The sequence below is a fragment of the Hibiscus syriacus genome, unplaced genomic scaffold, assembly GCF_006381635.1.
Source record: "Hibiscus syriacus cultivar Baekdansim isolate YM2019G1 unplaced genomic scaffold, ASM638163v2 tig00111445_pilon, whole genome shotgun sequence".
NCBI classification, from domain to species: Eukaryota; Viridiplantae; Streptophyta; class Magnoliopsida; order Malvales; family Malvaceae; genus Hibiscus; species Hibiscus syriacus.
The window spans coordinates 899,416-1,019,632 of NW_024063096.1; the positions used below are offsets into that span (position 1 = coordinate 899,416).

Here is a 120,217-nt window from a genome sequence, read left to right on the forward strand (position 1 = left end):
ATGACAAATTTAACTTTCTGGTGCAACGTGGAGGGTACTGCACTTGCTTGATGAATCCACGGCCTTCCCAAAAGACAGCTATAGGACGGCATGATATCCATCACAAGGAACTCAACATCATAGGTGGCTGGTCCGATGGTCAATGGTACCTCAATCTTTCCGATTACCTCTCTTTTGGTCCCATCGAATGCTCGGACCACATTCTGACAAGCTCTCATATGAGAGGTATCTATTGGTAGCCTCTTCAATGTAATCGAAGGCATCACGTTCAGGGCTGAACCATTATCGATTAAGACACTTGGTAAAGCGTGCCCCTTACAGTATGTAGTAATGTGTAACGCCTTCGTTCGGCCTCTTCCTCCTGATGGAATCTCATCATCTGAAAACGAGATGAGATTATCAGCTTGAATATTGTTCACCAGTCGATCCATCTTGCTGACCGGTATGTCTTATGGCACAAACGTTTGATTAAGGACATTCAACAACGCTTCTCGGTGTGCTTCCGAACTTAAAAATAGTGCTAGCATTGAAGTACGTGTAGGTAAGTTGTGGAGCTGTTCTACAATGTTGTACTCGCTGTGCTTCAAGATCTTGAGGAACTCTTTAGCTTCTTCCTCCTTTATAGGTTCATTGACGACTAGCACATCTTCCTTGAACGGCTCCAGTGGTCTCTGCCCCACTTTACTATTACCTCCTCCGGAAGTACTCACCTGACACTCGTATTTCCATGGTACTTGCCGATTGTCCTTATATTGAAAAGGCCGAGGTGCGGAGATTACCACCTTGGCTGGTGTTGTTACTGTCATGCTTGCCTTAGGGGTAATTATCAAAGGACTACCCCTACCAAATTTTCTATCTGATGATTCTCCGGTGGCACAAACATCTGCTTCCAAAGAATCTAGAATTTCTTCGTAAAACTCCAGCTCTTTCTGGTTCATCATGAGTTGGACTAACGATCTGAACTCTGGGCAATCTTGTACTTTATGTCCTTCTTCGTTGTGGTAACAACAATGGTTACAACCTTCATTTTCTGTCGTATCTGGATATGGTGCAAGAAGCCCTGCCTTCACCATTTGGCTCCATACCCATGTCAAAGGAGATTTGATCTCTGAAACACTCGATTTAACTTTCCTGCCCCCTTCGGTAGTAACAGCATTGATTCCTGTCTCCTGATGATTGGGCAAGGGATTCTGGGCGACGTTTGGTGCTCCGGAGTTGAAAGTGATCCAATTTTTGTTTCGCATTCGTTGCACAAGTCTTTTGAATGCGAGACAACTTTCAATCGAATGCCCCTGCATACCGCCATGGTATTCACAGTGAGCACTCTCGTCATACCATTTCGGGTAAGGGGGATTTATTGGATTCATAGGATAAGGCGACACTGCATGAGTGTCGAAGAGCTGTTGGTATAATTCTTTATACGTCATGGGAATGGGGTCGAACTGTTCCCTTTCCCTTTCTCTTCTTGGTTCTCTTTGGTTCTGTCTAGAAGTACCGGATGGTACAGCTGCTGTGGAATTTGAGCTTGAGATCGTAACCCCTTTACTGACACTGTAGGTGTTTACATTGTTGATCTCTCGCTCTTTGTTCTTCATGGGAGGTTTTTTACTGGAATCTCCTCCCTCAATCTTTCCTTGTTTAATGGCTAACTCGATCATTTCACCGGCCATGACTAAATCTGAGAAACTTCCCGACGTGATTGCTACCAAATGCCCGAAGTAAGGTGCCTTCAAGGTCTGTGCAAATAGCTTTCTTGTTTCCTTTTCATCCAAGGGTGGATGAACTTGCGCAGATAAATCCCTCCATCTCTGTGCGTACTGTCGGAAACTCTCATTGTGTTTCTTCTCTAGGCTTTGTAACATGACCCGGTCTGGTCTCATATCGTTGATATGCTTATACTGCTCCAAAAAAGACTTGGCTAAATCTTTCCACGTCTTGATATGAGTTCGGCTAAGCTGGTTGTACCACCGAATAGCTGAACCGGACAGGCTCTCTTGAAAACAATGGATCAGGAGTTGGTCATTCCCGCCATATCCTGTCATCTTTCGACAGAACATAGTAATATGGGCTGAAGGGCAACTGTTCCCGTCAAACTTCTCAAACTCAGGAACTTTAAACTTTGGTGGAAGCACCAAGTTTGGAACTAGGCTCAGCTCCATTGCGTCCACTCCATAATAATCATGGTCTCCCTGGACCATCTTTATTTGATCTTCTAATATTTTTATCTTTTCTTCCATCTTTTTAGCTTTATCTTCCTCGTCAAAGTCTGGGACATGATAATCATCCGGATGACCATCAGGGATGATTGTAGAAGTTTGTATCTTCACAGCAGGTGCAACTTTCGCTTTGGTAACGAATGAGTCCCCGGGTAGTGCTGCTTTCCCTTTAGTAGCAGATGCGTCCCCGGGTAATATTCCGGGTGAGAGAACCACTTGCGGGGTTGGTGGTATGGCCACCCCCTCGGAAGAGATGCCCCCTGATGCACTAGCTTGCTGTAGACCTGATAACTTGGCTACGATTTGGTCAACCAATGACTCCTGATTTTTCTTGATGGACTCAAGAGTACTTTCACTGTTCTGAGCCATCTTATCTTCTAGTTCCTTTTGAAGTCTTGCCATGTGCTCTTCGATCTTCTCCATTCTGGCTTCTATTTGTCTCTTTTTTGCTCGAGTATTGTGCGGGTGATGTGTATCTGATGCTTGCGGTGGTAAGCTCGGTGTCTGAGACATGTTCTGTTAGTTAATACGAATGTAAAAACATGGAAAAAATATAAAATAACAGACATGAAATATAAAATGCAAGAAATGCAATGCATGATGTATGCAATTGGAGGCATTGATCTAGAAAAGTGTTCATTATTATAAATAACCCTTGTTCAGACAAAAATGTCTTATCTTTTAAGAGACATAAAAATATATTAAAGGTACATTCGGACTAAGTCCTCTAGACCCCGAACAGCTTCCAGTAGGTTGACAAGTCTTCTGCCTTCATCTGTTACCGGTTGAATGCCTTGTCGAACCACACCAGCTTCCCTTGCTAGGCCGTGAAGATGACGGGCTGCTTTTTGCACTTGATCCAGGAAATCTCGGATGGTTGCGTCTCGGGCCCTCACCCTTCGCTGTGCTTGTTCCCAACGGAAACGCCATTGTAATCCTCCGTCGAAGGGCACCATCTGAAGCTCGTTTGCTTGCCTCTTGAACCCATCTACAATAGCTTCTAATTCAGCTATTGTCTTGCCATCTTTCTCATGTTGTTTTTCTAAGTCAGCTACCCGAACTCTCAAGCGCTGGTTCTGATATTGACTATCTGCCAAGCGTCTTTGGGCAGTCTTCATCTGTTCCTTCCAAGCTTTCTCATCAGGCCCCTCAAACTTCCTTTTCAGGCTATGAGCTTCGCCTTTCCAGTATTTAGAGGTTACCTTCAACTTGGAGTTATCCTTGACCTTATCTTGATACCCCTTTCTCAAGTCTTCGAGCTCAAAACGGACTCTTTTTTGTTCTTTTTCCCATTTTTCTGCCCGATCTTTCTGAGAGTCAGCATCAAGCTTCCACTGATAACGTTCAGCTTCAAGTTCCTTTATCCTTTGCTTCAGCTCGTTATTCCCAGCTTCAAACTCGGTCTTGGCTATCTCAAGCTCAGAAGGGACATGCCTGAGATGTTCTTCAAAGGTACGGGTGTCCTCACAGTCTGGCACCGGGATATTGTCATTCTTTCTCAATCTTCGTAACTCCACATAATCCGGAGTGAGCATGCTTCTGGCAGCTACAACATCCATCCGGAATACTTTCCTCCACGAATCGGCTGCTTCTTTGATCATCTTCTTATAGCTGTCGCCGTGATATTCAAACTCTGACCTAGCTAACCGGCATGTTGCTGGGACAAACTGACGTGCTCCATACTGTCTAAGTGCTAATAGCGGAGCATACCCGACTGCTCCCCAAAGTCCAAGTAAGGTCACAGTGTCGGAGTTACCACATCGAAAAAGAACATCACTGAGGAATAACCAAGGGGCTCTCCAGACGATATCTTGGTCTTGAAGATGCGTAAAGACCTTCATCCATTTTTCTTTCGAAGCGCCTTCATGCCATTTCAAGGTAATAAATTCACCTAGAGGTGAATAGGTGGTGCTGAAACGGCGGTAGGCAACCCCGTTAGTCTTCCAGAAGTGGCTGTGAATCCAGACCTGAAGGAGCTGAATACACCCGGTAAATCTTCCTCCGCCAGTTCTTTGGCAATGGTTGAGCGATCGAAAGGTCTTGGCCAAGATGGCTGGTGCTGGGTTAACTCGTTTAGAAAGTTGCTCAAATAGTTCCACCACGGCAGCGTCAATGCACCCCAAAGCTTTCGGAAAGATAATCAAACCGTACAGACCCAGTGCAAAAAGGTCTATAGTCTTCCACTCATCAGGGTGGTTTTTCATTAGTTGCTTTATGTGGATCCATTCAATTCCTTCTCCACTGCCTCTACGCTGAGTCCGATCAATTACCCATTTCTCATCTACTCTTGCAACTTTGGCCAGTGCATTCTTGAAGGGCTGGCTTTTGATGTGTTTAATGTAGGCTCGCTCAAGCTTGATGATTTCACAATGCAGCAGTGTAGTGTATTCTTCGATGGTAGGCACCATGTCCTCTTGGTTAAAAGTGAAGCAACTATATCCCGGGTTCCAGAATTGGACCATGGCTCTGATTAAGGGCTCATCAGTTTTAACATGAAGCAAGAGTGCAATGTCACCGTACCGTTGGCTGAACTTCTGTCTCCGATCATTCTTCCAACTATCCCAGATATCTCGAAGCTCTTGTACATTGTTTTGTTTTAGGCTGATAGGGGTGTAGCGAACCAACTCTGACACATAGCTTCCTTGAAGACTGTCTCCCTTTTCACTTTGAGTCTTCTCGGACCATAGTCGTGCCTCAGCGTTTTCAATCTCTTGTATTACGACACCTTTGTCTATAAATTCAGATTATTTGAGTTTTAATAAACACCTTTTTAGGGATCAATGGCCTTTTGTTATGATGCAAATGCTAAAAACAAACACAAAGGCAAAAAGGTTAGTAAAATAGAAATAGATAAAAATAAATAAAAATAAATGGTAAATGAAAAAACATAAAAAATAAAAAGGTTAGGAAAGAAATGTCCTAGGTTTTGGAATGTGATTTTGGGGTAGGCTCTATTTATTCAAAGCCTCCCGGTTTGGGTTCTAAAAACGGTACTCGAGTTCTCCTTGCTGGCGCCCCTTTGGACCGACCAGACCCTTAGTCCGAAACCCATCATAGGCTTGTGTGGACTAAGTTAAACTCGAGAGGACACATTTCCTTATGCCCATACGGAGAATAAATTCACACGAAGGCATAAGGTATATGAATCCCGAAGGCTACTTGCTAGGCCCATACGGTGAATAAATTCACACGAAGGCGTCGCTTTCACCCCCACTTAAAACGGGTTCGGAACTCGGGTATAGAGCCTTTGGATGAAAAATCTTTAAGGGCTGAAATCATTAAAAAACGGTCAGTACAACTATTTACTCGAAAATATAATCAAAAGTAAGTAATAAGGATCGAAATGTTACCTTAAAATTTAAACTTACCTTTTCATTAAAAAGACAACTGGAAATTACCTTAGCCTGACTCACTTAGGTCCCCAGCGGAGTCGCCAAGCTGTCTCAACCGTCTTTCGGTTGGGCCCCGGAATTGGGCTTCGACTTAGGAAAATGTGGATTGGAGTCGCCACCGATCATTTATTTAAAAATAAATGGGTTGATCGGATACCCTATTTCTTACCTGATCTGCGTCTTACCAGAGATGTGTCGGATTCGGGAGTCGGTTACAGTCAAGGAAGGGCTAGCACCCTTGAACTGCCCTTTCGGTACTGTGTAATTTCCAGTTGTCTTTAATTAAGAAAATTGAAAGTTAAATTAAAAGGTAAAATATTGATCCAAATTGCTTACCACTGATTGTTTGAAGTTCTCTCAAAAAGCCAAGGAAAGGGTTAGGTAATGAAAGTAATAAAATAGAAAAATAAGGCGAACAAACGAAATAATATAAAAAAACAATGTATACAAAAAAAAGAAAGAATGAAATATGACTAAATATAAAATAAAATATGCAAAGGAAAAAAAACGAAAATACAAATAAAGAAAAAGAAGAAAATATAATAAAATATAAATGGAGAAAAAAAATACACATAATAAAATAAAATATAAAACAATGAAAATGAAAAAAAAAATGCGTAATATACATATAATAAAAATAACAGTTATAATGGTAAAAATAGTAATGAAATAATAATGATGAAAATAATAAATAAAATATATATATATATATATATGTAGAATATAAAAATACATAAAAGATATATAAAAATAAAAAGTAAAAAAAATGAGTAATACATATACGTATATAATAATAAAAAATATAATATAATAGCATAAATAAATAAATAATAATAATAGTAAAAAGTAAAAGGGGGAAATAAATAAAATAAAAATGGAATAAATAATTAATGAATGAACGAGAAATATATATATTAAAGTATTGAAAAGGAAAAATATCAATAATAGGTAAAATGAATATATATATATATATGTATATACATACATAAATACAAAAAAAAATAAAATGTTAATAGAAATATAATTATAAGATAAAATGAGTAAAGTTGGTAAATAATAAAAAAAATACATATATAACGTATAAAATTATAAGATGTAGTAGCTAGATAAAGAAATGACCAAAAAGTTAATTAAAATAATATATGTATTAACACTAAGTATCTAGATGAAATATATAGAAAATACATATATATATATATATATATAATTACATGATATGGAATAAATAAAAAAAGGTTAGTATAAGTATTAAATTGAATCAAAAACAAGTTAAGTGGCTAAATTGAAAGAAAATCAGAATTAGAGACCAATTCAAAAGCAAATTCGGGGTCAAAATAATTCTTTAAAAGCAGCGAGGGACCAAAAGGGTAGTTTACCCTTTACTTCGTAAACATGCGCAGATCAAGAGATTGGGTCGGGTATACACGCGGTTTAACTGGTTAATATAAATGTTTTAAAAAAATAAATTAAACCTTCATTCTCATCTCTCTCGCCGAACCCTCTCTTCTTCTCTGATTTTCTCGAATGTTCTTCACCAACGAAGAACGAGGGTCTCGCTTTCCAGAAGAAAACAACGATTTTTTTCAAAGAAAATGGCCTCGGGAGGGTGGATCTAGCAAGATCTTCTCGAAAAGCCCCTCCCCGGGTCCTCGGCCTTCCATTTTTTGACTGTTTTCAAGCCAAACCACAAGCACAAAATGACATGCAAAGGAAGAGATGAACGAACAAAGGTAAAACGAATTACTACCTCTTTATTTCTATGCGAATCGTTTACAAATGCTTTGAGTTTGCTTCGGTTTTCTGTGATGTTTTCGTGACCTCCCTCTCGTAATATTTCGTATGATGTTCTTGCCAAATTCCTAGTCAATCCTAAACTTGTGTGCTTTTTCATAATATTTATAGCCCAGAAATGGCTATTTTTAGAGTTTAAATTAGAGTAAAACACTGATGTTGATTGTTGTTGCTTGTTTCTTTGCGTGGCCGAGAGTCCCGGTCGTTGGAGGCGAGACGTGCGGTGATGGGGGTCTTGGAGCGACGTCATAGCCCTGGAATCTTGGTGATGCGGCGCTGGATGGGGAAGCTGCTAGGGTTCTAGGAACCCTAACTCCAGTGGGTCACATGTGCTGGACTTGGTCCACTGTTGGGCCAGCAGATTGGTCTTGTAATATGCAAGAAATAAATAAAATTAATACTAATATATATATGTAAATATTATAAAAGTGTGGAGTAATACTAATATATATATGTAAATATTATAAAAGTGTGGAGACGAAATTATGTGTCTACAGTTTGAACTTAAGTTTGCATGTTTGGATTTTTTGACATCATGATTGATTTTTGAAACTCTTCAGTTCACATTTACTGCACCAATATTGATGTACAATGAATGAAGTAGTGGTTTACGATAGTAAATACAATGTAAAAAGGGTGTGGAGGAGACCAACTATTAATGATTCATCTCTACTGGTGGTAAAAAATGGACGAAGAGCCACAGATCAATCGAGACCCTAATGAAAGGTTTAGAATATTCTGAAAGAATATCTCTAGGGAGAGGCCGAAAAAATTTCTTTATGGACTTATAATATTTATATTAGATACTTTAAATGTTTGGTTGCCACGTGACCACTTATTTGTAGGACAAGCCACAATGCCATATAAGTTGGACCTGTTTTATGAATTTATCGAATTATATGAGCTATTAGCTTCCGAGATGTGAAATGGTATTTTGATATTTATCACAAGTAAATTTGAAATGTAATTTCTTTAAAGTGGCAGATGATATAATAAAAATTAGATTTGATGATAAATCAAATTAATATAATATATGTAGACATCCATTTTAGTCTGTATTTCTTTTATGAGCCCAACGCCCCATCTCATCAGCCTTCCTCACGCAGCAACAACCCGTCGAAGACCTCTCGCCCCACGCCTCATGCAACAAACCCGATTTTCCCGGTGATCTCAACAACCAAAAAAAGCAAGCAACACAGTTTGATTAAGACTCAAAGGCTAGTTTAAAAATAGGTTTTTTAGTATTATAAATAAGCTTGTAATCTCATCCGAATGGGGGAATTAGGAGCAAAATACACACAAAAGAATACAGAGTTTTTCAAAGAAATACCGAGGAGATTTATTTCGAAACAAAAGGGAGAGAGGGTACTAACCTCTTGGCCGGAGCCTTTTTCCGGCAATCGAGGGATTCATCTCTTGTCTTCTTCAACCTGAAGCATCACTTTCTCGGGAGCCTCCTCGATCCAAAAGAAATTTTCATTTCCAGCCGAATCATCCGCGGTCAAATATACTGAAAGATGGAAGAGTTTTGAGGTGATAACAAATGATAAGCCCTATGTGCGTGAACCAATAAAGTGGGATCTTTGAAGACTGTTTTCTCGACTCTATAGGATAAGGATGGATTAATGGGGATTTGGAAGTTTTTGTATTCGAGTGTTCTAATGTTATAGCTACTGCTTACAAAAACAAAAGATAATGCGTAGACTATGACGTGGTAAGTGGAGTTATGGAGTTCAATTGTGTTGTTTCTCTTTATGGAGAAAACTGGGTCTTTAAGGTACATGTCTACATGTTGGTATTTATTTTTTTTATTTTATTATCATCTTCTTATCCCATATAATGTGTTAAGTATTAAATAAAGTGAAATTGGTCAAATCATGCTTGTGTTATGCTTTTCAATGGACTATAATCTTCTAATAATAGACCATAATTTCATAGTTAAGTTTGAGTATTTTTTATTTGTTATTTATTTATTTATTTCTTATTTCTTATTTATTTTTTATTTTTTCCTTTGATTTATTATTTTATTATTTTATTATTTTCATGTTTTTTCTTTAATTTCTTTAATATTTTTTCCGGCTCTTTTAGAAAGAATTCCAACTGATCAAAGGTAAACAACTCGAATCGAATGCTTTTAAATTTTAATTTTAATTTTAAATTTTCGCAAATAAGACAACCGATAAATTAATTGGTATCGAAAGGGCGGTTCAAGGGTACTAATCCTTCCTTGACCGTAACCGACTTCCGAACCCGACACGTTTCTGGTAAAACACATATCAGGTAAGATAGTGTCCGACCTACCTAAATTCGTTCTAAAATGGTCGGTGGCGACTCTAACCCAATTATTAAAGTCGAAGCACAATTCCGGGCGCAACCGAAAGACAACCGCGACATAATATATGTTAAAATTATTATTATATTATATCATGTCACTATCTCGATCTAAATCCGAGTTTGAACATTTCAATAATGACCGTCTAAATTAGATGACAATCATAAATATAAAGAGTTCTATATATACACAATTGAAGAATAAATTCGAGTTTGAACTTTTCAATAATGACCGTCACAATTTATTCTCCGTATGGGCCTAGCAAGTAACCTTCGGGATTCATATAACTTATGCTTTCGTGTGAATTTATTCTCCGCATGAGCATAAGGGAATGTTTCCTCTCGAGTTTAACTTAGTCTATACAAGCTTGTAATGGGCTTAGGACTAAGGGTCTTGCAAGCCCAAGGGGGCACCAGCAAGGAGAACTCGGGTACCTTTTTTAGAACATAAACCAGGAGACTACAAGGAGTTAGAGCCCACCCTAAAATCTCATTGCAAACCCTAAGCTGCTTTGATATTATTTCCTTCTTTATTTCATGTTCAAAGCATGTGAACTAGAAATTTATGTAGTTAAGACTTGTTCAAAATCAACTTGCGGGATAGAGATCATGTTTGGGTAGGAATTAAAGCATGTGGGGCAGATATCATGTGTGTTAAGACTTTTTATTTTTATTATTGTTTTGATTTACCCCAATAACTATTTTTCATTTTTGTTCTCTTTCAATTTTTGACATTTGCATCATTCAAAAGAGATGTTGATCCACAAAAAATATGTTTGTTAAACGTAAATAATTTGTATTAATGGACAAAGGGGTTATAATACAAGAGATGAAAAGCTCAAAAGTCCAGCTATGGTCAGAAAAGACTTGAAATAGACCAGGTTTCCACCAAGAACGTCAAAAGTCAACTTTTCCAAAACGATATGGAAAAAGTTACAGGGGCAAGACAAGAAAAAGGTTACGGACCTGGAGTGTCATTTCAAAGACTACAAGAACAAGATGGTAAAACCCTAACTATGCTGGAGACCATTATGGATGCATTCAAGAAATAAGCCGATAAACTTCATATTGAGGGCTCCAATGACATTTTCATTGGAAACAAGCTCGGCAGAGAGTGAAAGTCGGAGATGCAGTCATTCGAGACTTTTTGGAGCAAGCAACTCGTCACTTGCACAGTTTAGCCAGAGAAGCCGGAATGGTTCGACAGGGTATTCAAATCAATTAGTCCAAAGTTGTTTGGGGTCTATACCTTTAAAATGTTTTTTGTCTCCTCAGACGTAACACTTTTGTCCTTGATAAGGATTATTTATAATAACATACACATTTTTTAAATCAATGCCTCTAACATTTCATGCATCATGCATTCTTGCATATTTCTCATAATTTTTTATTTTTTCATTGCATCCACACAATCTAGCAAAAGATTTTCATAAACAAATGGGTACAAACACTGGACGTACCTCCACCAGCTTCGGACACGTGTCATCCTCACAACACTCGCACAAAGCAAAATGGAAGCCAAGATTGCTCAACTTGAAGAGAACATACTAAGATTACAGAAAGAACCGGAAGAAAATAAATCAAAATCAACAAAGTACCTTGGATTTCATCACTACGAACCAGGACTATTGGTTGACCAGGTTATTTCACGGTTGCCTTGCTTGAATCAAATGAATGCTCCTTGGGCAAGTGGGGCATCTAGATGAGGCCTTATTCAATTTTGAGGCATCTTGTTTAAATTTGTTTCTTGAACTTTCTCATATTTGGAACTTGTTTTTGAACTTTATTTGGATATTTCAATGAATTTATGCGGAGCATTGAATCAAATTTACAACTTGAAATTCTTTGAATATCAACTGAATTAAAAAACCCTGTAAATGATTCAGAGTTACAGATCTTTGACAAAGTAACAAAACAAGGACTTTACCCCGAAAAGCCCGAACACCATACCCTTCTCTTACAAATAACCAATATAGTCTTCTCCATTCATAAGGCTTAGTATTTAGATGTGTATAGTTGCAGACAATATAGGGCATCTTTTGCATATGACATTACTATACTTTTTGTTTAAGACTTTCAGTGATGATAATGATCTTCACATATGTAATAGTCGAGTAAGTGAATCTAGTTCAGGTCAGTTGCTTGGAAATTGAACTCTAAAGATGATGTCATTAACTTTCAACAACACCTAGACTATAACAGGTTCTTCTTGACAAACTTAAGAAGTTGAATCCGTATACCCAAATTATAATTATATATATATATAATAAAGCTTGAGTTGTCCCTATAGAGCAATTGGTTAAACGCCCCAGCTTTATGGATAAGATTCAACTATCCTGATAAAGGCGATTATAATATACAATAAAGCTTGAGTTGTCCTTCTAGAGCAATTGGTTAAACGCCCCGGCTTTATGGATAATATTCAGCTAGCCTAATAAAGGTGATTATAATATCTATACAATGATATTGAGTTGTCCCTCTAGAGCAATTGGTTAAACGCCCTGGCTTTATGGATCCAACTAGCCATACAATGGCAAAATTAAATAAGGAGTTTCGGTAAAAATGGACTAAAGGAGTTAAGGAACACCTGTTATAGTCAAATTCACACAAGCACTCAAGAATTTCATTTTTAGACCGATATTTATGCACTACCTTTGTTAGAAGAGCTTACAAAACTTGAACAAATGGAAGATTTCAGAGAACCGAAATAGAAGGTCTTGTAATTGATAATGTTAGTTATGTCATTTTGTCTGCATCCCAATAAAATGCCAAGCCAAAGAAAAAACATATTGCAATGACCGAAAAATGACATTTTTTATGGCTGAAACTTTAGGTCAACCTAAAGCCAACTCATCCACTTGAATATTTGTCAAAGAGCTATAACTCTGAAAGCATTAAAAGAGCCATTGATTCCTTTGATATTCTTTGAACTCATGTTTTATGATTTGCTTTAATTGCGAAACCTAGAAATAAGTAACATTTTCAAAAATTCCTTTCGATAATTTTCAAAATTTTGAAAATAAGAAGGAAAACATTTTCAAACAAGATAAGTTCTCTGGAGGCATATCTTGAAAATCAACAAATATCTCTCCGAAGCTCAAGATTGAAGCTGGGGCAAGAGAAGCCAAATTTTTTGGTAAAATTTGTTGGAGCAAAGAAAACAAATTGTCTCAAGTTGAGATTTGCAATGATACACCCTGGTAAAAATGAAGATAAACTGAGTCAGGGATAGATTGAAGACTGCCCACGCAATTATTCTCTTCACAGATCAACGTTATGTACATCAGATTTAAACATATTGAAGAATCCAAGATCAAGAATAAGAAATTCAAAATTCCAGAATCAAGAAGACTGACAATCAGGGATTGAGATTTCTCTCCAAATACTAAAATAACATATTTCACATATACATTTTAGGCACACATAAGACCATTGCATCCATAGCTTCGCATATGTGCATAATTTTGCAGATTCATGTTTCACAGCGAAATATATTGAACTCCAAAGAGATGCAATTTACAAGTGTGGATTTTAACATCACAACGAAGGGCGTCCAATTAAAAGATCAATTTCACAGCGAAGGAGCCATCCATGATTTCAACTTCATGAAGAAGGATATTGTGCCCGATGAAGTGATTTAGCGTCACATCAAACATGCCATCCACAGATTTGACTTCCTGAAGTCAACGATTAGAGCTTCTGAAAGGATTTCTTTAACATGCAGGAACAATCATATTTGAGATTGTTTCTCTTGAAACAAGGGGTCGTCTCGCTTGAGACTAATTTACTCAAAATAAAGTTGTCTCTCTTGAGATAGTTTGAAATAAATTTTATCCCTCTTGAGACATTTTCCCTTGAAACAAAATCTTTGAATATGTTTCCCTTGAAACAAATTTTGTCTCTCTTGAGACAGTTTCCCTTGAAATAAATCTTTGAATATGTTTTACATTAAACAAATTTCGTCTCCCTTGAGACAGTTTCTTTTGGAACTAAGTTTTGTCTATCTTGAGTCAGTTTCTCTTGAAACAAATTTTGTCTTTGTCTCTTTTGAGACAGTTTCTTTTTAAACAAATTTTGTCTCTCTTTTTCCCTTGAAACAAAGTTTTGTCTCTCTTGAGACAATTTCTCTTGAAACACCAACCTTTGAATATGTTTCAATTGAAACAAAATTTTGCCTCCCAGGAGACAGTTTCTCTTGAAACACAGAAAAAAAACCTTTGAAATCGTTTCTCCTGAAAAAAAACATTTTTCTTGAAATACAAAGACCTTCGAGTTCGACTACACTCAGCTTCGAGGGCACATTATTTGCAACATAACTCAAGGCTAGAAGGGTTATCAGCCAAAGACCTTAGAGTTCGATTCCATTCAGCTCAAGGCACATTATTCACAGCATAGCTCAAGGCAAGAAGGGATATCAGTCAACAAATTGTCGAGTCCGATTAAATTCAGCTTGATGACACATCAATCGCACTACTGTCCGGTTGCAGTCGAGGTTTTCAAGTCGAGAAGAAGATATGGGTTAGCCGTGCCTTAGTGACAAGAAACTGTTTTCCGGCAGCATAGCTTAAGTCGAGAAAAGCTATCTGTCAACAAAGACCTTTCGAGTTCCTGTCAACCGCATAGTGGAGTTAAGGAACTACTTTCCAGTCGAATTTTTAAACCAAAGTCTTTAAACCTAGAAGAAGTCCGAGGTTGACTATAATTTGGCAATGAGAAGCCACATTCCAGTCCAAATTCTTAAATACGGTTTGAATTCCAAGATAGACTCGACTTCGCGACGGAGGAGCCATCTGCAACTCAAATTGACAGGGAGTTATTCTTCAACTCCACTGAACGAAAATTTGTGTCTTTTTATCTTTGTCCTATTTTTTGTTCCACGAAAAAGGACAAAGAGGGGCAGCTGTTGTTGGGAAATAAGCCGAGTACGAGCAATTTCCCTATAACTAGATTAGTGAGAATGCGAAATAAAAGCGGAAAAATAATACCCGAAATTGATAACGGAGTTCAACCAATTGTGCCTACGTCTTCAGACTGCTACAGATCTTTTACTAAGAGAGAAAATTTACAGGTGTTTACAAAACACTCACTACTCACAAGAAAGCTCTCTAATATTGGGAGAAAAAAATGATTTGGGATGATTTTGAAGCTAAATGAGCTAGGGTATTTATAGTTGAAGCTTAGGGACTAATATTACAAATACCCTAAAAATATAATGACTAAAGTTGCAATATTCTCATTTCTATTTCAACAATAGATGCCCATTTATTGCCATACGCCCATATTGCTCAAAATCCCACCGAAAGTTTTTTTGTTTTATTTGACTTTTCAACTCAACAATCTCCTACTTGAAGACTGATTTTAATATGTCTTCACACCTTGATCAAAGCAACAATATTTCTGGTCTTGTTATTCTAGAATGCCAACTGAAGCTGAACACAACTTCAGTTTGTCCGTAGTCACCGTCTTTGTCAACATGTCTGCCGGATTTTGAGCTCCACTAATCTTTTCAAGCTTCAAAATCCCATCTTCCAGAAGAGACCTGATAAAATGATATCTCAATTGTATGTGCTTCATCATGGAATGAAAAAACAGATTCTTTGCTAGATGGATAACACTTTAATTGTCGCAATACAAGACATTGTTTTCTTGTTTCTTACCTAACTCATCCAAGAAATGTTGGAGCCAAACCATCTCCTTGCTGGTTTCCGTAACGACATATTCTGCATCAGTTGTGGAGAGAGCAACTATCTTTTGTAGTTGCGAAACCCAACTCACTGCAGTTCCTTCTAGAGTATAGACATACCCTTTAGTGCTACTTCTGATGTCGACATTTATCGTATCTTCACCTTTGAAACAAAGTGTTTTGTTTATAGTCCCCCGCTGATATCTAATGATCCATTTGACAACTTCCTAGTGTACCTTGCCTGGATTATTCATGTACCTACTAACAGCTCTCACTGCTTGAGCAATATCTGGTCTAGTACAAACCATGGCATGCATCAAACTTCCAATTGCAAAGGCAAACGAAACCTTCACCATGTGTGCACGTTCTTCCTCCGTCTTTGGTGATTTTTCTTTGGAGAGTCTAAAATAAACACCTAAAGGTGTACTTATTGGTTTAGCATCTTGCATGTTGAACCTGGAGAGTACTTTGTTGATGTACTCAGCCTGTGATAACATCAAAGTCCCCGACTTTGTGTCTCTCTTGATCCTCATCCCAAGAATCTGCTTTGCAGCGCCCAGATCTTTCATTACAAATTGCTTCGACATTTTTTGCTTCAAGTTTATAATCTCTTGCATGTTTGAACCTACAACAAACATGTCATCAACATACAACAATAAAATAATGAAGCTGTAGTTGAACTTCTTGATGTAACAACAATGATCTGCTTGGCATTTGGTAAAACCACAGCTGCTCATAAAGCTATCGAACTTCTTGTACCATTGTCTAGGAGCTTGTTTTAAACCATACAAGCTCTTCTTCAACCTGTATACCAGTTTTTCTTGTCTATCTCTATGAAGCCTTCTGGCTGTCTCATATAGATTTCTTCCTCTAAATCACCATGAAGGAAAGCTGTCTTTACATCTAGCTGCTCAATATGTAAATTCTCTACAGCTACAGTTTTCAACATAAGTATGATTGTAGACAGTTTTACGACTAGAGAGAAAATTTCATTGTAGTCAATACATTCTTTTTGCTGAAAACCTTTCACAACCAATCTTGCTTTTTAGCGTTTACTCCCATCGTGCTCTTCTTTGATCCTGTAAATCCACTTGTTGTGGAGTGTTTTCTTGCCTGATGGTAATTCAGCTAATTCCTATTTCTGATTTGACATAATCGAGTCTATCTCATCTTTCATGGAAGACTCTCACTTGACTGAATCCTCTACTTGCATTGCTTCATCATTGCACTCTGGTTCTCCATTGTCAGTCAGTAACAAGTAGTGCAAAGAAAGAGAATACCGCTGGGTTGGTTTAGGAATTCTGGAGGAGCGTCTTAGTTCCGGTGTATCTGGTTCTTCTTGAACTACTTCAGGACTGATCTAAACATCATTTCAAGAAATCTCCTCGAACTCAGCAAATTCTTTTGTTTCAGCTTCGGTGTTGGAGATACTTGAATCTATGATTGATCTGTCTTTGTACATCATATTCTCATTGAAAATGACATCTCTGCTTCTGATAATCTTCCGATTTTCGTAGTCTCAAAACCAGTAACCGAACTCATCACCACCATAACCAACAAATACACATTTGTTGGACTTGGCATCAAGTTTACTTCTTTCAGCAGAGTTTATGTGTACATAAGAAATACAACCAAACACTCTTAAGTGTGAAAGGTTTATTTCTTTCTTGCTCCAAGCTTTCTCTGGTATTCCACCATCCAAGGGAACTGAGGGCCCACAGTTGATCAGATAAGCTGCAGTGTTGATAGCTTCAGCCCATAGCATTTTAGGCAAGCCAGCATGTATCCTCATACTTCTGGCACGTTCATTTAGAGTTCTGTTCATACGCTCTGCTACGCCATTCTGCTGCGGCGTCATGGGAACTGTTGTCTCCGTCTTGATCCCATTATTTGCGCAGAAATCTTTGAATCTTTTATTTTTGTACTCTTTTCCGTTATCAGACCTCAACTGTTTGACTTTCAAACCAGTCTCATTTTCCACCATGACCTTCCATTTTCTGAAGGTATCAAAGACTTCTGATTTCTTCTTCAGAAAATAAACCCACACATTCCTTGTAGAATCATCGATGAAGGTGACATAATATAGTGAGCCTGCAAGGGATGGAACTGGAGATGGTCCCCATACACCAGTATGAACCAACTCTAACTTTTATGCCTTGGGTGTCTTGTCAATCTTTGCAAAACTATCTTTCTTTTGTTTGCCAAAGATACAATTCTCGCATAGTCCGATATCTACACTCTTTAGATCCGACAGCTTCCCTTTTGACAAAAGTGTCTTCATCCCTTTCTCGATCTTATGACCAAGCCTTTGGTGCCATATGTTTGATTTTCCATCAGCATCTGCTGCAACAATGATATTCTCTAAATTTGATGTTACATAGAGAGTACCAGTCTTCTTACCACGAGCAATGACGAGTGCTCCTTTGGTAATCTTCCATTCACAACCTGAAAAGGTTGTGCTATATCATTCTCCATCAAGTTGTCCTACAGAAATCAAATTTCTTTTGAGGCTAGGAATATTTCTCACTCCCTTCAGCGTCCAGGTGGTCTGGTTTGACAACCTTAATCGGATGTCTCCTTTTCCGACGATCTTCAAGGTTTCATCATCAGCTAGATGAACCCTCACAAAATCACCACTGACATAGTTCTCCATGATTTCTTGGCATGGAGTTGAGTGAAAATATGCCCCTTAATCCAATATTCATGATTCAATCGGACTGTTGACTCTTAGAATCATGGCATCACATGCCTCCTCTGTCATATTGGCATATTCCTATGCGCTGGTATCTTTTTTCAGTGCTCGGCAATCTCTTTTAAAGTGACCCTTCTTGCCACAATTATAACAGGTATAATCTTTCTTTCCCATTCTTGATTTTCCCATTCTGGATTTCGATCTGCCACGATTTGAATTTCTTTCTGACGTTCTCCCTCTGGACTCCGTGTGCAAGGCTGAGGAGGTTGATGTTTCACCCGATTCTCTCCGTCGAATTTCTTCGCTCAGTACCACATCCCGAACATTGTCGAATTTCAATTTACTATTTCCTGGCGAGCTGCTAATTGCTGTAACAGTAGCATTCCAACTGTCTAGTAGAGATGATAAGAGAATTAAAGCTCGAACTTCATCATCGAATTCAATTTCCACGAAACTCAACTGGGTTGTAATTTTGTTGATTTCATTTAGGTGTTGAGCCAATGATGTCCCTTCCGCCATCCCCAAATTGAATAATCACCTCATCAAATGAACTTTGTTTGAGGTCGATGGCTTCTCATACATAGTAGAGAGAGTCGCTATAAGACTCGCCATGATCTTTTCCTTTGCTATGTTGAAAGCAATATTTCAGGTCAATGTCAGTCGGATAACTCCGAGGGCTTGTCTGTCGAGAAGAGCCCAATCTTCATTCTTCATGCCCTCTGGTTTCTTTCCTAAGAGATGTTCATATATATTTTTCTAGTACAGAAAATATTCAATCTGCATATTCCAAAAGACAAAGTCCGTACCATCGAACTTTTCAATTTTCATCTTCCCTTCGTCTGCAGCCATCACTCCCACTCGAATATGGCTTCTTTGGATCGTTTCTGACAATTTCTGCGAACCTCCGTGTATTAGAACACCTCCGTCGATAAATTCGTATCGCCGACAAAATTTTACTATTCATAAAATTCAATATTCAAGTGAATAGTAATGAATAGTAACCTCGCAAAAAAATTGACAAAATTCACAACCAAAAGCTCTAATTACCAGTTGTTGGGAAATAAACCGAGTACGAGTAATTTCCCTATATCCAAATTAGTGAGAATGCAAAATAAAAGCGAAAAAATAATACCCGAAATTGATAACGGAGTTCAACCAATTATGCCTACGTCTCCGGACTACTGCAAATTTTTTACTAAGAGAGCAAATTTATAGCTGTTTACAAAACACTTACTACTCACAAGAAAGCTCTCTAGTATTAGGAGAAAGAAATGATTTGGGATGATTTTGAAGCTAAATAAGCTAGGGTATTTATAGTTGAAGCTTAGGGACTAATCTTGTAAATACCCTAAAAAATACAATGACTAAATTTACAATATTTTCATTTCTATTTCAACATTAGCTGCCCATTTATTGCCAGCCGCCCATGTTGCTCAAAATCCCATCGAATTTTTTTTTTGTTTTATTTGACTTTTCAACTCAACAGCTGTAGATATCCATTTTCGTCCGTATTTTTTTATAAACCCAACGCCCCCATCTCACCAGCCTTCCTCACGTAGCAACAACCCACCGAAGACCTCTCGCCCCATGCCTTGATCTCAACAACCAACAAAAGCAAGCAACACAGTTTGATTAGGACTCAAAGACTAATCTAAAAATAGATTATTTAATATTATAAATAAGCTTGTAATCTCATCCGAATGGGGGAATTAAGAGCAAAATACACACAAAAGAATACAGAGTTTTTTAAAGAAATATCGAGGAGATTCATTTAGAAACAAAAGGGAGAGAGGGTACTAACCTCTCGGCCGAAGCCTTTTTTCGGCAACCGAGGGATTCATCTCTTGTCTTCTTCAACCTAAAGCATCACTTTCTGGGGAGCCTCCTCGATCCAAAAGAAGTTTTCATTTCCAGCTTAATCATCCGCGGTCAAATATACTGAAAGAGGGAAGAGGTTTGAGGTGATGACAAATGATAAGCCCTATGTGCGTGAACCAACCAAGTTGGATCTTTGAAGACTGTTTTCTCGACTCGATAGGATAAGGATGGATTAATGGAGATTTGGAAGTTTTTGTATTCGAGTGTTCTAATGCTATAGCTACTGCTTACAAAAACAAAAGATAATGCGTAGACTATGACGTGGTAAGTGGAGTTATGGAGATCAATTGTGTTGTTTGTCTCTTTCTGGAGAAAACTGGGTCTTTAAGGTATATGTCTACATGTTGGTATTTATTTCTTTATTTTATTATCATCTTCTTATCCCATATAATGTGTTAAGTATTAAATCAAGTGTAATTGGTCAAATCATGCTTGTGTTATTCTTTTCAATGGACTATAATCTTTTAATAATAGACCATAATTTCATAGTTAAGTTTGAGTATTTTTTATTTGTTATTTATTTATTTATTTCTTTTTTATTTTTTCCTTTGATTTATTATTTTATTTTCATTTTTTTATGTTTTTTCTTTAATTTATTTAATATTTTTTTCGACTTTTTAAGAAGAATTCTAACTGATCAAAGGTAAACAACTCGAATCGAATGCTTTTAAATTTTAATTTTAATTTTAATTTCAAATTTTTGCAAATAAGATAATCGATAAATTAATTGGTACCGAAAGGGTGGTTCAAGGGTGCTAATCCTTCTTTGACTGTAACCGACTCCTGAACCCGACACGTTTATGGTAAAACGCAGATCTGGTAAGATGGTGTCCGACCCACCTAAATTCGTTCTAAAATGGTCGGTGGCGACTCTAACCCAATTATTCAAGTCGAAGCCTAATTCCGAGCGCAACCGAAAGACGGCCGCGGCATAATATAGGTTAAAATTATTATTATATTATATTATGTCACTATCTCAATTTAAGTTTGAACTTTTCAATAATGACCGTCTAAATTAGATGGCAACCATAAATATAAAGAGTTCTATATATACACAATTGAAGAACAAATTTCCAATTTCAGTTTCTTCCAATATGGTAATTACAAATAAAAACACAATTTGCAATAAATAAAACCCATAAATGTTACATTTGATTATTAAAAGCCATACATATTGATTCTTCTTGATGTTCATATAGATTGGTTCTCACCCTTATATAGAGGTCTGGTTTATAAATATAAATAAACCAAATATATTTTTATTTTGTTCGTTTATTTAATTAATAAATATAAAAGTAATGAATATATTTATTTAATTTAATAAAATCGATAACGCAAATTATTAGAGCAAAACAAGTTCATGTCTTTTGTCTTGATGCTCTCTTTCCCATGATCACGGCCTAATATTATTCAAAATCCCCAATATAATCTGGCAATCAGTACTAACAACATTCGTCTCGTCAATGATATTCTTCGGCACGGCCACCGACGGGTTTTTCTTGAAGAGGTCCGAGCAATACGAAACCATCGGCATAGCATCCCGAGTGATCGCGAGCTTCGCTGCATCGGCCCCTTTATCAGTCAGAAACCGGCCTGCCGACTCGATATTATCCCGTGCCCCAACAAATCTCCACCAGCATTCATCAAGTAGGTTATGAAGTGCAGGGTCCTTCGTGCTCGAGTACACGTTATTCGTATCAGTGTATAGTTTATTGGCATCGCGCGTACCACACGCGATCGATATCATCCCCAAGCCCTTGATGTCGGCTGTTGCGCTCTTCGGATCGCTGTGAAGACATGTCTGGCAAAGACTAGGGTCCGGTGTTCTGTTGCAGACTTCGATTATCGTCGCTTCACTCGACATTACATGGAAGGATTGTAATGTGAAGGTTAAGGTGGTAAGGGAAATGGTGAAAAGGCAGAACCAGAACTTCGCCATTGTTGATGTTTTTGTTTAGTGAATGATAATTTCTTTGTTTACAGTAATTTATTTATATTGCTATTGTTTTGTTAGTGTTTCCTTCTATGAATGATTTTTTACCATTTTTTTATGCTAATTAATTTGCTGATGATAAAATCCTAAACATTAATGTAAATAACTGTTGATTATTGCTTTAAGTAATATTACAGCTCATGTTATTAATTAAATCATTACTTTTATATAACTATTAATATTTAATTTATTAATTAATTAATTTGGATCGGATACTATAGAGCTGAAGTCGACTCTCTCAATCTAATTTGCTTCATTTACAAACATCATGATTCAAATCATTAACTTTGATTAAACAATTTAGTGTCTAATCTTACAAGACTAACGGATTGTTAGTTCGTTGAATCAAACAATATATTTAAAAAAACAATTACATCAAAATAAATATACCCTAATTTTTTAATTCTCATTTCAACTAAATAAACTTAATGCTAATAAATTAAAATATATATTTTTATTGTTTTTATATATGAAAATGAACCATAGATATTTTTTCCCCCGAAAAAAAATACATGTCTTAAAACAGAACACTTGTTCAAGCTGCTGGGAGCAAACAGCAACATCATATGTAACAGATATTTTGTGCACTTGAAATGATTAATCAAAAGCCACCAAAAAAGATTCTTCCTTTATCCTTCTTCTCAGAATCCGAAACCCTTTGCTGCAAATGCTTCAAGCTCTCCTCCTTCCTTCTCCTTCCACCCTCCTCCACCATCCACCATCTTCTTCCCGACTTTTCCTTCTCCAAAACCCCAATTTTTTCTCCCCTTTATCTGCCCACTCCAATGTCCATTTTCGGCCATTGTTAGCAGCGCGAGAACCCTTAAGTACCACCACAGCAGAAGCTGAAGAAGAAGAAGGAAACGATCCCATCGAGTTGCCACCATCTTATTCGTCTTTCTCTTCTTCTTCTCCGCTCCAAACAGCCACCACTGTTTTGCTCTCCGGTGCCATCGCCGCCTTCCTGTTTCGTTCCATTAGACGACGTGCTAAGCGCGCTAAAGAGCTCGTGAGTTCCCGTTCTTGTCTGGTATATTTCAATCATCTTTAAAACTTGGTTGATTACTCTGTTTTGCTGTGTATAGAGATTGAGATCATCGGGGACGAAGAAATTATTGAAGGAAAAGTCACTGAACAAGTTGAAAGCAATGGGGTCTGCTTCAGTTAAAACCAAATCATCGAAACCAACACCAGTTGATGCATTGCTGGGAAGCTTGATTGCCGGTGTCATTACTGTTTTTCTCTTTAAGTTCACCACTACCATTGAGGCAGCTCTTAGCCGCCAGACAATCTCTGATAATTTCTCGGTTTGTCCTCTCAATTACCCTTAACTGTGGCTCATTTTAATTGTTTCTTATAGCTTTTAGCTGCTTAATTCTTGGAGTAGGTGAGTAGTGTGACCTGTAAACATACATGACCATTAACCGGACTCTACATTTATCCTATAGTATTTGTATCCATCACTGTGTCTGATATACATTCGAGATATGATCCTTCAAATATATAAAAATCGATCGAGTATACCAGTGTCGGGCTTATCTATAGCTGAAACTAATGTATACAGGGACCTTCATGTAGTATAGGGTGCTTCTGGATTTCCTTAACAAATAATTCTGGAATAAGAGGGTCCTTTGAAGGGTTTCCTTTGTGGATCATAGCCTACGGAGTCTCATATTCTATGACTAATTATTCTTATTTGGTAAGACTTTTTACATGATTATTGACAAACGATCATATTCATTCAATCTACTGATTACGAGTAGTCATTATATAAACTTAAGCCTAATATTGGCATCATGAGTCACTATAAAACTCTTCGGTCAAGATTACGGGAGGGGACTTTTGGATGATCTTGGTCTTTTTCAACATTTTTCGTCTTCGTTTTTTCAGTTCCCCCCTTTAAATCAGATGTCTAGAGTTGTCTACAATACTACCATGAATCACTGACTATGACTCTATGTCCCAATCAAAAGAGATGAATTGTCTATAATCGTTATAACTTAAATGTTACCGTCAGTAATTTATTTAAACGTTGTCATTTTTCTCAAGCATTTTTCATCTTTATGCTTTGCAGGTTCGTCAGATAACAATAACTATCAGGTAGTTCCTTATTAATCTATGTTGCGTCTACTCTTCATTTTAGTTATAATATCTGTTTACGATATCTTTTTCCGATATATATATATTTGAATATAGGTGTGGGAATATGGCCTTCAAAGGATTCTTCTAATACATGAATTTTTTTTTAAAAAATCGATCACTCGTGTTGAACATATACTCGTATCCGGTACGTACAATAATGTTATTAGTATTCATTATTGGTCTCATACCTTAATATGCTGATTTGTAGGACTATTGTGAATGGATTGTGCTACCTTGCAACATTTGTTTATGGCTTCAACTCTCTTGGTTTGTTCCTTTATTCTGGCCAACTCGCCCTGAGTCCAATCATGGAAGGTTCCATGATTAATGAAAATGAGAATAAAGGTGAGCAGAATGTTGGCTCACTGAGTTCAGTGAAACAAAATGCTGTGGAAGGGACTGAGTTGACTAATAGCAGGGAAAGGGAGGATCGGAACCCAGATGATAAACAATAAAAATGGAGATTGTGTTCGTGTTTGTGTTATTTTCTCGTATATAATCTATGCTCGAATCTCATGTTATGTATATTTGACATATTTTATTTATAAAGGGAAAATGTAAATGTTACATCATCAAATCGATTTAAATGTAATAGAACAATAACGATATCTTTAAGATGATATTAATTATTTTATTCTCCGTTGGGCTATCACATAATATAATTAAAAAAATCAAAATGTTAATTGATTGTCCTTAATTAAAATATTTCATAGCTAATTCCAATGTTATCTTCCATTACTAACCAAAATCACTTTTAAAAATATCCAAAACTAGATCTGTAGGAAATAAATAAATAATAATAAAAGGACTATGTATTCTAATCAATCAACTAAAACTATAAGAACTATGAAATATACCCTAAAATAACCATGAGAAAAAGAACTTGGATCAAATGACATTACCGGAATTCTGAGGAGATGCCGGTTTTCGTGTCTCGTACCTCAAATCTCAGGGAAGCTTAAGGATCCTAGAAGAATGAGGAATGTCTTGTGCTTGAATAGATGAAAAATGGAGGAAACTAGGACACGGAAATCACCCGAGGCTAAGCGGAACAGCAGCCAGTGTTCTTGACAGATGAAACATCATCCTTGCCGCCGACATTGATGGAGTGTCCCTTGGGCAATGCCCCATGATTATCACCTACTTCAAGTGCTTTTCGGCTGACAACCCTGTATACTTCAGTTAGCACCTCGGTGAATGCATCGTCAACATTCGTGGAATCAAGTGCAGACGTCTCCATAAAGAAGGTATTTTCTCTTTCAGCAAATGCCCTGGCATCCTCGGAGGCAACGGCACGCAAGTGTCGCAGGTCTGCCTTGTTACCAACAAGCATAATCACGGTACTGGAATCCGTGTGACCCCGTAGTTCCTTCAGCCATCTCTCAACATTCTCAAATGTGACACGCCGAGTGACATCATAGATAAGCAATGCACCGACAGCTCCTCGATAGTATGCACTTGTAATTGCCCGGTATCTGCAAAAAAAACAAAACAATAAATCAGCTCTCAGAAAACTTTCGAAACAATTGACTTACAGGAGAAAGTGTGATTCAAATATAAAATCATTTCTATCTTCATTTTACACCAATAACACCTCAAACAAATGCACTTGAATTAGTGACGCCAAAGTCGGTCGAGAGATTTTTACATAGCATAGACCTTGCACACCCTTCCAGAAATTCCGGCACCCAAAACATTCGAGACCAAGGAGAGCCAACCTAGAATTTTCATTTCGTTCCCTAAAGCTTCTCGATGCAGTTTTTATTTAATTCAGAGAAATGTAAAAATGCAATTCATACAAGTCCGAACATCAGAGTTTATGGATAAAAGGATCATCGGAACTGAAAGAGACACTTGACAACATGCTCAATTCATGGATAACGTGAACTTTAACACTAAAGCAAGATCAATCTATAGAATAAATACAGCAACAAAATGTAAAACTAAACGAAAATCTTGCTAAAACAAACCATTAAAAGATGATCCGTGGATCAGATACACAAAGGATTTCCTCTTGATCTATATCCTAAAGACGCTTGCAAATACAGTTTGAAGATTCAACTAGAACTTTTAAGAGAAGTTGGTTTTCTTTTCTTCAACATTTTCAGTAATGAATCAAATCGTAACATATATCTATGAATTTTCCCTAAGCGCTGTCCGTTAGTAAACAAACTGAGATTTTGTATATAATCTAATACATGCTAATTTCTAACCCAAATTGAGTTCCATAACCTGTCAATCAACAAAGTTGCATTTCACATAGGCTTAAACATGCACCAATCTAAAAGCAATCCTATTTTTTAGCAACCAAGCAATCCTATTTTCTTAGCAACCAAGCAATCCAACGAACAACACAAATTGCTCAATTTCACCAATCCAATACACTAATCTAATAATCATATTCTTTTCCTCAAACCAGTAAGAAACTCTGAAAAAACCCGAAAACCCAAATGCAAGAACATAACAAAACGAAACAAAATGAGAGTATGAGAATGATGCGAGTGTAGCTTTCCTCCATTTTCTCAGCAACCAAATAGAAATCCAAATTTCAAAATGCACATTCTAATAATTCAATGCACCAATACGGAAAACACCCAATTTCCCTCGAATATATCAGAATTCAAAAACTTTACAACTAATAGAAACCACCAGAAAATAAGTAGAAGAATGAACCTTTCTTGTCCAGCAGTGTCCCAAATCTGGGCCTTAATGACCTTCATCGACCCGAATTGTCCAACAAATTCGATTTGCCAACACCCGAATCGCCGATCAACACCACCTTGAATAAGAGATCGTAGTCATCGTCCGCTCTATAAGCCGCCATATTGGCTCACCGGTTCAGGTTCCTTTATGGAAATATATATATATGAAATTGTATCAAATGGCAAAGATGAGTGGCACCAGAGAAAGAGTTTGAATTGGGGAAAAAAATTAAAAAACGGTCATTGAACTATTTTAAAATAAAACTTTTAATACTAAATTTTTAAAATTATAAAATAAGTATTAAATTTTGGGTAATCACACAATGATCTCTTGACTATAGAATGTTACTTTGTTGAATCCCTCAACTATTAAAAGTTACAAAATGATCTCTTGATTATAGGACATTGATTTATTGAGTCCTCAACTATTAAAAGTTATAAAATGGTCATCTGACTATTCATATGTTTCAGACTCATATTTTTCAGTTAAAAAAATAACGGTTGTCTAAACTAGATTTTAACCTATAGACTGAGATATGATAAAATATGATCACAGAACCGTTTGAATTATATTTTGTCGATCGACTTTTCGTTTACATTATGTGATTGAGTCAGTGCTAGAAACATTATATCGTCGAGTCAGTGCTCGAAAGCAATGGCGATGTCAGTAGACATTATTAAAATATGATTATATAATATCTCAATAAGCAAGTTAACTTCCAAAGGTTGTCAATTTTAACAAAAAATGACGAGTTTGGAACATATGATTAGTCATTTGACCATTTTGTAACTTTTCATTGTCGAGAGACTTAACAAAATAATACTCTATAATCAAAATATAATCTTGTAACTTTTAATAGTCAATGAACTCAATAAAACATCACCTTATAATCGAGAGATCATTTATATATTTTACCCTAAATTCTTAAATTTATTATAAAATGAGCATTGCATTGTTACTATCATCCGTAACTGTTAACTGGAATGATGTAATACATAAAATTAATAATATATTATATCTTATTTGACTTATAAATTTTAATTATTTTTTATAAACAAACACTTTTGATCGATTGATTAAGTTGTTCATTTTTGTTTCCTCATTTTTTTTAGGTCATGAGTTCTATATTTATTAAGAGCACTTTCCATCTTTCTCTAGAGCTTATCTTCCATATAGGATTAAGAATGTTTAGAATTTATCAAAAATTAATTTTTTATATATATTATATTTTTAAATAATAATTAAATAACTTTTTAATTTTTTTTAAAAAAATATGAAATTTCATAATTATTTTTAAAATATATATATTAAATAAATATATTACTATTAAATTTAATCTATGCTTTATTAAATATATTTATTATTTAATATATTTTTCTATCGATTTTACCATTGATTTAGAATGGCAAAATCTTCTCTCCAAAAATACCCAACATTCACCCTCAATAAAATCCCACCAAATGTCAATTAAACTTCGTTTCCTTATCAAAAGAAATGCCCACAATGGCAAACTTCATTTCCACCACCACCACGAATGACTCTAACCATCAAAACCACCACCACCAACCGTCGTGGGCCGACGAGTTCCTCAACTTCTCATCGACACGTCGCGTAGCCCATCGCCGTTCCATCAGCGTCGATTTCATAGCCTTCCTCGACCAACCATTGGAGGAAGAAACTAGGGGGGTCATCAATGCCATGATGACAGAACCAAACATGTTCGACCGCCTCGACGACGAGCAGCTCAAGGCCTTATTCACCGACGATGTCACGTTGACCGTGCCACCGATGACGACAGTTTCTTTGACGAGCCCTTCCACGCCGCCGATGTCCGATCAGAATAGCAACAACGATGAGAAGCCGACACAGGGAGAGGTGGAAAGTTCATGCAAAGTACACGAAACACAAGCTTCGGAACCTCCATCGACCTCCAATGGCAGTGATCCGATCATTGATCCAAAGAGGGTTAAGAGGTAAAAAAAACATATATCGAACAAAAACAAAACAAAAATCAAAACCCATTAAAGCTTATTTTTTTCAATGAATTATTTAATTTGTTTTGATGGATTATAAGAATTCTGGCAAATCGGCAATCAGCGCAAAGATCAAGAGTAAAAAAGCTGCAATATATTTCAGAGCTTGAAAGGAGCGTAACAACATTACAGGTATACAAGCATGCATGCATGTATATATATATATATATATGTGACAGCTTTTTTACGTATTTTTCTACGTAACGTATTGTTCATTTGTTTGTTGAAAAATGAAGACGGAAGTATCAGCATTATCGCCGAGGGTTGCAGTTCTGGATCGGAAAAGATTGATGCTTACTGTTGAAAATAGTGCTTTAAAGCAAAGAATTGCTGCTTTGGCTCAAGACAAGATTTTCAAAGATGGTAACACCACTTGTTCGTTAATTATTAATTACCATTATAATTTTAAGGGTAAACTACATTAGATATATTCTAACTTTAGGTGATATATGATTTATACTAATGAACTTTTAATTGTTCTAACTATAATATTATATTTTGATTTTGATATTAATTATACTACTAGACCGATAAAATTCAAATGGTATAATAATATGGACTAAACGATATCGTTTTGGTGCGACTATTGACATAAAAAACAACTTCCTTTATGCACTAAACTTTAGAAATGTATTGATTTTGTCACTAAACTTTTAAACATATCACTTTTTGTCACAAATACTTTTTTCATATGTTGATAGTAGCCAATCACTTCTATCATTAGTCAGTTTTCATGACAAGATCAATATCAAAACATTCGCATTTCACTCGCCATTTTTCTCAACGTAGGATTGATTTTCCATGAAACTCACTCACAATGAATGAAATTAAACAAAAAATCCATCATTTTTAGGACGTGGGTTTGGGAAGTTTGTTCAAAAATTCCAATGGAAAGAAGCATTATTTCGATTAGATGAACAACATACTTTAAAACTATCCTCGTCGAACGACCATAAAAGGATATTGGAGTATTAGCACATTGAACCTTTGGATTGATTTTTTGTCGATTTTGAGTGAGTTTCTTGAAAAATTAATCCGATGAGAAGAAAGAAGAGTGAAATGTGAACATTTTGATATCAATCTTATCATGAATTACGACCAGTGACGGGCAACGATTGGCTGTCAGCAACGGTCGAAAAATTTTATAGCATAAAACTAAATATTTGTTAAATTTTAGTGCCAAAAGCGATACAACCCTAAAATGACATTATTTTAGACATAAATACTGTCAAAACGACATCGTTTTGTCCATTTCAACATAACTACATCCCTAATTTTAATTAATTGAATTAATTATTTTTCTATAAGTTATGTCAATGATTATTTATATATATATATATATATAAGGGGTGTATTCGGTTCGGTTCTGTTTTTCACTAAAAATGAATCGAACCGCACTTTGCGGGTTTCTAAAAATTGAAACCAAAACCCAAATTGAATGGCATAAAAGCATAGGTTTTGGTTCGATTTTGCATTTTTGACTATTCACTATTTTTCAAACTCAACCTACAAAAAAAAGTAAATTTAAAGCTTAAATCGAGTGTAAATATATAAATTTAAATTCATAAAAAATAATTTTATTTATTTAAATTTGTTATATAATAAATTCAAAATGAATTTGTTTTGTATATTTATTTTTTTAATTTGATTTGATTCGATTCAAACGGTTTCCATATGGAAAACCTGAAACCAAACCGAATTATATATTTATTTTTTAAACCACCGCAAATTGAAAAATCCGAACCGAACCATATAATCCGATTCGAATCTATTTTTCGGTTTACACGGTTTGGTTGGTCAGCCCTAATATATATATATACACAGTGCGATGCAAATTCCATTATAAAATGTGTTTAAAATTACCTCGATCAGATCATCAAGAAGCATTGAAGAGGGAACTTGAGAGGCTAACACAGATATATCAGCATCAACAAAGCCTGAAGAAAATGAACGAAAACCACCCTCCGCCGCTGCCGCAGAATGGAGGACCACAACTTGAGGGAATGGATCACTTCATTTGCGAGCAAGATATCGTTGAGAATCTGCCGGCCTTCTATAAATGCCACCTGTGTATTGATGATTAACTTTCTAACCATCGACTTGCACCTTTGCGCCCATTTTTTTTCGGATTCTCTACTTTCAGAATTAATCCACGAAGGAAGAATTGATATTCGTCGACAATCTGCCTTTCTTAAAGAAGAAAGAATCACACAAAATTGCATAGGTCCAAGAATGAATCGAGGTGTACTCGAGACGATCATACTCTTTGAAAATTTTAAATTTTCAAATAATTTAAGTTTTTTTATATTATTATTGATAATCTAATTTAATAAACTCTAAATTCTAATATAACTTAATGAAAATTCACATTTTGGACATAAAATCATGTGTTCATGTATGTACATGTCACTCTTCATAAAATTCCATCCGGGCACATCGCTCTTCAACCATGACTAAACCATATGACCTTTGTAAGCAAGACTAAATAAAAAAATCAAAAATAAAAAAAATAGAAAAATAAAACCAAGCTAATCACACCACTAATTATAGATTGTTAAAGTTTCCTTCTATGATCATATTTATACTTCATTGTATTACCATTTTTAAATTATTACTCTTATTTTAAATTTATCTTTAAATTTGGTGTCATTGACCACCAATGTTAGGACAACATCATTGATTAAGAAAACACAAATATCAAAAGTTATTACTTTGTTTTTCAATGTAAGGTTAATATCTTTTATTTCTAAACCGTGACACAAACACAGAGAAAAAGGCATAAGCATGAGGCAAGAGCAATTACAAACAGGAGAAATTAGCCAACAAATGAGCACCTTCATTAATGGAGGTTGGGGACCACTCTCCATCTTTTGAACAGATGGAACCAACGGCCTCAACGACAACTTTCAACCTTGTCGGATTCCCGGACGGATAGAGATCCATTCAACACAAACTAAAACCTGGCACTTTCCGACTGGTCGTAAATTAAGGAGGATCTTTAGTGTCGTAAATCTTATGCAAATTCGCCTTCAAAACCAATCTACCCCATCTGTTCCTTTTAATATTTTTAAATACTGCCCTCGTTAACAATCAAAGTGTAGTTGACAGTATAATAATAAGATTGAATTTTAATATTTACGAATGAAATAAATTAAGTTAAAAAAATCATCTTAGGCATTTATAAAATTCGATATGAAGTTCTGGATTACGATCAATAGGACTCAAGATCTCTAAGGATAATAATATTTTTTTTACCATTAAAATCACTTTATAGGTTCACAAATAAAATATTTTAAATTTGAAGAACAAATATAATTTGATTTTTTTTCAGATTGTCATATAGTAATTATTAACTATTATTATCTACATTTTTTTTATTTTTGTCTATTTTAACTTTTTATTAAACAATTTTACCCTTATAATTACAAATTTTACATGAAGTTTTGCTTTTTTTTTAAAAAAAAATCTTTCATTATTAGTAAGATTAGAAATGATTATTTAATAGTTATAAATATATCATTCTATCGTTAAAATAAAACAAATATTAACATTTAAATCATAATCATCAATATATTTATTAATTATAATAATCAGGTCATTTAATTTCTCAATTGTTACAATAAGATCAGTCGATTAAAACTAAAAAATACTGTCCATTACAAATTTAACGGTAAAATAATATTTTATAACTATTGAATAATGGAACGACTTGTTTATAAATTTAAGTGGCTATTTATAATTTTATTAATAATTGAAAACCTGTAGTGTAATTAACCCAAATATTAAATAATTTGACACCGATGCACTCTTTGCTGGCTGTATATAAACAGAAAGATAAAACCTTCCACATTCCTCTAAAAATTTTCTTAAAACTATTTCCAGCGCCATAGAATTTCCAGAGAAAAATGGCTCAACAACGTTTATTGCTCCTTTTCATCTTCCTTTTCTATTTCTCTTCTTCCCCATCCAACGCCCGCTTCATCACTGGCCGTTCATCTCCAACCGATCTCGTTTCCGATGGAATCTCCACCGTCAAAAACCCACCGTACCTCCTATTCAAACCTCTAGTTTCAGCCGAGGAAACGTGTGAACAGACCTATGGGTTCTTACCCTGCACCACCACGGCCCTTGGGAACTTGTTTTTGATAATTGTTTATGGATGCCTTACGTTTTTAGCTGCTACTTACTTGTCCAATGGAAGTGAGCTTTTGCTTGAGATCCTCGGTCCCGGGATCGTCGGAGGATTGTTCTTGCCTATTCTCGGAGCTCTTCCCGATGCGATGCTTATTCTTGGTAACTTTAAAATAAATTTGTCTTTTCATTTGAATATTTTTCTGTGTTGTTTGATTGGGGATTAAATGAGTTATGATCTAAGCTTTAGTTTTCATTGGTTGATTGCTCAGAAAATGGAACCAAAAGATCGGAAAGTTTAAACTTTAGATCTTATCTTTATTTTTTATACATATGTATTCAATTTATTAATAGACTAATCTAAACTATTCCATATCTTTAATTTTAGTTAACAGTAAAGATTCAAAATTCCCAGTAATTTAGCATATTTATTTGGGGTTGGATTTTTGTTTACTACTTCACTCTTTACACTCAACTATGTTTTCTTTTTCAAAATTATCACGGTTTCATTTTGTTCACCCGCCACTAAACAATTAACAGAATTACGGGTGACCAGAATGAAATAAAAACATGACATTAGTGATAATTTTTTTTTTAAAAATTAGGTGATCAAAATGAAACTAAAGTAATAGTTGGATGACTAAATATGTAGTTTTCCTTCTTTTTTATATAGTGGATTATTATTCTAGAAATTTGATTTTTTACTGTAATTATTTTCTTTTCTTTTTCAATTTTTATTGGAATATCCTATCCTTGTTATTTTGGGGTATTATTTATAAAATATGATCTTGGATATTTAAACATTTTGCATATGGACCACAGTGGATAGAATTAATTATTGAAACCTATTGCCACCCCGCTATTGCCAAATGTCTCTTTTGCAAGAGACTTTTAGCAACCCTTTTCTGACTCTTTCAAGAACTGGATTTTCACCTAAAAAAATCAATAATAAAATTTAAAAAATGGGTTTTTGATGTGAACTCCAACGAGATTTGAATCTTACCAATCAAGCTTAATTAAGAAGAGCATGATATATTGTTAATTTTGTTAGTTATATATATATTTTTACAAAGAAAATAGATATTATATGACCTTTACAATCATATTAGTACTTCTAGGTAACTAAATTGAGCTACATCATGCTAATAATCACACTACTAATTTCTATACAAAACAGTTAAATAAATGGAAAAAAGAAATAAAAACTAAATTAGATCAGTAACATGTTTGCTTATGTTACTACTAATTGATTGAATTTCTTTCATGATATAGAGACAGATAGTTTGTTCATACTTTCTAATCTTTTAGAAGTCATAAGTTCCTTTAAATGATCATCTGGCCTCGTTTACTCAATAGTTTTACTTGCATCTGGATTGGTTTTAATTTGGTTTGTTCTTTCCAGTATCTGGACTTTCTGGAACCCCAGAAACTGCTCAAGATCAGGTCTCCGTTGGAATGGGGTTGCTAGCAGGGTCAACTGTCATGCTTATCACTGTGATATGGGGGTCCTGTGTTATCGTTGGCAGGTGTGATCTTCATGACTCGGTTGCAGTTGATGGAACCAATACCAAAGGATTTCACCTAACAGGTTTGCCACTCTGCTTTACATTGTTCTTGGTTATTTAGCAATAGCTGGTTGAGGAGTTGTTATTATCTATGTTACTCGGACATTGGGGTGTGGTCGGGGATAAATGTCAGATACAGGTATGTGTTCCTGTATGCTCATTTTTTCCCAAGCTTTTGCTAATATTTAGAGAATCATATCCCATGCCCATATTTGAATATCTCATATACAATGTCGGACACTAGTACTTTAGAGAAAATAAAGAGTTGAAGCAACATAGGTTATTATAACATGCATTATGCAGTCAAAAAGTCCATTAGGCCTAATCCTAAATTACTGATTTGAGTGTAAGTCAGATGCAAGAATATATCAAATACGAGTACGTCATATCCTTATAAATGTGTCATCATTTGTCGAAAACGGGAACTTCAAGAAAAATGAAGTTTGGCTGGAAAATTTGGGGTGAATCTAATCTTCAATGGCAGGTTATTCGCTAATCTAAAGTGTGTTCAATATTGCAGAGAGTGGTGTGAGTACAGATATTTGGACTTGCTATGCTGCAAGGATAATGGCTATATCAGTTATCCCATTTGTTATTGTTCAACTACCACAAGCTCTCGATTCAACTTCAGGAAGACATTTAGCTGTTTTGATTGCACTTATTATATCAGTATCAATGTTGATTTCATATTGCGTTTATCAGGTAATAAAAATTCCCAGGAAAAAATTCCATCGTTATATGTATGTAATGTATCCATAGTTGATATTCGGATATGCATTGAACACCACTGTCAGACAGAAGTAACTTCAAGAAAAATGAAGAGTTGTAGCAACATAGCTTCACGAAACTTTTACTCTTCTAATAGTTGTATCTTATGATATACGTAATTTGTAGGTCTTTCAGCCATGGATCCAGAGAAGACGACTAGCTTTTGCGAAGCACAAACATGTCATATCAGGAATCTTAAGACACTTGAAAAAGCAAGCTTTTGGAAAGCTTCTTACTGAGGATGGTGAACCTAATACAGAGATTATAAAAAAGTTAGTTTTGGACTTTTGAGTTTTGACATTTAAGCAAAAATTTGCCATTTCTGCTGGTACTTCAGTTTTCATGTACACTACACACGTCAAACAGGTTGTTCGAGGCAATCGATGAGGATCACAGTGGTGGTCTTTCACATTCTGAACTGAAAGCATTTATTATAGGAATCCGATTTGAAGAGATAGACTTGGATAGGGATGATGCTGTGAGGAAAGTAATGGCGGATTTTGATACCTCCCTCGACTCCGTTGTTCAGGAGGCGGAGTTCATAAAGGGAATCACAAAGTGGATTAATGAAGCAAAGCAAACTGGGGGAGCTTATCTCGAACCTACTGCTGGAACGTTCAAGTTTATTGACCGATTTCACCAGGTAAGACAAGCATTGACGATTTCTCTGGAGATAATATTTATAACTTACTCGAACTGAATTCTTCGAATTATACTGCATATCTGCAGGAAACCAAGAGAGAACATGCTTTGTTGGGGTCTGAGGAACAAAGTGATGAGGTTGTTGAACATGTTGAAAATCCTAGGTTGATCTCCTTCAAAGCAGTACTAATGTTGCTGATAGGTACCTTGATTGCAGCTGCGTTTGCAGATCCACTTGTAGGTGCAGTCGATAACTTTTCCACCGCAACAAGTATTCCATCATTCTTCATCTCATTCATTGCATTGCCATTGGCTACCAACTCAAGTGAAGCCGTTTCAGCCATTATTTTCGCCACTCGCAAAAAGAAGAGGACTGCATCATTAACTTTTTCCGAGGTTTATTTCTTGTTACCCCACTTATTTGATCATCAAGCTAGCATATAAAACCTAATCTCCGAGTTTTGCGATACAGCTTTACGGAGCAGTAACCATGAATAATGTCCTCTGCCTGTCGGTTTTCTTGGCACTTGTTTACGTCCGGGGATTGACATGGGACTTCTCATCCGAAGTGCTGGTTATTCTCATTGTTTGCATAGTCATGGGAGCCTTCGCTAGTTTCCGAACTACTTTCCCGCTCTGGACATGTTCAATCGCATACATTCTTTATCCATTTTCGTTGGCACTCGTTTACGTTCTCGATTATTTCTTCGGCTGGTCGTAAGTTTGTGTATGGTGATGCTAGTCAAGGAGGTAAGGGAATTTGTTTGAGTTTTCTCCCCCTTAGACACTTCCTTTCAGAGTGACTTTTCCGCATATATTTGTATTTTGCAGCAGTGTGTTCCTCAGTTTATCTAATATCCACAAGTTAAATAGCTCCATTATGTAAGTTCAATGTTTCCATTTCGAAGTAATAAAGATTATATTCTCGTGTTATCCGAACTCTTCATTTTTGTTTCCGAAGTTAAAGAAGCAAAATAAAAGAAAACCGAAACCCGAAACCTGAATCGATCTATACATTATTCTCTCAAGTATTCATGTCAAATACCCGTATTCAACAAAATGATAAACATACATATCAGATGAATATCTATATTAAATGTTTATCCCATGGCTTAGCAGCACTTTCTTACTCTTCTCCTTTTAATATAATCACAACTAATCAAAATTTAACAGTTCAATCGATTACAATTTACGTAAATTTACAAGCATTGCTAATCGAATCAACCAAAAGGACAAGCACGGTATAGTTTGGCTTAGACGTTTGAAAGTTCTGGTTTTTTCCCCCGGGGGGGGGGGGGGAAATTTCAGAACAGTAACTGAAGAATACCAAAAGAATCAATCATACCAACCTAATTGCTTCGATCGTACATCGAGTTGAATGTCATTGTAGCATACGACATGGTAAGATTTTCTGATGATGATGATGCATTCCCTTCTTTGCTTGTGCTTCCGGTAATCATGTCGGATTTCTCTTTGTGAGCTCTTAGATTCATAAACTCGGAGAGCAGGCCAGGTCTTGATATATTCCGGTCATCCAATGGATCCTCACCGGTTAGCATCTTCACCACTTTGGACATGGATGGCCTTTTGACGTTGATAAGAAGAAAAACATCAGTTATCAAAAGAAATAAGGCCTAACAAACGAGTAGGAACAAAGATAATAATATAAGCTCATGCAGCACCTTTGCTTCGGCATGTCTTGGGTGCAAAGTAAACCGATCTTTAAGAACTTCTGAGCTTCTTCATCATCATAGTCTCCACTCATCGACACATCGACTAGTTCCGCAAGTTGTCGTCGTTCATACAATTCCCATGCCTGCAGTTATATATCGACTTAGCAATCAGTCTTAAAATCCTACGTCCAACAAAAAAAAAGGAGTTCAAACAGATGAAGTTGGAGAATATATAAAAATACACTGTACATTTTGACTAGGGTTAATGAGGCAACGCCTATATTTACTAGGATTTAGAGTTGAGTGTTGGATATGTACACAAGTATGCTAAAATTTTTTCAAGTTTTTCCATATACTTTAAGGATCATACATACCCCATAACTACGTTCTCATATGTTTCGGATGTAGGTATCGAATACTTCGAGTAAAATAACGGATTGGTGTAACATAAGGCAACGCTTTCGTATCATGCAATTTATCCACACTCAAACTTTTCTGGGATTAGGATATCGAAAACCAGCAAACAAACTGTAGGATCAATGGAGATTGAATACGAGTCGAAAGTGGGTTATTATCTCTCTGTGTTTCTGCATATAAAGACTATCGAAGCTATACCTTAGACCGATGATATATTAAGACTCGGATGGCCCTAGCATTGAAGGCTAGAATGATACGAACGTATGGGAAATTCATACCCTTTCAAGAAGATATTGATCCGACAATGGTAATCTCCTGTTCGTGTTGCATCTACCACTCACAATCTCCAATAGCAGAACACCAAAACTGTAAATATCGGCTTTCACCGTCAGCTGACCTCGTATAGCATACTCAGGAGCTAGATAACCTCTATATAAACAAAAAAAGGATAAACGACAAAGTTAACAACGCTGAATGGAAGTCAGGGATATTTTTAACAGCTCTAATCTCTGTTACTCGAACTCAAGTGAGAGTGTCGGATGGTCCATGAAGGATCACATCCTCATATCCATGTCTAGACACATCTGATAATCCTCAAACAATGGTACTTCAAGAAAGTGACAACAAAAACAGGTTAAACATGATAAATGAGGATATGAAGATCATATTTTTTAAGAACTCACGTGGTTCCAGCAACTCGTGTACTAATATGAGTCATGTTGTCAGGGAAAAGCTTTGCCAGACCGAAATCCGAAATTTTGGGCATGAGGTTTCGATCAAGGAGGATATTGCTTGCTTTGATGTCTCTATGAACAATACAAGGTCGAACCTCCTCGTGAAGAAAAGCAAGCCCCTTTGCAACGCCGATGCAAATTTTACGTCTCGTAGGCCAGCTGAACTGCATGCTGCTATGGTCTCCGCCTAAGAGGTAAAGAGCCCTTAGCTTATTATTGTTCGAGCAGTTAACAAGCACGAATCCAGAATAGTAGAACTTACCGAGAAGAGTTTGTGCAAGGCTGTTATTCTCGAGATAGCCATAAACCAAGATTCTGTGATCTCCTTCCACGCAACAACCATGAAGCTTTACCAGGTTTTCGTTCTCTATATCAGCAATCACATTTATCTCAGTCAAGAACTCTCGCACCCCTTGCCTTGAATCAGAAGACAGAACCTTTATAGCAGCCACGGTACCATCTCGGAAAGTTCCCTATTCGAACAAAATCGATTGGTAAGAAGTCTACATTGGATGTTAAAATAATAAAACAGTCTTAGTTTCTTCAAGAAATTCTTAAAGCCTTCTTTTGAAAAGATTAGAACAAAAACGAAATTCGGAATCACCTTGTAGACAATACCGAAACCTCCCTCTCCGATTTTGTTGGAATAATTAAAATTTCCAGTTGCCATTTTCAGCTCCTTGTAAGGAAACAGTCTAGTGTTCTGAATACCTGAAACCTCTGTAAAATGAGTAGGAATTAGGAACTTCTGCAAACAAATAGTAATACATATAGATCTAGGAACTTGGAAGCATTTTCCAGGATTGCAGGCGGGTTTTATCAAGCACGGTAGTCGAAACCTATTAAAGAATTCGGAGAAATTATGCCGTTCATCAGGGTTACCTACATTTTCATCCTTTTTTCAGTGCATTGGATTATGTCGAAGTCGCATAAACTTCGGTCAATTCAGTATCATTATCCAAGCCGAATTCTATAGCCCGAGACAAAACATAAAAGAAGGTTAGCAGCATACCTTCATCAATATCGATTCTATGTTCAGCTGGGGAAGCTGTCTTCTTTTGTGAGAATAAAAAAGAGCAACAAGTCATCACCAGCTTGAAATGCCTAAACAAAAATCGGAACTCCGCCGAGCCACTGAAAAGCACCAACCAAGAGTCATCATCCTCTATGTCCATCAGAAAGAGTAATGTAACTGTTACATCATTCCCATAGGAAAAAATATCTAAAGGAAAAGGTCAATCTATCGCTGCGAGTAACGTTCGATGATAATCTACAACAACCACCTTACTCATTTCAGTTTTATGCTTAATATGGCTAAGAATGCTAATATCAATGGCAATGAATCTCGAATGACGTTCATTCTCTGCTATAGCATCTTAAACCGTGTCTACCAGAGCAAAGAAACAATGGTAAACCATCTCGAATCGTGTTTGTAATAGGACTTGTAAGCATCTTAAGCAACAAGACAATTCGGCACAAGAGCCGTGAGAATGCTTCAGAGTAAACAGAAGGTGTCGAAAACCATATCGAATAAACAATCTCCACTGAAAAATTGAATGATAAGGAACACCGGAAAAGGAGATTTTGTTTGAATTATGTGATAAGCCAGTTATAGTCCATCATTAGCATATGAAAGAACATATGATCAAATATTCATAGTCGAAAATCGTCTCGGGAAAATCTACAGAAGATTTTGAGTACAATTACATTAACAAAATCACTAATTGAACTTTTCAAATGTGTTTAGACTGCTTGTTTTAGAAACATATCAAATTTGCTTCAAAGTTGAAAGGTAAAAGGCTCAAAAATCTCCATGGAAAGTCCCCGTGAGATCAAAATCCAAAACCAGGTAAAATTTTGAGCTAATCAAGAAATTATAACCTAATCTAAAACCTCCATAACTACAAAGCAAAACATATTTTGAAAGGGGAAAACATGGGAAAGAAATTGTAAAATCTTCCATCACATAAACTTGGAAATCTTCTAAAAGTCACAACTTTGCACCAGAATTCAAAGCTAAAAATACTATGAAATTAGCTAAAAAAAAGAAAGAAGGAAAACCAACATTCATTTTCTTCTGTTTTGCTAAGAACATCCAGAAAATTGAATCTTGAGTAAATGATGATATGAAGCATAAGCAACCAAAGATGAAGATATCAAACTCTTCTAAAGCACGATTTTGTTATGTATACATAAATGATGATATGAAGCATAACCCAGATTTTCTTGGCAACCAAACAAAACCGACTAGAAACCAACCTCAGATACTTTTGAAACAGCTGCACCAATGATTCAGACGATCTTAGAATCATGTAATGAATTAACAGTATAGTTTGCAGTCGATGCTTGGCTTTTTCTCATGGATAAAAAACTGGAAGATAATTCTAACATGAAAAGCAAAATGAAAAGGTTCAAAATTACAAAATACATCCCCCCAGGTACCATGGTCCATGGAAACTGGAAAGTCAATATCATGTCTGAAACTTCCTTGACACCACCAATTTTTATTATTTATGACGCGATTTTATATGCTTTATTGGAATAAAAAGAAGATATGACATCTTGCCGTGCAAATTACAGGTTTTGAAAAGTCAAGTGGGCAATTCTCTCCTCTACTTCTGGTAAATGCGTTCACAAATATATTTTCTTTTTTGGATAAATTACGTATTTATTCCCCCATTAATTCTTACACTTCTATTTTAATCACTCAGCTATTTATTTTTTAAAATCACATATAACATTCCGTTTTTGGTCACCCGTTCCTAAAAAATAAATAGAAATGCTTATTTGTAATTTTTTTATTTTTCGATATAATGATGTGCCATTAATTTATGGTTACACGATGATATTATAGTCATTTTTTTAATAATAGGTGATCAAAATAAAATTAAAATGTAATATTAGTTATGCTTTTGAAAAAAAAAATTTAGGTGACCAAAATGAAACTAAAAAAATAAGTGGGTGACTAATACATAGTTTACCCAAAAAGAAAATATATTTGTGAACGTATTTACAAGCAAGTCTTACGAAATTGAGATAAACGGTTTAGAGGAGAGTCTAAAATATAACTTGTTAATATAAGGTTAAAAAGAGGTAAAAGTCGGTTTGTAATCGAAAATACTATCAAGAGTGTAATCTTTAGTTAGATATGGTAACACTTTAAGTTGAATTAAAAATATTACATTCTCATTTGCAACAAAAAAATTATTATAAATTCGTATAATTTTTTAGGTTGAATAAGAAATATTACTATCTTCGTAATTTTTCCAGTTACAACTAGAAATGTGATAAACTTATATAACTTTTAGTTAGATAAAATTATATTTTAAATTAAAATCAATTTAATTTCACCTTAAATTAAATTATTGCACGACAAATTACCTCTTATTTAGGATTCCGACTGAGAAACAAAAAATCATTCAACCATTTATAAAAAGTAATTTAAAATAATTGAACTTAGTCTTTTTATTATAATATTAAATAAATACACCAAGACACTCACTATTACAATCAAGTCAGAATTATTAAATAATATAAGTGGTCATTGTTTATTCACCATTTTTAGTATATAAGATCATATCATAATCTATAATGATCTTAACAAAATATACATGAAATAATTGATGACAATCTTTTAGTAGTTTGAGATAATTATTAGACGATATATGTTCGTAATCTTAATAATATATATATAATAATTATTAACAAAATTTTAAATTAGGTTGCAGTTATACCCACCCTTGGTCATAAATTAATGAAACCTGCCTTTTCAAGAATTTGTCATAAATTTATTTATAAAAAAGTTGACTTTTTCCATAGTTTTTGGCATCAAATTTCAAATAAGCAATTGCAATGTATAAAATAATAGAAGAATGATGATGAACTGTACTTTATTATTACAATATTCACATTGAGTCAAATTGTCAAATATTAATTAATGTCATGGTTATGTCAAAAAAAAAATTCATATAATGGTCAAAAATTATAATTAATCCTTTTCTAAATTTTAATATTATCAATTTACATTTTTTATATAAATTAGAGTGAGCTTTTAAGTGTATTTAGAAATTGTATTTAGATGTTGATGGTTTTTAATAATTCAAGAGAAGTTATCGTCAAATGTCAACGAGTTTAATTTCAAATAAAATTTATCGTTATTTACCAATAAGTTTGGCCTTCAAGGAACACCTAATGGTAATTCTAGGGATTTGTCTTTAATTTATCCATCGACGATTTTTGGAAGACAATATCATATTTAGGGATGGGCATGACTTGAATCCGACATGTTCCGATCCGACCCGACCCTATACGATCGGGTCGAGTGTTTAAAAAAAATCCAGGTTCAGGTCGGGTTGGGTTTTTTAAATGTAATGTTTGGGTCGGGTTAGGTCATATTCGGGTTTAGGGTAAAAAATACCCAATCCGAAAAAAATATAAGTTTACCTTATATATTTATAAATAATTACAATAATACCCCTCTATATATTATTATTTTTAATTAAATCATTGTTTTTATTGAATAAAAATAATATTTTTTTTATTTCGGGTCATGCCGGATTTGATTCGTATTTTATCTCAAAAAGTCGGATCGAATTTGGATCTGGTGGAGCGTATATATTTTTCGGATCGGGTTGGCCGAAACCCGACCCATGTCCATCCCTAATCAAATGTCGCTAATTTCAAATTTTTAGATTTGGATTAATAGTAAATATTAATAGTCCACCTAAGAAAATTCTCATTCTATGACTAATTTGGATGGATTGACATATTTTTGTATGAAAAATGATAGAACTAAAAGACTTGTGTTTGTTTGATATTCACTCTTTCACCTCTCTTATATGCATTCATTTTTTCTTTTAATGCCTTAATTTTCATGAAAAGGGTTAAGGAAATAATTTTAAGTATAAAACTCAAATACATATTTGATGTATTAATAGTACTCGTATTTATCAAATTAATAGTATTAAAATTTTAAAAACTTTGAGATTTTATCTTTATATAAATTTAAATTAATAGTTTTATATTGTTATAAGTTGTGTGGATTCAATTTTTTCAAAAGAAAAATACATATATTGTAAACAGGGAGTGAAACATGATTTTATGTTAGTGGGGTGAACTTTTAAAATGTTAGAAATGAATAAAATTATAAAATTTCAAGGGACAGAAACATATTTTCAATAGAAAGTGCATAGAAAAAATAAAAGATATATGATTATTTTAAATTTTCAGGGAGCAACCGCCCTCCTCAATACATCATTAACTGTAAATAATGATATACTATTAAAATACTTGAAGTTTGAGAATTAAAGTTGTTGTTAATCTCCACTAAAATTAATCTCTTGTTGTTAATGTTAAAGTAAATAACTATAATCTTATAGAATGTGATCTAAAAAATTAATTATTATCCTATTAATGATGAACACATATCAGATAAATTCAAAATAGGCGTGAAAATGAGCCGAAAATTATTTCTCAAAAAGTTGCAAGAAAAATACCATTTACTTGTTTCAAAGTTCTTAGTAGGGATGGCAACGGGCCGGGTTCGGGCCGGGTATTGGTCCCCCCGTCCCCGTCCCCGTTTAAAAAACCGGTACCCGTCCCCGTTTAAAAAACCGCGGGGATTTAAACGGGGATCCCCGTCGGGTAATCGGGGAAAACCGCGGGGAAACGGGTATCCCCGTTTAGCATAAACGATTATTTAAACGGGTATTGGGCCGGGTATTGGGTCGGGTATTGGGCCGAGAATCGGGTCGGGTATATATATATATATATTTAAATTAAATATATAAATATATATTTTTTATTTAAATTAAATTTATTAATATATATATATATATATATATATATATATATATATATTATTTTTAATATTTATCGGGTCGGGTATCGGGGCGGGAAATCGGGGCGGGTAATCGGGTAATCGGGGCGGGGATTACCAAACCCGTCCCCGTCCCCGTCCCCGTTTAAAATAAATGGGTTTTCCCCGTCCCCGTCCCCGTCCCCGTTTATCATCCCCGAACCCGACCCGTTTAATTCGGTTTTCGGTTTTCCCCGTCGGGTTTGAGTTTTTTTGCCATCCCTAGTTCTTAGTGGGTTGGAGTACAAAGAAGTTTCTAACCGTTGGGCTAAAGAAGAAAGGTAAACTATATGTTTAGTCACCCACTGTTATCGTGCTTTTGTTTAAGTCATCCAACTATAAAATTTATTGATTTGATCATTAAAATTTTGAATTATACTCATTTTATTCAGTCGACCGTTAATTGTTTAATACCAACGTCAAAAATATTATTCACGTCTCTCACGTTTTCAATAAATAACATTCTCTCTACTTACCCTATTCATCCGGCGTTCAACGTAAAATCAAATAATCAAAGGATGGTTCTAATATCACACTTATCACATGATCATTATTTTTAAAAAAAGATATAAATGATAGGATATGTAATATCATCGGTTATAAACTTAAAGATCTCTAATTTTTTTCCGGATGTGGAATTTAAATCTCTACCTCTACAAGGTGTAACAAATGCGCTATGCATTTATATTGATTGAGATTAATATGTATGAAAATAATATTATTTATAATAAATCCAACAAATGTAAAAAGGATAAAAAATGTTCTTAGGACAAACTTGGATATCAAGAAATTAAACGATAGTTTCGGGTGTAGACTTCAGTTCCTATCATTGATCTTCAAGATTTATCTCTTTAAAAATCGATTTGAACTTTAGATTTTTTTTTTCTTCAGAAAATTTGTTACTCGAATTTTAATCGTTAATAAAGTGACTTATCTAGACAATTTTTGTCTGAAATTCAACTTAGTTAATGTTGAAACATTTTGATATTTCGATATAACAAATTAAGTTAAATGGATTTTAAGATTGTCCAAATGATTTTCTAAGTATATTCGATATAACTATTCGAATATCAAAACATTACTCCAAATATTTCAAAAATCATTTTTAATCCTTACTTAAGTGTAAAATTAAGTTTTAATCATAAAACAATTTCAAAATAATTTTACAAAGTATTTCGAACCAATTCAAAGTCAAAAATTCCAGATTGCTCAGAGGGAACCGATTCCCCTCCATAGGAGGAACCGATTCCCCTCTAAACAGTTTTGTTCCGAGAATTCCAGTATGCTCGGAGGGAACCGATCCCCCCCAAGGGGGTACCGATTCCCCCCTTGTACAACGGTCGAAATATTTGAATTTTACACTTAGGAACCGATTCCCTTCAAGGGGGAACCGATTCCCCCCACACTCCAAGCTGTTTTATTAAATGTTTTCACACTAAAACGGCTATAATATCTTCTCTAATCATCCCCAACGTTCAGAAGTGATCCAAGGTGTATTTAAGCAAGCTTAGAAGCCATTGATCAATAACAAGAAACATCAAGCAACTAGAATCAAGAGAGAATCAAAGAGAAAGCATCAAACCTCAAGTTTGAGCATTTCAAGCCTATTTTCATTCAATATTCATTTTGCTTTCAAGAACACTTTTTGTGCTCAATTGTCTTCATCTTTGAGTGTTCTTTTCTTTGTTCTAGAAATGTGCAAACATCTTACCTTGTGAGGTTTTCTTGTAAGTTTGCAAATTTGTAATCTTCTCTTTGAGAAAAGAGTGTTCTCAAGAGTTGGGGTATACTCTTGAGGGAATTGTAAGGTTATCTCTTTGGCCTCAAAAGAAAGAACAAATTAGTGAATTTGTTGGAAAATCCTTAGTGTGGATAGCTAAGGTAGTGGACGTAGACTTTGTTTGAGAAAGTCGAACCACTGTAAATCGCTGTGCAATTACTTTCAATTTTCTGCAAAAGCTTCCACAAAATTTTTATTGCCAATTCACCCCCCTCTTGGCCAATTTCGTCATTCGATTAACTCAACAATTGGTATCAGAGCCTAACTCATTTGAAGGTTTAATCGCCACTTGAGTCGATCCGGGAAGAGTTACATCGATTACCAAGTCATCAATGGCCTCCACTTCAAATTACGACTCCGGTCTCGATTCGATGCCCGTCAACAAGCCTCCTTTCTTCAATGGAGCTAACTACGCCTATTGGAAGAATAGAATGATGTACTTCATTCAAGCAAGTGACATGGGAGCATGGAATGCCGTAGAAGAAGGATACATTAAGCCTATCACTCATCCAAGGTTGTGGAGTGAAGGAGATACAAAAATGTTCCAGCTCAACTCCAAAGCCATCCATATTATCTTTTGTGCTCTTGGACCAGATGAATACGGAAGAGTTTCATCATGTACAACCGCCAAAGAAATATGGGACAAGCTTCAAGTCACACATGAAGGTACCGATGAGGTAAAGAAATCAAAAATTAGTATTCTAACGCATAGCTATGAAAATTTCAGGATGAAACCAAATGAAGACATCAAAGCTATGACGGATAGATTTTCAACGATTGTCAATGGTCTCAAATCATATAGAGAGATCATCTCAAATGAAAAGCTTGTGAGGAAGTTAGTCTACTCCCTCCCAAAATCATGGCAATCAAAGAAGACGGCAATCATCGAGTCTAAGGACCTATCGTCCTTAACTCTTGAAGAACTTATCGGTTCACTCCTCACTCATGAGATGATGCTTGAAGATGAGGTGGACCTTGATAAAGTTGAAGAGACACCAAAGGAGAAGGAGAAGAAGAAAAACATTGGAGTTGCTCTCAAATCCATAAAAGATGAGAGTGATTCTAATGATGATGATGATGACGAGGAAATGGCATTGTTTGCCAAACGGTTCAGAAAAATGATGAGACCTTGCCGAGGAAGAAAATTCAAACGAAATGAAGGCCTCAAAGATGAACCAAAAGAGAAGGACCCGATCATTTGCTATGAATGCAAAAAGCCAAGGCATGTCAAATATGATTGCCCACAATTGAAGAAGAAGGGTCAATCAAAGAATAAGCACAAGGCTCATGTGGCTACATGGAGCGATGAAGAAGGTTCCGATGAAGAAGAACAAGAAGTAGCAAACTTGTGCTTAATGGCATTTGGGGAAGATTCTAAGGTAACCTCTAACTCATCTGATTTTGATGATTTATCTTATGATGAGCTATTAGAGGAATATAATGGGTTGGCTTCGGATTATGAGAAATTATTTTTAAAATATAAAAATGATGTTTCAAAGTTGAAAAATGAAAATAAACTCATATCCAAAACCAACAATGATCTTGAAAGTAAAATCAAAGATTTGCAAATCAAACTAGAAGAGTTTGAAAAGAAAAATTTAGATTTGCAAAATTTACTTTCAAAGGTCAATGATGATCATCAAAAGAAAATTGATGATCTTAAAACTTCTTTTGATAAAGTTGGAACAAAACGTTTTGAAAAAGGAGAAAATTCAAAATCCAACTTTGTTAGAAAAGATTTTAGAAACTACAATCATAGAAATCCTCAACGAACCTTAAATGGTAAAATCTTTAGAAGTATATGGGTTCCTAAAGGACTCATTACTACTAAAGATAAAGATATCCTACACAAATGGATACCTAAGGGAACTAGGATTTTGGAAACTAATGAATATGGACCCAAAAGAATTTGGGTACCAAAAATCAAAAATTAATCTATGTTTGTAGGGAAAGGAGCATTGCTACAAGGCACAGGAAACAAATTCAAATTCATGGTACCTTGATAGTGGATGCTCAAGACACATGACCGGAGACAAAAGCTGGTTCATTGAGCTTAACGCCAAAAATGGAGGAGAAGTGACTTTTGGAGACAATTCAAAAGGTTACATTGAAGGTATTGGTACAATAGGTAATACCTCTTCCATACAAATTAAGAATGTTTTATATGTGAATGGATTAAAGCATAATCTATTGAGTATTAGTCAATTATGCGATAAAGGATTCAATGTCTTATTTGAAATTAATGGTTGTAAAGTCATTGACATTGCATCTAATCGGATTATGCTTGTTGGTCATAGAATAGGAAACATTTACATGGTGCATTTAGATTCTATTGATATGACTAATTTATGCCTAGTTGCTAAGGATGAGCATGATAGTTGGTTATGGCATAGGAGACTAGGTCATGCTAGTATGAGTGTTTTGCAATGGTTAATTCAAGGAGACTTAGTAAGAGGGTTGCCTAAGCTTAAATTTGATAATGATAAAATCTGTGATGCTTGTGCTAAAGGAAAACAAAAACGAGTTTCTTTTAAATCTATTAATGATGTATCAACTAGTAGAGTATTACAATTGATCCATTTAGATCTTTTTGGGCCAACTAGAACTACTAGCTTGGGAGGAAAACAATATGCATTTGTCTTGGTAGATGACTATTCTAGATACACTTGGGTTCTATTCTTAAGTACTAAAGATGAAGCATTAGAAAATTTCATCACATTTTCAAAAATAATCCAAAATGAAAAAGGTTACTCTATCACTAGTGTTAGAAGTGATCATGGAACTGAATTTGAAAATCTTGGATTTATTGAGTTTTGTAATTCTAATGGTATTAGCCACAATTTTTCAGCACCTAGAACCCCTCAACAAAATGGAGTTGTTGAGAGGAAAAATCGAACTTTAGAAGAAATGGCTAGAACCATGCTTTGTGAAAATAATTTGCCAAAATATTTTTAGGTGGAAGCCACAAATACCGCTTGTTATGTTGTAAATCGAGTAATGATTAGGCCAATTTTAAAGAAAACTCCATATGAAATTCTCAAAAATAAAAAGCCCAACATTAGCTATTTTCATCCTTTTGGATGTAAATGTTTTGTTTTAAACAACGGTAAAGAAAATCTTGGTAAATTTGATGCTAAAAGTGATGAAGGAATTTTTCTGGGTTATTCCTTAAATTCTAAAGCTTATCGTGTATTTAATAAAAGAACTTTAGTTGTAGAAGAGTCTATACATGTTGTTTTCGATGATAATCCCCTTCCGAGGAAGGATTCTTCTGTTAATGATGATGTATGTATTATACAAGCAAATGACGTTAGACATGACGTTGGAGAATCATCATCAAAGGAAGAAACAAAAGATGAGGAAACTCATGATCCCCTCGAGAATCCAACCATTGAAGAAAGGGAAGTATCTTTTCCAAGAGAGTACAACTATGTCAAGGATGGTGAAATTATAGGTGATCCATCAAAAGGGGTAACTACTCGATCTTCTCTTAGAAATATCTGTAATTATGTTGCATTTATTTCATGCATAGAGCCTAAGAACATCAAAGAAGCATTAGAAGATGAACATTGGATTATGGCTATGCAAGAAGAATTAAATCAATTTGAGAGAAGTAAAGTATAAACATTAGTTGAAAGGCCTAGTAATCAATCTACTGTAGGTACTAGATGGGTTTTTAGAAATAAACTTGATGAAAGTGGTAATATAGTGAGGAACAAGGCTAGACTTGTTGCTCAAGGCTATACTCAAGAAGAAGGCATAGACTATGATGAAACATACGCTCCCGTAGCTAGGATGGAAGCAATTAGAATGTTATTAGCATTTGCATGTTTTCATGAATTTAAATTATATCAAATGGATATTAAAAGTGCATTTTTAAATGGTTTTATAAAAGAAGAAGTGTATGTGGAACAACCTCCAGGTTTTGAAGATTCAATTTTTCCGAATTATGTTTTTAAATTGACAAAAGCTCTTTATGGTTTAAAACAAGCTCCTAGAGCTTGGTATGAAAGATTGTCAAACTTTTTAATTGAAAAAGGGTTTTCAAAAGGAAAGGTTGACACTACATTATTTTTAAAGCATAAAGGTAAAGATTTATTAGTAGTACAAATTTATGTTGATGATATAATATTTGGTTCTACTAATGATGTTCTTTGCCAAGAATTTTCTAAGCTAATGCAAAGTGAGTTCGAGATGAGCATGATGGGGGAGCTCTCATATTTCTTGGGGCTCCAAATCAAGCAAAGAAAAGATGGCATCTTCATCAATCAAGCTAAGTACGTCAAAGATATGCTCAAGAAATTTGGACTGGAAAATGGGAAACCTCATAACACTCCAATGAGCTCTTCAACAAAGCTTGACTTAGATGAAGGAGGTAAATGTGTAGATGTTAAATTATATAGGTCAATGATTGGCTCTTTGCTTTATCTAACTGCAAGTAGACCGGACATTATGTTTAGTGTTTGCTTATGTGCTAGATTTCAATCATGTCCTAAGGAATCACATTTACTAGCTGTTAAGAGAATCTTTAGATACCTTAAGGACACTCCTAGTTTAGGACTTTGGTATCCTAGAGACTCTAGCTTTAGCTTGCATGCTTTTTCTGATGCGGATTATGGAGGATGCAAATTAGATAGGAAAAGCACCTCCGGTACTTGCCAATTCCTTGGAAATATGCTGATTTCTTGGTTTTCAAAGAAACAAAATTGTGTTGCATTATCTACCACTGAAGCCGAATACATTTCAGCTGGTAGTTGCTGTGCACAAGTTTTATGGATGAAATAACAACTTTTTGATTATGGAATTGAAGTAGGTACCATTCCTATCAAGTGTGACAATACTAGTGCTATTTGTCTCACTAAAAATCCCATCCAACACTCTAGAACTAAGCACATTGAAATAAGACATCACTTCATTAGAGACCATGTCACTAAGGAAGATGTAGTTCTAGAATTTGTTGATACTTTGCACCAATTAGCGGATATCTTTACAAAACCCTTAGACAAGGAAAGATTTTGGACACTTAGGAGAGAATTAGGTTTGACCAACCTATCTTCACTTAGTGTTTAAAATAATTTTAGCACTTTTAATAAATCTTGAAAAATGCTTATAATAATAATTTTTGATTGCATTCTTGCTATTAGTTAGGGGGAGTTTGTGATTCTTAGTGAAAATTAATTTTATGTTCAAAAATCGATTAAAGATTAATTTAATTGTTTGAACATAATTAATTTTTGATATATGAGTTGCCAATACCACTAGAAAAGATTAATTTAGCATTTTGTGCTTAAAAATCGGATTTTAGCATTTTGGTGCAGAGGGAATCGATCCCCCCCTGAGGGAACCGATTCCCCCTTTGAATGGGAACCGATTCCCCCCACAGGGGAATCGATACCCCCCTGGGGTTCTGTTAAAATCGGGCAGAACACCCCCAAAATTCCCAAAACCCTTATATTTTCTTCAAACCGTTTCTCACCCTCCTCAAACACTCAAATCTCATTTCTTGCCTCAAATCATCGATATTAATCGGAATTCGCTTCAAATATCATCTTTTAAACCTGTTGGAATCATTAAAATCGTGCAAACAACATCTAAATCCCCTCAATCTTCATCTTTCAAGGTAAATTTTTCTAAACTCTTTATTTCATTATTTTTGAACATAGGATTAGTTTCAATTAGTTCTAGGTTGAAATAGTGATCGGGCATTGATTATTTAGTGATTAGAAACTATATTTTTCAAAAGTTTTTCAAAAACTTTGCCCATTAGGATTGATTTAGAGAACCTTGAAATATTGAGGACTCAATTGAGTTTTGGGATTAATTGAATTGCATACATTTGTTTTAAAATTGCAGGTTATTTGATATATTCCGATTTCCTTCACCATGTCCAATCCTAAACGTCCTAGGTCTTCATCTAGTCGTTCTAGTCGTCAACCAAATCCTCCTCCAAATCCTCCTTCTATTCCAATTTCTAATCCCAATCCCTCTGATCCTAACTTGACTATTCAAAATTCGTGTTTCAATCATCCTGGGTCTAGAAATCATCGATTTTGGTATTATCAATATTTCGATTCTTCCCATTTTACAAGAATGGAAATTTGATAAACTATTTGATCTTGAACCCATCGTTTACCATCAACTTGTTTGTATATTCTACTCTAATGCCGTTTGTGTTAAAAATCAAGATGAAACCGAAACCATAGGAATTCGTTCCTACCTCCTAGGACAATTCTTATATATTGACCTGGCATATATAGCCAATACATTTGGATTAGATAATGATGGTATTTCGAATGAAAAACAAATTTTAGGTTCTCGTTATAAAAGAATAGATAGTGCGAGTGTCTTGGACCTACATGAGTGTTTTCTTCATCTAATGATTTCTTGGTGGTTTCGACCATTCGGAGGTCGTTATTCTACTCTTAGAGCTTTGAATCTTTGGTGGTTACATTGTTTCGAAAACCGTATTAAAATTAACCTACCTTAGATTATTTTTGCTGAAATTGTTGAAACCGTAAATCTTGTTCCTAACAAGAAACTCTGTTCATCTCTAGTTTACGGTTGCTTTTTGAGTAATCTGTTTTCCAAAGCTGGGCTTAGAGTCGGTCTAGATGCCGTTTTTCCTCTTAAGAAACAAATCAATATTCTTTCCTTAACGAGAGCGGGATGGGTAAAGAACAAAGAAACTGGTGAATGGGTTCGATCTTCTACACATACTCCGGGAGCTAGTTCTTCACAAGCTCCACCTGAAACTGACGAAGATCCCGAGCTTGAGCAACTAATGCAAGATATCGATGAAGCCGAAGATGAGCCTGATCAACCCGAAGAGCAGCCCGAGGAGCAAGCACAACAAACGCATCAAATGCCTCCATATTTTCAATCCTTTATGGAGACATTCGATTTCCGATACGCTACCATGGACTCGCGCTTTTCCTCTATAGAGTCTCATTTATCCACAATGGAAGCTCAACAATTAGAGATTCTTCGGGAGATGCGTGCAAACAATGAATCAACCAACGCTCGTATCAATGAACTCACTCACGAAATGGCCGCTATGCGAGCCCGTTTTCCTCCTCCCGATACGGATGTTTGATTATGTGTTTAGTTTAAAACTTTATTGTTTCAACATTATATTTTGGATTGTTTGATTTTGTGGATTGTTGGATTTTGGATTTATGAATGGTGTGAACTTATATGTTTGGTGTTTTATTCATTTTTGCATCATTTACATCATCATTAGCAATATGACCAATTTTGCCATATCACATTATTTATGAATATTGATTTATTAAACTAATGGCTAACCTCTATTTTGATTGTGATCTTAGCAGCTTAAGCTTATAATTAATAAATCAATTGGCTAAATGATTTCAAAACCTTGTTTTACAATGTCTTTTTGATTTAACAAAAAGGGGGAGAAGAATAAGTGTTAAATGTTTTACATGATAAATTGAAGAAGTGTTAAAGTGAGGGGGAGTAATTTCAAAACTTGATTTCAAAAATCTTAAAATTACTAAAATGTTTTGTTATATCAAAAAGGGGGAGATTGTTGAAACATTTTGATATTTCGATATAACAAATTAAGTTAAATGGATTTTAAGATTTTCCAAATGATTTTCTAAGTATATTCGATATAACTATTCGAATATCAAATCATTACTCCAAATATTTCAAAAATCATTTTTAATCCTTACTTAAGTGTAAAATTAAGTTTTAATCATAAAACAATTTCAAAATAATTTTACAAAGTATTTCGAACCAATTCAAAGTCAAAAATTCCAGACTGCTCAGAGGGAACCGATTCCCCTCCATAGGAGGAACCGATTCCCCCCTAAACAGTTTTGTTCCGAGAATTCCAGTATGCTCGGAGGGAACCGATCCCCCCCAAGGGGGTACCGATTCCCCCCTTGTACAACGGTCGAAATATTTGAATTTTACACTTAGGAACCGATTCCCTTCAAGGGGGAACCGATTCCCCCCACACTCCAAGCTGTTTTATTAAATGTTTTCACACTAAAACGGCTATAATATCTTCTCTAATCATCCCCAACGTTCAGAAGTGATCCAAGGTGTATTTAAGCAAGCTTAGAAGCCATTGATCAATAACAAGAAACATCAAGCAACTAGAATCAAGAGAGAATCAAAGAGAAAGCATCAAACCTCAAGTTTGAGCATTTCAAGCCTATTTTCATTCAATATTCATTTTGCTTTCAAAAACACTTTTTGTGCTCAATTGTATTCATCTTTGAGTGTTCTTTTCTTTGTTCTAGAATTGTGCAAACATCTTACCTTGTGAGGTTTTCTTGTAAGTTTGCAAATTTGTAATCTTCTCTTTGAGAAAAGAGTGTTCTCAAGAGTTGGGGTATACTCTTGAGGGAATTGTAAGGTTATCTCTTTGGCCTCAAAAGAAAGAACAAATTAGTGAATTTGTTGGAAAATTCTTAGTGTGGATAGCTAAGGTAGTGGACGTAGACTTTGTTTGAGAAAGTCGAACCACTGTAAATCGCTGTGCAATTACTTTCAATTTTCTGCAAAAGCTTTCACAAAATTTTTATTGCCAATTCACCCCCCTCTTGGTCAATTTCGTCATTCGATTAACTCAACAGTTAATCACCCTTTCTTTTAAAACACGGTTTTGGAATTATATTTCGAAGAATGCTCGGGTTTTGAACTATGTTAATTATAAATGATGTATGTAAGATTTTGTGTTAAAAGATAAATTTATAAAATTTTAAGTCGTGAATTTATTCAATTTTAAAGACAAAAAATAAATTATTAATAAAAAATATATAAAAAATATTTAAATTACGTGAGGATTGAAAATTTTCGGAAGTGATTTTCCGTTCCATCCCTGAACTTATAAAATGTAGCGTCTTTGTAAAAGGTAACTATTCATAAAAATCTTTAATTTCGTTTTCAAAACTGATCTGTAAAATTAAAAATCTTTTCATCCATTTAAAAATAGTTTTAACACTATCTTTTTAAACTATTGATGAATATATATATATATTTGTGAAAAATGATAATTTCTTATTTACTTTCACAAATATATATGGAAGGTGAACATATTGGGTCAATATCTAACTATAATTGGGCCAAGATGGATTGGATCTAAACCCTGAATGAAAGTTGGCGAAGATATGATATGTTTGCAGAATATTATTTTATGTGTGTAATTATTGATTATACTAATATAATAAATAATATATTTTCTTATTATTCAAAGTCGATTTTTTATAAATCACATATAGATTATAGATGTATTATTTTATACTAATTTAATATATATGTGAAGAAATTGTAAAATAATCAAATCTGGCTGTATTTCCTGGACTTTCCAAACTTTTCCATCCTACTGAACACTTTATCCAACAGCTGTTGCAAAATAACTTGTCAAGACATGTTCTTATATATATATATATATATATATATATATATATATATATATATAATCTTTGATCCAACAAAGGATTATATATTGATACAAAGTATTTTTTTAATAATTAAATATTTAAATCTGACACTCATGGATCTGTTATACTGTGGAGCTCTAATTAGTTGTTTTTTAAGCCTTTCAGTTTCAAAGTTGCGGCTTTAGTCCTTTGTATGTTAAGCAGCTTAAGCTGATGAAGACAAAGCAAAAGGAAATAAGAAAAATCCCATTTTTCTGCAACTTTTAAAGCTTTTATCTTTAGATTCTATCCCCCCCTTTTTTTAAAGATGAACCCATTTCAGCTCTTGTTCTCTTGAACCCTAAAGTAAAGTTTGTTCCTTGATCTACTTTTGTATGTTGGTCAGAACATGCATTGTAAAGGTTAGCTCTTTCTGTTTTTAAGTTTTTAGATGAAGTTTTGGAAGTTTGGAAGTTTGGGTGGTTGGTGTTGGATGGATGTATGTGGTTTCTTTCTGGTTTTGATCTGCATCTGGTTTGGTTTTTTACTTTTAGGTCCCGGAATTTTTTTATTTGACCTTCCTTTACTGTTTCAAGTGATTTTTCAGCTGAACTGCTCTTTTCTTTTTAAGGATACTTCTGCCTTTTTCTTTGAATTCAGGTTATTGGAAGATGATAAATTGGGGATGAAAAGATTGAGAATTGTAGCTCCTATGAAAATTTTAATTTTTTCTTCTTCTTCCAAGTTTACAACTATTGTTTCTTAAACTGGTGCATTATTGAGTTGAATAATTCTTGTTAATGGCATAACTATATATATTTCAATTCTTTTGGAGTTCAGTCTTGGTTTGTAGGATAGATGTTAGTAGCCTTTAGTAGAAGTAAGCATACCGAAGATGCAGACTTGAGAAAGAGCTGGATGTGCAGTTTATAGTGCAAGTACAGTTCTTTATTGATTGTATTCTGAATTTGGATTTTTGTTTTGCTTTGAGTATGAGTTTTTCGATTTCGTTTTGTTATATCCGAACTAATTATACATATTCTGATTGAATAAATGTCATAACGGGTTTGGCATATCTTTTGAAATGTTGGGGAATATACTGATTTCACATTTCCATCCGTATTCCGTAGTAACGGGAACAAAGATTCAATATATCTGTTATACCTTGCTAGCAAAAGTGCACAAAAATTGAAGAAAGAAAAAAGGTTTGAAGTTTATCTTTTTGTGTGATTTTGTCAATTGAATTATTGGACATTCCTGGAAGCTGTAAACGAAGTTATTTTGCTTTGTGAGAAGAAAGAAAAAGAAAGGGGGTGAGGGATGCTTAAAGCATCATGAAAGAGCATAGTTAGTGCATGCTTATTTTAGGGTAAGATAGAGTTACATTTTTGGAAACCTTTATGTTTGAAACCAACCTATTAACAGCTCATGTATGATTTAGGAAAGAAGTTTTAAGAATCCTTCTAAGAATGATTTGCAGGTTTTAAGATCTTTGGAGCTCTGAAATGTATATTGACAAACAATGTCTGGTTGCAGCATCCGTTTGAGGAGAAAAATAACTATTGTCGTGTTAGTGTTATCATCGTTTGTATAAATCAATTATAGTGACTCATCTGTTAGGGTTTATCTTTCTTTTCTTTGAGGATCAGTTTCCATCACATATACTGATAGTATGGTATGATTAAATAGGAAATCCTTTCTCTTGTTATATCTGAACCATATTCCATATCTATGATGAACTTGTTTCCGGTTGAATAAATTGATTGATGTTAATCCAGTTGGTTTCTTGATTTTGTGGTGTCATAATCCGTGCACGTCATATAACTGTTGGGTGGTTTGATTCTAAAGCATTTATTATGGGGGGATATATCTAATACCATTTATTATTGGTCACATATAGATTGTGCGAAGTGGGATCACATTTAGCAGATTTCATTCAGTGCAGATACAGAAGATCTACATGATGACGGATTTAAGGGGTCACATGATGAGCTCGACATTTTTATGAATGTTTTCTTTGGAAATGATGGTGGCAGCACAATGTGATGAATTGAGATAGTTTAAGGAATTAGAGAAGAAGAAAGCGTAGAGAAAAGAGTAGAATAGAGATACAGAAATAAGATTTCATTCAAAAATATGTCTGATTGCCTTTACACAGTACGTTGTTTTATTTGTTTAAGGTACCAACAAATCTAACTAAATGCCAGCTGTAGATTCCTGCATAACCGCTTTGTTATTTCTTCAGGTATTGGGCCCCCAACTGGGCTGACTGCTTGCTCTTGGACTCAGCTCTCCTGATGGGTAATTCTCTCCTTGTGCTTCTCACGTGATCATTAATCAGGTAACTCATCCCCAATTCATTATCAATCCCTAACCCTTGATTTCCATTTCCCCCAATTTCCTCTTTGTCTCCTTCGCTTCTTCTCTCTTCTCTCTCGATCGTGACAATACCCACCGCTGGAGACGATCCTTGTCCCCAAGGATCAAAGCCTGGAAACTGGCCACGAAGGACAGTATAATCCTCCCAAGTATCGTGTGTTTCGTCAAGGTTTGTCCATCGTACCAACAACTGAGTCACTGGTCTGTTTTGACGATTAATGATTCGTCGTCCCAAAATTTTATATGGCTCTATTTTGAACTGATCTTCTGTATCCATGGCAGGAGGATCCGTAGAGGAAACGACAGAGTCTCCAATATGTTTCTTCAAAAGACTGACATGAAAGACATGATGCAACCTCGATGTCTCAGGTAAGCTCAATCGATAAGCAACTTCCCCGATTCTTTCTGTAATCTTATATGGCCCATAGAACTTCGCTGCTAACTTTAAATTCTTTCGCAGGGCTAATGTCGTCTGTCGATAAGGTTGCAGCTTCAGGTAAACAGAATCCCCAACTTCAAAAACTCTTTCTGATCTGTGCTTGTCTGCTTTTTGTTTCATTCTGTTACTTGCAATCTCAAGTTGTTCCTTAACTAACATTCGCATATCCTCTCTGCTGCGCATTAATTCATTGACAGACTGCACTTTAGTTTCTGTGTACCAAACCATAGTAGGTGGTTTGTACCCATAAAGTGCTTGAAAGGGTGTAATCTTTAGGGCAGAATGGTAGGCAGTATTATACCACTATTCTGCATGAGGCAACCATTTAGCCCAATGTCTTGGTTGAAAAAAACATAAGCTCCTTAGGTATTGCTCCAAACACTGGTTAACCCTTTCTGTCTGACCATCAGTCTCTGGATGGTAAGCAGCACTAAATAGTGTTTTAGACCCCAATTGTTTCATTAGCTCTCTCCAAAAGAGACTAGTGAATGTTTTGTCTCTGTCAGAAATAGCTAATTTAGGCTGTCCATGAAGCTTATAGACATTATCCAAATATAGTTTAGCCACATCAGCTGCAGAATAAGGATGTGATAATGCTAAAAAATGGCTATATTTGGTAAATTTATCAACTACTACCAGAATGCAATTCTTTCGCAAGGATTTAGGTAAACCCTTTATAAAATCCATAGTGATTACCTCCCAAGCCTGTTGAGGAATAGGTAATGGCTGTAAAAGCCCTGGTTTAGGAACATGCTCCACTTTAGTCTGTTGACATACAGAACAAGACCTGATATAAGTTGCCACTATAGATTTCAACTTGGGCCAGTAGAAACAAGCTTTAATCTTCTGATAAGTAGCCTGAATTCCTGAATGACCCCCATGAGGTGAATCATGTAGGGTTTGAAGAATCTGCAATCTTAGAGCTCCAACAACCCCAATATAAACTCTATCCTTAAATCGAAGGATACCTCTAGAGTATTTCCATCTAGAATCTTTATTAGGATTGACAGTTAATACAGAGATCCATTCAGTAGCTACTGAATCCTCCTTATAGCTGTCCTCAACCTGTTGAACCCAACTAGGAATCACCAAGGTAGTACCCATTGCAAAACAGTGAGCTTGATCTTCCCATTGTCTAGAGAGTGCATCAGCCACTATGTTGGATTTACCTTTTCTGTATTGAATAGCATAATCCAAGCCCAATAATTTAGTTAACCCTTTCTTTTGAATGGCAGTGGTTAACTTCTGCTCCAACAGATATTTGAGAGGTTCATGATTTGTTTTAATAATAAAAAGAGTGCTCTCTAGATAATGCCTCCATTTAGAGACTGCTAGTAGAATAACCAAGTACTCTCTTTCATATATGGAGAGTGCAGCATGTCTAGGGCTAAGAGCCTTACTAAGGTAGGCAATAGGTCTGCCATCCTGAGTTAAAACTGCTCCAATGCCTCCTGAACTGGCATCTGTTTCCAAATAAAACTGCTTAGTAAAATCTGGTAAAGCTAGAACTGGAGCAACACACATGGCTTGTTTCAAGTCTTCAAAAGCATGTAAAGCTTCACTGCTCCATTTAAAATTATCCTTCTTAAGCAGTTGTGTCAATGGTGTTGAAAACATTTTGATATTTCGATATAATAAATTAAGTTAAATGAATTTTAAGATTTTCCAAATGATTTTCTAAGTATATTCGATATAATTATTCGAATATCAAAACATTACTCAAAATATTTCAAAAATCATTTTTAATCCTTACTTAAGTGTAAAATTAAGTTTTAATCTTAAAACAATTTCAAAATAATCTTTCAAAGTATTTCGAACCATTTCAAAGCCAAAAATTCCAGATTGCTCAGAGGGAACCGATTCCCCCCAAGGGGGTACCGATTCCCCCCTGAACGGTTTGGCTCCGAGATTTCCAGAATGCTCGGAGGGAACCGATTTCCCCATAGGGGGTATCGATTCCCCCCCTGTTCAACGGTCGAAATATTTGAATTTTACACTTAGGGAACCGATTCCCCATAGGGGGTACCGATTCCCCCCACGCTCCAAACTGTTTTATTAATTGTTTTCACACTAAAACGGCTATATGATCTTCACTAATCATCCCAACGTTCAGAAGTAATTCAAGGTGTATTTAAACAAGTTCTGAAGCCCTTGATCAACAAGAAATCATAGAGAAACAAGAGAGAAAGCATCAAACATCAAGTTTGTGCAAATCAAGCCAATTTTCCTTTCAATATTCATTTTGCTTTCAAGAACACCATTTGTGCTCATTTGTAATTATCTTTGAGTGTTATTTTCTTGTTCTAGAATTGTGCAAACATCTTACCTTGTGAGGTTTTCCTTGTAAGTTTGCAAATTTGTATTCTTCTATTTGAGAAAAGAGTGTTCTCAAGAATTGGGGTATATTCTTGAGGGTGTTGTAAGGTTATCTCTTTGGCCTCAAAAGAAAGAACAAATTAGTGAATTTGTTGGAAAATCCTTAGTGTGGATAGCTAAGGTAATGGACGTAGACTTTGATTGAGAAATTCGAACCACTCTAAATCGCTGTGCAAATTTTTTCAATTTTCTGCAAAAGCTTCCACCGAATTTTTAATTACCAATTCACCCCCCTCTTGGCTAATTCCGTCGATCGATTAACTCAACAATTAGTATCAGAGCCTAACTCATTTGAAGGTTTAATCGTCTCTTGAGTCGATTCAGGAAGAGTTATATCGATTATCAAAGTCATCAATGGCCTCCGCTTCAAACTTCGACTCCGGTCTTGATTCGATGTCCGTCAACAAGCCTCCTTTCTTCAATGGAGCTAACTATGCCTATTGGAAGAATAGAATGATGTACTTCATTCAAGCAAGTGACATGAGAGTATGGAATGCTGTAGAAGAAGGATACATCAAACCTCTCACTCATCCAAGGTTGTGGAGTGAAGGAGAGACAAGAATGTTCCAGCTCAATTCCAAAGCCATCCATATCATTTTTTGTGCTCTTGGACCAGATGAATACGGAAGAGTTTCATCGTGTACAATCGCCAAAGAAATATGTGACAAACTTCAAGTCACTCATGAAAGTACCGATGAGGTAAATAAATCTAAAATTAGTATTCTAACGCATAGCTATGAAAATTTCAGGATGAAACCAAATGAAGATATCAAAGCTATGACGGATAGATTTTCAACGATTGTCAATGGTCTCAAATCATATGGAGAGATTATTTCAAATGAAAAGCTTGTGAGGAAGTTAGTCTACTCCCTCCCAAAATCGTGGCAATCAAAGAAGACGGCAATCATCGAGTCTAAGGACTTAACGTCCTTAACTCTTGAAGAGCTAATTGGGTCACTCCTCACTCATGAAATGATGCTCGAAGATGAGGTGGACCTCGACAAAATTGACGAGACACCAAAGGAGGAGAAGAAGAAAAACATTGGAGTTGCTCTCAAATCCACAAAAGATGAGAGTGATTCGAATAACGATGACGATGACGAGGAAATGGCATTGTTTGCCAAACGGTTCAGAAAAATGATGAGACCTTATCGAGGAAGAAAATTCAAACGAAATGAAAGCCTAAAAAATGAACCGAAAGAAAAGGACCCAATCATTTGCTACGAATGCAAAAAGCCAGGGCATGTTAAATATGATTGCCCACATTTGAAGAAAAATGGTCAATCAAAGAATAAGCACAAGGTTCATGTGGCTACATGGAGCGATGAAGAAAGTTCCGATGAAGAGGAACAAGAAGTAGCTAACTTGTGCTTGATGGCATTTGGGGGAGATTCTAAGGTAACCTCTAACTCATCCGATTTTGATGATTTATCCTATGCTGAGTTATTAGAGGAATATAATGGGTTGGCTTCGGATTATGAGAAATTATTTTTAAAATATAAAAATGATGTTTCAAAATTGAAAAATGAAAACAAACTCGTATCCAAAACTAACAACGATCTTGAAAGTAAAATCAAAGACTTGCAAATCAAACTAGAAGAGTTTGAAAAGAAAAATTTAGATTTGCAAAATTTACTTTCAAAGATTAATGATGATCATCATAAGAAAATTGATGATCTTAAAACTTCTTTTGATAAAGTTGGAACAAAACATTTTGAAAAAGGTGGAAATTCAAAATCCAACTTTGTTAGAAAAAGTTTTAGAAACTACAATCATAGAGATCTCCAAAGAACCTCTAATGGAAAAATCGTTTGAAGTATGTGGGTTCCTAAAGAACTCATTACTACTAAAGATAAAAATATCCTACACAAATAGATACCTAAGGGGATTAGGATTTTGGAAACTAATGAATATGGACCCAAAAGAATTTGGGTACTAAAAATCAAAAATTAATCTATGATTGTAGGGAAAGGAGCATTGCTACAAGGCACGGGAAACAAATTCAAATTCATGGTACCTTGATAGTGGATGCTCAAGACATATGACCGGAGACAAAAGTCGGTTCATTGAGCTTAACGCCAAAAATGGAGAAGTGACTTTTGGAGACAATTCAAAAGGTCACATTGAAGGTATTGGTACAATAGGTAATACCTCTTCCATACAAATTAAGAATGTTTTATATGTGAATGGATTAAAGCATAATATATTGAGTATTAGTCAATTATGCGATAAAGGATTCAATGTCTTATTTGAAATTAATGGTTGTAAAGTCATTGACATTGCATCTAATCGGATTATGCTTGTTGGTCATAGAATAGGGAACATTTACATGGTGCATTTAGTTTCTTTTGATATGACTAATTTATGCCTAGTTGCTAAAGATGAACATGGTAGTTGGTTATGGCATAGGAGACTAGGACATGCTAGTATGAGTGTTTTGCAACGGCTAATTCAAGGTGATTTAGTTCGAGGGTTGCCTAAGCTTAAATTTGATAATGATAAAATCTGTGATGCTTTTGCTAAAAGAAAACAAAAGCGTGTTTCTTTTAAATCTATTAATGACGTATCAACTAGTAGAGTATTACAATTAATCCATGTAGATCTTTTTGGGCCAACTAGAACTACTAGCTTGGGTGGAAAACAATATGCATTTGTCTTGGTAGATGACTATTCTAGATATACTTGGGTTCTATTTTTAAGTACTAAAGATGAAGCATTAGAACAATTCATCACATTTTCAAAAATAATCCAAAATGAAAAGGGTTACTCTATAACTAGTGTTAGGAGTGATCATGGCACTGAATTTGAAAATCTTGGATTTATTGAATTTTGTAATTCTAATAGTATTAGTCATAATTTTTCAACACCTAGAACCCCTCAACAAAAATAGAGTTGTTGAGAGGAAAAATCGAACTTTAGAAGAAATGGCTAGAACCATGCTTTGTGAAAATAATTTGCCAAAATATTTTTGGGCGGAAGCCACAAATACCGCTTGTTATGTTGTAAATCGAGTAATGATTAGGCCAATTTTAAAGAAAACTTCATATGAAATTTTCAAAAATAAAAAGCCTAACATTAGTTATTTTCATCCTTTTGGATGTAAATGTTTTGTTTTAAACAACGGTAAAGAAAACCTTGGCAAATTTGATGCTAAAAAGTGATGAAGGAATTTTTCTGGGTTATTTCTTAAATTCTAAAGCCTATCGTGTATTTAATAAAAGAACTTTAGTTGTAGAAGAGTCTATACATGTTTTCGATGATAATCTCCTTCCGAGGAAGGATTCTTGTGTGAATGATGATGTAGGTGTTATAAATACAAATGATGTTAGACATGAAGTTGGAGAACCATCATTAAAGGAAGAAACGAAAAATGAGGAAACTCATGATCCTCTTGAGAATCCAACCATTGAAGAAAGGGAAGTATCTTATCCAAGAGAGTACAACTATGTCAAGGATGGTGAAATTATAGATGATCCATCAAAAGGGGTAACAACTCGATCTTCTCTTAGAAATATTTGTAATTATGTTGCATTTATCTCATGCATAGAGCCTAAGAATATTAAAGAAGCATTAAATGATGAACATTGGATTATGGCTATGCAAGAAGAGTTAAATCAATTTGAGAGAAGTAAAGTATAGACATTAGTTTAAAGGCCTAGTAATAAATCTACTGTAGGTACTAGATGGGTATTTAGGAATAAGCTTGATGAGAGTGTTAATATAGTGAGAAACAAGGCTAGACTTGTTGCTCAAGGGTATACTCAAGAAGAGGACATAGACTATGATGAAACATACGCTCCCGTAGCTAGGATGGAAGCAATTAGAATGTTATTAGCATTTGCATGTTTTCATGAATTTAAATTATATCAAATTGATGTTAAAAGTGTATTTTTAAATGGTTTTATAAAAGAAGAAGTGTATGTGTAACAACCTCCAAGTTTTGAAGATTCAAAATTTCCATATCATGTTCTTAAATTGACAAAAGCTCTTTATGGTTTAAAACAAGCTCCTAGAGCTTGGTATGAAAGATTGTCAAATTTTTTAATTGAAAAAGGTTTTTCAAAATGAAATGTTGACACTATATTGTTTTTAAAGCATAAAGGTAAAGATTTATTAGTAGTTCAAATTTATGTTGATGATATAATATTTGGTTCTACTAATGATGTTTTTTGCCAAGAATTTTCTAAACTAATGCAAAGTGAGTTTGAGATGAGAATGATGGGGGAGCTCTCATTTTTCTTGGGACTCCAAATCAAGCAAAGAAAAGATGACATCTTCATTAATCAAGCTAAGTACGTCAAAGATATGCTCAAGAAGTTTGAATTAGAAAATGGGAAACCTCATGACACTCCAATGAGCTCTTCAACAAAGCTTGACTTAGATGTAGGAGGTAAATGTGTAGATGTTAAATTATATAGGTCAATGATTGGCTCTTTGCTTTATCTTAACTGCAAGTAGACCGGATATTATGTTTAGTGTTTGCTTATGTGCTAGATTTCAATCATGTCTTAAGGAATCACATTTACTAGCTGTTAAGAGAATCTTTAGATACCTTAAGGACACTCCTAGTTTAGGACTTTGGTATCCTAGAGGCTCTAGCTTTAGTTTGCATGCTTTTTCTGATGCGGATTATGGAGGATGTAAAATAGATAGGAAAAGCACCTCCGGTACTTGCCAATTCCTTGGAAATATGCTGATTTCTTGGTTTTCAAATATGCTGATTTCTTGGTTTTCAAAGAAACTAAATTGTGTTGCATTATCTATCACTGAAGCGGAATATATTTCAGCCGGTAGTTGTTGTGCACAAGTTTTATAGATGAAACAACTTTTTGATTATGGAATTGAAGTAAGTACTATTCCTATCAAGTGCGACAATACTAGTGCTATTTGTCTCACTAAAAATCCCATCCAACACTCTAGAACTAAACACATTGAAATTAGACATCACTTCATTAGAGACCATGTCACTAAGGAAGATGTAGTTCTAGAATTTGTTGATACTTTGCACCAATTAGCGGATATCTTTACAAAACCCTTAGACAAGGAAAGATTTTGGACACTTAGGAGAGAATTAGGTTTGACCAACCTATCTTCACTTAGTGTTTAAAATAATTTTAGCACTTTTAATAATAAATGAAAAATGCTTATAATAGTAATTTTTGATTGCATTCATTGCTATTAGTTAGGGGGAGTTTATGATTCTTAATAAAAAAAATTAATTTTATGTTTAAATATCGTTTAAAAATTAGTTTAATTATTTGAACATAATTAATTTTCAATATATGAGTTGCCAATACCACTAGAGGAAATTAATTTAGCATTTGAGTGTTAAAATCGGGATTTAGCATTTGGTGCAGAAGGAATCGATCCCCCCTTGAGGGAACCGATTCCCTTTGAAGGGAACCGATTCCCCCACAGGGGAATCGATACCCCCCTGGGGTTCTGTTAAAATCGGGCAAGAACACCCAAAACCCCAAAATCGCAAAATCTATTCCGCCGTTTCTCACCCTCAAACACTCAAATCTCCATTCTTGCCTCAAATCATTGATTTTAATCGAAAATCACTTCAAATATCATCTCCTACACTTGCAATCATCATTAAAATCGTTGCAACAACATCTAAAAAAAAAATTTGTAGTTTTTCAAATCATTGTGTTTTGATTAAATTATGTTGTTATGAAAACTATAAATATATTGTTTCTCAAAACCATATTAAAAAAAAAAAAGTTTTTCAAAAACTTTGCCCATTAAGATTGATTTAGAGAACCTTGAAATATAGAGGACTCAATTGAGTTTTGGGATTAATTGAATTGTATACATTTGTTTTTAAAATTGCAGGTTATCCAATCTATTCTGATTTCCTTCACCATGTCTAATCCTAAACGTGCTAGGTCTTCATCTAGTCTCCAAATCCTCCACCTATTCCAATTTCTAATCCTAATCCCATCTATTCTAATTTCTAATCCTAATCCTATTGATCCTAATTTGACTATCCAAAATTCGTGTTTCAATCATCATGGTTTTAGAAATCATCGTTTTTGGTATTATCAATATTTCAACTCTTATAAAATCCGGGAAGAACGTATTCCTTCTCGTCAAGCTATGTTAGCTATCAATTTTAAATATCTTCCTTTTTTACAAGAGTGAAAATTTGATAAACTCTTTGACCTTGAACCCATCGTTTACCATCAACTTGTTCGTATTTTCTATTCTAATGCTGTTTGTGTTAAAGACCAAACTGAAACCGAAACCGAAACCGAAACAATAGGAATTCGTTCCTACCTTCTAGGACAATTCTTATATATTGACTCGGCTTACATAGCCAATACATTCGGATTAGATAATGAAGGGATTTCAAATGAAAAACAGGTTTTATGATCTCGTTATAAAAGAAGGGATAGTGCAAGTGTCCTAGACTTTCATGAACGTTTTCTTCATCTAATGATTTCTTGGTAGTTTCGACCATCTGGAGGTCGTTATTCTACTCTTAGAGCCTTAGATCTTTGGTGGTTACATTGTTTCGAAAACAATATTAAAATCAACCTATCTCAGATTATTTTTGCTGAAATTGTTGAAACCGTAAATCTTGTTCTTAATAAAAAACTTTGTTCATCTCTTGTTTACGGTTGTATTTTGAGTAATCTGTTTTCCAAAGCTGGGCTTAGAGTCGGTCTAGATGCCGTTTTTCCTCTTAAGAAACAAATTAACCTTCTTTCCTTAACGAGAGCGGGATGGATTAAGGATAAGGAAACCGGGGAATGGGTTCGATCTTCTGCAACTACTCCGGGAGCTAGTTTTTCACAAGCTCCACCCGAAGCTGACGAAGATCTCGAGCTTGAGCAATTAATGCGAGACATTGACGAAGCTAAAGATGAACCTGAGCAGCCGGAGGAGCAGCCCGAAGAGCAAGCACAACAATCGACTCAAATGCCTCTATATTTTCAATCCTTTATGGAGACATTTGATTATCGATATGCGACCATGGATTCGCGCTTTAATGCTATAGAGTCCCATTTATCCACAATGGGAGCTCAACAATTAGAGATTCTCCGAGAGATGCGAACAAACAACGCTTCAATGAATGAACGTATTGATGCACTCTCACACGAGATGGCCGCTATGCGAGCTCGTTTTCCTCCTCCCGATCTTCCTACGGATGTTTGATTCTATATTTTGCTTTGAACTCCAAACTTATTGTTTTAACATTTTGAATATTTTTGGAATGTTTGAATTTGTGGATTGTGAATTTGTTTGGATTTATGGATGGTGTGAACTTATATGTTTAGTGTGATTTATTCATTATTGCATCATTTACATCATTATTAGCAATATGACCAATTTTGCTATATCACATTGTTTATGAATATTGATTATGGAACTAATGGCTAACGTTTCTCTTGATTGTGATCTTAGTAGCTTATGCATACATATACCTAATCAACTGGCTAAATGATTTACACGTTTCTTTGAATCTTTTTGATTTAACAAAAAGGGGGAGAAGTGTGTGTTTTTAAAAAAATGATAAATGGGAGAAGTGTTAAAGTAAGGGGGAGTAATCTCAAAACTTGATTTCAAAATCTTAAAATTACTAAAATGTTTTGTTATATCAAAAGAGAGAGATTGTTGAAACATTTTGATATTTCGATAACAAATTAAGTTAAATGAATTTTAAGATTTTCCAAATGATTTTCTAAGTATATTCGATATAATTATTCGAATATCAAAACATTATTCAAAATATTTCAAAAATCATTTTTAATCCTTACTTAAGTGTAAAATTAAGTTTTAATCTTAAAACAATTTCAAAATAATCTTTCAAAGTATTTCGAACCATTTCAAAGTCAAAAATTCCAGATTGCTCCCCCCTGAACGGTTTGGCTCCGAGATTTTCAGAATGCTCGGAGGGAACCGATTCCCCCATAAGGGGTACCGATTCCCCCCTGTTCAACGGTCGAAATATTTGAATTTTACACTTAGGGAACCGATTCCCCATAGGGGGTACCGATTCTCCCCACGCTCCAAACTGTTTTATTAATTGTTTTCACACTAAAACGGCTATATGATCTTCACTAATCATCCCCAACGTTTAGAAGTGATTCAAGGTGTATTTAAACAAGTTCTGAAGCCCTTGATCAACAAAAAATCATAGAGAAACAAGAGAGAAAGCATCAAACATCAAGTTTGTGCAAATCAAGCCAATTTTCCTTTCAATATTCATTTTGCTTTCAAGAACACCATTTGTGCTCATTTGTAATTATCTTTGAGTGTTCTTTTCCTGTTCTAGAATTGTGCAAACATCTTACCTTGTGACGTTTTCCTTGTAAGTCTGCAAATTTGTAATCTTCTCTTTGGGAAAATAGTGTTCTCAAGAATTGGGGTATATTCTTGAGGGTGTTGTAAGGTTATCTCTTTGGCCTCAAAAGAAAGAACAAATTAGTGAATTTGTTGGAAAATCCTTAGTGTGGATAGCTAAGGTAGTGGACGTAGACTTTGATTGAGAAAGTCGAACCACTCTAAATCGCTGTGCAAATCTTTACAATTTTCTGCAAAAGCTTCCATCGAATTTTTAATTACCAATTCACCCCCTCTTGGTTAATTCCGTCGATCGATTAACTCAACAAATGGTTTACTGATAGTTCCATAATTCTTTATAAATCTCCTGTAATATCCTGTCAATCCCAAAAATCCTCGCAAAGATTTTAAAGATTTAGGAATAGGCCAATTCCTCATAGCTTCCACCTTAGTAGGATCAATTGAAACTCCAGCAGCTGATATAATATGACGCAAATACTCTACCTGAGTCTGTCCAAAGAAACATTTGGACATCTTGGCAGGCATTAGTAAGCCCAAAAGGCATTACCTTGAATTCATAATGACCCTGATGAATTCTGAAAGCTGTCTTGTAAATATCCTCAGCTTTAATTCTGATTTGCCAATAACCAGACCTGAGATCAATCTTAGAAAAGTAAACTGCTCCATGTAATTCATCTAAGAGATCCTCCACAACAGGAATAGGAAACTTGTCCTTCATAGTCATACTATTTAACTTTCTGTAATCAACACAGAATCTCCAAATCCCATCATTCTTCTTTATAAGAAGACAAGGAGAAGCAAAAAGACTTTTGCTAGGTTGAATAATAGAAGAAGAGAGCATGGTAGCTATCTGTTTTTCCACTTCCTCCTTCTGATTATGTGGAAATCTGTAAGGTCTTAAATTTATAGGAGCAGACTCAGGTTTTAAAGGAATTGCATGATCATGATTCCTTATAGGTGGTAGACCTGTAGGTTCATCAAAAACAGACTGATATTTGTCTAAGAGGGGTTGTAGAGTTGCAGGAACAGTCTTAGAATCCTCATACATAGATAACAGTACCATATGGCCAAAAATAGCAGAATCAGAGGCTGTCATTTTTAATAGTGTAGCCCCTGAAATTTGTTACAAAACATTTGAGGTTTGCTGGCCATGTATAACAATGTTTTCATCTTGGTGGACAAAACTGAGAGTCAATTTGTTGAAGTCCATCAAAATTGGACTGAATAACTTCATCCAGTCAACCCCTAACACCATATCACTGCCACCCAATTTTAGGAGTCTAAAGTCATGAACAAAAGAATGTCCTTGCATCTGCCATTCAACCTTATTACACCTAGCTGAACTATAAAGTTGCTGTCCATTAGCCACTGTAATAGCTAAAGGATAAGGTGTATTTACTAGAATACCAGCATCAGCCCACTGAGGTGTTAGGAAACTGTGGGTACTACCACTGTCAATCAAAATATTCAATGGTCTCCCTTGAATAGTGCCCTGAATCCTTAATGTATTATGGCCAATACACCCAGTGATAGCATTCATTGAGATAGTTTAAGGAATCCTTGTTTCACCAGCGCTGTCAATTCTTCCATCTGCTTCTGCAACCCAGCTAAGTCTTCTGCCATATTCTGATTTTTCTTGGGCATTCCACCAACTTGCCAGAATCCGAGGCTCTAATACCAATTTGTGATGAATTGAGATAGTTTAAGGAATTAGAGAAGAAAGCGTAGAGAAAAGAGTAGAATGGAGATACAGAAATAAGATTTCATTCAAAAATATGCCTGATTGCCTTTACACAGTACGTTGTTTTATTTGTTTACAAGGTACCAACAAATCTAACTAAATGTTAGCTGTAGATTCCTGCATAACCGCTTTGTTATTTCTTCAGGTATTGGGCCCCCAACTGGGCTGACTGCTTGCTCTTGGACTCAGCTCTCCTGATGGGTAATTCTCTCTTTGTGCTTCTCACGTGATCATTAATCAGGTAACTCATCCCCAATTCATTATCAATCCCTAACCCTTGATTTTCATTTCCCCCAATTTCCTCTTCGTCTCCTTTGCTTCTTCTCTCTTCTCTCTCGATCGTGACACACAAGTAAAAAGCATCTTAATTTTGAATCTGAGCAAAGCAAGAAATTAGATATATCACAGTGTTCTAATAGTGCAAACTCAGCTGTAACAAGCTGGTCTTGCTCAAAAAAATTATGCCAGGAGGTTAATAATGCAGGAATTGAGAGTTGTGGTGGAGTTTCTGCTTTAGGTAGCTTTCCCGAAAGATTTAGTCTGGCAGAGACAGATGACTTGAATGGGAGTGTCAAGCGAATGAAGTTTTCGGCGGCTGAAGTTTCTTGGGGTAAAGCAGAAAGGCGAACGATTTTGAATGCACCATTGCGGCAGAACACAATTATTACTGGTTTGTCTTCAACACCTATGGATTCTATTTGCCAAACAGTTATGGTCCCTTTAGTTGAATCATCTGCTAAGGGGGTTACATCTAGTTGCTGTCTGTTGAAGCGGCATGTGGGAAAGGGCAGAGGTAAAGCTACAGCTTCACCTGTTTTGCAGGAGAGTTTTGCATCAAAGCTTGTGGTTTCTAGTCCGGCCACTGGCATGGAGAAGTTCGAGTCTCCTTTATATGCGGAGGAAAAACTTAGTGGATTTCAATCATCTGGAGCGGAGGGTTGTATTTTTCTGGGGCACTGGGCTCTAAGAAGGATCCTCGTCCTCTTCTTCAGCGACCTGTTTTTCACATACTAAAACAGGCTGGTCTATTGAGAGACTGCAGGACTTATGTGGAACCAGTTTATAGATCACCTGAGGGGAGGCTATTTCGTGAATTCCCTAATGTTTGGAGGTTTTTTGGCCAGGTTCAGTTGGTTGATAGGCACATGGATAATTATGGTAAGAAATGGACTGATATTGATCAGTTCTGGTCTGATCTATTAGATATGTTGACGAGCATTGAGAAAGAATTTAACCAATCTCATACATTGGCCCATTATTGGACTATATTAGACCCCTTTGTAAATGTTGTATTCGTTAACAGGAAGATTGGTTCATTAAGAAAGGGAGATGAGGTTAAAGCAACGAGCAGTTAGCTATTCAAAAGAACAAGAAAACTGATGCTGTTTTAGCACGGAGAAAAAACATTACTAAAACAAAAGTTCTGTTCTCAGGGTCATATGCCAACTCAGCTTTGTGATTATTCTCTGGCTGCTGAAAGCTCATTGACAGCTTCTGTGAGGAGTTACGATACCTGTAACGGGCTATCTGGCAATGGAAGTTTGTCAAAATTCTATGATAAAACGAGTAGTCATTGGATAAAAAGGTTATTCCAATCTATATTAATATATTTTAGGTAAATAATTTCTTACAGTTTAATTAATTAAACTTTTTAAAAAGTATTGATGGTTTAAATATTATAAAATATAAAAGTCGAATGATATTTTTTAACTATATTTTTTTTTATAAAAAATCATTTATATTTCTATTTTTTATTTTAAGTTTTAATCTTCGAATTTCTATTTTTCGTTAAATTATATAAACTGAAAAAAATGATAAACTCATTGAATTGATATCAATTACTTTTATTTTACTTTTTTAATATGAATATTAATTGTTTTTGTTGAATTTAATAAAAAACAAAAACCGAGGGCTATAATAGAGGATAAACATCATTAAGTAGAAAAATAAATTATTTACTTAATTCACAAATTGTTGAAAATAAAATATTTACTTAATTCACAAATTGTAAATTACTGTTACGACGGTAAACCTCTGTTAGAATTTTGAATATTTTCTCGCTGTTGAAGAGTTAAGACTGAGCACACATTTATCAAAAACATTCTTTCAACATAAACGCATTTGTATGTTTTTTTCAAAGAAAAAATTTGAAAAAAAAGCGTACCCAAATCTGCATCCGAATACGTCGGACAGAGATGAGTAAACTGAATTTGAAATAACCATATTCGAGAATAAATTAATCCCTTAGTTCATCACTTGGGAATTTCACAATAACAATGTGTATTATCATACAAGTTCAGAGACTGCTTCCAACCCCGATAATGACTTCAACAGGTACCAACTGGAAGCTTTTTGCAAATATCAAACTCTTTCAAACATCATTCGTCTAAATTTCGTTATGAAATTGACATTGAGCAGCTTACAATGTTATTTTATGAGGGAAGACGATTCCACAGGTCTTCATGCACCGCTCGCATATAAGCGGGTCCATTCCTTAGCTGCAAAAAAAAAATTGAATCAAGTAACAGTATCATAAGAATAATAGTGAATCATCCTTGAGCCGATCCTGATTATCTAAGACTGTAACTATAGATTTTACCTGTCTCAACGGCTTCTGCCTCATTTGACTTCCAGTGCTTAGCAATATTTTCAGAAAGCGGATCATCGGGATTTGGAGCACTCAAAAGTGCCTGGATGCTGAAGTAACACTATTTTGTCAGTTTAGTATATCCTAAAACTCAAGACAATGCCATAAATAAAGATAACGTCTACAATCCAGACACAAATGAAACCACGCCTAGAGTATTAATACGCATTTTCTGTTTGAAAAAACAAATAAGCCTTCCCATAACCAAAAAATAAAAATAAAAAACCCTACATAAATAGGCAGTGCAGGAAAGCAATATTCAACTTCCCTGTTTACTTGTAAGACCTAATTTTCCCGGCAACATGAAAATGTGTTATAAATATGTTTCAGCAGGCATTATACAGTCAAGACCATGTGACCTATACTTGAAAAAACAAATAAGCCTTCCCATAACCAAAAAATTAAAATAAAAAACCCTACATAAATAGGCAGTGCAGGAAAGCAATATTCAACTTCCCTGTTTACTTGTAAGACCTAATTTTCCCGGCAACATGAAAATGTGTTATAAATATGTTTCAGCAGGCATTATACAGTCAAGACCATGTGACCTATACTGGTTTACTGTTTACGACAGAGATACATCTTACAAAGACTAATAATACCTCAAAAGTACAGTTCGGATCTGGAGTGCTGGACTCCATTTGTCTTTGAGAATGTCAAGGCATATTCTCCCAAGCTGCAAGAATGTTTAAACCTTAGAGCCAAAAGGTTACATCTTTCACACCATATAATAAGGACAAAAGAAGGAACAGGTGCCAACCTTATCAATGTTAGGATGGTATATCTTTGTAAGAAATCGAACCTGTTACAAAAATTTGGTTAAGGTGGACAAAAATGCAAAGTAAACCAAAAAGGATGCCATTCATGGATGCTAGAAAGCTTCTGCGAATAGAGAACAATAAATTGAAGCTGAATTCCAACCACTGTCAGTTGGCAATTCTATGAATATACCACATTCATGAATCACCAGTGCAAGAGAAGCAAATGGTAAGTTGCAATTCACTGCGTTAACAGAAGGACATAAATGAAGTGGCTACAAATTATAAAAGATACTGGGGGTAGAGAGCATTCAAAAATATTTTTTTAATTTACCACATATCAAGAAAGAATAAGCAGATTTACTAGAGCAAAACCTCACAAGCCAAAGGCAATTAACTACATTCCAAAATCACCAAGTAAGAAACAGATTTCTCTATAATGCAAACCGAAGCATTCTAAATCATATTAAGATTTCTCAGATGAAGCCAATTAATACCATATGCAAGAATCAACAATCCACCTTACAAACGATAGATGCAGAAACATGAATTCCTGCTAGTTTTACGAATGAGTTAAAGTCATACCTTGGGAGCAGCCATGGGATATTCTTCAGGCAAAAATAGTTCCAACTTGAAAACCCCTCCTAAAATCTCAAACAGGAAAAGGTGTCATTTCCTATACATAAGTGCGACATTAATTACATAATGTAACCAACGAAAGAAAAAGAGATGCTACAAACAACATTCCTAACTGGACTAAGCACCGCATAAGACAGAAAAACATGCTAATTTAACCTAAGCTTCAAGACTGAAAACACTGGGCCATTTTTTCCTTCAAAAAGATGGAAAACAAGCAAGAAAATAAGAAAAATGACACAGGAAAACCATTTTATAAAAAACTTTCCAAGTTTAACCATAGTTCTTACAGAAATCATTTTAATGATAAAAGATAATCTGCATTGGTACCCCTCTTTACGATTTTAACCAGCCCAGTCCAACAATTATCCAATCAACTGTAAAATTTTACAAATTCCAACACAAATAAAAAATATTTGCAACAATGAGATGAAAATATCAACTACCTTCGTATGGAGACTGTGTGGGACCAAGGATCATCACATTGAAATATCGCATATTATCCTCTGAAGGTGAAGCACTAATTCCCGGTGCTATCATAATAAAAAAGAATTAAAAAAAACTCTTAATAAAAAGTCAACTTATTAATCAAAACTCAACAATAATTTCTATTTAAAACAGTAAAGAAAAAGCAAAGTAATTACCCGGTTCACTTAGGAGACGCTGTGTTTCCTGTTAAGATCAAAATGAAGAAACCATAATTAAAGTACGAAAAATAAACAAAATTCTCACAAAGGAAATGCTTTCTTCAATCTCAGAAAACGATCTTGGAACAATTAGCAGAGGACTTTGATTCATCAAAGCCCTAAAAACTTCAGTTACCAACCAAACTCTAGAAACGCAGAAAATTAGAAACGAAAACAAAAGAATTGAGATAGAGAAATAGGGTAGATCAAGAAGGATCGTATGAAAGATCGAAATAGTAACCTTGATGATTCTTCGAGGAAGATTACTATTGGCCATTTGCGAGCCTCGATTGATGAATGAACAGGGAAAGGAAAACAGATATAGGGAAATAAGGTTTGGAGAATTGAGAGATGGAGAGAGAAGATTCGAGAATAAAAGCAGAGTCAAGAAGAAATGACTCTCTTAACGTGTTTTAGGCAGTCTCTATTATTATTTTTAGAGTAAACTACACATTTAATACCTGAACTATTATTTTTATTCCGTTTTAATACTCAAATTTTATTAATTTTTAAAATCATACTTACCGTCTAGTTTATGTTTTAATTTGATAACACACCCTAAAAAATTAATATAACCACTGCATGACATTTTGTATTTTTTTTTATGATGAGATGATATTATCTTATGATGACACGTCAATATCAACATTAAGTTTTTGACGCAGTAAATGTTAGATATGATTTTGAAAAAAAATATAAGTAGCAAAATGAAACAAAAATAATAGTTTATATATTAAATGTGTAGTTTATCCTTATTTTTAATGCTAAACTGCTTATTTAGTCAACCAATTATCTTATTTCAATTTTGATCTTTCAACTATTAATTTTTTTAAATCATACGTAACGTTATGTTTAATTTTTATTTTAATCAATTATTATTAGGTTTGATCGTTGACTTAACGAAAATGATAACATGAAATGATATAATAATAATTTTAGTCCTCAAAACTCATTCTGTAAAGTTGGTTTTAGTTTGAAATAATTCAAAAAAAAATCCCCAATTGTTGGAAATCTTTCACTTTGGTCTAACCTAAAATCCCAAAATTCATCTCCCAAATCCCGATTGTTGTCATCTGCGTTTGCCGAGCTGCCACCTTCATGACACTATGTCAGTCGCACATCCCTCTTTAACCCCTTACAACATGACGGCAAGTGAATGATTGTAAGATTGTTTGTGTCTGAATGTCGTCGCACACCTCGTACTAGGTTTTCGACAAACGATTAAAAGCTGGGGCTAGTAGACGTCGAGCAGCCGTGAGAGCGACAGATGGGGGGAGAGAAAATCAATGAGAACGACGGAAGGATGGTGTCTAAAGGGTGTGTATGTTTTGCAGAAGAACAATGATAGTGGCGGATGGGTAGAGATGTTGTTACGACGACGACGGTAAGCAAATCTGCGATGGGAGTCTGGGAGAGGCCATTGTCTTTGAATATACTTATATCCAAATTATACTCGTGTTTGATATTCGTACCAGCCTAAGTAACATACTCAAGTAACAAAGTTTGCATACAACACAAATTAACATATCCAATTCTCATAATCTTATAACTGAAATGTACATAATCTAAGAGGCAAGTATCAAAACTAATTATTTTTCGTTCGCAAAATAAAATATTCTATTTGGATTGATACGGGCCAATTTCTAATATTCAATAAAACCATTTTCATTGTGCAAATCAAGAATCCAGTAAGACAAGTGACTAATTTCCATTGATCAACTACATGAGATGCTTACATTCCAAATGATTTTTTACTGCAGTTGTTTCTCACTTTATCATGAAGAATGGTGTAGTTTGAGCTGCTTACATCCCTAGTGTAGCAAGATTTACGGCCATCATACTTGTACATTTGGTGAATATTTCCATCTCCATTGACAACCAGGTTATCCTTCACAACCATGAACCCTTTTCCCTTCTGCAGATTCTTCACTTTATCTTTAACCCTCTTTTCATTGAATCCCAACGTGATATTAGCTACAGTCAATGAAGTTCCATTTCCTTGGTTGCTATAATCAGAGTGTATCTTGAACAGAAACCTCTTGAGTGATTTCTTCGATTTCGGATTAGACCCTGTCTTTTTAGTATGAACTTTGTCATCGAAATGGATCTTTTGGTTCACAATCTGCAGATTTCCATCCTTGGTCATCACCATAGAGTTTTTATAACTTAGTTTTTGGGTTGATTTTGTTGTGATTTTCCCATAGCTTGATTTGATCCAGCCAGTTGAGGATATGGATCTAGTTGCTTTTGTAACAAATTTTCCATTCAAACCATGAAATTCTGTCACAGAAGAAACACCAAGTGGAGCATTTTTATGGTGCAGAAGCTTCCCTTTGGTCTTTGAGCTTTTGCAGTCTAACCAAAGGTGCAAATTTGCATCAATATACCACACATTCAAGGCATTTGTGACACTGAAACTTATAATGTGTGATTTCCCATCCAATAATTTACCTAAAAATGGGGTTATTTCAATGTCATAAGTTGGGAGATCAAATGAACCAATGGCACTAATGGGTCTCCACAAGAGAGGAATGATTCCACCTGTGTAAACCACAGTAAAGGGCCAGATAGCACCAATAAGTTCACCATCTACACTCACCAAAACTTCCCTAAATGGTCCATTTCCAGGAAAATCTGTGAGATTATTAGCAACAATATACTCACTTGGAGGATTTCCATACCAAAACTCATCTTGCTCATGGAAAGAAGCATAGACTTCCAACACAGCCTTATAAACATTCCGAGGAATTTCGAAGTTCTTCCCTTTTACATCAGTAGCATTCTCAATCTCAAACCACAATCCATCATTCAATGGCAAATCCCTGGAAAAGGGTATGATTAAATCAGCCTTGGATCGAATCCCAGACCCTAAATCTCCTTCTTTTTCCTTGAAAAGATTCTGTTTTTCTTCTGCAGGGTAAAAATGAAGACTTATATTGACACGGTAAACACCGGTATAAGTTTCGTCGATAAGATTTCCGACATAGACAGAAAAAGGCTGAGTCTTGTTCATCAGAAGCAATGATGAATATCTAGTTACATCCTTCTGGACACTCCAAACAATCCCAGTAGATCTAGGCTCAGCTGTGCAGCTCCTCAGAAGCTCCACTCCAGACAACCAAACTCCGAAAATCCTATCGAATTGCCTTCCTTTACATGTTGCATTCCATTCCAGGACAATCCTAGAGAAATCTCGAAATGGACAGTTAGATGGGAAGGTGTAGTTTGCTATAACAGGAGATTTGCCGTAAGTGTAGCCAAAGTCATGTTGTAGAACAGTGAGGGAACATGGCTTGGTGTTCGGGACATCGATTGGCTTGGTGACTTCGAAAAAGAGGGTTGGTGGTGCAATGGTGGCAACGGTAGATGATTGTTGGGGGAGACGGGTTGATTTCAGGAGGGTTTTGGATTGGTGGAGATTTGCTCGGCTGAAAAGAGGGTTGAGAAACAGAAGGGGAAGCAAGAAGAGAAAAGGGAAGATGGAGGAAGCCATTGATGGTGACTGGCGGGGAGAAGAAACTGTTGGTTTGAAGATTTTTTTGAAGGAAAAAAAAGAGAAATTAAGCTAAGAAATAAATCAGGTCCAGCAGGATGATCCTACAAAAGATTACATTCACATGTTGGCAGAAAATATTAGTTAAAATGGTGTAGTATTTCACTCCTTTCATACATAAAATTGGCATGATTAATTCATATATATATATATATATAAAGATCATTTCCATAATTGTTTTCAGATCTTATTATACTAAAAATATATATGATTTCAATGATATTACATCTGTAATCATAAAAAAAGTATATAAAAAATAATATTACATCTGCATTTTGATTTGTTTAGCTACATATACAGAGGATCCTGGAATATTAGATATGCATGAAATTTGTATATTGATATAAAGATAGGATTAGCATGAATTAAGTTACTTCAGTGATTAGAGGGATAATTGTTATTCCTAAATGTTCTAGATTTGAACATCTTATCTTGCAATACAAGGAAGGAAAGATGAGATTAGAGATGACAATTTGACTTAAAGTATGAATCTAATCTTATAGGATTGATTTTTTTTTTTTGAAATTTAGATTCAGATTAGGCTTTGTAAATGATTTTTTTAAATTCAGATTCAGATTAGGTTTTGTGAACGATGAGATCGGTTTTTGGATCGGATTTAAATGTAGAGCGAAAAATACTTGACCAGAAAATAATAGTATAATTGACCTTTATATATTTATGAATAATTGCTATAATTCTTCTCTCTATATATTCTTTTTCCTTTCAATTAAGTCCTTAGTTTATTTACTCTTTTGGTCATTCCCCTTTAATCTCACTTTAAAAATCTCATTTTAAGGCGACTTGAGTCCAATTCTCTCTCGATTAGGCCCATATCTTGTCCACCAAATCTAATCACTCTCTAATCGATTCATAAACATCTTGAGTCAACATAGATGTTGACTCAAAAATTCTAGTCGTTACAACTCTACACTCCTTAAAAAAAAAGTTGTCCTCCAAATTTACATGAATCAAAGAGATATATACTGAAATTGCAGACTCCTCTCACTCTTATGTAACGTCTTCGACTCTATGATTCCTTCACAAGACTTATACTAGGGAAATCCTTTTATTCCAAAGTCTTTGATATCTTTGGTTAGGATATTCAATGTTTCCTTCTCAAAAGACAAGTTAGAATTTACCTTAATATGCTCAACTGAAATAATGTACAAAAGACCTGAACGATATCTTCTAAGTATCGAAACATAAAACATATTACAGATGCACTGTATATCTAGTGGCAATGTCAATCAATAAGATCCTCTCTAAGACCTCACATGGTCCAATTCATTCAAAGACTCAATTTCTCTTTATGACCAAACCACAATATTTTCTTCTAAGTTGATACCTTAAAGAAGATCTATCGCGCACTAAAAACTATATATCTTTACACTTTAAATTTGTGTATGACTTCTATCGATCGAAAGTTACCCTAGATCTATCTCGAATCAATCATACTTATTTTTTGATCTCTCAAATTAAATCAGGTCCAATTAATTTTTTCTCACTAAGTTCGAACCAACACAACGAAGTCTTGCACTTACGATCATACAATGCATTAAATGGGACCATCTAAATATTTGAGTGGAAGTTATTGTTGTAGGCAAATTCAACCAACATAATATTTTTTTTAAACAAAAGCTCATAAAGAATAGTTCAGTTTACAAATCCAACTATTTATATAATACCGTAGTTTAATTTATGCCACTAATGTCTATGATCTACTCACCTGGTTCGACTCATTTAAAAACTTCATTTTAATCTTCTTTAGTTCTGCAACAACTTCTTTCATGCCGATCCTCTCCTCTGGCAGTTCATGTGAACATTCAAGCGCCAATTGCAAAGCGGATAATGCACAAGTAATGCCTGCTTTATCTCCCTCATTGCTTACCAAATTGGTATCTACAACTTCCATTACTGCATATGGTAGCAACTCCTTCACCCAGTTTCTTATGCTCAATTCTCCGACGAACATTTCTCCGGTCGGTTTCTTTCTCGTGAATGTTTCCATAAGAAGAATGCCGAAACTGTAGACATCGCCTTTTGTGGAAACAATTCCGTCACCTCCGTATTCTACATGTCAGTTCATTTATATTAGTTAGACTCTTTGTTTGAATGATAAAATATGACTCGTTAACTCAACTAACTCGAAACGATAGAAATCACCTGGTGCCATATATCCAATTGTTGCAAGTGTTATGGTTTGGATGACCGAGTCCTCTTGACCTAGCAACTTGGCAATGCCGAAATCACCCAAATGTGCAGCCATATCTTCATCTAATAGAACATTACTGGGTTTTAAATCACAATGCACTACCGGAATTGTCTGACCATGATGAAGGTATTCAAGAGCAGATGCGATGTCGATCATTACGTTCAACCTTTGCAACATGTCAAGAAAATAGTTGTGAGAATATAACCATTTCTCGAGGCTTCCATTAGGCACGAATTCGAGCACCAAGGCTTTAAAATCAAGGTTGCTACAACTACTTATGATCTTGAGCAGATTTCGATGGCGTATGTTGCGTAAAACCTCGCACTCAACCTCGAAGCTCTTGAATGCTCCTTCTAACTCCAAATTGAAGACTTTGACAGCAACGTTCAGTCTGTCTAGAAGAGTACCTTGATATACCGATCCGAAACTCCCGACACCGAGTAATTTGCTTTCGCAGAATCCATTCGTCGCCTGATGAAGTTCATGGTACGGAATCCGTCTCCACTCTGCTAAAGCATCCGAATTCCCTCCATCAATAGGCAGCTTTGCCTTCCTTTTTCTCCATCGTAAAACAAGGGAAATTAAGGCTAGTATCAATAGCGTTGAGCCAGTGGGCAATAGGATACATAATAAAAGCTTGGTAGCTTTATTAGAAGATAGCTTCGTCTTGCATGCTGGAAGTTGCAGTCGAGTGTCACCGCCGCATAACTCTTCGTTCCCGATACACAATTGAATTGAGAAGTTGGAAAAGGGTCCTCGGAGGGGAATTTCTCCATGTAATCGATTGAATGAGACATTGAAATATTCAAGATCCAAGAGTCCCTCCAAGGACTTGGGAATAGTTCCTGAAAAGTTATTCCTCGAAAGATCTAACAAATGCAATCCTCTTAGGCCTCCAATTAACTCGGGTATAGAACCTTGCAATCTATTACGGGCTAAAGAAAGATAAGCCACATCCTCAAGTTCACCAATGCTACTCGGGATCTCGCCGGATAATCGATTTTCCGACAAATCGATTGTATTAATGACCTTCCAGTTTCCGATATCGATCGGGAGAGCTCCGGTTAGAGAATTGGAAGATACGTTCAGTTGCAAAACGTATATAAGCCTTGTCAATGTTGAGGGTATTGAGTTAACAAAGTTATTGGATGCTAAGTAGAGATTTCTAAGCGAAACGAGATCGCCCAAGCATGCAGGTAAGGATCCTGTCAGATTGTTACCCGTTAGATACAAGAAACCCAAACTCCTCAAATGGCATAACTCGTAGGGGATGGTTCCTTCCAACTTGTTAACTTGAAGAGAGAGACTTTGCAACTTTCTTAATCTTCCGATTGTATTGGGAATGGACCCAACAAGCTCATTGTTGGCAAGGTTGAAGTTTATCAAGTTTCTAAGGTTGCCGATTTCTGCAGGAATGCTGCCTCTGATATTGGAGCCATAACCAATGAAATTCTCAAGAGAAACCGAGAGGTTTCCCAGTGAAACCAGGAAGCTACTACCAGCACCATCACTGATGTATGGGGTTTGCTCAAAAGCCAAGAATCTCAAGTCCTTGCAGTTTGCCAGTGATGATAAAAAAGATGATGATGATTCTCCGGTGAAATTGTTCGTCCCGATAATTAGCGATCGGAGACGTCTTAGATTGCCGATGGTAGCAGGGACACGGCCCGAAAACGAGTTCCCAGATACTTCAACTTCAATGAGATGAGAGGAGTTGAAAATGGAGGAAGGGAGTGAAGCGGTTCCCTCCAATGATAAGCCTTTCAAGCTTTGGAAGCCAACAATCTGATGGAAGAGTGCCTGACAGCCGGTTTGCAGAGATTGAAATCTCTCTCATGATAGAACTGTTAAATATTTGAGAAGGGACGAATCCGGAGATATTGTTAGATGACAAATACAAGCCATCTATGTTTTGCAAGTTGACAATCTCATCTGGGAATTCGCCTGCCATCAAAATTGTTGAACAATTCATAAACCGGAAATGTAATATCAACCTATAAAATATCACATGCCAAAATTAAAATTTATTGTAGTTTGATTTTATTTATTTTTGGACAAGAATAAAGATTCATTATAAATACTAATAATACATATATATATGAAATTTTATGTATCCTAAAATCTTATATGGTATACTATTAAAATTAGTCCTCAAATAGTTATTTTGATCTTTATTCTTTTTTGGAGCATTTTGGCTCATAACATTTTATTTTAGGATAGAAAGATTTTTAATATTTTACCAAATAGTCACTCAGGCTCTTATTTTTTTTTCTCTTAGAACATTTTGACTCTTAACGTTTCATTTTACAGTAAAAAGACTCTTATTTTGGAGTGTTAACCGTTTGTTAACTAATAGTTTTAATCTATAGAGGAGCATTTTTTACATCAAAATGAAACGTTAGGGAACAAAATACTTAAAAAATAAGGACTAAAATAATTATTTAATTAAATATATTTTTTTATATATTATAGCATCTAATATCTATACAAAAAATCACTGTAAAATACATTCTGCAAGGTAAATCTAAAAATTGACAAAGATTATAAAATGGTTACATCTAACCTTCTCATAATTTTAAGAAGACACACAAAAAAGTCGAGTATATTACCGGTCAAGTGATTATAGGAAAAGTCGAAGAATAGAAGAAGTGTTAGGTTGCCGATAGTTCGAGGAATAGGCCCCCTTAAATCACACTTCTTCAAGCTCAATTCTACTAAATTCGCAAGATTACCTATCTCTTCTGGAATTTCGCCTGCACACAAATCAAATGATAGATTGAATCATGCCAAAAAAAAGTTAATTACATTAATGATCTCCGATCATGGAGTGTTATTTCGTTGAGTCTTTCGACTATTAAAAGTTATAAATAGTCTCTCGATTATAGGATGTTACTTTGTGGAGTCCTTCAGTTATTAAAAGTTATAAAATGATCATCTAACTATTCATATGTTCCAAACTCGTCATTTTTCGTTAGAAATTTGATGGCAATCTAAGCTGAACATTAACCTGTTGATTGAGATATAATTGTCATTTGAGATTTTGAGATCAAATTTTATCATATGGTAGTCAACATGTTAATGTCCAGCTCAGACTACTGTTAATTTTTAACATAAAAGAACGATATTGAAACATATGAATAGTCAAGTGACTATTTTGTAATTTTTTAAGCAATACCATATAGTTAAGGGATTATTTTGTAATTTTTAAGAGTCAATAGACCCATAAAACAACACCCTATTGTTCGGGATCATTTGTGTACTTTACCAAAAATATAGAATTATGGATTCCAAATTTCTCTTAAAATAGTAAAAGAATTAAATAAGAAAATGCAAATATTATAAATAAAAATAATAATGTAAGAATTAAATAAGATGATACAGTTAGTATAAATACCTGTCAAGGTATTACTGGAAAAATCGAGTGCTTGTAGAAGTGTTAGGTTCCCCGTACAAGAAGGAATATCCCCTCTTAGCTGATTACCCGACAAACTTAATTCCTCCAGAGTCACAAGATTACAAATTTCTTGTGGAATTTCACCTGCAAATTATAAATTAAATTAAATTAATTTTTCTTTCTAAAAGAATTAATTCACTTCGTTCTCTATATAATTATGATAAAATGGTAAATCACACTTCATATCACTGAACTTTATGTGATGTATTATTTACATCATTAAGTTTTTTTTATTATTATAGCAATATATTTTGGTTTCGACTTCAGTTATGTCATTGGGTCGTTAAATTTTAATTGTATAATGATGCGGACAAATCTTTCTGTCACTGTAATGATATGAAAAAAATATCATTTTGGCGATTATTATTGATGCCCAAAATGACATCATTTTAGGTTTTGAAGTTTAGGGGTGTATTGATCAAAATTTATTTAAAAGTTTGACATGATAATACTCCGATCTCTTTCGATAAGCGTTCGATGAAATTAGTTTTGAAATATGTTGTTCGACTTCTCGAACAAACACCTCAAATCTAAGAAAGCCCACAGGCCCTAAAAATAATATAATTTCGTTGATTTTGAGTGAGTTTCATAGAAAATCAATCATAATATAAGAAAAATGAGAGAAATGTGTACATTTTGGTACTAATATTGTAGTAAAAGATGATTGGTGAAGGGTGGTGATTGGCTATCCACGTAGTCGGAAAAGTATAGTGCCAAACAAATAAATTATTTAAAAGTTTATTGGTAAAATCAATACACTCTTAAAATTCGGTGCCTAAAACACTTTTTAAGCATCAATAGCCACACCGAAACGATGCCGTTTTATCCTTATCATTATATCGTTTGAATTTTAACGGTCTAGTGGCATAATTAAAGTTAAAAACAAAGTTCAGTATTATAATTAAAGAAATTAAAAGTTTAGTGATATAACCGAAAGTTCAGTATTATCTAGTATAATTTATTCTATAGAAAAATGATTAAATTTTTGACATAAAAAAGAAAAAAAACAACCCTTTTTACCTTGGAGGTGGTTTGAACCGAGGTAGAGTCTCTTAATAGAAGTTAAATTTCCAATTTCCTTTGGTATGCTCCCCTCGAATTGATTAATAGATAAGGATATATCTTCAAGCTCTTGGCTCTTGAATAAGCTCATCGGAATTGTGCCAGAAAGCTGATTGTAGCTCAAATAAAGGTACCGTAGTTTCGGCAGACAATCGAACGTATCCGATGGGAGATGGCCGGTGAGGTTATTGAACGTTAAATCAATGGTTTCCAATGAAGAGTTTTTGAGCAGTGGGAGTGATGGAATGGGACCAAAGAGGCCGTTGTTGCTTAGAACAATCTCCACTAACGAAGATATGTTGAAGAGTGACCGAGGAATCGGCCCCAAAAGCTTATTATCATTCAAATACAACTGTCTCAACCTCGAAAGGTTCCCGATGGCTTCGGGAACCGGACCTTCAAGGTTGTTTTCGAACAAGAGCAGCATTTCCAACTTCGATAAAGACCATAAAGAAGACGGGATACCGCCCGTGAAGTTGTTACCGTACATTGCAAGGCTTTGAAGTCGAGTGTAGGATCCAAACCACGCCGGGATTTCCCCGTCGAAGTTGTTGTTGGTCAAGTTTATCGATACCATCCTGTGTAAATTAGACAACTCTTTAGATAACGACCCGTGAAAACCGTTGTTTCCGATGTTGAGTGTGGCGAGGAAAGATAGATTCCCGACATGCGGTGGTATCGTGCCTGAGAGATTCATGCCAGAGAGGTTCAAGGCAATGACTCTCCGGTGTCGGGATCCACAAGTTATCCCGATCCAATTGCAAACAGAGGCCGAAACAGACCAATTTGTTGCTAGATAAGAGTGAGGATCAACAACAACATGGTTTTTTAGTGCAAGAAGAGCTAACTGGTCTGAATTGAGGTTTGTGGTTGATTTCATAGACAAAATCAGCTCAAATTGAGGCAACAAAGCAACCAGCGTAAGAGCTATAAGGAAATGAGTGTTTCCCATGAGATAGAATCTAAGAAATTGAACTAATTGATCCCAGCATTGGATTTCTTCTTTCTGAATAAATTACATATGAGAATCGTCAATGCCGTGGACAATAAGTAATCATCAAAGGTCCATTGATTTCATTTAATTTTTTTTGATTATATTTCAATTTGGAAATTGTGAGGCAAATACTAGCATAGAGGTCCAAGCTTGTGAAAGGAAACCCTATAAAAAATTTATGTTGCCGCCCAAATAGGTCCAATGAAATTTATTTTCTTCATTGCATTGACTAAGTTTCTTTTTCTTCTTGCCAAGTCAAAATATAATTTTTATTAAAACCCAAAAAGGAAATTAGAAAGAAAAAAACCCATAAAAAATGCATTTAACGTTTGATTAAATAGTTACTTTGGCTCCTGGCCTTTTTTTTAGTACTTTGGCACTCAACGTTTCATTTTGAGACAAAAAGACCCATCTATGAATGAAAATCGTTAGTAAATAAACAATCAACGTTCTAAAATATGACTATTTGTTTTCCTAAAATGAAACATTGAGGGGCCAAAATGCTCTCAAAAAAGAATAAAGACCAAAATGACTATTTAATAAAAAAATTAAGGATATTTTTTAATATTATAAAAAACCTGTCATATATACGCATTAAGAGATAGGGACTCGTCATGAAAAGGAAAAGGAATGTCCTGGAGTTTATAAACGGTGGCTATGTATATCGTATCATATATATTTTTCAGAAAGAGGGTAATATTCTCATGACAAATTATATCAGAAGAACAATTTAACTATTTACGTTGAATTTTCCATTGAATGAGATTAATAAAATGAACATCACGACGATGACCGTAATATAAAAGGGATGTTACGTTTTAAGATCTTAAGCGGTAACACGATGATGTTATACATCTTATCATATTAAATAGAAAACAACTGATTAGAGCAATTGGTTGGTATTGTAGACACTTATTTTCGTCCAAATTTTTTTATATACTTATATATACATATATATTATATAGTTTGCAAATGATTTTTGAATTATATATATAACATATAGTTTTTAAAATATTTTGAAAAAATATATATAATATATAGTTTTGAAATCATTTTGAAAACATATAATATATAGTTTTAAAACATTTTTGAAAACTATATAATTTTAAAAACATTTTTTTAAAAATATGTATAATATATACGGTTTAAAATATTTTTGAACATATATGTTATATAAGTTTTTATGAAATGTTTTTATAATATATTATAATTATTATTATTTATTATATATTTTTAATTTAATTTAATTTAATTTATTTATTTCTTTTGTTTCTTCAAGGTCCGAATGAATAGGGTCCAAGTCCAGAGTCCAACATGCCCAATCGGGTAGCCTGACCCAGCAGACCCGGTTAGGCCCAAGTGCACGAGGGTTACACAACAAACTAGGGTTTCTGGAACCCAAACGATCAGCGCCGCATAGAAGGAGACCAAAAGTCATGCCAAACGGCCAACAGTCTCCGACCGAGATCCCCGGGACTGAACCATCCCGGGGTATTCGGTCAAACAACACCCACAGTCATGAGAATAACGGAACAACCCGTTGAGGACAGAACTAACAAACGGTCGGTGGTTGGTATAAATACCCCAACACAACACTGCCAATGACACACAGTATCAACGACAACAAGCCAACATCAATAATACACAAAAAATCAGCCAACTTCGAACACAATAGGCGAGAACAACACAGTAAACAGAGGAGCACGAAAAGCCAAAACCACAACCAGATCGAAACCCAAGAGCCAACACAAAAAACCATATACACAACACACAAATAAATAAATACATAAAAAGGCCGAAGCCAAGGAAAACCGAGAGCAAGCACGTCGAGGAAGCTAAAGGGTTTCACCGAAAAGTGGTAAAAATCGATCATTTTCGCTTAGATCTACGAATCTAGGGCGGTTGTTGGGTGAAGCTAACATTGTTTTCGGGTTGAAGGTGTTGAGGGCTTTCGAAAATGTATAACTTTTGGGTCTCCGGCCACTGTAGGTGGTGGCCAGAGCAATTTTTGGCGGCGATCGTCGGTGGGGTTCCATCGGAGGGGGTGGCCGATGATGGTTTGGGTTGAGAGGATTTGAGCGAGGGGAGATGCGTTTTTTATGAGAGAGGGGTGAAATAAATGTAAGTTGGATTTTTTTGGCATATATAGTGGACCCATTGGACCAACCCAACCTGAGCGGATCCCGCATGTTTTTAAAGAAATGGGGTTAATCCCCTTTCAGACCTCTCATGTTTTAATATAATTTATTTTGGCCCTTTAATTCAAGTTTAACCTTGATTTCCCTTTTAATTTTATCCTCTAATTTCGTTCTCTTTTAAATTAGACATTTTTTCATGTTTTATTTATTTTTGATATTTTATTTTTTATTTCATATATATGTTTTTTTATCATTTTTATATATGTATTTATTATTATTATTACTTACTTCTTCTTCTTTTCCTTTTCTTTTATTTTATTTTATCTTATATATATTTTTGGTTTATTTAATATTTTTTTATTTTATTTTATGATTTATTTTTACTTATTTTTTTATTTGATTATATATATATATATATTTATAGATTTTTAGCTTTATTTTCCATTTAATTTATTTAGTATTTATTTGTTTATTTCATTTCTCTAATAATTTTAACTTTGTAGATAAATTCCAACTGATCAAAGCTAAACAATTCGAATCGAATGCTTTTAAATTTTAATTTCAAATTTTTGCAATTAAGACAACCGATAAATTAATTAGTACTGAAAGAGCGGTTCAAGGGTGCTAATCCTTCCTTGACCGTAACCGACTCCCGAACCCGACACATTTCTGGTAAAATGCAAATCAGGTAAGATGGTGTCCGACCTGCCTAAATGTTTTTTAAATGGTCGGTGACGACTATAACCCAATTCATTCAAGTCGAAGCCCAATTGGGGCCTAACTGAAAGACCTTCGAGTTCGATTACATTCAGCTCAAAGGCACATTATTTGTAGCATAACTCAAGGCAATAAGGGTTATCTGTCATCAAAGACCTTCGAGTTTGATTACACTCAACTCAAAGGCACATCATTTACAGCATAACTCAAGGCTATAAGGGTTATCTGTCAACAAAGACCTTCGAGTTTGATTACACTCAGCTCAAATACACATCATTTGCAGCATAACTCAAGGCAAAAAGGGCTATATGTCATCAAAGACCTTCGAGTTCGATTACACTCAGCTCAAAGGCGCATCATTTGCGGCATAGCTCAAGGCGAGAAGGGCTATCTGCCAACAAAATACCTTCGAGTTCGATTATACTCAGCTCAAATTCATATCAAATTTACAACATAGCTCAAAGTGAGAAGGGTTATCTGTCAACAAATACCTTCAAGTTAGATTACATTCAGCTAAAGGCCATGTCAAATTTACAGTATAACTTAAGTCGAGAAAAACTATCTGTCAACAGAAACTTTCGAGTTCGGTTCCATTCAGCTCGATGATACATCAACCACGTGGTAGCATCGAGAAACTGCTTTCTGGTTGAAGTCGAGGTCTTCAAGTCAAGAAGAAGATTTGGGGTAGTCTCTTAGCTTAGTACATCATAACTCAAGGCGAGAAGGGTTATCTGTCGATGTAAACTTTCGAGTTCAATTCTATTCAGCTCGATGACGTATCAACTACTTTCTAGTCAAATTCTCACACCAAGGTCTTTAAGTCAAGAAGAAGACCAAGGTAAAGATTGTCAAGAAGCCATTTTCCTATGTACCTACGATTTCAATTTCACAACGAAGGATATTGTAGCCAAAGGATTGACCCAACTTCATGACGAATGAGTCATCTGTAACACCGAAGTCTTCAGGTCAAGTTTCATCTTCACAACGAAGTATCTTGAGCCAGAAGACGATTTAGAGGACACTTGCAAAAACTTTGAGTTCGGTTTCAACTTCGCAACGAAAGATACCGCGCTCAAAATGTCCCAGTTCAACTCAACCTCACAACGAGGGAGTCATTTCGTGATTCAATCCAAATTGACAAACCAACCTTGATATCGGATTTCAACTCTACTACAGAGGATATTCGATATGGCCGAAATTTGTGTCTTTTAATCTTTGCTCTATTTTCGTTACACGATAATAAGCAAAGAGGGGCAGCTGAAGACACTTAATTTCTCCCGCTTAAATTAATATTATTATAAATTATATATATATTTACATTTATTTTATTTTATGAACAAGTCCATTACAAAGAATATGGCCCAAAGCCATTACAAATAAAATTGGCCCAAGGAACTAGCAGCACGATCAGGTCCACTGTAGTTGCAACACGTGACCCGCTCTGGAGCGACCCGAACCTACTAGAGCAGCCCGAACCGACCCGCAACAACTAGGGTTCCAGAACCCTAGTCCACTCATCCCCAGCGCCGCAAGCTCCTTTGACCGAAGACCCCTCATTTCACGCCTGAAACGTCCGGCAACACCAACTCACCAACAACCCACGAAGATAATGAATAACAAACATCAGTGTTATAATCATATTAGGACTCTAAAAATAGATTTTTTTAGATTATAAATACATGTAACTTGAACATAGAAAAGGGAAGTATTACACACACGTTACACACGAAAATACTCAAATACGCAAGCAATATTGTCGAGATCCAAGCACGTTGTAAAGTTTTCGAAAGCAATAAAGGTAGATCTCACCTTTTTTTTCGGTTTGAGGTTTACATGCATGTGTTAGTTAGCCTTCTCGTCATTTTGATTTGAAAACCCCAAAACTATTTCGGCCAATAACCAGGAAGGGGGTGGGCTTCGAAGTTTTCGAACCTAAATCTACCCCCGAGGCATATATTTTCTTAAAAAAATTTTGATTTCTTAAAAAGAGGAGTAAAAAGCTTTCGAAATCTTTCAAAAAAAAAGAAACAAATTTTTTGCCTCCGACAAGGCGACGCAGGGTGGTCAGATTTATGGGTTCATCGAAACCCAAGTTGTGTTCATCCAAAGGAATAAACATTTGAGAGAATTCTCAAAATAAGGGGAGGGGCTCGTTTTAAAATGAAAGGAAAATGAGGGTTCTTAATTTTTTTAAGCTCTATACTGAACCCGATCCAGCCTACAACCCGACCCGAGCCATAAGTGGTCCGCATGTTTTCGTGCTCAAAGGGGGGGATTGCAAATTTGGTCCCCCCGTTTTTTAAAGCCTTGTTTCGACCCAAAATTCTATTTTCACATTAATTTTCCTTCTAATTTGGCCCCTTAATTTCGATTTTCTTCTAATTTAACCCCTATTGTTAATTATTATTATATATATATTTTTCATATCTATTATATATATTTATTTATTTTTATCATTTTTTCATATTTGTTAGTGTTTTTATTCTTATTTTACTATTTATTTGTTTTTTAAATCCTATTATATATATATATATTACATGGGCCCCCTATTATTGTTTTGTCTCTTACCAAATTTCCTCCATTTTCGGTGAAGTGATGGAGGTAATTCTTTAATATTTATTATGTATATATATATTCTATTTGTTTTATTAATATTTTGATGACTATATATATATATTATTTATTTACTTTTATTTTTTCCTTATCTTATTTTTTTTTTATTTTTTTTCTTTATCTTCGTTTTATTTATTCATTTTTTGTATTTGTCTTTATTTTTTTATTTTCTTTATATTTATTTTTTTTTTCATTTTATTTACTTTTTATTTTTATTCTATTTTTTTCTTTATATCGTTATATTTACTTCATTATTTTATTTTATTCTCTTTATCTTATTTATTTTCTTTACCTTTTTTTTTAACACATTCTTGACTTTTAAAGGATGATTTCAAATTAGTCTAAGGTAAGTAATTTGGATCGTTATTTTTTTACCTTTTAATTTAAACTACAATTTTCTTAATTAAAAACAACTGGAAATTACGTAGTACCGAAAGGGCAATTCAAGGGTGATAATCCTTCCTTGACTGTAACCAACTCCCGAATCCAACACATCTTTGGTAAGACGCAGATCATGTAAGAAATAAGGTATCCGATCAACCCATTTGTTTTAAAATAAATGATCGGTGGCGACTCCAAATCATTTTTACTAAGTCAAAGCCTAATTTCGAGTCTCATCGAAAGACGGTTCCAACATGTACACGAGTAAAAGCTATGGAACGTATAAATCACTGCAAATACTTGGTTTGGTGACCTACAAGAATGACGTTCTGCGTAATATACAAATTTGGGGTACTCTTACCCAATGGAATTATGCCACAACTAGCCTTATTATTGCAAAATATACCGTATTTGATTTTTTTTTTATTAATTTAGGGTAAGTATACGGTAATATATGTTCAAAGATAACTCTAAACTATTTAAAATGTCTAAAGTTCTACTTTTATATGTCAAATTCGTCACTTACCCTTTCATGATTCCTCCATCGAATTAATTTTAGAACTATGTGATAAAGATGTTTATATAATTGATTGATTTTGTATCAAGATTTAATTTGATATTAATTTGCATGAATCAAACGATTTTAATGAATAAGTGACTTATTCTTATTCTTTGATATTATGAGTTCGAGCAACACATACGCCAGAAGTATGAACATTTATTATTAAAGGGTTGAGAGTCTTTAAACAGATATTATCTTATATTTACTCTATATTTATAAAAAATATTAATTTAAAACTTGCCAGGTGACTTTAATAGTAAAAAATGTTGTTCTTCTTAGATGTTTTGAATTTAAGCAGCTGCGTCTGCAAGATGTGTGCGCGTTGTCAATAGATTAAGAAAGTTCATAATAAATACTACCGAAAGTGATTTAATTATAAATTATTAAAAAAATAATTTAAAGAATAATTAATATTATTATAAGAGTATTTTTATATTTTCAAACTTTTAATTAATTTTTGAATAAAAAATTAAAATTCTCTATTTAAAAATTAAACACAAGATAATATTTTATTATAAATCCTTTACCTCTACACAAATGTTGATATGTTGATTAAATTTTTATAAAATATTTTTAAACATATATTTTACAATTTTAATTAGATTATTTTCAAAATATAACTATTTTTAATAAATTTTATTAATTTTTAAACAATATCGTTCATTCATACTTTTAAATTGGTTGATTTTTGTGTCACTTATGCCAGTGATACAACTCAGTAGGAAAGTAGATACAAACCAAAGTATAGAATAAAAGGTATAAATTAATATTATATTAATAGTAATTCAATTTTTCTATATTAATAAATACTTATAGTTGAAAATAAATAATCTTTTATTTTCAATTACATTATTTGTACAATAATAATTAATCTAAGTATAATTTTTGGTTGGTCTTTTTGTTTTGAAAATTCAAGTTAGATTGGATTGGGTCGGATTTTTTTAAAGGTGAGGTTGGATCGAGTTCGGATTTAAGATAAAAATATGATCTGACCCGACATAATAATATAATTATCTCTCATATATTTAGGGATATATACGATAAAAATCTTTTTTTATATTATCTTTCTTGACTAAGGGGCCGTTTGTTTGCCTCTTAATGGAACCATTCAGTGCTGAATGTTGAACCGTTCAACATTCAGCGCGTTTGTTTTGCATCTCTGAATGATTCAGAGCTGACTGATTCAGTAAAACAGTGCTGAATGATTCAGCACAGAAGTACATTCTGAATGATTCAGAGTCATTATCAAACAACATGTCACATTCAGAGCTAATTCATACAGAGTCTCTGAATCATTCAACATTTGAATCATTCAGCGCTTAATCATTCTGAAGTAAACAAACAACCCCTAAGTATTTATTTTACCTAATATATATAGGTCGAGTAGGATGCAAATTTTGACTTAAAAATAGAGTCGAGTTTCTGGTCAGATGAGATTCTCTTAAATTCAAATCATTTTTTTTATTAATCTAGGTAATTACAAGTGGTTGTATTTGTTCTAAAAATTCACAACCATTTGACAATAAACGCTCAAATACTTTGTTGTCATTGGTGCTCAAACCTGAGACCTCTAAGGATAAAAAACAATCCCTTTAACCACTAAGATCGTTTGGTTGTGCCCTAAACTCAAATCATATCAGATATGTTTGGGGAGATTTAATTTTTGAATCGATTGCTCAGAAATCTACCTGAATCTGACCCTACCCATAGTGAACCCTAGTTATTTATCGATGGTTCAATTTGTCATAACTTCAAAAAGCAATTAAAATGATTTTTAGTATAAATTTTAATATGACTGTAAAAGGAAGATAAGATTAGGGATAATTTGATCTAAATTTGATAGATTTTAATTTTATTTTATTTATGGGATCATTTTTAAACTCTAATTTGAGTTAGGTTTTATGAATTACGAGGTTGGAACGAGTTGAATTTATGATGAAAAATAGTCAACATGACCCCAAGAATAATAGTATAATGAATTTTTGTATATTTAGAGATGATTTCTATAATATTCTCTTTATATTTTTTAATTAGATTTTTATTTTAACGAATAAAAATGAGAAATTTTTATATTTGAGTTAGATCAAGTCAAATCGATTTTTTATCCTAAAGTTCAAGTCAGGTATTGGGTCGAGTGAAACTTCCCTAAATTCGAACTAAATCATGTGTCAAGTGAGAGATATAATTCTCGAGTCAGGTATAAATCGAAAAAAAAATCGACTTATTATTATTCCTAGTTAAGATGAACGAATTGATAGATGCTAAGTTTTCAATCATGAATAGAATTAAGATGAAATAGTTAAGGTGATAAATTACTTACATTAAAAACAATAAGGACTCGTCATGTATGCATGTACATCCCTCCATGGCCTCAACTTTAGGTTATGAACTTCTCGGTTCTCACCATGAACAACTCCGTCCCCACTGGAACTCTTCAATAAAACGAAGGGGATTGAGCCTTATTTAATGCTTGGATCGTATCCGCAACATAAAAATATAATTATTTTTAAGAAATAAATCACATAGTAACACGTACAATCACAATACTATAACTGCAACCATGATCGTAATTTAGTACTATGGTCTCTTAGAGAGCTCTGCTTGAAATTTATGGATCATATCATGCAGATGAACAGTTTGAGACCATTAGATCAACCTGCAACTCTCTCGAGTGCCTACATTTGCATTACGGTTGCGGGCATTTTGGATTTTTCTAAACATTGTGAGATTCAAAAGAAAAATAAAATTTTTATACTATCACACAAGAAGAAGATTAACTACAAATCAAAGCAATGCACTAATAATCATCACTCCCATAGCTACACACAGATAACAAACCTGTGCTTTTACCTATCTTCTCTTCATTTGCATGTTTCTTCACAATGATCACTGATGGCTTCAATATTGGAGCTCCACCATCCGTGGGGTTACTCAACATTTCTTCACATACCTTTCTCCTCTTCGAATCATTGTCGTTGAAAACATCATCTGAAATCCTCCGAGTCACTTTTTGCCTCTGTAAAATTGATTTGATAAGGGCATTGTCTTCTTCGTCGTCGTCTGTTTTCTTCTCCTTTTCCGAAGCAGTGCGGTGCAAGTTCTCCATCATTGCATCTACGCTCACGGAAGCGCGTCTGGACTTCAGTTCATCAAGAGCGGCGAGGATGCTCATCTATCTTTTCGCTCATCTATCTTTTCGAATCCGACGCTCTGTTCTCCAAAGATTTCATCGCATCCCCTATCTCTTCAGATTCTCTCTTCCGTCTCGATTTCTCTGCTTCATCGTCCTCGGCCTGCCATGGTTCGAAATTTCTCGTCGCACCCGCTTCAACGACGTAATCTGAATTCTGTGGATCGGTCTTTATCATCATCTCACCGGAGCACTTGGTGCACTTGAAATAAAACCTAAATATTTGGATCCCCAGATTTGTCTCACCAATAACATCTTCTTTGCGGGAATTAAACTTAGTACCTCTATAGATCCAATTCCCGCATGTATTGCACCGGATGCTCATAGGGAGCATCATCCTAACCTTCAATTGTTGGTTCTTGGGTCACCGGACTCTCAAAAGCTTTGACGGATCGAAATCAAACGGATAATACTTGTTCAGAATTTTTCTCTCACCCATTGCCGAAAGATCACAAAGTAAAGAGGGAAACGAAAATAATAAGCAACTGAAATGGAAGAGGGGGGGAGAGAGAGAGAGAGAGAGAAACAGAGTATGTGATGGGGCGCAGGCAGAGAAATCTGAGAATACAACGGCGGTTGGAAGGTGAGGTCGCCGGTGCAGGTAGAGAAATTAAAATTTTTGTCCCAAATTATTTGAACGTCAACTTAATTGTAAATTGTTAAATTTGTTCAAATTATTGTGAATACAACTGATAATCGCATTTTTAAAATTTTAACTATCCAACTCATGATTAATAAAATACTTAAAAATGATTAATTTTGTCTATGTAATAGATCCAATTTATCATTCACTCTTGGTGGCGTTTGATTCGTTGGAATGTTTCTGAGGGAATTGGAATCTGTGAAAGAATTAGAATCTGTCAAGAATTGGAATCCAATTCTATATTCTGTTTGGTTGGCAGTAAATATTCTGTTTGGTACGCAGACATGTCAGATGAATTTGATTTTAGTAATGTAAAATGACATAATTGTCCTTCTTATTTTTTTTGCTTTATTTTAGTTTGTTTTACAACTTACATGTAATAATATATTATAAAAAATTAAAAAATATTAAATTTTCATTTTATTGATTGATTATTCGTTTCAATAAATTATAAAAATCATGCTAATAAACATTATAAGTTAAAATCATCGCAATCAAAATATGTTAATAAGTTACCAAAAGATAAAGCAATATTTCGATACATTCCAATCGGAGTATGTTAATTAGTTATCAAAAAATATACCAAAAACTATTTTTATTTAATATATGAATTAGAAACCCGACCCGACAAGACACGAAAAAAAAATATTTTTATTCAATAAAAACATTGACTTAATTGAAAAAAATTATATATAGAGGGGTATTATTGTAATTATTCCTAAATATATAAGGTAAAATTATATATTTTTTTCGAGTTGAGTCCGATTTTTTTACCCTAAACCCGAACCGAATATCACACTTAAAAAACCCGGACCCGACTATCACACTTAAAAAAATCCAACCCGACTCGACCCGAATATCACTTAAAAAACCCGACCCGACCTGAACAAAATAAAGTTTCACCCGACCCGACCCGAATATATGAATTAGAAATCCGACCCAACCCGACCCGAAATAATAAAAAAAATATTTTTATTCAATAAAAACAGTGACTTAATTGAAAAAAAATTATATATAGAGTGGTATTATTGTAATTATTCCTAATTATATAAGGTAAAATTATATATATTTTCGGGTCGGGTATTTTTCACCCTAAACCCGAACTCGACCCGACCCAAATATCACACTTAAAAAAACCGACCCGACCCGACCAAAATAAAGTTTCACCCGACCCGACCCGACCCGAATATATGAATTAGAAATCCGACCCGACCCGAAATAATAAAAAAATATTTTTATTCAATATATGAATAAGTTACCAAAATATTGATGAGGGTAATATGATCAAATTTCAATTCCCTTCAACAATGGAATTGAATTCCATCCATTCTTGGATGAAATTCACTTTCCCTCATTTGATGGAAAGTTGAAGCCATTATGGATTTCAATTCCCTTGGAAAACTTGAACCAAACATAGGAAAGTGGTGGAATTGAATTCCAATTCCCCCCAATTCTAAAGGATTCATGCCAACCAAACGCCACCTTATAGTATTTTCGTATCAATTTAACCTTTAAAGTTGTTTAATTTCACCATTTTATACCATATTCCTAACTTAAAATCTTAAATTAATAACGCTAAATCCTAAACTATAACCCTATAACCACTCAACCTTAATCTCTAATTTAAAACCCTTAATTTAGGGTTTTAAGTGAGGGATATGATAGAGAATAATGCAATTGAACAACTTGCTAAATTGATATGAAAATATGATAGGTGCAAAAATGATAAATTGAATCTATTATAAGGGCAAAAGTTACCCTTTTACCTTAATAAAATGTATGAAAAACTCTCTTTGTTGATAAAATTTTACGTAATTGTTTTACTTTCACCCATACGGTGAATGTGACAAAAGCTAATTTATATCAAATTTTCAGAATTATTCAGTTAAAAATTAGACCCCAACAAAGAACCAAATGCAATTAAAACAAGAAAGCAACTTAAATAATAAAGAAAGACTGCGAATGGGAAGGCAAAAGAAGAATTGACTTTGTCAACAAAGCATGACAAACATGATAATGTCAAGTATTCACAAAAGGCAATGGTAAGAGTCCAACATTTCCTATTTGTCACAAAAGGTTAGCTGTCCATTGGGAGAAGCAGTACAAATGTACAATTGACTGGTCATTGAGGCATTTCATCCTATGGCAAAAGCAACTAAAGAAAAAGACATCAATCAATCATACAAGTCAGTACCATTTATCCCCATTTTTTGGATTTTCGAAAATATTTATGTCCGACACTTATAAATATATGATACTCCAAACATATCTATATTCGATACTCACCTAGTTCTGGAACTGCCGAGAGTGAGTTCTAGATCATCTGATCCGCATTCTTCATGAATCCTCTCTCCTTCCCACGGTTTAACGAGTCCTGTTGCATTGCTTCCAAATGCGAACTCGTCTGAAATGACTTCAGACATGGGAACATCGGCTGTATGATCCAATCCTGCAGCTATTGCAGGAGAGCATGTCCCGCTTTGCCCTGGAGTCCACATTCGAGATCCTCCACCAGCTAGAACTTCCTCCTTGAAGCCAAAGGGGTTTGAGGAGACAAGGCTGAATGTGGGAGAAGTTGGCCCACTATGAGGAATTCGGACCCCAGTAAACCACTCTGGGTCAGGAATGATCTGACGACCAGGGCTAGGTGGAGTTGAAGAGGGCAGGAAGGAGTGTTGTTGTGCACTCCAACCTGGACAAGCAGACTGGTCCTCCCAAACAGTTTTTGTTCGTGGGGTTCGAGCTGTTGGTGAGCTTAATGGAGGGGTGACAGGAGCACTGATAGAACCACCAGGAATATAGATATGAGGAAGCTTGGAAGACGACGCTGATGAGGATGCAGATGAGAGATTTTTGAGCCATGGGATAAGAGAACTCCCATCACCATTGGGATTAACCACATACGAAGACGAAGCTGGGCTTGGAAAGGATGATGACATGGGGCTTGGGTTGTAAGAAGCACAAGGGCTCGGGTGATAAGATGAACTGGGGCTCGCTGTTGCAGAGCCACCTACCATATCCATGCGCTCCAAAGGCTTGCAACCCTGTGGAAATTAGATAGTTGTCAGTGCCATTACTGCAAGCCTAGTATGCTCAATTATTGTAATATGATGTTTCAATAAATAGCAGCTCCAATGACTGTAACTCATTCCAGAAGTTGATAAGATACATAAGGTCGTTTATTTGAAAAAACTAGGGCCATTGTTCACCTCCTCCATTTTTCTTTACGATCTCAACAATCTTAGTTACCAATGTAAATCAATTTCAACTATAGACATTGTTATTCCATTGCTTTAGATATCATATCAGACTCACAATATCCCCCCAAAAAACTCAATCTCTTTGTGCTTTGATGGAAATGCTTATTTAGAAATGCATTTGACAAATTTTACCTCAATCTGCTCGGGAGCAAACACCTTAGTTGTTTTATACATGAAAATGACCTAAACTTTTCCCTTTAAGCTGCAGTCCTAGCAATCATCCAATTGATTCAAACTTCTATAAAAATAGTAGGCCATACTTGTTAACTACTTATACAGTCTTTGCTTAGTTGAGTGATCAAGCTAAGAACATCAAAGTAAGCTAAAATGTGGTATTAAATTGGCCAAGAAGTCGAAATAAATACTATGTGTCCAACACGGATAAATTCATTCCCCCCCCTCCCCGAATTTTACATATATTTTACAAGATTATACTCACATACAAATGTCCAAAAATGCATTAGACAGATTTCGAACTCGATTGCTTCGAGAACAAATGATGAATTGAAGTATTACATATAAATATTGTCAAGAACCCAGAGAGGGGAAAGGAAAAAGGTGGTTGGAACACCTCTCAGGTTGCCAGCTAAATCTCGTGTAAAATGGTAACAAAGCACGTGAGAACCTGGATTTCCTTTCCTTTTCCCTCTGGTCTTAACATGGTTGAAGTCAAGATCTCATCATCTCAAAGAAATTTTGCTTATTATTGCTAATTCATGGTAAAAGATGGTATCTAAATTCAATAACAACACAGGATTTTGAGAGCTGAATTCTAAGATTTCTCATTCAAACAAGCCCACGAGCTGTGCATGTTAGCACCAGATCTTCTTGTTGGTTGAATTTCAACTTTGGTTCGCCGGGACCAGCGTATGCTAGCTAAACGGGGACACATCCGAACACTAACATGCGCCGCAAAAGGCGGCACAATTCAGAAAATAGATCAATATTTTATTTGATCTTTCTATTTCTTGTGCTGATTATTTATTATTACTACACTAGCAATAATTACGATCTTCTCCGTGCTAACATAGTGAAATTTCAAATTATTAGGATCTTCCTCCTGCTAAATATACCGGAGAAAAATAATTTTATTTTACTTCCGATCTTTCAAAAAGTAAAAATAAACAACTCTAAATGCAAGAGTTTAGCCAATTTCTTTTCCGAAAAAAGAGAAATCGATTCTTCCATCTGCATCGTTTTCATTTTCCCCTACTCAGAATCAATTAGTTAAAAAGAGAGATAGAGAGAGAGGTTAATGTGAGAATAGTGATTACCTTACGATAAGTAGTGCCATCGGGTTCAACAGTCCAACCGGCTTCATTACAAAGAGCTTTGAGAACTTCATTGTTATCGCAGTGCTTGGGAAGCTTATAGTTACCGTACATCCGAAGTCCGGCGAAGATCTTCGCAGCAATTGCTCTCCTCCGCCGTTCTCTCCGCTTGTTGTTCTCTCTCTCTTTCCACGTCGGCATCCTCGTCCCCGGTGTCATTTCAAATCGAGAAAAAAAGCCAATACCAGATTCGTTTAACTTAAAAAATTATAGTTTGGTTATTTCTTCTTCTTCTTTTTTAAAAAAAGACAGAGAATCTGAGCAAAACTTAACGAAAAAACAAAAATGAAAGAAACTATGGTGAATTAAGAAGATGAGGTAAAACTAAAAAATTTAAGCTGCAAAGGCTCCGTGAGAAACAATTTTCAGCTTTTAACTTTTAGACCGGTAAACGAAGAAACCAGACGACGGCGGTTTATGGCGGGTGAACTGGTGGGAAAGCCGTAGAAGGTGAATTGATGAGATCTAGTTGAAGATGGATTTGGATCGGCGGATCATTGGATGGTCCGGACCGGAAACCGGGGATGGTTTTTGTGAAGAGTTGAAAACCCGGGAAGAAGAAAAAAAGAACGAGGAATTGAGTTTAAAGGCTTGGAATTGAATTGGAGGAGGATTTGCGAGGTGGTCAGAAAATACTGCATTGATAGTATATCATTGCCCCCTGATATCTTGTTAATTTACAAATTTGCCGCTTATAATGTATTATAGTGTAAACTACGATAGTAGTTACTAAACGTTTACATAATTTTAACTTTAGTCACCAAACTTTTAAAACTTGTACTATAATCACTAAAAGTTCATTTCACTTTCATTGTGATCACTGTCCATAGTTATCATAAAGAAATACTAACATGACATGTTAAAGTTTTCTTCCCCCACACAAAACCCTAAGATTCAAAATTGACAACCGTTGCAAAAGATCGATTTCTCGATGAATGAAGCAATTAACGATACAAATACTTTATTTGATAAAAAGATTAACATATTTGATTTCAAGTTAATCTGAAAGTTAATCTACCGACTAATAGTAACAAATCAAAAAATTTAACTTGTCAATATCAACATTGTATCAACTTGAAACTGAACTATCTTAATTCTTTGACCAAATGGATTATTCCTATCGTTAGAATTGACCGACAATTGTTTTGTTCATAAAATATTAACCTTTGTGACAACTGTAAGTTTTAGGACCTTAGGGTTTTTTAGGAAATAAAACTTTAATATGTCATGTAAATATTTCTTAACAACAACTAACAATAATTGCGGTAATAAAAAGCGAATTAAAATTTTAGTGACTGTAACACACGTTTCAAAAGTTTATTGATTAAAATAAAAATTATCTAAATGTATAGTAACTACCAGTGTAATTTACCCAATATGGGTAGAAAATTTACGCCACAGAAGCAACACGTTAATCGTTACTTTGATATCTCTGCATGACCAACGCGCGACTTGAGCTTACCACGTGGATACCGTCTTCGGCTCTTCGCTAATAAGTTTAGTAACCGCCTAGGTCCATCTGATAAGCAACTTAAGGATCCAGCGCACGTTCAAAATCCCACCTCCAAATTACACATAATATATATTATTTAATATAATATTTTTAGATAAAATATATTTACAGTTTCAATGATAAGAGAAGATTTTATTTTTCTTAAAAGTCTCGGATTTAAATAGAAGACTATATATTTACTTATACGAATACAAATTTTGAATTTTTTTGAGGCGATAAATTTTTAAATTTTTGGAATTAGAAAGAGTGAAAATGTTAAAACGAAAAAAAGTTGAAATAAATCAAAAAGTTGGATTAACATAGACAAAGAGCCTTCGAGAGAATCCATAGAACAATCCACCATGTTGACTTTAGCCAATATTTGTAAACAAGAGACAGTTGAACAATTCCATCAAAAGTCAAAAACACAAACCAGTCAACTTCTAGATAAACCAAGTTTCCAACTGCTTCACCATTTGAATTCCATATACACAAATGAATCACAAGAATGCCACCAGTTATGTTATAAGGACTCGGGTGTAAGTATTGGACACGGATACGACTAGTTCTTCTACGTTTTTCTGTATATTTGGACGATCCTTGAAGGTCATATTTCCGTATACAAATGTTGAACACGAGTAACTCATGAAAAATGAAGAGTCCGACCAACATAGGCCACCAGCATTAACTATACTCATGCTATCTGTAACATGATGATCCAAGCAAAGTTACTATGTTACTCTGATCCTTCAAGTTCATTTTCCCTTGAGTACTTGTCCAACATATATATTCAGACATGGATATGGAGATATGATCCTCAAAAGTTAATGAAAATTTTTTCAAAATTAAACATACCCGTATCAGATATATACCTGTATCCGTCTTACTTCCGAGTAACAGGAATTTATGATAGCTGTAGGAGTATTTTAGAAGACTTGTCATGTGGATTGGCTTAGCTTTACAACCATCTTCAGCAATTGGTTGATTGAATCCTTTACTTCGTCCGGAACTGTCAGTTTTGCAGGCAGTAGGTCTAAAGCATACAAAGTGATGATTTTCATTACATCAACCAAAAGCAAACTATTGGTACCAATTCCCCATAAACTCTTATTCGCATACTCGCATGAATCCTTTAACGCGCATCGACTGCATACCTGAAGAGATCATGGACAAATGAAACAAACAAGATATGAAGATTTATACTCAGTATAGAACACAAACTTTTGTTGGTGGGATCATCGAAATAGTGGCTTACGGTGTGTTCTTGAATTTTAAAGAACTTGCGCAGTCTCTTAGCAGCAAAGACATTATTTTTATCAAGGGAAGGGCATCCGAAAAGCACCACGTTTTTTAAGTGATTGCCTGGCAACCATCTGCAAATACCGAAATTTAAGATTGTGTTATTTTACGAGAAGCAAAAGGCCAGTCATTCGATAAAGAATTCACCAAAAGAAGGAAAGGAGAACTGAAAAAGGGCTACATAAAAGCATGATAAACTGTATTGGTGTACAATATGGTTGTCCATAGCATATCAAGTCAAACTTATGGTAGAATCATTGAAATACTTAGTTTTTTTTGTACATTGTATCTACGAAACGGAATTTCAGATCAGTCTCCAACATTGATACTATCGATGATAAAGTAATTGTTCATAGCATAATCCTTAATAAGCACTTCTTTTTGTTCTTCAAACATTTTAGCAGAGCTTTAGCCATTTTTCATGGATTGTGGGAAACCGCTTCATTTAGACAAATTAAACACTTTATTGAACTTCTAAGTCTCATTAGAAGAACAAGAACAATTAACACGAGAACTTCCGGTACTAAATATGCTAAACCTACCAACCAACTCACCAGAAATTATATACCTCACATGATTAGCTTGAGATATTCACCAGCAGATTTCAGTGCACAGAACAAAGTTAATGTCTCATTGACAAATATGAGAAGGAATTACTAAATAATTCTCCATAATGATTTTAAAAAGATACAAAAGCCTTGAAACACTATAAAATCTCTACAAATGCAGAAAACCGATGCTTCATTTAGCTATGGAGAAAACAGTATAAATATGACAACTAGGACTAATTCTTCCATTTCTCTGATTAGCTATAAAGTAAGACCTATTGTGATCAACTGAACTAGTTTCCATTGACAAAAGAAACCATAATTCCTTGCCAGAATTAGCAAACAGTGCTAAATCCAAATTAATAAAAAGAAAAGACAAAAGGGGAAAATGTTCTTACTTTGCAATATCTTGGTGATCTTTACCAAACTCGTAAGCAGCGAACTTGATAAAATCCCGGCCATAACTATTCCCAAAGTAACCAAAATCTAACTTGTTGTCTTCCAAAAAACTAGCCTTGTTAAAATACCCTTTTGCAAACAGATGCCTAATGAAACTCTCAGCTAACTGTGAAAGATCCTTCAAAGCTCTTACCTCCCTCCTTTCTCTCCTAACTTTTACCATCTTTTTCACCTTGTCTTGTTTCTTTTCACACCCAGGCAACTCAACCAAACACTTAACTTTCTGGGGTTTGTTCCCATCTGGTCCCTGGTTTTCTTTCTTTTTCTCTTTTGGGTTTCCTTTCAAGTTCCTAACTTCTCTCTTCAACCCAATGTTTTTTACTTCTCTCTGGGCTTCAGTTCCACCAGCGGCTTGAAACAATGCAGAAAGTGGGGTTTTGGTTTGTTTCTGGGGATAGGAATTAAGGGTTCTTCTAATTATGAAGGATGGTGACGGAGAAGGGATTTTGGAAGAAGGATTCCGGGTTTTGAGGAGACATTTGGTTTGGTTAGAAAGGAGAGCTTTTAATCGAGACATTTGCAATTGATGGGTGTTAGAAGGGTTTAAGATTCGGTAGAGACGTTAGTTTTTTGTGCAGCGATAACATTTAATATTTTAAATATGATAAACTACAAAAATAGCCATTAAAGTATGAACAATTTTCATTTTCAGCATTAAAGTTTCAAAAGTAACAAAACGGTTAATAAATTTATTGTGTTATGACAAATCAGTCACTCGATCGTTAATATTTGTTACCCCTAATAATAGATAGCTGACATGGCACGTTAGACGGATTTATTCGGCACCGTTTGGCTATGCAGGATAAGACTGGCCTTTGATTCCCATATGGAAAAATGCAAGTTCAAATTTTTTACTTTCCCTTCTATGGCATAATGTCAAAATTAACCTTCTAATTTTTATTAAAATGATAATTTTTAATTTTTACTTTTTAGAGTATTTGGACTTTTAACGTTTTATTTTATGGTAAAAAGTCTCAATATTTGAGTAAATAGTCACTTTGACCCTTATTCTTTTTTTTTGAGTATTTTGACTCTCAACATTTCATTTTAGGACAAAAAAATCCTACCGTTTAACTGAATAGTCACTTTGACGCTTATTTTTTTGGAGTACTTTAACTCCCAATGTTTTATTTTAAGATAAAAAAATCCCTATTTCAGAGCGTTAATCATTTGTTAACTAATAATTTCCATCTACGAAAGGATCTTTTTGTCCCAAAATAAAATGTTGGAATCAAAATACTCCAAAACAAAAATAGGACAAAAATAATTTAATAAACATTGAAAGTTAATTTTAGTATTACGCCTTCCTCTTTCCTAGAATAGGACCTTGATCTACTCTAGCGTTAACCAAATTGCTGCGGGAGTCTGTTAGTTGCTTCTGTTAATGGTATCTTCTGAATCAGAGCTCGTAATTTCATCAACACTTTCTGCATCTATGATGATTGTATTAAGCACGAATAAAACGATTTCGTTAGATAAAAATTTATTTTTGTTTCTTGAGGTTTCATTCAAACATCACATATGCATGAATATACGAGCGTTCAATATCAAATAATTTAAAATCTTTGAACAGATATTATCTTCTATTCGTCCTAGACATACAAAAAAATTGACCATCTAAAAGCTTTTATGCCTATTATTTAGGAAGAGAATTTGTGTTTGGAATTAGGGTTAAATTACAGTTACAGAATTTGTTATTACTTGATGAATGTAACATGAAATATGACGGTCGGATCGATAAATATTAACCGTACAAAAAAGGTGTATCAAGTATACAAAAATACATGTTGGAAGACAAAACAATCTCGAGTAAAGCCCTACTTTCAGTGGGGAAAGCCGTCGGAGAAAATAAACAGCTCCAAGTTAGTAGGAAGCTTCCAAAACTGGTGAAGAATTGAGCTTTATATATTCAAACAGAAAATACATATTGTATCAATAAATCTATCTGTTCAATGGTTCTAACTGTACCTCCATTACTTCAGGACTGTCTGAACGCTTTTGAGCAAAATCCCGGTTCGGGCTTAAAAGGTCATCCGAATCCTCTTCTTCAACGTTTCCGAGAACCCAGTCGTTACCTCCTAGTAATCTTCCCCTCTGTTGTCTTTCACGATACTCCAAATAAATGACGATCAATGCAGTGACCGAGAACCATATTACTAATGCCCAGCTAAGTTCGTGAACGTTTTCAGCTCCGTATCTTTCTCCTAAATGCTTCATTCCGGTGAAAAGTGCTGCGATTCCAACAACAATGGCACCTCGGCCAACGATTACATGGAAATACTCCCAAATAAGCCTCTTTGAGGAAGCATCCTCCCCTTTAGCAGGTTTCTCAGGCCTGAGGTACGCATTCATTGGTTGCACACAGGCAAAGATTATAGCAACAATTCCAAACTTAACATGTAATGAACTGACATAGAAACCCTGAAGTTCAGCCACTGCAAAAGGGAGGCCAAGTAGGATAATTGCTAATCCTGAATATTGTAGGTAAATGTGAATTCGGAACCATCCGTCCCCCTTTACATGTTTTAGGAATCTAGCGGCCAATATTCCACCGGGAAGCAAAATACCCCAAGCGAGGAACATCATAAATCCATGTACTGCTAAGACAGGTTGTAAACCTTGCTCAGCCTCGGAAGAACCCTGGATGAGGAGCACCGGCACGGGCCTTTGACTCGTCAACGTATGCATATTTGTCTCACCGAGGTGTTTATCGGTCCACTTAGAGCCCATTGCCCATATGACTTTAAGAGGAGTTGTAGGATCAATAATGTTCTTGCACTCAGGTTTGCCATTATCATTGCATGATGGCCTTAAGGGACGTTCGAATTCCAAAGTAACGATGCCATTTTCGGACCTGCACCTGACATGGGTCAGATTTTCATTTGTTGAATGGAGATTAGAGGGATGCTTTCCATCAATCCAATATGTATTTAAATGTCCTCCAGAATCATCAATCCAACCCACATAAGCGTAGCTATTCACCATCCCACTACCCAAACCTATTGCAAGATAGCCACTCTTCTTCATACTACGGGCCGCAATAGTTATCGAATCTTCCGATAACGTCCAAAAAAAAGTAACTTGTTGATCATCTAAAAGCACACTATTGTTATACATGACAGATATGTCACCATCAACAACTTGAACTTTCCACCCCATCTTCTGCTGGTACAATGACTGATAATACACTTGATCAGGGGTATTCCTATCGGGAACCCAAATCAATTCATGAGGACTTGCTATGACTCGTTCCGCCTCTGGCCCTCCGGAATAAATGGTCTCAGTTGCATTCCTCAATGTTGCATTCCCACCTAGAGAATCCGAAGTAATGTACAATGCAACATCATGCCCTGCCTGCAGCGAAAACTTAACTGGCACCCCTCTTTCCACTCTCAACACAGGAGCTTCTGTATTATTAATATACAAAACCTTAGATGGACTCGGCGGATTTGGATAATGCAATGCCTCTCTGGTTGTAATAACAAGCGGGGCATCCGGCGAAGCAATAATCAAATCTAGATCCTCTTTGTCATCACTCATCAGCATCCAATGGACCGAAACAAGCATTCACCTTCTCCGAAACAATAAGCACCAAATGTCCATATGTAACCTTCTCTGAACTGCCATGATATTGTGGCAAAAAATACGACCGGGCTTCATCTGGTGGTTTCAGTTTCCCTAATGCCCAAATAACCCTCATTTCCTCTGTAGGATTCACTGGCAAATCATATTTCTCATCAGTCGAATTCAATGGCTTCCTAAACATAACTAAGGAAACCCCATCTCTCCTATGTCCATAAACCAACCTAGTATTATTTACCATCAACCCATCTTTCGAATTCTCATATGCTACATCAGGGCAAACACCTATCGCTGTACCTTCTTTAGAATTCAACTTGCATTCGCTATAATCAGTAATGAAATAATCATCAACAAATGGCATACCTTCCTCGGTGAAACCCGCCACCGTAACGTCAGCTCCGGTCATCAGCTCCTTCGTCTTATTCGGATTCGCCCACCCGAACGCCATGTAATTCGTCGTCGGCGTCGCCGCTTCTAACCCGATCTCGATCCAATTCTCATCCACATTCAAACTCCACCGTACCCTGTAATGATCCGACAAGTTCTTACAGTTATCTAGCTCTGTATGCACCGATTCCGGCACGGAATCCGATCCATTTTGAGGGAGGGTTACATGGCCGAAGTCCGAGGTGTTAGCGATATTCCAGACTCAGAGAACGTTGATCTCGTCCCAGCTAACGTTGGGGAATAAATGGACTGAAAACGATGCGTTTTTGTAAGCCGATTGATTGAGGCGTTGACCGGAGATGGGGAACCCGCTGGTGAGATTAGAGAAGTTGAGGGAGACGGCGCCCCAGAAAACGACGTCGGGTGAACCGGATAACATGTCGAATTCGGTGACTCGGAAAGAGCAGTCGTCGAGGATTTTGAGATGGCCGCGGAGTTGGTGTCGGATCATTTTGAAGTTCGATTCGAACCCGACTAGGGAGCTGGTGTTGGAGCATTTCCGACCCGAATCCGCATTGCAACAGACGATGGAATTGATTAGGAAGAGCAGGATTATGAGGGAAAATTTGGAATTGTACATTCGAATCGGGTCGCGGTAGGGAATCCGAATTTTGGTGAGGATGAAAATGAATGTTTAAAAGAGAAGGGAGGCGGCAATGAGTGGGGGTGGTGGTGGTGGTGACTCGGTGGAGCCGGAGCGAGTCGTCAACTCGTAGTTTTACGTTTATTCTTTCATTAAGTTTTTCGCCTTTTGTTTTAAGAGAGATATAAAAGAACAATTAATACTATAATACTATTTTTAATGGGTAAACTACAGCCCTGGTGTCCTTATTTTTAACATAATAATTATTATAATATAAATTTTATGGATTTAGATATGCTATAGATTTAAAATTTAAAAAATTCTATTTCTAAAATATATTAATAAAAAATAAGTTATTATGATTTAATTTTAAAAGAATCGAAGGATTTAGCCCCTCTTCTTTTATTTAGTGAAAAATTGTCCATTACTTTCAAAATTGCTTATTTTAGTAAACTTTTTCCGTCATGTCCCTTGGCTAACTTTTATTTTTAACAGACATGACAGAAAAGTTTAGTCTAGAGATTAAAATGAGTAATTCAAAACGTAATTGGACTAATTTTGACCGAATAAAAGTAGAGGGATTAAATCCGCACAATTTGTTAAGTATCAGGGCTATTCTCAGAATTTTACCCAAAAATAATGAATGTCAAATTTTGACACATACTATTTTAATATATAATTGTGGACTTATTTGAAAAGTTTTTTAGATTTCCATTGCTTATTATGCTTTGTATAATCTCTAAATATGGATTTTCTTAGTATCAAGTCAATTAAAAACCGTCCTCCATCTAACTCTACATCTTTATACCATATTTGAAAATTGTTGACGTCAACGAATAAAATATTTTTGTACTAGATGATAAAATCCGACTCATTTGATAAACTTTGCATAGATCATTTTAAACAAGTGTTTTTAAGAGACAAAAAAACATTTTTTAATCTTTCAACTTAACAAATTTTCTCAATTCCATCCTCAAATATGAAATTTTAGCACAATTTACATAAAACTAATAAACAAACATTTTATTTATTTATTTGGGGTAAATTATTCATTTAATTCCAAAACTATCAATTTTGACCCATTTTAATACTTAAACTTTCAAAAAAAAAATTCAAAACCATACATAATGTTTAGTTTTTGTTTCATTTTAGTACATTGTCATTAAAAACTTAACGGATGGGCTGGCGGGGCATAGCTCCGATGGACGGACGACCAATTTGAACGGTGGACCACGAGAGAATGATGAGTCAACCAACATAGTTCAGTTTCAGGCCCATCAGAAGGTTGATGATGAAGATCGAAGGATGAAGAAATTGAAAAGTCCATCGTCGAATTTGGGGAGATTGAAGTGTTTTCCGGTGAAACGGAGGTTAGAATCGCGTTTAGGGGATCAAAAAAGTTTGGACTTTTTCCGTCATCGAGCTCATCCGTTACGTTTTTAACGACGAGTACTAAAATGAAATAAAAACTAAGCGTTAGGTGTGATTTTTGAAAAGGTTAAAAGTTTATATACTAAAATGAACAAAAAATGATAGTTTAGGTAATAAATGCGTAATGTACCCATTTATTGAACCTACATAACATATCTTACTAAAACATGAAATATGAATGTTGAATTATTAATACGTTAGTTATACAAAAAGTTACGAAAATATACAAATTATGGGAGGAGGTGAGAAAAAGGGAGGAGAACTGTCATAAACTTGTTCGGCTTTTGCTGTAGGTTCTAAAATATGCTGTGGTCGTTTGGCTCGTCACGTTTAATGGGTTATCAACCAGGGTTGTAGTGTGAACTTTTAGAAAATATATTAAAAATATAGAGGTATAAAATTATAAAAACTTCAAGGATATAAAATTAAATCATCGAAAGAAAATATAAAAATAATATCTAAATTATAAGAAAATGATTCCTACAAAAAATAACACAAACATCACAACATACAATAAAACATCTAAACAAGGCCAACCTATTGCCGAGCAATGAAGTTTATGCTCTGTCCACATCTTGCTTTGTGTTGCGTGTTGTGAGTACTATAAAATATACGCAAGTAATGTGCAAGTATACACAATCGCTCAAGTAATATAATGATGAGTGAGTATCGTCTCCACAGAGATTGAGTGAAATTACAAAAGTCTAACCAAAGCTAAGCACTAATCTATCTATGTATAGTTAGTCTTTATATATACAAATGTCACGGTAATGAAAATGTGTATGTTGATGGATGTAGATTGATAGTTTGATGGTGTAGCAGATGGAAATGCAATGGCAAGATAAGATGTTTAGTGTTGAAAATGGTGCAATGTCGATGCAATGAAAGATGGTAAATAACAATAAATAAAATGAAAAGAAGATAATCCTCACGTGACAAGCTTCCAATGGAATGAATGGTAGGGATTGATCTAAGGATGCTAAACTTATTTATCAGGTATAACTAAGTTATCTAGTCTTTACTTGCTCGACAGGGCTTTCCTAAAATGTTCTCAAAGGAACCTAACAGAATAGGATGTCAAGGCATCTGCTCTCACTCAACGATGTTGGCCAGCCTACCCTATTGATAAAAACACCCTTTTTAGTCGTTGAAATCCTATCCTAGTCTCTCCCGAGATCTAAGGGATTAGGTTGTAATATCCCTAGGCCAGTTCAAAGCCCCTTGGAAATACTATAACCCATTGCTTATGAGGATCTTATCTTGCGGTTCTCTCGAATTCTTACAAGTATTTCTAGCTTAGGTTTCTCCCGAATACCTAAACGTCATCTAAGAAATGGACATTTCCATGTGTTGACGAAAACGGGTAAAGAAAATGAAAGAACACGAGAATTTTACGAGGTTCGGCAATGTGCTTACGTCCTCGGTGCCTAGGCGGCGCTAGAATTTTATTCAATGATATTTTAGGTCTAGGTTACATCTCTATTTATAATAGAAAACCCTGGTACATAATTACAAAATCAACCCTGTACCGTACGCGGGGGCTACGCCCCCGCACCCCCAACCCACATAATTTGTAACCCCACAACGAGCCATACCTAACAAATCTCCACCTTGGCAAATATCCTGCCCCTTGGAAACTTCAATGTGGGTTGGGTTACCTTGCTTCTTTAACAACTCGAAACATTCAACAAGTCCAAGCAATGCTTGAACTTGTCTGTCGTAACTGGCTTGGTGAACATATCATCGGCATTCTCATCAGTATGTACCTTCTGAAACAAAACCTCTCCAGATGCAACCAACTCTCTGATCTTGTGGAACCTTACATCAATATGTTTAGTTCTAGCACGATGCACCTGATTCTTAGCCAAGTGAATAGCACTTTGATTATCACAAAGCAACTGAACTCCACCTTGTTGAACACCCAACTCCTTCACTAAACCAGTAAGCCATAAAGCTTCTTTTGCAGCTTCAGCCGCTGCCATGTATTCAGCTTCAGTTGTAGATAGTGCCACGACAGATTGAACAGTAGACTTCCAGCAAATAGGCCCTCCACCAAGAGTAAACACATACCATGTCGTAGATCTTCTATTATCCAAGTCACCTGCATAATCTGAATCCACATATCCTACAACCAAAGGATTATCCCGCTGACTCCCAAAAACAATTCCATGTCCCACAGTACCCTTTAAGTACCGAAAGATCAACTTGACTGCATCCCAATGTTGCTTACCAGGTTTAGACATGTACTTACAAACTTGACTAACATCATGAGCTAAATCAGGACGAGTACATACCATCGCATACATCAAGCAGCCAACAGCATTAGAATACGGAACCTTTGCCATATTTTCAGCTTCCTTATCTGTCTTAGGGCACTGTTCTGATGAGAGCTTAAAGTGATTCGCCAATGGAGTGCTAACTGGTTTCGCGCTGCTCATCGCAAACCTTCTAGCATTTTCTCAACATAACCCCGTTGAGATAGCCGCAGTTTCCTTGAGTCTCTGTCCCTGCAAATTTCCATTCCAAGAATTTTCTTTGCAGCACCTAAATCTTTCATATCAAATTCCTGACTCAATAAAGTTTTCAAACCGATAACATCATCCATGTTCTTCGCAGCAATCAACATATCATCACATACAGTAATAGAAAAATAAAAGAACCATCATCAAGGCTCTTAACATAGACACAACAATCATACTCACATCGGTTGTAGCCAATCTTGATCATATAGGAGTCAAACCGTTTATACCACTGTCTCGGAGACTGTTTTAACCCGTACAAAGATTTCTTCAATCTGCAAACTAAATGCTCGTTTCCTGGTTGAGTGAAACCTTCAGGTTGCCGCATGTAGATCTGCTCCTCTAAATCACCATGCAAAAAAGCAGTTTAACATCCATCTGCTCTAAATGCAAATCCCAACTAGCCCACCAATGCAAGTACTGCTCGGATTGAAGTGTGTCTGAACACAGGAGAAAGATTTCATCATAATCAACTCCTTTCTGCTGTGAAAAACCCTTCGCTACCAAACGAGCCTTGAACTTCTCCCCCTTTTTCTGTTACTGTGGTTTCTTCTTATACACCCATTTGCAACCAATCGGCTTCTTACCCTCAGGAAGAGGAACTAACTCCATGTGCGATTGTGATTCAAGACTCCATCTCCTCAACCATGGCTGCCATCCACTTGTCGTTTTCCTGACTAGTAACGGCATCATGAAAAGTAACTGGATCATCATTGCTAACAGTAAGTGCAAAAGATACCAAGTCTTCAAAACCCAATCTGTTCGGAGGCTTTATATTCGTCCGTCTCACCCTGTCTCTGACGAGACTATAATCCTGCAAATCATCCGTAGTGGAACACAGAAGTCGGTTGAGAAATTTCTGGTTTCTCAACTGGAAACTGCTCGAAATCTACCACTGTCGTGTCTTGCTTCTGCTGCAACATAGACTGTTCATCAAAAAAACGACATCTCTACTAATCACAACTTTCTTCGCAACTGGATCCCATAACTTGAATCCTTTGACACCTTTCTTGTAACCCAGAAAAATGCACTCCTTCGATTTTGCATCAAGTTTGGATCTCTCATCAGCAGGTATGCACATAAGCAGGACAACCAAAAATCCGTAAGTTATCAAAACTAACATCATGACCAGTCCATACCTCTTCTGCAACTTTCCCAGCCAGCGATGCCCTTGGCGATCTGTTGATAAGGTAACACGCCATGTTAACAGCCTCAGCCCAGAAGTGTTTGGGAAGCCCCGCATTCAACCGCAAACATCTGGCTCTTTCATTCAACGACCTGTTCATTCGTTCCGCAACACCATTCTGTTGTGGTGTCTTGCGCACTGTAAAATGCCTCTGAATCTCATGCTCCTTACAGAATTGTGGGAACTGTGAATCTGTGTACTCCGTACCATTGTCAGACCGCAAAACTTGATTTTTCGTCCTGTTTGGTTTTCTACCTCAGCTTTCCACAGCTTGAACTTCTCAAAAACTTCAGATTTCTGTTTCAAAAAATACACCCAAACTTTCCGTGAAAAATCATCAATAAAAAACATAGTACCTAGATCCACCAAGACGATGTCGTGGAAGGGCCCCATACATCAGAATGCACATAATCAAGAATCCCTTGAGTTGTGTGCTTCGCAGTCTTGAAACGGACTTTAGTCTGTTTACCAAGAACACATACTTGCAAAAATCAAGCTTACAGCTTTTGACACCATGCAACAAGTTTCTCTTGTGTAATTCTGCCATACCACGTTCACTAAGATGAGCAAGGCGCTATGCCACAATTTGTGTCATCACAGGACTCAACAGAGTGAACTCCACCTGCAACGGTACTCCCTAACAATCTGTAGATATTCCCTGCAGTCATATTGCCTTTCATCACAGTCAATGCTCCTTTAACAATCCGAATGGTTTCCCTATCCTCGTCAGCCTTAGGGATAAACCATTCTTGTGCAAAGTGCCCAAGGAAATCAAATTCTTCTTCAAGTCTGGGATATGTCGAACACCACTCAACGTCCGAACGGAGCCATCGTGCATCTTAATCTGACATCACCAATACCAACAATATTGCAACATCGATCATCACCCAAATAAACCGAACCAGAATTAACCGGCCTGTATGTCGAAAACCATTCCCTATTTGGCGTGATGTGATAAGAACATCCAGAATCAAGAATCCAAGCATCCGTCAATTGTGTCGTTAAAATAGAAAGCATATCACCCTCACTGCAATCAGAAGTATCATCCTCGACCACGTTCACAGACTTGGATGAGCCATCACGCTTCTCATCCGTCTGCTTTTTCAACTTCGGACAGTCTCGCTTCATATGTCCCGCTCCTGCACTTGTAACAGTGAATCGTCTTCTTATCCCTGGATTTGGATCTGGAATTCCGCTTTACCTGCCTTCTCTGGCTTCGTCCACGATCTCGATTACCCTGACATATAAGCTATCGGCTTGAGAGCTTTCCCCTGCATTCTGCTTCACTGGTTGTGAGCCAACAAGGCTGCAGTAATCTCCTCAACGTTGATAGTCTCTTTTCATATGTAAGAGTAGTCACCATGTGTTCGTAAGAGGAAGGCAACGAACACACAGAATCATCGCTCTGTCTTCATCCTCAATTTTCACATCAAGCCGAGCCAGATCAGAAACGATTTGATTGAAGACATTCACGTGTTGCGCCAAATCGTGATCGTCCTGCATCTTCAGCCCATACAGCCGCTGCTTCATATACAGTTTTTTCGTTAAGGATTTGGACATAAACTGACTTTCCAACTTCCTCCAAATTTCGTCTGGAGACGATAGATGCATGACGTGATACATGACCTCGTCCACCAAGCATAATCGTATGGTTCCTGCCGCTCGCTGCTGCAATTCTTCCCAATCTTCCTCATCCATCGACGCCAGCTTTATAGGTCGCAAAGCCTTCAAGATCCCTTGCTGCACCAATAGATCCTTCACCCTCGTTTGCCATAATCCGAAGTTACCCTGACCATCGAATTTCGCGACTTCGAATTTTGCTCCTGATATCTGATACCAATTGTTGACAAAAACGGGTAAAGAAAACGAAAGAACACGAGAATTTTACGAGGTTCGACAATGTGCTTACGTCCTCGGTGCCTAGGCGGCGCTAGAATTTTATTCAATGATATTTTAGGTCTAGGTTACATCTCTATTTATAATAGAAAACCCTGGTACATAATTACAAAATCAACCCTGTACCGTACCGCGGGGGCTACGCCCCCGCACCCCCAACCCACATAATTTGTAACCCCACAACGAGCCATACCTAACACCATGCCTCTTACAAGCCTAGATGATGAAGCATTCATAAGCAAAGCAAATAAAGAACCGAAATAAACTCAAATATATAATCAAATCCATTAAACCAACTACCACCAAATAAGTTAGTTCATGGTGGGGTTCGAAATATCCAAACACAAAGTCATGCAAATATTCGTTCCAATAACCAACAAATAAATCGAAAATATAGTAGCAAAAAGGGAAGTGAGAAGAAGCCTTCGACGCGTCACCAGAGGTCTCCTCGGCCACCACAAATCACTTTAGCTCACTAGCTCCTCTTGGCACCTAGCTCGCCACTCCTTGGAGTTTAATCAATGGAGGAAAACCCAAGGAAGAAGAAAAGGAAAAGGAAAATAAAAATCTGATTTTTTTTCTACTCTATGCGTATGCCTCTTCACCTCTCTCCATTATCTCCTTTTAGGTGTCATTATAATAAAAGGATCTAGGGGTAATGATTAGGTTGTTAGGTACAAAATACCCCTCATACCCATAGAATCACACTATAAGCATGAACTTAATTCTCCAGGTGGCCTTAGTCCTCTAGAAGGTGGCGACAGCAATCATTCCACGTGCCGTGCCAGCTGTCCTCATACAACTGTATCATTTTGTCATTTTCTGCGCCAGAAATGCCAAGGCATTTCAATCTGAAAAAGGCCTTAAAAGTAGCCTCTTTAGGAAGTTAACACCCCCCAAACTTAAGCTATTGCTTGTCCTCAAGCAATGGATAACAGTTACACAAACAAAATGCCATGGCAATTTTTAATAATAAGACAGTAGAACAAAATCGAATTTCAACCCTTAGAACAATAGGCTTTAACATGCTAGACTTATTAAGAAATCAAGTACTTTTCCCTAGGTCAAGATTCTTTGTGGTCGTGTGTGCATGATTGTATCCAATCTATACTTAGTAAACTTAGACAATCTCTAATCAAGTCCCCTAGTTTTTGTCAAGGCATTTACTTATTCATTAAGCACATTTTCTTTACTCCCTTTTTCTTTTCTGATTTTTTTAAAGATGTTGTTACGAAGGGAGTCAGCTCATCACACCTACTCTCCCACACTCTAGGTGAAAGGGAGCATACCTTCCACACCCAAGCTAGTTAAGTAGAGTCATTTTGTGACTTATTTCATTCACTCATATGCACAAGGCTGCCATTTATTAAAGAGAATTCCAGGCAATGCCACAGCAAAGAGGAGTGTCCCTCTACAGCTATGCCTAAGCATTTATTCATAGTTTCATATATAAGGGAGTTGTTTTTTTTTCTTTTAAGCACAATACCATATTTCAATGCCAAAACTAACTAGAGTTCCTTTATAAAAAAATTTCAAATTTTCTAAGTATAGAGAATATACAAATCGTGTAAAAGTTTTTCACAAAGCACCAAGCCCTAGAGTGAGTTCTATCATTCTCAACAGTCATTTACATTCAGATTCTAGCCTAACAAAATCATCATCATTGGGTATCCTCAAAACATTCTATCTAACTATCTTACCATTTACTGATGCCATGGCATAATACTATGTTAATGCTATCATGCATATGTCCTAGCAAGAACATTACCTCCCCCAAACTTAAGGGAAGCATTGTCCTCAATGCTTAAAGAGAACTAAACTAAATATAAACTAAATGTCATGCAATGAAATGCAAACTAAATGAAAATGAATGCAAGTGAGGTACCTCAATGTTTACGTGGTGGTGTTGCCTTGGAGGTGCTAGCAGCTCCTCGCCTAGTACGCTTGCGAAGGGGTGTTGGGCTGGATTCTGAAGAAGAAGAGTAGTGATGCACAATCTTCTTACGTCCAGCCGTAGTCTTGGTGCGCCGACCACTACGTGGTACAGGAACGGGACTGGGTGTTTCTTCGATAGGGACAGTGGGTGGATATTCAGGGGTGTCAGAACGGTGTTGATCAGGAGTCGGGTCATCAATTGGAGGATCGTCTTCACCTTGTTCGGGCTCTGGAGATTCCTTGGCATTGAATGTCGGCATAATTTTGTCTGGGAAGCTAGGAAAATTCCAATGACCGTGGGGAATAATTTCTTGAAACATTGATTCCACCACAGCATCTCTATGCTTCACATATCCAAAGAAGTTACGGATGTCACCGTACAAAGCATGCAGGTGAGTCTGAATCTGCATCACTTCTTCCTCGAGAGCAAGTAATGTCAGAATTAAAGTAAATTAAAAAGAAATAAAATCAAAGAAATATATCTTCCATTAATGCGCTGTCATTTCCTCCAATTGGATAACTCCTCCTGCATGGTTTTGCAGCACTGTGGTCCCTACAAATCATATCAAAAATTAATTACAAAATAAAATAAAAGAAAAGAAAAGAAAAGAAAAGAAAAGCTTAAATTTTAAATTTTATTTATGCACAGACACAAATTCAATGTCGTGGCATCGAATTTTGGTTCTCCCCTTAGCACGCTTCAGCATCGTGTAGACGTAACACGTCCTTGTTATGAGGTGGTGGAACTCTATTGTAGGCTTTCAGACGCTGGCCATTGACCTTAAAGATCGTCCCATTGTCTATTCTCTTGATGTCAACAGCTCCATGGGGGTAGACATAATGCAACTCAAATGGTCCTGACCATCGAGATTTGAGCTTCACAGGAAAGAGTTTAAGTCTGGAGTTGTAAAGCAAGACTTGTTGCCCCACATGAAAATATTG

General features: G+C 35.3%; 10 protein-coding genes and 4 pseudogenes across 19 annotated transcripts; 4 read left to right on the top strand and 10 right to left on the bottom strand.

Annotated features, from left to right (window-relative positions):
- Positions 1-21,376: 21,376 nt before the first annotated feature.
- LOC120163409 (cell wall / vacuolar inhibitor of fructosidase 2-like) lies at positions 21,377-21,922 on the bottom strand. Its single transcript, XM_039173350.1, has one exon. It carries the CDS (start codon positions 21,920-21,922, stop codon positions 21,377-21,379), a length of 546 nt encoding a protein of 181 aa, XP_039029281.1.
- A 638-nt stretch (positions 21,923-22,560) lies between these two features.
- Positions 22,561-24,653, top strand: LOC120163456. Its single transcript, XM_039173392.1, has 4 exons — positions 22,561-22,985; positions 23,062-23,283; positions 24,051-24,076; positions 24,327-24,653. The coding sequence occupies exons 1-4, from the start codon at positions 22,644-22,646 to the stop codon at positions 24,571-24,573; spliced, it is 837 nt and encodes a 278-aa protein (XP_039029323.1). The 5' UTR covers positions 22,561-22,643; the 3' UTR covers positions 24,574-24,653.
- Positions 24,654-24,980: 327 nt separating this feature from the next.
- On the bottom strand, positions 24,981-26,968 carry LOC120163448 (annotated as a pseudogene).
- A 1,330-nt stretch (positions 26,969-28,298) lies between these two features.
- On the top strand, positions 28,299-30,938 carry LOC120163410 (annotated as a pseudogene).
- Positions 30,939-32,720: 1,782 nt separating this feature from the next.
- Positions 32,721-36,893, top strand: LOC120163461 (sodium/calcium exchanger NCL-like). The gene is made up of 7 exons (XM_039173396.1): positions 32,721-33,147; positions 34,388-34,573; positions 35,071-35,252; positions 35,445-35,590; positions 35,685-35,961; positions 36,048-36,356; positions 36,433-36,893. The coding sequence occupies exons 1-7, from the start codon at positions 32,760-32,762 to the stop codon at positions 36,679-36,681; spliced, it is 1,737 nt and encodes a 578-aa protein (XP_039029327.1). The 5' UTR covers positions 32,721-32,759; the 3' UTR covers positions 36,682-36,893.
- A 155-nt stretch (positions 36,894-37,048) lies between these two features.
- LOC120163438 (cold-responsive protein kinase 1-like) lies at positions 37,049-41,177 on the bottom strand. 3 transcript variants are annotated; one of them, XM_039173374.1, is made up of 8 exons: positions 41,044-41,177; positions 39,797-39,918; positions 39,389-39,504; positions 39,047-39,257; positions 38,734-38,971; positions 38,329-38,416; positions 37,643-37,776; positions 37,049-37,544 (listed from the first exon to the last, which is right to left on the bottom strand). In XM_039173374.1, the coding sequence occupies exons 1-8, from the start codon at positions 41,094-41,096 to the stop codon at positions 37,310-37,312; spliced, it is 1,197 nt and encodes a 398-aa protein (XP_039029305.1). In that variant the 5' UTR covers positions 41,097-41,177; the 3' UTR covers positions 37,049-37,309. The 3 variants fall into 3 exon arrangements, with proteins under 3 accessions (XP_039029305.1, XP_039029304.1, XP_039029306.1); XM_039173373.1 differs by having other exon boundaries at positions 38,329-38,479; positions 41,044-41,168; XM_039173375.1 differs by lacking the exon at positions 41,044-41,177 and adding an exon at positions 40,850-40,874 and having other exon boundaries at positions 38,329-38,479.
- A 14,773-nt stretch (positions 41,178-55,950) lies between these two features.
- LOC120163427 (increased DNA methylation 1-like) lies at positions 55,951-72,619 on the top strand. 6 transcript variants are annotated; one of them, XR_005519651.1, is made up of 7 exons: positions 55,951-56,235; positions 57,714-57,970; positions 58,059-58,361; positions 58,475-58,561; positions 58,653-58,688; positions 71,207-71,302; positions 71,546-72,614. XR_005519651.1 is itself a non-coding variant. In XM_039173366.1 (4 exons), exons 1-4 carry the CDS (start codon positions 56,223-56,225, stop codon positions 71,913-71,915), a joined length of 459 nt encoding a protein of 152 aa, XP_039029297.1. In that variant the 5' UTR covers positions 55,951-56,222; the 3' UTR covers positions 71,916-72,619. The 6 variants fall into 6 exon arrangements, 3 of the variants coding, with proteins under 3 accessions (XP_039029297.1, XP_039029296.1, XP_039029295.1); XR_005519650.1 differs by having other exon boundaries at positions 71,207-72,614; XR_005519649.1 differs by lacking the exons at positions 58,059-58,361; positions 58,475-58,561; positions 58,653-58,688; positions 71,207-71,302 and having other exon boundaries at positions 57,759-57,855; positions 71,415-72,219; positions 72,365-72,616.
- A 651-nt stretch (positions 72,620-73,270) lies between these two features.
- On the bottom strand, positions 73,271-76,165 carry LOC120163432 (ubiquitin-conjugating enzyme E2 35). The gene is made up of 8 exons (XM_039173369.1): positions 76,030-76,165; positions 75,747-75,774; positions 75,549-75,635; positions 75,052-75,110; positions 74,469-74,510; positions 74,311-74,384; positions 73,661-73,758; positions 73,271-73,559 (listed from the first exon to the last, which is right to left on the bottom strand). The coding sequence occupies exons 1-8, from the start codon at positions 76,063-76,065 to the stop codon at positions 73,522-73,524; spliced, it is 462 nt and encodes a 153-aa protein (XP_039029300.1). The 5' UTR covers positions 76,066-76,165; the 3' UTR covers positions 73,271-73,521.
- A 1,355-nt stretch (positions 76,166-77,520) lies between these two features.
- Positions 77,521-79,281, bottom strand: LOC120163411 (peptide-N4-(N-acetyl-beta-glucosaminyl)asparagine amidase A-like). The gene has a single exon (XM_039173351.1). It carries the CDS (start codon positions 79,279-79,281, stop codon positions 77,521-77,523), a length of 1,761 nt encoding a protein of 586 aa, XP_039029282.1.
- Positions 79,282-81,052: 1,771 nt separating this feature from the next.
- Positions 81,053-87,021, bottom strand: LOC120163412 (receptor kinase-like protein Xa21). The gene is made up of 6 exons (XM_039173352.1): positions 86,028-87,021; positions 84,948-85,091; positions 84,163-84,306; positions 83,421-83,497; positions 81,505-83,353; positions 81,053-81,411 (listed from the first exon to the last, which is right to left on the bottom strand). The coding sequence occupies exons 1-6, from the start codon at positions 87,019-87,021 to the stop codon at positions 81,053-81,055; spliced, it is 3,567 nt and encodes a 1,188-aa protein (XP_039029283.1).
- Positions 87,022-90,937: 3,916 nt separating this feature from the next.
- Positions 90,938-106,237, bottom strand: LOC120163463. Of its 3 annotated transcripts, none has more exons than XR_005519656.1 (4): positions 105,636-106,237; positions 104,646-104,763; positions 104,263-104,544; positions 90,938-90,949 (listed from the first exon to the last, which is right to left on the bottom strand). XR_005519656.1 is itself a non-coding variant. In XM_039173398.1 (3 exons), the coding sequence occupies exons 1-3, from the start codon at positions 106,211-106,213 to the stop codon at positions 104,329-104,331; spliced, it is 912 nt and encodes a 303-aa protein (XP_039029329.1). In that variant the 5' UTR covers positions 106,214-106,237; the 3' UTR covers positions 104,123-104,328. The 3 variants fall into 3 exon arrangements, 1 of the variants encoding a protein (XP_039029329.1); XR_005519655.1 differs by lacking the exon at positions 90,938-90,949 and adding an exon at positions 103,741-104,078; XM_039173398.1 differs by lacking the exon at positions 90,938-90,949 and having other exon boundaries at positions 104,123-104,544.
- Positions 96,257-97,199, bottom strand: LOC120163464 (annotated as a pseudogene).
- On the bottom strand, positions 99,348-102,460 carry LOC120163462 (BES1/BZR1 homolog protein 4-like). Its single transcript, XM_039173397.1, has 3 exons — positions 102,228-102,460; positions 101,842-102,106; positions 99,348-100,351 (listed from the first exon to the last, which is right to left on the bottom strand). Exons 2-3 carry the CDS (start codon positions 102,055-102,057, stop codon positions 99,590-99,592), a joined length of 978 nt encoding a protein of 325 aa, XP_039029328.1. The 5' UTR covers positions 102,058-102,106; positions 102,228-102,460; the 3' UTR covers positions 99,348-99,589.
- A 1,230-nt stretch (positions 106,238-107,467) lies between the features above and the next one.
- Positions 107,468-110,464, bottom strand: LOC120163486 (annotated as a pseudogene).
- Positions 110,465-120,217: the final 9,753 nt, after the last annotated feature.

Bases quoted from the DNA above. Each gene is read 5' to 3' on its own strand.
- LOC120163409 (XM_039173350.1), bottom strand. From the start codon at position 21,922: ATGGCGAAGTTCTGGTTCTGCCTTTTCACCATTTCCCTTACCACCTTA.
- LOC120163456 (XM_039173392.1), top strand. From the start codon at position 22,644: ATGCTTCAAGCTCTCCTCCTTCCTTCTCCTTCCACCCTCCTCCACCAT. The intron at 22,986-23,061 runs GTGAGTTCCCGT...TGCTGTGTATAG, and splicing joins CTAAGCGCGCTAAAGAGCTC to AGATTGAGATCATCGGGGAC. The intron at 23,284-24,050 runs GTTTGTCCTCTC...TATGCTTTGCAG, and splicing joins CAATCTCTGATAATTTCTCG to GTTCGTCAGATAACAATAAC.
- LOC120163461 (XM_039173396.1), top strand. From the start codon at position 32,760: ATGGCTCAACAACGTTTATTGCTCCTTTTCATCTTCCTTTTCTATTTC. The intron at 34,574-35,070 runs GTTTGCCACTCT...TCAATATTGCAG, and splicing joins CAAAGGATTTCACCTAACAG to AGAGTGGTGTGAGTACAGAT. The intron at 36,357-36,432 runs GTTTATTTCTTG...TTTGCGATACAG, and splicing joins CATCATTAACTTTTTCCGAG to CTTTACGGAGCAGTAACCAT.
- LOC120163438 (XM_039173373.1), bottom strand. From the start codon at position 41,096: ATGATTCTAAGATCGTCTGAATCATTGGTGCAGCTGTTTCAAAAGTAT. The intron at 38,480-38,733 runs GTGAGTTCTTAA...TTGTTTATATAG, and splicing joins ACACGAGTTGCTGGAACCAC to AGGTTATCTAGCTCCTGAGT. The intron at 37,545-37,642 runs GTGCTGCATGAG...CAACGTCAAAAG, and splicing joins CAAGACATGCCGAAGCAAAG to GCCATCCATGTCCAAAGTGG.
- LOC120163427 (XM_039173364.1), top strand. The intron at 57,856-71,414 runs GTGATGAATTGA...GTGACACACAAG, and splicing joins AATGATGGTGGCAGCACAAT to TAAAAAGCATCTTAATTTTG.
- LOC120163432 (XM_039173369.1), bottom strand. From the start codon at position 76,065: ATGGCCAATAGTAATCTTCCTCGAAGAATCATCAAG. The intron at 75,636-75,746 runs GTAATTACTTTG...TTATTATGATAG, and splicing joins GCGTCTCCTAAGTGAACCGG to CACCGGGAATTAGTGCTTCA. The intron at 73,560-73,660 runs GTAAAATCTATA...TTTTTTTTGCAG, and splicing joins GGCAGAAGCCGTTGAGACAG to CTAAGGAATGGACCCGCTTA.
- LOC120163411 (XM_039173351.1), bottom strand. From the start codon at position 79,281: ATGGCTTCCTCCATCTTCCCTTTTCTCTTCTTGCTTCCCCTTCTGTTT.
- LOC120163412 (XM_039173352.1), bottom strand. From the start codon at position 87,021: ATGGGAAACACTCATTTCCTTATAGCTCTTACGCTGGTTGCTTTGTTG. The intron at 83,498-84,162 runs GTAATATACTCG...TTTTGATGGCAG, and splicing joins TTCCTATAATCACTTGACCG to GCGAATTCCCAGATGAGATT. The intron at 81,412-81,504 runs GTGATTTCTATC...ACTGACATGTAG, and splicing joins AATTGGATATATGGCACCAG to AATACGGAGGTGACGGAATT.
- LOC120163462 (XM_039173397.1), bottom strand. From the start codon at position 102,057: ATGACACCGGGGACGAGGATGCCGACGTGGAAAGAGAGAGAGAACAAC. The intron at 100,352-101,841 runs GTAATCACTATT...TAATTTCCACAG, and splicing joins ATGGCACTACTTATCGTAAG to GGTTGCAAGCCTTTGGAGCG.
- LOC120163463 (XM_039173398.1), bottom strand. From the start codon at position 106,213: ATGTCTCGATTAAAAGCTCTCCTTTCTAACCAAACCAAATGTCTCCTC. The intron at 104,764-105,635 runs GTAAGAACATTT...CGGTATTTGCAG, and splicing joins GATCACCAAGATATTGCAAA to ATGGTTGCCAGGCAATCACT. The intron at 104,545-104,645 runs GTAAGCCACTAT...TGATCTCTTCAG, and splicing joins TTAAAATTCAAGAACACACC to GTATGCAGTCGATGCGCGTT.